Consider the following 104193-nt stretch of genomic DNA (forward strand, 5'->3'; position numbering starts at 1 on the left):
CAAAAAACCATTTCGCAATTCATAGCAAAGACAAGCACGTCTCTGCCATCTGTGGTCGTCCACTACACATGCCATCAACCCATTCAGTAATACTACCAGCCCCAGAACACGTCTGGCTATCCGTAACTGAGGCCAACCCAACACCGACACCGCTACCGACTGAACTAGAATGCCGACTAGATCCCGTATTTAACTCTCATAAACTCCATCAACTATTCGCCCTAGTATTTGAACGGGATCCAACTTTCTCATCCAACGACACAATGTTATATAAAACTCTACCATCCGAACTCTCAGATACAACCGTCGAGTGGATTGGAATAGACGATTCTAAAGGTGTCAGACAATTATCATCAGCACTATCATTATGGCTACATAACTTGCCACCAGTATTATTAACTGCGATGGACGCACAAGAGTTTACCACCTCGCTCGTATATGCTCCAACAGTAGACAACCCAAACCCACCAATCCCATATATGATGTTATTCCTCCACATGCTGCATAGAGGATGTATAATACTCCTACATCGAGACGCAGCACTAAAAGCCGTCCAGGAATCCCCACAGAATGCCCGCTACGATCCAACACTCTCCGCATCCATAACAGCAGCTAAAGAAGTCGCACACATGGTATCGAAAGCTATAAACTCGGAAGTCCTCTACGATTTCGGGGATGTACCGGCTGGGATTGCCGTCATGCCCGCATGGATGACGTTTGTGTTGCTGCAATGCTCTATGACCATGTTGATTGCATTGACACTACCACACTCGTTTAATCGGGATGATTTGGTTGCCTTCAAGACTATGGAGAAGGCACTTGCGTTGTTGGCGCCTAGGATTTATGTAGCGCAGAGTGCTCCACATGCCTTTAACGCTATTGTAGCATCTGCTAGTCCGGAATTGAGAGCATTGTTGGATGCTGGTGCTGACATGTAGTACTGGGTAGTTAGGTTAGCTTTTAGTAGTAGGATCAGTATTAGGGTCTTGTGGGTCAGAAGTCTTTAGCTGTGAGGAGATATAGTGATTCTTTGCTGCTGTTGAGGAAAGATAAAAAACCACATGTAGTATAGTCAAAAACAACAGAAACTCGCTTAATTTTTTGTGACGGGCAAAAATCTCAAAAGAAATATAAGATGTATTATTTTCAACATCATGTTCACATAAGCAATCCCGTCTTCACTTTCATAGTACCGAATGAGTGTGGAACTTGTACTGCACCTCGATGGGCATTGTTTGCGTATTCAGCTGGATCAGACTTTGTTTGAGGGATTGATGCTCAGTTCATCCTACAACAAAGAGAAGATACGAGACCACGCCTTATAAGGCGTGGTCTTGTTAAGAGAGATCGAGATTTAGCCCTCCGACTTGACGACAATGCAAGCAAATGCGATTGGTAGTTACCAAATGCCTCGGAGCGAGTGAAGGGTTTCAACCTCAAATTCATCACACAGGTACTGTTTACCGGGTTTTCTTGTTTAATTTATTCGCCACACTCCAGCACCACAGTTACCCTTGTACTGCATTTCCGTCAGCCATGTATAGTTATCGAGTATGTAGTCGGCTGTGTTCGTTTGTAGCGTTTAAGGAAAAAGATTATGATTGAGTCAAAAATGACGGGGTTGTTGAGGAATTGAAATAACAATTGTAACTTGCATAGGAGCGTCTCTTTCGGGTTTTTTTTGCCTTACCATGAATTGATTAGTTGCTCCAGTCCGCGCTCCAGTTTACATAGTTCCATGGGCATGGATCCTCCGTTCTGACGGCACTTCCATGTTCCTAAATGTAAAGGCAAAAAATGGGGCTTGTGGTAACAGTTCGAATCTTTGCAAATCTGAAAGATATGATGTCCTTGATCAATCAACATGCATTGTGCCAAATTGTGAGATAAAAAACATTGCCTCAAAGAAACAAGATATTTATTTCTTCTCCCCTCTTGAAACATGGTTTTAGAAGTCATGATCCGATAAATCATCTTCATCATCCAGTCCATCTTCATCACTGCCGTCATCATCTAATAGTCCCATAGAGGGCGGAACTTGTTTTGCACCTGGTCGTGCAGTGCCAGTAGTTAAACGATTGTCTGCGTAATCGTCTTGATCGTCCTCGTCTGAAGAGTTAATGTCGAGCTCATCCTATAAGACGGTAGTGAGTTGTCAAAAACGGTGTCAAAACAACTTATTTGAGTAATCTCGCAAAGAGTGGAGGAATTTTTTAGCTACCCGTCAATCGCAAACAGTGTTTGTTTCTTACTTCGTCCAACCCATATTCATCAAACCCATGAGAGGAAGGAGCACCAGCAACTGCTATACTACGAGCAGACCGTGTAGGTGCCGCACCTTTTCAAGGAAAAAAATTTGGTGAAAATACATCCCACAACAAAAAAACTAAAGGTTCAAATGGATAAAGGTAAATTCGTTGCCCGCGCTGTCTTGTTCACCTTTCGGTCTATGAGCCCTCGAAGCAGCAGATATCTGAGGGGACGCATAACTTCCATTATGCGACAGATTAGGAGATGCCTTGTTGCCCACACCAGCATTTCCACCTCCTCCAGTTCCAGCACTACTGCTCCCCACTTCATAATCATCATCCAGTATTTCTCCATCACCTCGCAGTAATCGGACTTCTTCTTCTTGAAGTCTCATTTGCATAAGTTTGAGATTTGTTTCTGTTTCCTGTGTGTTGCAAGAAAACACAGTTGGGCGATGGCAAAAAAGAAGCGGCAGGAGCCCTTGCTATGACATTTGTCAAAAATCAAACCGCATTGCTTACCTGGAACTTGTCAGCTTCAATACGCTCCAGTTCCTCTAATTGTCGTTCCAAATAAGCCAAATTACAAAACTTGGTCACGTATCCTTCATACAGTCTAGCTAGTTCCATCTCAATCTTTTCATATTCGTCCATATATGCCGGTCTATAAATCGAAATTTGGGATGAGACCGTGAGGAAAAAAACTCATATGCAAACGCCATATGAACAAATCCAACAATTCTTCTCTCACTCTCCCAACGCACACATACCTAACACCCTCTAAACTCTTCAATCTCTTTTCAGCACGATCCAATTCCTGTCGTTTTCGATCGATCTTGGCTTGCAGATTAGTTTCATCCGCACCTAAATTATCTATGGCTTTCTGTGTGGTCTCTAATTCGGCTCGCATGGCAGTAACGGATTCGAGGACTGCAGATTCTAGTGTTTTCATGTCAATGTTTCGGGATACGACTGCTGAGCGTGCGTCCTATCAAATCAGAACGAAAGTGTCAGTGATGCGAGGAAAAAAAATTCAAGTACTAAATCGCCACGATGATTCATTCTTACACGTAGTTCCAGCTCCTTGCCCAACAAATCAAATAATATAGCACCCTTTTCAGTGATTTCTGAAGCGAGTGATCTACATGCTTTTAGTTGAGCGAGTTTGGAGGTTATGTCTGGTGGTGCGTAGACTAGGGAATCCTCCTGTGACAAAGAAAGTCTCGATCAACAACATTACTTACTCGAATCAAGCCAAAGTTTCACGTCAACGTCGCCATAGACATGGCCTAAGTAACTTCTGTGACTTTTTCTTACCTCCTCATCATCATTCGAGCAACTCAAAACAGCTTGATGTATAACCGTAGCAATTTTCAGTAATTCTCGTACTGCATTACCATCAGACATGTATAGTTTTCGAGTGTTTAGTCGGATGTGTGCTTTTGTTGCCTGGAAGACCAACAACGAGGTATTGTATAAAGAGTGTGGTGTTTCCGTGAGAAATGTGCTTTTTAATACAATAACAATCACAACTTTTTTTTGTTGCACTTACCATGAGTTGAGCAACTGCCTTTATAAACATGATCCGATCTTGTTCTGACGATACGTCGTCTGGTATTTCTGCGTTTGCATCGTAGCTAGTTAGATGAGTTAAGTTAGTAATACTTTAATACACTAGGTCAAATGTGATGTCGCAGATCCATTGATCAACGTCCATCACCAAATGTCAAGTGTTGAATACCTTCGCACGAGCCACAAGAGAACATCAGCAACCAATGGAAAATTAGGGGATTTGAAACTGTCCATTGATAATAATCCTGGATATCCGATTACTCGCATCTTTTCCGTAAAACCTATTCAACATATAAGTGTGTTTTAATATGTCGCTTGTTCTTTGTCTTTTTCGGATTCATGCGGTTGGCAGAGAGTTCCATGTACACTATGGACTTACTACGTAGTTCTCGATACGACATGATGCTGATCCTTGCTGATACAACAGAGGGCGTGTTGATCTGTGTGAAATTGTGAAAAATTGGAACCATGCGAATACGACCCAAGAAAAAGATGGGAAAAAGACGCATCCAATGATTTTGATTTTCAATATTCAAATATTCAATGTTTATTACTATGTTTGTACTCTACTATTTTACTCCTGGTGTTTACGCGACCACGAGATCTCAGACGGCAGTTTAACATTTATATGAGCAGGATGTACAGCCTCACGCGTTGTAAACGCGTCTGGAGCAATCCCCTTCTTTTGGTATTCAGACCAGTCGGTCCTACGCGATGACCTTCAAAAAACGTTAGAAACCACTGACATTCAAACAGTGGGAGCCTCTTTCTTGGTCACTTACTGCACTTTCGAAAATATCTGATCCATAGTCAGTCCACCCGGCCCCTTAATCTTTGAAGGGTCCAGAGTAGTTTTACCACCATCAGCACTCTTTGTAACTCCCTTCCGTTCAATCTTGCCCAGCTTCTCCAATGCCAACAAGTGGAGTCTCACTGCACCTGCCATAGACAGACGATCTGATGCGTCCATTAAGCGGAAGGATTCACAGACAGCATCAATGACATGAGCTGTACTTGTCACTTCAGCAGTCACAAACTCGTAAATCTTGTTACGTAGTTGTGTTTGCCGTTGCTTGGCCTCTGATATATGAGATGGGCCATCTATAACTATGTCAGTGCCATGTGACGGGTATAATATACGATGTCCTAGCCTGTCTATAACGTCTAATGAAGCTAGGTACTTGTTTACATCCTCGTAGAGATACGGCACTGGTGATAACGGGGTGTTGTTATATATGGCATCACCTACAAACACACTCCCTTCATCCTTCAGCACGAGGACACAATGATCCGACGCATGTCCTGGTGTTGCAATGACTTGAAGAGTCGTCTTGCCATCACTCGTCGTCACAATATCTAGATGCTTGACAAATTTAAGCGTCGAGTCGGATGATGCCGAAGCATTGGTATTGCTGCTAGTAGAATCACCATCAGATTTCAGCTTAAATATTTTTAGGTTTGGAATGGCTTTATGTATTGATGTGAGTCCGTTTGAGTGGTTTCCGTGTCCATGAGTTAGCACAATCGCGTCCACTTTCAGGTTGTTGCGAGACAGATGATCGAGGAGCGTCGGTGTATATGATGGATGACCTGTTCCTGCGTCTACAAGAATCTTTTGCCACACACCAAGACCGACGAGGTAACTGTTTGTTGGCTGTCGTGAATGTGGACCTGATGGCGGTGATATGATGCGCGTGACACGTGGAGTGAGCTTCTGTACAACCGTACTAGTAGTAGTTGAATTGGTAGTATTGGATGTCGTAGATTTGATTACTCTGTCTTGAAGCACTAAAAGTGGATGTTGATGATGTTAGCTATCATGTGAATTGGTCCAACTAGACCTTTATACTAGATTCGATTACCACTAGTCTGATGCATGGATCTGCATTTCATGCACACATTTTTATTCACACGACCAAGTCTCATCAAGAATTGATTCCTCATCTTCTACTTTGTTTTTGAGCTCAAGACCAGGAGCTTGCTCTCCTAATGGATGGAATGAGCTCTAAAAGAATTTATATGGCCAACAAAATGTTTCCTATGACGATTAACGTGTCATCAACTCAAGATCAGTAACATTAAACTCGGGAATCGCAAACACATCGTCAACTGTGCACCTGTATTCAAGTCCACAAGATGGAATTGTTTGATCGGAGTCGGCATCTTTTTGGCACGTGGAAATTATTTAAGCTTTTTCCTTCGCAGGGTCATCCTCCTCTTGCTACGTGCTTCACAAGACACATGTGTTGTGCACTGTGTGTAGTTTTGCAGTGGCAACTACACGTGTCAAATCAGTATTTATCATTGTGGATATCGCAACGAGTTTCCCCACGTGTCCCCACGCAATTATTCGTTAGTCCGGTCGTAACATATTCAAACCTTGCACCAAATTACACTGTCAAACATCACCCGAATGCCGCCAGGCAACTTGTGCCTGAAAATCACCATAAAAATCCCCGTGAATCCTACAGTTACCCTGGCACTGAAACTCGTACCCTACGAGGATAGCGAGGGGCATTCCAAACTACCGAACTAATACATCATACGAATCATACAAATTGCTCGAATCTCCGGAAATTTTGCGAAAAAACCATATTGAGTCAAAACAAAGTCACTTATTGTTTGCCGAACGCTACACACTGAGAAGCCGATCGTGTCCTAAAACGTTTAATTCTATGAGTTTTTAACGACCATGGAGTATATTGCAGCCAGCAACACGCTGCAATACCCCTCGTCAGGGAGAGCGAGGCAATCTAGTAAAGTCGATGTGAAAAAACCTATGTCGTGGATGGAACGAATGCAGCCTTCGAATTGGAGGATTCCGTTGTGGGTTTTATTAATGTGTACGTATCAGACAATCACAATTCATTGCGTTTGTTTGCATTCTCCAACATCCAAGATCTAAACCCAACTTCCAAATCCTTAGCATGGAAGGCCGTCTTCACTGGCGCTTTAGCACTAGTCATTGGTCTCCTAATGAGAGAAGCTACAGCCGTTTCAGAAGATTTAGGTTCTCATCTCGCAGATGCAGCAATGAAAAGTGCCTACTTGTCAATCGACGGCATTATGGGTAGTATTGAGGACTCTATGATTACAATGACTGAGAATTCACTCGTGAATTCACTGGTTAATTTGGATCCCAATGTGCAAAACACAGGAATCAGTTCCATTGACATGAGTACTCATAATGATGTATTGGGTGGGCCATTATATTCATCGTGCTATCCATATTCGCAATGTGCTGCAACAGGGCTATCGATTGGAGATATCTCGTTTATGGGATATAATCGATTGGGGGCAGCGATTAGCGCTCCTGATATATGTAAGTTGTCTTTCTTGTTGTTTCGACATCAAAAGGGTCACGACGCTAAAAATTATATTTCCTCCATTTTCTGATGATCACAGTTTATCTGCAAGACAACAGCACATACTATGACCCAGTTTCCCCTGGTCGCAAGTTGTACACGAGGGCCATGAATTCCAATTACAATGCGATCATCAACTCGTCATTATTTTTGCAGACCAAAAAACTAGATGCAGTCTCAAATACATCTGCTGTATTGCTCTCACAAGGGTGGTTGAACTTCAAGACTGTAGGTATTTCTTATCGGATAAACCGTTGTTTGACCTGATATATATAAAGTTCAGCTATATGACTATCACTCCCTTAACTCAATCGCTGGTTCGTCTACTTAGGTTCCGTTTTGGGGCTCGAATGTAACGCCTATACAGAAGACTTTTGCACCTGATGCGGTTACCTTTACAAGTTATCTATTCTATTATCGGGTTGGCTGGTATGGATTGCCTTACAACCAAAGCAACAGTGGTCATTGGTAAATGGCAATATTTGAACATCTTTTCTCTGCATTATTTTGTTTGCTTCTGACATAAGGTACCTTTTTAAGGAATCACGCTGCATGGATGGCTATATCGGTACCAGGATTCGAATCCGAGCTATCTGGTATGTTTCCAATTAAATTCAAGTCTTGTGGACCCAGAGGATCAAATTCTAACTTTCGTCAATTTTTCTCAGGATTGAATCCCTCAACCAATGGACTGATCTATATCATGAATTCTGATGGACTCATGAGTAAGAGCACAACGAAACCTCTATCTTCTGCCATGATCAGGCCAACTGACATCAAAATCTTTTACCTGTAGTTTCCTCATCAACACCAAATATCAGTCAGATTGGACTCACAGACGCCCAATACTCAGCGTGCAGCAGTCCTAACGATGTCGTTGCATCATCATGCAAGTTCCTAGTTTCCACATATGGAAATATTTCAGCAATCCCCAATCTCTCACCTCCGTTATTTGCAAACACTGCATCGGGACAGCACTTAGTATCTGCTAGATGGATGCTTAGGAGTAATGTCGCGTAAGTGCAATTTTTGAGGCTTGGGCCTTTTTCTTCTGTCTGCTGCTCTGCTATCCGACAGAAAAGCAGCTATATTGCTATGTAGCTAAACATATCGTCACTTTGACAAACCTTAGATGGGTAATCGTATCATGCATCCCAAGATCCGACATATATGCTGGAATCGACGCAACAACATCTTCCGTTATAATAGCTACCGTCATGATTGGAGTTGTGGGAGGGTGTGTCTCCGCGGCTCTCTTCACGTTTGCAATTACCAAACCGTTATTTACGTTAAAAAAATTGATGGAGGATGCACGACACTTGGATTTCAACCGTCTGTCAAAGACTCTAATGCTTAAACAGAGCTTAGTTGCTGAGTTGGCGTCTATGCAAGGTATGAGAAAGTTGGGGAAAATATCCTGAAGTCGAAGTGATGCGTGCTTTTTTTTGGTTTGGATTGATGTATCAGGAACTGACCCAAAACGCAAACATGTCTGTTACCAACATATCGCTTTATACTCTCTAGAAACATTCTTCATCATGATTCAAAGGTTCTCTGACGGACTAATCCAACACGCCAGTCTCATGGCTGGATCGAGCGCTCAATTACCACCACCGTCACCTAGAGCACCAAGTACACTCCGATCAGATTCCAGTTTGGCTTTACGTGATGCGACGTTGGCATTTGCACCGCAAATATCAGTGATTGGCGGTACACCTACTGGACCTGTGTCAAGATCACGACAGCACTCGCAATTAATGGATCCATCAAGGATGCCGCAGTCGGTCAAAGAGGAGGATTTAGGGATGATTAAATCTGGCATTATTATTTGAGGAACACGAACGGAAAGCACAACCCGACCTTCCCCTACTCTTTGTCTGCCTTTATTGGAATTGTGAATTATGTTGAAAAGCGGTGCTTTGTGAGCCGATCGAACGGACTTCGAAATCATACAGTATTACAACAAAGGACAGCTCCTGAATCTTTGAACACGAAGAACTCTTTTTCATCCCTCATGCTGTAACATTCCATCTCTCGTCATAAGTGTGTTTGTAAACAAGAAAACGAGTAATACAACAACAAACTTTTCAGTGCTCTACACCGTTTTTCAACGAGGATTAATCATGGTCTAATGTGCGGTGGGCTGTCTTTTCATCCGTCTGACATAATCGTGGGGGGAGTTTGAAATACTCAACGATTGCAATGGCTGAGAATTCGCTGGTGCCGTCGTCAATAGTCAGCTGGGATCGATAGGTGCCGAACAGCATACGGACGTCATGGGAGGCCCATCATATTCAGCATGTTACCCATACTCACAATGTCTTGTGACTGGATTATATGAACGCCCTTTTGGGGTATCATGCTGCTGATCCAAGCTTAGACAAGTTGTCTTTTCAGATATATGAATCACGATTTCAAAACAGGTATGCACTCCTTCTGTGAATCATTCAACCTATGGCTTTACTTTTGTATTATGAGTTCTGATGGAGGTACCAGCTACACTCTGTTGGATGCCAGTTTGGGTTTTCGTGACATGAGACTGGCACTACCCAATCATTTATAGCAGCTGGTTTGTCATTGAATGTTGGAGGTGGAAGTCGTGTCAAGATCACGACAGCATTCTCATCTAAAAAATACCTTGAGAATTCACAGTCAGTCAAGGAGGACTATTTTGGGATGCGCTATGTCCTTTTTTGTCTGCTTCATGTACTGAATCAGGTCGGAATTTGTTTCTTTGCTCAAAATCCTGAACTAGGACAAAAGGGACACTTTAAAATCTTTGAAGGAAGGAGCACTGTTTCCTCTCTCATTTTTATAAGAATTTAATGTCTGATTATACTTCGAGTTTTGTAAACCAATGGAGGAATGATACACAAGGAACATTTCAATGCTCTACATCGTGAATGCAGCGACTTCAACACGTAAAATATGGTTTGAAATCTTTACAAGAGTTTGACGTCTCCTACCCTGTTCGTTTTTTCGCTGGATTTTGAATGAGCGAAATTGGCGTCGCATCGTCATGTCGTTACGTTCTAATAATTCACAATACAATATTCTCATCTCGTCCTCGATTGCAACTTGTTTATTTTTAAAACCTGCTCGTTCTCGTCGCTTTACACATTTTCGCTCACAGTGACATACAAATAAGCAAGATGTTTGCCATCCGTCGCAACGTAGTGCCAGTCAGTTTCCGATACATCAAGTCGGCAACTGCTGCTCGAGTATTGGCTGTTAGAAAAGGCAAGTTCGTTGTATAGTGATATGTTATGAAAAACAGCTTTTTTTGGTCCTAGCAGGTTAGAGAGGAGAACAGAGGATAGGAAGTACAGGGATATAAGAATGAGTGAAAGCAGGAGATTAAACTCATTGGCATTATGGATTTGGGATGCAGTTTTATGATGTATGAACCAAACATTCACGTTAGTCGGAGCTCAACATTTCAAGACAACAGAGGACAAGATGCAGCATGAAAGGACATATGAAGAAGGAAGAATTATTTATTTTACAAGCACAATCATCAAGGCCTGGCCAACCACTCCTCTCTTCCTTCATCTATGACCAAAAAAACTGCACCAACTCATAATATCCTGCACTCGAACTAACTACCCTTCCCCCCTCACAAACAGCCCACGACTCGCACGCACCCTCCAAGCACGAGCAAACCACAACAACCCCTCAAATCCCCGGTTACAGAGCTCCCGGTGAGGTCGCCACCAACTGGGAACTAGCTACGGGCACAGAACGTTACGAATACATGGCTCGTCTCGCCGGTCAAGATCCTTGGGAGGATTTACATCCAATTGTGCAAACCAGTATGGGAACAAAGGCGAATCCGGTTGTTGTCAAGGGCGTTGATCCTGAGAGATATATTGGATGTACTGGTGAGTCATCGATTGTTTGATATGGGATGTGTAAAGGAATGAAATTGAATGGAGGAGTGCTCCACTCGTGCATTCAAAGATGCGATTGTACGACATACCACATCAATCATTTTCTTTTGTGCTCGCCGTCTGTGGAGGAGGACGTTAGTCGGGATGGATTGTGTCGAGGGAATTTTGAATTTACGAGTGCAGCAGGCGTATCCAGAGAGGACATTAGTTGACCTCCGTTCATGTTCTTTTTTTCGCTCACCAGCATAGCATTCAATCTTTCCTTGATCCAACCACGTTATATTTTAATAGGTTTCCCTGCTGACTCTCACGAAGTCATCTGGCTCACCGTCAAACCTGGAAAGCACTTTGACAGATGTCCACACTGTGGGAATGTGTTTAAATACGGTACGTAACCAGCTTGTGTCAATCATCCCATTTGTCTGGGATTTCAGGTAACCAACATCCTGTTTTTTTCTCACCACACAGTCCAAGAACACGCTCACCATTAAACAATGGAATTGAAACAAGAGTCGAGAAGGAAGATACAATCTCCATTATTATAAAATGCAAAACAACCAGAAAAAACTAGTGCTGTTGTAAGAAGATGGTAGCAAAATACAACTATTAAGATGGAATACGTTCAAACGTGGCAAACAAACGCGATGATTACTGATCACCATATCCAAGTCCGAATAGCCCAAGTTCAAATACCTCTATATACACTTCCCCAATGGCTACTACTACAACTTCAACAATAGCTATGCGCAAACTTCAATACAAAAAAACCACCCATGCTGGTCTTCAACCAAAGATTCAAATTGAATATCTATGTACACCACTACTACCCCCGTTCATTCATTATTCGTCAACCCACTCTTATCACTCTCAGCCAACGCAGTATATATAAGAGTCCTCATCTGAGCAAACAGAGTGCGGTCACGCACAATCCTCCCAATATTCTTGACCGCCTCATCAGCACTTATCTGCGATGAGTTAAACGATGCGACGTTAGACGCAAACTCTTCAAATTCCGATGGCAGTAGTGCGTCTCGGATGTGTTTGTATAGTGTTGGTGCGTCGATATATGAGGGCCCTGATGGTGGTGATGAGAGGGTTGAGTGTGGTGGTTTGGATGGTGTGGTTGTATGTTTTGATGTTGATGGTTTTGTTAGAGATGAGGGAGTATGATGGGGCATTGCATTGTTGTTGTTGTCATCGTCGTCGTCATTGTTTGGTGTGCTGGTTGATGGTGGTTTTGTGAATGTTTCTGGTGTTGCGACGCGATCGGGAGTTGATTTCTACCATTGAGTTTGGTCAAAGAGGGTTCAAGAAAGACTGTGGAGTTACTGGCAAAAAATCAAGGGATCACGCGTCCTCATACCTGTAACTTTTCAGATCTCTTCCCAGGTGTATACTGCTTGCCAGGCGTATCTCCTACTTCACGCCAATCCACTGGTATCCTGGGCGGTAGTTTTGAGGTGGTATACGATTTCAGTATAGAAGGTGGTGGTAACTGCGGTGTTGGAGACGATCTAGCCTTATTGCCGCTGCTGTTGGTATTTAAATTATTCGATCGTGGAGTTGTAGTTGCTGATTTTGGTGGTTTGTCACTATACTCGGCGCTCTAATACCAATGGAGTTGGGTTGACAAGTCAACAAAAATACCCCCAACGTCTGAATCAACACAGGCTGATTTACCAAATCAAAAGATCTCATTGTCTGATCCTGTAAGAATGATACATGATCTGCATCTATCTGTGATCCAGCAGGAGAATATGACTTTTGGTGTTGCAGCACCTCGTTTTCTTCGATGCCAGCTTCAGTGAAAGAGCGGTCTAGTCCATCCACAGTCAAGACTGGACCGTATTCGACCATGGACACGATTGACTAGTGAGTAGGGTGATTAGAGAGTGGTGTTAATATGGAGCAAGATGAATAGTCCAGCGACAAAAAGGACACGTGGTTCTCCGTCATGGCATTTCCCAATTTAGCATATAATGACCTTTCTGAATGACTCCAACTGACTAGCAGATCTCTTCAGCGCCTGATACCGATCCTGTATGGTATTCTTTGCCAGAGCAAGAGCCTTCTTTTCAGACACTTGTTGAGCTAGACTACGTTGCAATTCATCATTTTTGCGTTCTAGGTCTGCGATTATCCGATCCTTTGCGGATACTTCTGCTTCTAATGCATGGATCTACGAGGGCGAGAGTGTGAGTGTTTTGATTGTGCGAATGCAGTGAATATGATAACTGGGTTTAAGCATGCAGCAGGCAATATTGGAATTCCCCGTACTTGTTGTCGTTGATTAGAAGCAGCAGCCTTCCATTGAGCAAGCTCTGAGGACAAGTGAGTAGCACGGTACTCGTATGCTTCTTGGATCAATTGGAGACCAGTTTTGAGCTATTGTATGAAATCTCAGTTCGACTAATGGTTTTTCAACAAAAAAGCAACAGTCACATATACGCAGTGACACGGCACCTTGATGTCAGCATCTGTCTCTCCATGCTGCCTTGATGAGCCCGTACTGGCATTGAGTTTAGCAGAGCCGTTTGAGCTCAGGATTGAATTTAATAGTAGTCCGTCAGCGTCGTTGGCCGTGGTGCGTCTTGATGGTGATGTTATTGGCATGTTATGTATAGCTCTAATGCGATACAATAAAACGGTGAGCGAAGCTTCTTGATGGTAGATCCAACCAATACCAAGAGACGCTATGTCAGTTCTTGTGCTATATTGACATTGATTTAAACAATGATGCACGTACCAGGGTGACCTGTACTTGATCCACCAACGATCAGATGAAATCCAATGCTTCCTTCTGTTTGGTTGTTGTTGCAACAGCATGCCACGACAAGAGAGACAAGAGAGTGACCGCTTGCGTATCAATTGAGCTCCAATATTTATTCTCATTATTCATACACGCTCTGCACACGTGCATCGCGTCAAATACTCACATTTCGTCTGTCTCAATTCCAACACACATTTACAACGAATTACACATATACACCTAGATCATCATGGCACCAACAGCCACCAGACTGCCTGCTCAGGCCGCAAGAGCAATGCAAGCTGTCAGTCCCGTGCAGGGTGTCGTAGATGATTGGACTAACTGGGAAAGGTAATCCGAATTGTGAACTGCAATCTTTCTTCCTGTTGAATTGCATCAAACACTAATTGTTTGCGTATTTTACTACCTTAAATATCACTAAATTTAATACTCTAATCTCACTCAGGTTCCGGGAAAAGGTGGTTCAATACAGCATCACGACTCTAGATGCTGCATTATGGACTTGCATAAACACAACTGTCTTGTTCATCATGGCGTTTGTTGGCGTCGTTTCCTACTTGTTTATCGGTATGTCCAGTGAATCTTGCTATTATACGTGTTGCATCTATCCTGCATCTGTTCATTACAGATCTTGGCCTCTTCATCACATTATTTTTGGCCTCAAAACTCTCAAGACTCACACACACAAAACACCACAGAACCAATCATCAAAACCTTCGCCCCATACTTTACAAAACCATTCAAATTCCAAAAGGGATCCACAACCGTCGCAATTCAGCCTTCTCTCATATCGTCATCAACCCCAGACTTTTTCCCTGCTTATACCAGATACTTGTCGTCGGGCGGTTGGGAAACTCTAGGTCCCAAACTGGCTGATGCTAGAAATATGAATGAACCGGTTTGGGATGGTGATGTGGCTAGATTCATGATACATCTGAGTGCATTGAGTTATGAGCATCCTGATGTTGTTGGTAAGTGCTGAATGAGATTTTGTTTGCGGGCAGAACAAAAAACGACATATGAAGCTGGCCGTATGACATACTCGTACCAAGGGCTACCTCAAATCCTCACAAATACTCACACCAACACGCTCAAATATAGTCAACTTTGCTACCCAATGGCGCCTCGAAACAGTCAAAATCCTCCGCAAATCATTCGCATGCCACATCTTCTACTCGTCCCAATACAAATTCGCAACTGTCTGCTTCAAGGGCACATCCCCCTTCGACCTCTCCGAAGTCCTCACAGACCTAATGATGATGAAGGTCCGTCCAGACGGCGGCGTCATCCCAGGCCAAGTCCACGAGGGATTTTATAATACCTTCCAGTGGGATTCACCAACCAGGAAGGATGAAGCGTGGGCACGTAAACATCAGTGTGAGGTGGATGCCATATTTAATTTGTTGAGGTCGACGGTTATCACGAGGCTGGGAAGTGGGGCTAGTATTTGGGTTACGGGACATTCGTTGGGAGGGGCACTGGCCACTGTGTTTTTGTCGCATATGACGTATTTGGCACAGAGTCCGTTGACTAACTCTGCGAGGTTGAGGGCTGCGTATGTTTTTGGATCGCCAAGAGTAAGTTGTGGTGGTGGTTGATATGATGATTTCATTATTGAGTGGTTTCAGTTCTATTGCCACAGATGGAAAAATTCCATCTGTGGATGTCACAACTATAAGGGTTGACTCTTACCAATTGCTGCATCGTTAGGTTGGAGACTCTACATTCGCAAATATTACAAATGCGTCAGTGGCTGCTTCTAAAGCAACATGCTTCCGTATTGGTACGAGCCCAGCAAAAAAAACGCTTTCTCTACATCGATATATTGCAACGTGTCTCACATACAGTTTCTCTCCCCCTCATCTACCAATCCATCAGTAAACGCAAACGATCTAGTCCCAACCCTCCCGCTCTCATCAAACATACCCTTCTCAACATACAAATACGCACAAGCTGTATCCCACGGCAAATCGCCCAACATGGTAACCGATTTCGAGCACGTTGGAACTCCTGTCCTTGTTGGATACGATGGAATTGTTCGAATGAACGCTGAGCGAAATTGGGCACTAGCTGGTAAAAATGTATTCGGATGGGCCATTGAGTGGCCGAGATTCTTGTTTGATGTTGTGAGACGTCGAGAGACGCTTGCTTCTTTGGTTGGGAGGAATCTTATGGTACGTGTCTGTGTGAGTTGCATATTTGTTTGTTGTTGTGGGTGCTTCCGGACGTTCATCAGACCGATAGTGACCAAAACGGCGACAGTTTTTTGTGGTTGATGAGGATTATTTATTTATATACCGAGGTCAGCTCTAATGACTGATGTACACCCATATTTATATCTCTAGTTATTCCCATACGATCATTCCCCAGCAGAATATAATCGTCATCTAGCTCCCAAGGTCAAGTGATGGACACATGTAGTGTAGTTGTATATGGAGGACCCAAAAAGTTGTGTTATATCCCCTGTTTGTTGATATTGTTGTTGAAAAGGAAGAAGGAGAGTGTGTTAGTTACGATGAGGTGGGAGTTTGTATAAGTGCAAAGAGTGGGTTTGAACAAAATGTATAGTCACGCCGTAGCCAAGCGCTTTTTGCTTCAGCGAATAATATAACATATAGAGAAAAAAATTGTCCAGCTCCATACCAGTTGAGATTCAATTTCCTTCACGATGCTTTCCATACTCTGATCAATATTCACAGTAATCAACTGACTAGCTTCATCACTCGTCGGCACTTCCAGTGTAGCCAGCTGTGACGTGAGCATATTCGCCTACATCGTAAATTTTAAGTAAATTGAGCTGTCATCACCCAAAAAAGAAAACACACCAAAACATGGTTTTTGACATACCTTCATAAAATGCCCCTTCCTGCCCTCAATCCTCCTCCTCAGCACCTCTTCACCCCCTTCCAAATAAACAATAACAAACTTATCAACGCCGTCCTTCAATATATCTCTATACCCTCGCTTCAACGCACTGCATCCAAGCACGACAATGTCTGATGTCTGTTGCTTTACGACAGTGTTTATATGTGTAAGCCATGGGATGCGGTCTGTGTCTGTTAGTGGTATTCCGGAGGACATTTTGGCGAGGTTTGAGGCTGGGTGGTATGTGTCTGCGTCCATGAAGGTTGAGAATGTGGAGGGTTTGGAGGTGTGGTTGGCGTTGAAAGAGTCAGAGAGGAGGGATGCGATGGTTGATTTGCCGGATGATGAAACGCCCATTACGAGGATTAGTTTCATTATTCGTGATGAGGTGGTGTTTGGAATGGGGGTGACAATGTTCAATATCGCTCGTGAGGTATCAAATGTTGAAGAAGGGCAACATGACAACCTAGGCAACAACCAGCACTCGAATGCGACCACTAAACGATGATATTTAAGTCGTGGCTGATGGTTTGGGTCCATAAACTTTGCGTTGAACGAACTTCAGACCTCGCGTTACTAACCCCTTACTAACGATGACAAAGAATGTCTGCTCTAGAAAACGAAGATGTCAAGTATGCAAAGGACGAATATCATTCTGCTTATTTCGAATGACTGATCAGTATCATCAAATTCCATCTTGCAGCATATCTATGAACATAGAATCACAAGTTTAACTTTGGAGCTCCGAAATCAATTTGCCGAACTTTAGTAGCAACTGTCGAGTTGAATTTTTGGGAATTTAAAGCACTCGACAGCTTCTTTACCCTTGAATTAAGACTCGCCAGCCAAGATGTTCTACGCCTACATACCTTCCGTGGGTTACTGTGAACCGCCTTGCCACTTTTACTAGCAATATAGACGAGTATATTCAGCCAGACTATTTAATGGATTCAGTTGCAGCCAAACTTTCAGTCCTCAAAACAACCACAACTTTGATCGAAAAATGAACATCATTCTAAGAGTAATTCTTGCAATCCTGAATGTAATTCTTCAAATGCTCCAGCCCATCTCCCGCAAATGGGAGTATAATATGCGCTACCACGATCTCCTTATCTCTCTGGAACTATCATTGGCTGGATACTTTTCCATCAGTCCTCCAACGCCAACAGTTTCACCATACTACCCAATGGTCGAAGTCAAGATCTGGTCTACCCCCGCCGAATTTCGTTTCGGAGTTCAGATTGAGTATTCATACAATATCAATATCGGTGGAGACTTGTGGCTGACAGTCCATGGAGTGGCATCTGTCCAGCTAATCCACAAAAACGAAGAGTGAGAAATCTAGCAGAGTGAAAAAAACCTCCATAAACTTGTTTGTGCACAATCCAAACCAGAGCGAGGCAACAATAAAATCAAATCTTTTTCTGTTCGTTTCGTTCAAGGTTGTGGGTAGAGCGTGTGTTCGGGTGTACCTTGGTATTCGTTTTCGACGCAAAGCAAAACATTGGCGTTGAATTCTGTTGAACATGAGCCCTGCTACTGCTCTCTTATCGTAAATGAGGCTTGGGTTCAATGCTTCCTACTCTACCACAGCTGCTACCTTTGCTCTTGCCTTCAAATTTTGTTTTGCATTTGTCAGTGTCATTCTCCTTGCTTCACAATGGGCCCCACAAGAACAGCTTGAAAGACGCGAAACTTCATATTTGTGTAAATTCTGTACACATGAAAGTCTGACCAAATGTATTGACGTTTTCTTTTGTACACAATTTGCATAAACAACAAAACACTTCTTGCTTCAACCTTCACATCGACTTCGACCTCTGCCACCTTGACCATCACCACGACTTCCAGTATCAAGCCAAAATGCATATACTTGAGCGCCAGGATCTATCAAATGTTGTAGTGAAGTATGAAATTCATACCGCGAAAGGAAGGCTCAGAAATCGAGTTCCAATGATATACTCACATTCATGTCGCAATTTGATGCATCATCGGTCCGAAATCGTCTCCTTCTTCTCGCTCAGCTTGATTGTTCCTTGCTGCAGATATTCAAAGCGCATGTGGCAGGTGTTTGGATTATAGCTGAAACAAACAAAGCAGCAATCTACCTGAACGAGCTCCACGATTTCGATCGCCTCTTCCTTCACGACCAGGAACCCCACCTCCGTGAGTATCAGCTCGAAATGCAGACACTTGACCGCCAGGATCTATAAAGTGTTGAAGTACCGTTCAACGTTAATAAGTTATAAAATTCTTCTTGCGAAAAAAGTAGAGCCATAACAGTGGTTTGATTCATGGCGTACATTTACGTCAGACCGCATCAATAATCTGATTCATCGTCGGTCCAAGATCCTCTGGTTCGTCTCATTGAGGTCGACTGTTCCTTTCTGCATATTTTCAAAGCTCATGCGTCAGGTACGGCGTTTGAGAAACGATCCAAACAAACAGTTCACCTGTACCAGCTTGACGATCTCGATCGCCTCCTTCTTCACGACCAAGAACCCGACCTCCGTGAGTATCAACTCGGATGCAGATACTTGACCAGGATCTATCAAAATTTTAAACCAAAAGTTATAAGACTCATATCGAAAAAAACCCCCAAATCATCGTGATTTAAGACCTACATTCACGTCGGACAGCAACAATCGATTCGTCGTCGGTCCAAGATCTTCTTGCTGGTCTCGTTGAGGTCGACTGTTCCTTGCCGCATCTATTCAAGTTCATGTAATAAACTTGAGAACACGACAATTCTAATTGTTCTCTCATAGAATGAAATCGTCATGTTGCTAACATGTTTTGGACTTGTATACGCAACCGTTTTTCCGATATCCTATTTGCTGCTTATTGGTGTCCAAAAGGAGCCAGAAGACCTAGTATCAGGGTGATTCTACAAGCACAGAATCGGTGGAGGTGTTTTGTACAAGAATTGTGTCGATATCCTCAGCTGGATACCTTTTTTTCGTGCCTTCAGTGAATAAGAGTAATATAAGCAAAAAAAGCCAATAGACCATATCGTGATGATACCGAGTTGGTTTTAACTTTGCGTCATGACGTTCATAAGTATTTTGATCAACATCCTTAGTGACTAGCTAAATTATTTCCATCATTTGTTAGTTTTTTGAATGTGGCTAGATCGGATGTGAGCATATCCAACAAGGAATCATTGAACATTGAGTTGATGGAGTCAGCACGTACAACAAAAAGAAGTAATAATCTCATAGTTTGATCACGATACCTTCGTAATGGCTCAATACTCATCCTCACAGAGTCTCCACTATCACAACAAACTCGCCGGCAGTCCAATCCTACCCGCCCAGCATCCTTGACTGACAAACTCAAACCAAACACACCATATCTCTTCAAGCCACAGTTTTTCTTTATTATTTCCAAGAGTCAAAGCTCCTCAAGAGCTCCCACAACAACATTTTTCAGAAAGACACTAACTTTTACACACATTCACACTTTCCTCCAGGTTCTTACTTTTCGTTTAGACACAACTTTCAGATGTTTTAGAGAGACATACTTCCAAAACCACACTTCCATTTCAACAAGCTTAGAATCCACGTAACCCACCAACAGATGATCGTTGGTTTGAGCATGATGAGTGACCGCCATGCCTAAAACGATTTGAGAAAAAGGATGATGATCAGTCCATTTACTGGTACAGGAGCGTTTATTGTGCTCTCACACTACTTCAACATACTTTGATGGAGTAGGAGGAATATCCAATGTAGGATTCTTTGAAAAGAAATTAGATGCCTTCAATGTGAATCCACACATTTCAACAGCTAAGGAAACCGAAACAAAATAAGCTTCTCTTCCACGTCAACGTCACGACAAAAAACTTGTATCCATCAAACAAGACATGACTCACGCATAACAGGGAAATCCTCATCCCTCGGAATATGCGTCAGCCCAAACGTATGCCAAAGCACCAAATCCTCATTAACCAAACTACGATCCTGCTTTGTCCACAAGGCAACGCCATCAACCGTATCTCGTAAATTAATGAACGTGCCAGCAGCGTATCGTTCCTCACGGTCGTAGCGAGACACCCATAGGTGGTGGGCCGTGTATGATGCTCGGGTGGCTACAAGCGAGTCTGGCTGTGCATACAAGGGGTGCACTGAGGTTGGGATTAGTTTGTACGCTGGTGCGGCGTCTGTGGATGGGTTTTTGGGGAGGCCGTTGTATGCGATCTTCCATGCGCGGTCGGTGAGTAGGGACGCGTCACGGCCAGAGTCCTTTTCGGAGGTGATGATGGTTTCTTTGGTGGTGAAGCCGTTGCCTTTCGTTGTGATTTGAAGGGAGTTAGTGGCTGCTAGGTGAGATGAACTGATGCAAAAAAAAAAGAAAATGCGCAAAGCTACTATATTCTTTTCAATATAATCCACTCACCCCACGGATTCTCAGGTCCAGGAGGAATGGAAACCACATCAATCTCAGACACAGTGTTTTCACCAGGTAAATCGATACGAGCAGCAAAGAGATGTTGATGGAAGGTTCCATTTACACCTTTAGCAATAGCGGTGCCGTATTTGGGAACACCGTCTGCGGAACAGAATATATCAGGCACAATAGTTTTTTTTTTTTGTGTGTTTCCAATCTGAGTCATACCTTCACTAGAAGCAATAGTAGACAAGATACCGGTAGCTTTAACTTCAAGTTGAATAGTACCGTCCAAGTGGAAGTACCAGTAGAATGCGTACTCGTAGTTGGCCTTTAAAAAGGGATAGCCTCAGCCTTTGTCTGTTTTTTTTTGTTGTTTCGATACGCCAAACATCACACACTTACAAGAGTGGCAATATGACTAATGACCAAACGACGATTACGACGGACTTCAACTTTGCGGTTTACTTGAGTGTGTTTCCAAAGAATGCCAGTTTCCTATGATCCAAGAATACTATAAAGAGTCTTTTCGCGTGAATACAATATTGCATGTCAGCAGCATACCTCTTCATGAATACATATTCCATTCTTAATAGTATAGATCTCTCCCGACATTGAAAAGTGCATGTCAAGGTAGGTAATGTCTCCTACGCAGTCACACCCCAGTTCAAGAGGGTTTGATAGGATGCCGAGACCAGCTTCACCAGCGTCAAAGGCGTGTTTACGAGGGTTGGGCCTGATGAGCGAAAGTGTGAGTACATATTACGAGTTGCGTTGTAGTGCTGATCGTCTTACCATCGAGGATCACCATAAGGTACAACCACTGAAAAACCACAAAGTTTAGCAAAAACGAAACTCATAGGTGCATGAAAGATAGCAACGCCAAGCGCACAACTCACTCTCATTAACACAAATCCTCCTAAACAGCGCCTTATCACCCCACATAACATCCTGCAATATAATCCCCTCCCGATGTCCATACCCAATCCTGAAACTATAATTATACCACTTGATTCCATACCCGTCCAACTTGAACGATGCACCCTCAGGCTGTGTGATTTGAATCGGTTTCAAGGACTTGGTGAATCCGCCCCACTCTTTGGAGAATTTGGATGCGTAGTTGATTGGAGCGAGGGGGACGGGGGCCGCTTCTTCCTTGGGGCCGAAGCCGCATATGTCGATAACTAGAAGAGAATGTAAGCTAGGTTTGCGAAAAATATTAAAAAGCGTGACTCAGATGTGAGTTACCTGTGAAGGTAGCACAATCTACTACGGCTGCCATGGGGAGGGGGTGAGCATATTGGCCTATATGGGCGGAGGGGGAGTATATTAGTATCATTTATGCATGTAAAGCATGCGATGTACATGTCACATACAGTCATCTTCATCTTCCACGTGCGCGTAAAAGAAGACTTGCATGACACGTTTGCCTTCAAACTCCTTCCAGGGGCCGATCTAGTAAGATCCAAGTGAATATCATGCAATTATAAGTTCGAAAACAAGGAAAATACATACAGTCCAGGGTTCAACCACTATGGATTTCATATCAAATCCATAGCTAGCACATTTATCAATAATACCCTGATCAGCACGACACGCCAACGTCGCGCCAATAAACTCTTCAGGCACATAGTTCGGCTGAGCACCGGGAATCTCCTTCCAGCTCTTGACGCTCGTGTTTGGCGATAACTGGATGATAACCTCGTTTGTGGTGCGTGTGCCATCAGATGTGATGGCGACGACAGTAGCGATTGCTTCACGAGGGATTGGCGTGGTTGAGTCGATGCGCCATTTATTGTATATGTCGTTGGAGGGTTCCCAGAGGATTACAGAGTAGACTTTGGATGTGTATTGCTTGGATGACAGACCCGTGAAGGAGTTGATTATTTGTTGGATCGTGGATAGTTCTTTGGGGGTTAGTGGATCGAGAGGATGTAACGCCTTGATGGTGTTCATGGTTGGGTTTGTTCGTTTATCGTTCGCTCCGCCCTAAATTTCATATGTTTTGTTGGTTGCAGTGAGAATCCAGTTTGGCTTTGTGGTACAAGGGCTGGAATATGGATCGCATCGATTGCATACTGGAAGCTGCAAGAACAACACGCCAAAACATATATAATTTCAATCATAAAACTTCGTTATCTATTTTTTTGGTTCTGGTTGTGGGTCTGTTATCAAAAAACTGTTGCAAAAAGAAACTAGTTCAACAAACTAGAGAGAGATCAGAGACGGACACGTACACCAGCGGCCTTTGGTGCAGTCAATAAAGAACCGTCCTTGGATGTTACTTTTTTAATCATGTCCATGGTCACACCACGAACTTCTGTAGCTGGGTTGTATCCGAATCTAAGTAAAGAATCGCGTTAGCATGATGTTTTGATTGACTGATAGCAGACGCTGATGACGCACCGGACACGTGGGTCAGTCCATCCAACAGTGGATGCGTTAGGGAAGGCCTTCTTGTATATGCCGATAACAACGGCACCTCCAAGACCAACGTTGTGTTGGAGAGCGTATCGTGGGTTGGCGACTTGACGATCACCGCACCATCCTCTGAAGGAAGAGAGAAGAAGCGTTATAGGTTATGAAAGCTTTAGTCAAAAGCGCATGGTTTTGCTTACCGTAATTGCCAAGACAATTCACAAGCTTGGGCCAAACCAGTGGCTCCGAGAGGGTGTCCCTACACATACCAGAATTAGCATCATCCACTCGTCATACACCCAAAAAAAGAGCACGGTAGATGCCGCATACCTTGGAGATCAATCCACCAGATCCGTTGACAACGATGTGGTGGTCAACTTTAGATTCAGGTACGAATCGGGGGTGGGCAGCAGCACCAGATGCAACCCATGGACCAGCATGTCCAGGCTTGCATAGTTGTAAGCAGTCGTACATCATCAATTCGTTTCCAGAGAAACAGTCGTGCAATTCACAGACATCGACTTGCTCAGATGTGATCTTGGCAATCTTGTATGCGTCGGCGGCAGCGCGTCTGGTCATGTCTGTATACGAAAAATTGTTTGTGAGATGCGCGACAAAAGCCAAGAAATCTTTTATGCAATGTACAACATACCAGCACCAGCAATTTCAATAGCACTCTTTGGCTTTCCGTTAACGGCAAAGTGGAGGTTGGAGTCGGTAGCCATGGTTTGAGCAACGATTTCAATGGCTTGGGGTTCCAAGTGGTGCTTCTTGACGAATTCTTCGCTGGCAACGATGGCACAGGCAGCACCTTTGAATCGTAATTGCCAATTAAGGAAGATTCCCTTGTTTTGTTCTGTGCGATAGAGTACTCACCATCAGAGGTTGGTGAACAGTGGAGAAGAGTGGCTGGTCCGTAGATGGTACGGGCAGTCTTTACTTGGTCCAAAGTGTATAGGTCTTGGAATTGAGAGTATCTGTTACAGCACGGTTGTGTGAGGTGAATGCAGAAGAGCAAAAAAGGGGAAAACTATGATTTCGTATCGGCTTACGGGTTCAAGGTGCTATTTTCGCATACGAAATACCAGTTAGCACAAAAATCATACACAGCAGCTAAGGCCAAATACGAAACTTACGAAGCTCTGTGGTTCTTGTGTGCAATCATGTGCAATTGTTCGACATCGTTACCCAAATGCTTGTATTGGTTGATGTATTCCAAAGCACCGTTCATGAAGATTTGAGGGTTGATTGGAGCCTTTTCGATTCCGTTGATTTCAGCCATGATTTCGACTGACTTGTCCAAGGGAGAAGTACGGTCGTTCCATCCACCACCTATAAAATGAGTATATGTTGGGAGTTGTGTATATCGGGCTATGAAGGAGCAGCTCGGGACATACCAGTGAGTGGTCCTAACAAAGCAAAAAATAATGGGTGAGACGCCTGAATGACAAAAAACGCAATCACAAGAAATCTCAACAATGAAACACGATGGTATTTACCTGGCTTCATCTTTTCGAAACCGACAGCCAAAGCACATTCGACCATACCACCGGCAACGGCTTGACGGGCAAGGTACAAAGCAGTAGAACCAGTAGAACAGTTGTTGTTTACGTTGATGATTGGGATTTGAGTCAAACCCAATTGGTAGACAGCACGTTGGCCGGCTGGGTAAAAAAAATTGAAAATAAGAACATCCCTCAGAATAACAAGACAGTCACAACATATTCACAGACAACATACCAGTGGAATCACCAGATACCCAACCAGTCATGGCGGTTTCAACTTCATCAAAGTTGACGTTGGCATCGGTCAATGCCTTGGTCATAGCTTCGAGAGTCATATCGGTGTAGTCTTTGCGAGTGTCATCTTTAACATCAGGTCGTCCTGGCTTTTCGAATTTAGTCATTCCGACGCCGATAATGTAGCTGAGTAAGTAAACGAATGACATTGGGTTAGTACGCAAAAAAGCACTCAAAAGGGTTTATTTGGCCGACTCCACTTACGCCTATAGCAGAAGAAGAAGTGAATTAGTTCGCATGTTTAAATCATTTCAATATATCAAACAATTGAATCAAAAGCTCCAAATTCTTCAGCAAAAACATGATGACGTGGAAGGTTTGGAAAGCCTTTCTTCCATGAGACCCAACGAGTAAAGCAACTCCAAAGATTCTAACGAAAAGCTCCTGGACCCCATATGTCCCTCATATTGCTCCAATAGCCCACTCTGTCTAGTGCTGGCAACATTCTTCGTAAAGTGTCGCACAGTTGTCTCCAAGACAAATCCTCCAAGACAAGCACATTGAAAAAGAGGGCCTTATACGTACCTTACGATGTCCCATGGAGCTCATGATTGCTAGGTGCTTGTCTTGTGGTGGTTATTGGGAGAGAATTAGGTGGTTGCTGATTTTTAGAAAGCAAGAGAAGGTGTGTGTGTGATGAGGTCACTAGCAAAAAGAAGGGATTGCTCTTTTGCCCGAACAAGAAAAGAAGGATATCGTGACTAACATATAAGCATGGTATTTGAGGACTTCACATATTCGAGGTTGAATATTACAGAGTGAGTACTAGGAGCTGAACAGTATACTTTGCATTGTTGGATTTGAACTTGTTTTTGTCAACGGTCAATTATCACCATGGTCCAAAGTGATCCTAACCGTGCAGTGTCAGCTGGTCAGACAACATGAATTAAAATTATCTTCCATCTGGTAGATCTTGCAAAGTCTCCTGGGACAGCGTGTTTTCTTGAACGCGAAACAAGTCATCAAGTCCTGTCCCAAGCTCCACAAGCAACTGCACTTAGAAAGAATAGTGGATCATCGATTGATCCGTTTGATGCTGCGTGAAATTCTCCAAGAACTAGCTCTCCATCGTCGGATCTAGTGCGGAACGGACGTCGCGAGGAGATGTGTGTTTCTTGGTGAGCTTTAACCAAGGACGAGAAACACTCTACGTCACCTGTCCGAAAGAGGATCCCTTTTGACAATTCAGATTCAGCCGCTAATTTCTGTTTCAAGGTCTACCTTTGCCCTTGCAAGGAACTCCGTGACCTTGAAATGTGCCAATACTTCCTATCGAATTGTGTCGTACTGTGACTAAACGAAGCCTATATTAAAAGATAGTGCATCAGTATTCGTTGGATGAGCATATCTGATAATGTGACTAGAATGCTACAAAAATCGGTCTCCTGGTCAACATAGGTAACTGGCTTGTTCTGCGAAGCAAGCGTTGTATTTTCACAGGTTTTCTGCGTGGATCGATACGCGATTACGTTCATAATTGTAAGAATTGTCAATATATCGTCTTTGCAACAAACTTGTGCCAAGTTTTGAGCTGAAAGTAGGCGCAGTCTAGTCAAAGCTTTTGGCGAAAACCCACAGAGGAAAGGCAGGGCAAACGGTAAGCTGATTCCACCAGATCCATATTTTATCTCCAAACGATCAACATACATCCACCATAGCTTCGAAATGATGGCTGGAATACCGGAGGACGGCCCAGAAATCAAACAGGAAGTTGACGACGACAACATGCCAAACACTACCTCATCCAATAAGGGCAAACAGCCAGTCAACGGCGTAGCCTCATCTTACAAGCATAAAACTCCTACTACGGAAGACTTGGCCAAGTATTATGACAATGTCAAGCAACATCTCCCTGAACAATTAAAGAGTGTGTTTTCCTATGTTGATGATCTCAAGCTGCAAGGTAGTTGCACAGAATCATGTTAAGATGTTCATATATGCTTATTTCATGTCGCTTGTATAGTCAAACGTCTGGAATCAAGAGTCAATGGATCTGGGTCCACAAACGATGTTGCCTTGAACGAGGTTCGCGCTAGGATGAAGGAAAGTGTTCATTGTTCTATTTGTCTGTAAGTGTGATGCTTTGATATCAGGTTGTCTCGTGTCTGGCTGCACTTGATGTTGGAACATTGTTCGTTATTCATTCGGTTCGTTTTGTTGCCAGGGACTACCTATCAGCTGCTTTTACTCTGGAATGTGGCCATGATTACTGCTATAGTTGTCTAGAACCATGGCTGGCTACGAATAAACAATGTTTGTGCTGGAAAATCACTTTCTGACAATGCTCAGACAATTCACGCATGCAAATCTGTTTTTCACACAAGGACTAACTTTCACCTTAATTTGATCTTATTCTAGGTCCAACATGTAGAAAGGCAGTTAAGAGAAGACCGAATCTGAATACGGGAATAACTCACCAAGCTGAGGTATTTTGCAATTCCGTTGCGGTTTTTTCGCTACAATCTCACCCTTGCCATCATCAATTAGTTGGTCGCTGAATGGTCCTGGAATGAAGAAGGACAAAATGCTTCCAAGCTTCGTCGATTACGAGATGAGAATCAACGTGTTCGAGCCATGAATGATCCGTGGCAAAGACTATTCCCAACACATAATCGTCCTATTGCTGATGTTGGAGATAATGTAAGGAGATGTGGGAGATGCACGTGGGAGATTGTTCATGGAGAATGTGTACATTGTAAGTGCTGTACGCATACATGTTAAGGTGCCATTTTTTTCCTTACAATGTTTTTCGTTCTCAATTTAGGTGGCCAAGTGTACACAAATGAAGAAGACGACGATGAAGCAGACCCAATTCCACCAGGATTTCTACCTTTCTACGAACAGATTCAAGAGGAAGAAGGTTGGACGGATGATGAGGAAGAAGGAGATCGAGATCTTGACCACGATCACGGTCTCGATATAGATGTCGACGAATTCGACGACACTATCACTAATGATGGCTTCATTGATGACGAAGCAGAAGAAGGAGAGGAAGATATTGATCCTGGTAAGCGGGTTATTTAGAAGTCCATTAGATATTTACATGCTAATATTTTATTTGCTAGTTATAAGAAGAATGTTTTCTCCCACTCACAACTATAGTGATGAAGAGGAAGAATTTCAAGACCATCGTATGGACGACGACGAACTTGACGCTATGGTGGAAGAACACGGTCGTCACTACAACAGCCGCAGGGTGGTCGGAGATGATAGTGATGACGATGAAGGTGATCATGGAGCTAGACTTTCAATGTCACCAACCACTAGACAGCTTGCAAGACGTGAATCATCTGATAGTAGCAGCACATCAGAAAGTAGTAATGATAACTTGAGTCCGCCACGATCATCACGAGTGCCAACACGAAAACCGATATCCCGTAAAGCAGCATCATCCTCTGGACCACCACCAAAACATCGACGAACAACAGAACGAAACTCTGAAGTGGTTGATTCGCCTGAGAAATGGCGTCAGCAATATAGACAACGTCGATTGGCACAACAACAACAACGAGCACCTGAACGTAGATTATCACAACCAGGACCTAATGGTGATGATGACGATGAGGAAGATGATGATGTAAATAGAATTCCACCTCGTCGATACGTACCTAAAAGCCCAGAAGATGATGAAGAATTAGACAGAATCCCACTTCGTCGATACAGACCCAATTATCCAGTACCAGCACCAGAATCCGATGACGATGATAACAAAGAAGGAGAACGTATCGCACGTCGTGAACACGGAAAATATAAACCAGTAGCACCAGAATCCGATGACGATGATGATGAAGAGGAGAGGCTTTCACGTCGTAAAAACCGAAAATCGAAAGTAGCTGCAGCTCCTGAATCCGATGACGATGTTAGTGATACAGTAAAAGACGAGGAAGATGAAGAAGCACAGATAAATCGTATTTTACAACAAACGAAAGACTATCAACGAGGAGGATTAGCAGAAGATCTTCGAGAATCATTGGGAGCCGGTCGTAGCACCTCACATAAAAGTGGCTCTTCATCTCATAAACGTAAACACAAGCATTCTCGAAATGATGATGGTGATGACGATGAAATCGATGATGATAGTGACGACGGTGGTAGTGAACATGGTCGTGGTGGTTCGAGTCGCAAGGCAAAACCTTCTAAACGGGTCAAGAAACGACGTATTTCTGTTTCTGCAGATGAAGAGGGTGATAAGCAAGAGCGGGATGATGAGCCTTGAGAGAGAGAGGATGATAGTCGCATATATACAGAAAAAGAGATACAAAATTGTAAAACAGGAGTTATCATTTGTGTAAAGATTTCGCTTTATAAAGATGGCATTTGAAAGTCGTGTAATTGAACATTCTTCCGTCATGAGATTGCGGTTTTTTTGCCTCTGTAAATGCATACCAATGTAACAGCCATCTGTAAACAAATCAACAACTGACATTATTCTATCTGTTTTTTACGAGTGTTTTTTATGGGTCGTCATTTATACAAAAACTCGCAATACTATGATTGAGCTACTCTTTTTTTATGAATTTCGAATCTGCTACCCCTTGCTTTAGTTGACATCAGCAATCTCATCAGCAACCTCCTCAAAGTTCCCATCAACCAATTCAGGCACATTGTCATCATCATCCTTTCCAGCACCTCCGATTCCAGCCATACCACCAGCAGCGGCATTCTTTGATTGATATGTTTCAGCGAGTTTACGCAATGAGGTCAAAGAGTCTGGACCCAATTGGTTTAGAATTCCTGGAACCAATTCTGTCAATTCCTTGTTTTCGCCGACACCGTAGATTACGAATGTGTTTGATTGGACTGCTGCGTGGACTATGTGGTGTGGGGGTGTTGGTAGTGTGAGATTGTAAAAACACGACTGAAAAAACTAATACAAAACGAGTGGATGCGTTCCCAGCTAAAACACTCTTGCAAGTGTTCATTTCTCCATGCTCTGCTTCTACATTCTAAACTCCTCATTATCACCCAAATCCAACAACAAAACAATCATGAACCCGCTTCTAATACATCCTCACACCCAAACCCACTCTTACGCACCTTTTGGAACAGTAAAATGCAACACGGTACCATCGGTCTTGAACATGTTGACTTCTTCAATTTGACTGATTGGTTGGACATTCAATTTCTTTAACGCCGACTGCAGCTTCTTGTCATCGGTACCACTGGTCTTGTGCACCTTTTTGACTTTGCGTCTGGGGGTTCCTTTGCCTCCTATGCGCACTGATGCGGCTTGGGCTTGCAGTTTGGCGAGCTTTTCGGGATTCATTGTTGTGAGGTAGTCTATGTGGGTGTTGGTGAGTTAGTAGTGTTGGTAAAGAGATTCATGGGCATTTCTGTTTTGTCATTTCAAGGAGAAGGTTCTTGAGTTGGGCACAGTTTCTGTATGGATGTGACTTTTTCTATGCTGTATTTGATGTCTCTGCTCCACTGTCTCTCGTCCTCTAGCTAGCTTGCTCAACAGAGTCCCAAATCCAAGCTTTCTGCACCCTCATCCAAGTAAAACCATCAACCAAAAGCCACACGTGCTTACAATATGCAAAACTCCAACAAATGGCTGTCCGAGTTCTGCTTGCTGTCGACCTGTTTAATCCGTCGCGAGTTTGATACTTGCAGCTTTTCGAAAAAGGATGTGTGGCTTGGACGAGGACCAGTGACAATTCCTAGTTTCGTGTTGTAGGCTGTCGGGACGCGTCTTGGAGACGTTATATGTATTTGTTTCCTTGATTTGCTGTTACTGTACTTCTGACACCTCTACATGTACACTTTTTCCTTGCAACTTGAAGCATGTCCAACATATCTTGAATTCGATCAGGCCTACCATGTTTGCAACAGATTATCAGTAGATACTTGTGTAATGTTAGCTTCCAAAGACATCAAATCCAGCTTTGTGGTCCCTTTGTAAGCAGCACTTGGCCCCAAAGTTTGAGAGATTGCAGAAACTGATGATTTTATAGACTCCGGATCAAGATAAAGGCGTAACTGATTAAATCGACACCGCGAAAGATAGTTCCAACGTCCTTGGTGCAATGTTCTTGCCTCCTCGCACCAGAATTCGAGATCGCGTACCTCATCCAACATTCAAAGTTTTCGACATCTCAAACCTCAAACCAAAGAAGATGAAAAGTAAAACGCATTGTCTATTGTTTTAAAACATGTTGCAAGCATGTGAGTGCGTGTGCCCCTTCCGACATGTCCATTGATTTCGATAAAAAGTCCTAGTCTGAGCGAAACTGTCCGTTTATACCTTTATATGACCGATCCTTGATAACTGCCAGCAGATATTAAGGTATTACGAATTCCGGTGATTGAATGATCTGCACAAGAAGACAACTAGTGTCAATCTGCTTACGTTTGTAAAGATACTCAAAGATTATGCAACAACTTACATCATAATCATTCACATAATCCTTACTCTTCACATATGCAAAATGTCTCAACGCCCTAAACTGCACCTTGTACGTTCCACATGGCAGCCGTGCGATATTGCCCGTAAATATCCAATAGCATACAACGGAGTCGGCTGATACTCTGGGTCGAGACAAACGTGTTTCGAGGTGTCTGGCCAGCGATAGTGTAGAGGTAGAGTCCGTCAGTTAGCAGTGCGTCTACGCCCGAAAGGGCGTATTTGTTGGAGGTAGAGAAGGAGAGGACGGTTGGGTTGGTGCCAGTGCAGAGGAGTTCGATTGTGGCGAAGCGAGTTGTTGTTGATAGTGCTATTTGCCGGAAACATTGGTAAATAGACGAGTCTCTTATGAATCCTGCCAAGCACAAAAAGACGTCAGAAACTGGCTGCCACATACCAATGTTCAAGGCAATCACATCCCTAGTAGGCCCAAAGAAATCTACTACTTGATCAGTATACAGTGCTGCACCGGCATTGTAGTCGGTTGTTGAGGACAGTACGACAACCACGTTTGGAATGTAGACAAGAGCGCTTGTGTTTTGTGCGAATTGTTTGCATGAGGACTTTGTAGCTAGTGCTAAAAGCAACAGCCAGGAGTATGACGGCATCGTTGCTATCTTGGTTTTGTTGGGAGTTTTGAATGGAAGTAAAATGTCGGGAGCGTCATGAAAAGTGTTAAAAGAAAAGGCTGAGTGGCCTTGCCATACACCTTGCCGGGGTCTGAACGCATTCTAGCGTGATGTTGTTTACTAGAATCGAAAGGGTTTATGGCCGCCAACATTGTTTGATGGATTCCAGTGATTAGTGAGTGACACATCACGTCCAAGTAGCCGTGTAGGTGTAGATGAAATGTAGCACGTCAACTTCCAAGATTTTACTGGACATTTCATCAGCAAACAGCAATCGTTCACGATTCACGAGTTGAAAATATTGCCCACATAGTAAGCTAAGGTTTAGATTAACGACGTTTCGTGTTCTCAAGTCGATGTATATAGGAAAATTGAAAGAATCCGCCAAGAAATTACGTAGCCGATATGTGTCTCGTCTCAAGCTCCAAAACACCAAACTCTGTTGATTGATGACGGTTTAACACGGAGTATTCACCCCAACAGGTCGGTCAGGAAGATGCCAGATCAATAAAGAGCATACTAACAATTGTCAAATTATAGGTCAGCAAGTATGAGTTCAAGATCGGGAGCAGTTAAACGTTTGCTTGCAGAGTTGAAGGATTTGCAGCAAAATCCTTCACCTGATTTAACAGCAGCACCTCTAGAAGACAATATGCTTGAATGGTAAGCTCTCAAAACGATATCAATGTGCCTCAAGTCTGTTCCTTTCCTCCTTTTGCTACAACATTTGAACATTTGGTTGAACAACATTTCGACGACAGGCACTTTACAATAAGGGGGCCCTCTGACGGTGGTTTTGCTGGTGGGAGATATCATGGTCGAATAATATTTCCAGGTATTGTGCCTCTTTCTCCCCGTCTTCTTTTCATGAGTGGAACTGAAACAACATTCTTGATGCGCTTCAAACACAGCTGATTATCCATTCAAGGTACCCTTCGATTGCACTTGCAATGAGTGGAAAGGAACTATTTTTCGCATTGAACTAACTTTGCTCTATGGTATAGCCTCCAAATATATCCTTCTTGACACCTAATGGGCGATTCGAAGTCGGCAAGAAGATATGTCTGTCAATCACTGGACATCATCCTGGTAACAACACCCAACAATAAGCACTTGTCACTTTACACGTATTGGTTACAAACAAGTCACTGACTCGGCTTTCTATTAGAGTTCTGGAGACCTGCTTGGGGATGTCGCTCAGCCCTCGTCGCATTGATAGGCTTCTTACCGACTCCTGGAGAAGGCGCTATCGGTGCACTTGACTATACAGAGCCCGAACGAGCAGAATTTGCCAAAAGATCACGAGATTGGACGTGTCCCTCATGCGGTAGTTGTAATCGAGATGTATTGCCAGATGAAGCGGATAAGCCTGTAGAGAAACTTGTTGCTGAAGAAGGGTTGACGTTTACGATGAAAGCAGATGGAGATGCTGCTCCTGCTTCGTCTACGAATGATCACCTAGGAAGTGAAAGTCCATTAACAGATCCAACACCATCTATACCAACGGAATCTACACCTGTAGTAGCAGCAGCAGCATTACACGCAAGACCACAATCAAGTTTATCTTCAGCAGCGTCAACAGCAGTTCAACCGAATATAACACAACCTCAACTACGTGTTCCTGCAGCTCAACCCGTAGTACCACAACAACAGCCAATACCAGCAGGAGCTCGAGCCCCAGAAATGATTGTTATACCACTTGATCAAACCACAATCAGGAAGCGGCAGATAGATACGTGTTTGATGTTTGTATGCTTCCTTATAGCTTGTCTGTTGTTGCGTAGACTGAACTCGTTCCCTCTTGAGCCAATGTAAAAAGAAAATAAGGTATAGACAAATACAATCAAGTGGGTTATTTATAGAATAAGCTGGTGCTTTTTGAAATACAGCTTTTTATATGTTATTTCGGTGAAATGTACTCTATGGGACGGACCGTCGTCTCTATTTGCCACCCTTCTTGTCGGCTTTTGGAGTTGGTGCAGGTCTGGGAGTTCTCGTGATTTCCGTCGTCTTTTTAGGATGATGAAATCTCTCATCTCGTAGAATCATTATCGGCCTGGTATCCCATCCGTAAGCTTGCGAAGCAGTTAAAGGAGCTGGGTACTTGTCCCGTGGTGCCAAGTTACGTTGGGCTTCTCGCAAAAAATATTCCTCTATATATGTCGGAAGAGTATGGGAGGATTTGTTGTCAGGTGTTTGAATTCAAATGTTGCAAAAAACAACTCGCAAACAACCGCCTAGAGCAAAGTAGCACTTACGATCCAAGACACCTTCAGTTCCAGTTGGCACAGAATCAGTTGGCTTTTGACTTAGAACAATGTCTAAGTTTGGGTTTAGCAAGTCAGATGTCAGCCATTGCACCCTAAACAGACGCAAACGAGTCTTCCACATCAACCACTGGTTACATACTACAAGAAAACAAGTTAGTACGCGTGTGCATTCCAAACTACAACAACGCTCCCCACCTTTTCTTAATGTTTGGTGACAACATGAATGTCTCGTATGGCTTGAATGTGCGCATTTCCTTTTTAACAGCTTCAGCGAATATTTGGGGGTTGAAATTCTTGCCTGATCGTTCGCCATTTTTGGAGCTCGCAGCTGCTTTTGGTGCCATGGTTGAACGAGGCTGTATTTGGATGGGTTTAGTTAGTGTGGTGTTTGAGAACAGTGCGGTTTTTTGTGAATGACCCTGAGACTTGAATCAGTATGAGCTGCGCTTGTGTACGGCGGTTGATGGTGAGGGGTGCAAGTGTTTTGAGATGGAGCTACGTGCAAGATCATAGTGCCATGGATCACTTGGTTTGTCACATAGTTACGTAGTTTTGCAATGTTGAAATTCTCAACTGGACCTGACGAAACAATTCTATCGCGTAATGCGAACATTTAAAATGCAAATGCAATAAGCGACAAGAACTCTCGTGTCGTTCAATTTCATCCGCGGTGAAGAAAAAGACCTCTGAGCGAGTTTCTGTTGTGAGTCAAAATCGTTTTCAACTCATACTTTTCTTCAATCCCCTTAAAAACCTGATCAAATACAAACGGCAATAGAATTCTATATTATAAGAAGTAAGATCTAGTCTAGTTTGAAGCATTGTAGGCTCCTCCAGTTTAACAGTTCACAAAGCAAATCAAAATTCACAACAGTGACCAAGCTCATCCACCTTCACTTTGAATACCTAGGAGACAAGATGATGCTCAGGAATGCGTCTCGCTTGATAAAGACATCTACTCTACTCCACCGAACATTTGCAACCGTCGCCCCATCAGAATCTTATAAAGTGGTGGTCATAGGGGGAGGGTCTGCTGGCTTGTCTGTCGTCGGCCAGCTAGCTCGCGATGGATTATTCCAAACGAAAAAAGATATATGTGTCATTGATCCCTCTTCTGTTCACTACTACCAAGTAAGTCTGAATGTATTGGGGTGCAATTTCAAATTCACAGTTTGTGACTTTGGTTGGTCTTGCACAGCCAATGTGGACATTCGTTGGGGCTGGACTCAAGACTTTGGATAGCAGCAAGAGGAATATGAAGGATTTGATTCCTCCACAGGTAGGTCATCGTGTTGCGTTTAGCCTTGCCGTACACCATGCCTTATGATGGTTACGACTAGGCTCATTGGGAACAAACATCAGTCAAAAAAGTGGATCCTGCTCGCTCCGTCGTCATCACCGCCAACGGAAAGGAAATCAAATATGATAAACTGGTGCTGGCTGCTGGACTTGAGTTACGGTTTGACAAGATTGAAGGGTTGACTAATGCAATTGGGAAGGATGGTGTGTGTTCAAACTATTCGGCTGATTATGTGGAAAAGACTTATGAGGTATGCAAAGTTCTCATTCAGAATATTTAGCTCAGCGCTTGTTTTGCCTTGATCTTGTGTTGATCTCTTTCCACCCAAACATCTAGTTCGCAAAAGCGTTCAAAGGCGGCAACGCAATCTTCACTCAACCAGCCACAGCAGTCAAATGTGCTGGTGCTCCACAAAAAGTAATGTACCTCTCTGAAGAAATCTTCCAAGCCAATGGCGTCCGAGACAAGACGAACGTCAGTTTCTTTTCTGGAGTTGGCAAGATCTTTTCTGTTGAAAAGTATGCCAATGAGTTACTTAAAGTATGTAAATCCCGAAACATCAATGTCAACCTGCTACATGATCTGGTTGCTGTTGATGGGGTCAAGAAGGAAGCTACATTCAAAATGATGGGTGATTTGGCAAAGAATCCGCCACTGACTGTTAAATATGATTTCTTGCATGTTACACCACCTATGGTATGATCTGGTGCACGAAATGGTGCCTAGAACTTCATTATTTCGGGTTTTTTTCTTCGCTATGTGAACTAAAACATTCAACAATGTTAGGCGCCACCTGCATTCATCGCCGAGTCTGGCCTCGCCAATGCTGATGGATGGTGCGATGTAAACAAGGAAACAACAAAGTCATCAAAATATGATAATATATACTCGTTGGGTGATTCAAGCTCTATGCCAACCAGCAAAACTGGTGCCGCAGCTGCTGCGCAGAGTTACGTCACTGCTACCAACTTGCTGACAGACTTGAAAACGCCTGGTCAAGCTCTACCTGCCAAGTATGATGGGTATACGTCTTGCCCTTTGGTGACTGGTAAAGGTTCGTGAGTGTGTTTGTGTTTTTGAAGGATTGGAGAAAGCTGGATCCATTGCAACTCGTGGTGATGAGAGTGGAGGACAGTCTTAGCTAGGATATGTTTGTATCTCTCTTTTTTGCTTGTTGCACTAACATGACCGAACCTGTGTAGGGAAACTGATACTGGCAGAATTCTCAGGCTACACATTCGTACCACAAGAAACATTCGCATTTGATCAGAGCAAAGAGCGTGCATCTACTTATTATATGACTTCGGAAGTAAGCCAAAAGCCTTGCACAGGAAATTTGCTGACGTTACTCTATGACTAATAACACCATCATCACACATTCTAGCTAATTCCAGCCATCTATTGGAATGCCATGGTCAAGAGGGGCTTATGGAGAGGTCCAGGACCATATAGAAAACTCCTCAACCCCTTCTCATCTTAAACAACCCGACTGATCAACTTTCACACCCCATCACATCACACACACACAGTTTTTGCATATAAATAGAAATTTTCCTTGTCACCTCGTACTACCTGGTCTACCAAGTTGTGAGAGTTTTGTTTGTGGTCAAAAAACGAAAATCTTCCTAGACTTGGATTTCGGAAACTCGCAACACATGTCTCGGAGATTTTTTAAAGCATTCGGAGGATTCACAGTGGTAGTACAAACAATCCGTAAAGAATTAAGAGCTCCTTGTTGACCGGAACCTTTTCCCCAGGAGCACGAGGTTGTCGGAGCCTTTGTTCCCCAGGAGGTTTCAGGTCGTCACGAACATCCCAAACACAAAAAATTCAAACAACCAATTCTCTCAATTCAAAACGACAAACCTCATATAGTTCAGAGTTAAGTATAGACACAAAATGACGGTTGGATCTAGCTCTGGTGGCTGCTGTGGAGCGCTTGGTCGTTTGCCTATTGCTGTGAAGGTATGTGGTCGTTCGTGACTCTTTATTATTCCCCTAGTAAAACACACACGTCGCACGCAAAAAATATAGTAATAATTGGCTAACTCTACTCATGATTTCTGTGAACTCAGGTCCTCATTGTCGTCGTCACATGTGGTATCGCCGCTGGTGTCGGCTATGGTATCTACTATGGATTGGTCCAAAGTGGGGTCGTCATCCCTGCTGGAGCGTCTGCTCTTAAAGTTGTCGTACGTGTCGTTTCGTTGCATATCTGAATTGCTGGGAACTCGTGTTTGGCATTGTTCTCCTTCTGCTCTGCTTGGGCTTTTTTTGGTCTTGGTTTTAACACTCCATTTTTAATCACAAAAATCTACTAGGTATCCATGAACCCCGTTGGTGCCTCTTTGCACAAGAGAGCTCTGGGAGATATTACAAAGGCTACCTACTTCCAAATGAAGTTGTCTGCTTTATACTTGGTATGGCAACGCCTCAACCGCCGTGTCTTCAACAGTATCTTATTCGTTTTTCTTTTGTTAGGCTACCGATGTCGATCCAGTCACTCAGGTAAACTGAATTTTTGTGTGATACTTTGTGCTGTATTTTTTGTTTGTTGAACCTGAGTTCTCCTTTTGTTAGAACAACATTGGTAACAATTTGATGATTTGGAAGAACACGGAGTGTGTTGATATGAACCACGTACGTTGTGCATTAGATTGATAGAATGGGTGGTTTTGCATTAAATTTTATCTGACAAACTTTTGTTAGTGCGATCCTTCCTACATCACCAAATGTACGTGACTCGTCAACGCTCGATACAAGTCTTGGAATTGGCGTGCTCGACACTTTACTTTTCTCAAACGCTGAACTCACACAAAACCCAACACTCTATAGACTTTGACTTTGTAAACATTACCCAAGTAAACCTCGACCTCAATGCCCAAGCAAACCCCATCAGCCCCTCCTACTATGGCTCCTACAAATACGTCCGTCTCGAATTCTGCAAAAACATGAGCTCCCTCCCTTCTACCACCTACAACTTGAAATTCCAGAACGGAAACATGAGTGGCCCCGCTGAAGTCCAAACCAACTCGTGTGGCCAAACCTCATCTGTCATGAATCCCCCTCTTGTTGTTAGTGCTACTTCGGGCAACATTTCGGTGCAATTGAGTTACAACTTGAGTCAGGTTCATGAAACTGGTTCTGGTGGAGGGTATTATGATACTGCTACTAGTGCTTATTATTATTTCAATGTGCCTCAGATGAATCCTGTTGCTGTACAAGCATAGATTGGGAGTAGAGGTGGTTTGGCGCGTGTGTGTCTTTGTGGAGGGATGAGGGAGTTAAGGGATGAAGAGAGGAGAGCAATCGTAAACTTTGTGAGAAACATCAAATACATCTGCTTTACTACAGCCAACTGTTTTCTCGTCTTTCTTTGAATTCTTTCTAACTGACATCAATGACTGGTAGCAAATACGATCGAACAATTTAAGACTTTCGGACTTCTTCTTTTGCATTTGCCGTTTTGATTATCTCAAAACTTTCTTAGCTAAACTTTTTGACTTCGATACAAAACTTTGCGAGGTATAAATATTTTAGAAGACACCAAATAGCATTCTTTATTTTTCGATCTCACCTGTCGAATCGAGTTCTCGAGCATGTGCTGATGGAACGAAGTAGGCGAGAGAGGTAGGTGGATGCTGTGCGGTGTAGTTGGTTAGATTGAGGCTGAATTGGCTGATCTGCTCTGGTATTGACCCAAAATTAGCGATGAAAAAAATGGGCCTAAACGAGAATTGAACTCGTGACCTCTCGCACCCGAAGCGAGAATCATACGACCTAAGAAAACAGTCAACGGTTAACGTCGTTCTACCTACTATTCGTGAACGTAGTTACGTACTAGACCATTAGGCCGACCGTTCCGACGAAACGACACGAAAGTTGTAAAGGATGGTACTGATATTTTGTCACGGAGGCCGACTTTTTAACCCTTCTGAGAATGCATGAGCCCCTTCTGAGCCGTAAGATATTAGGTCCTCTTGATTTTGAAGCTATATATGGTCCTCAAACCAGCCAAAAAAAATGCAACGTAGGGGAACAAGGATCAACCTTTCATATCGACATGAGACGTATATATATAGAACTAATCAAGTATTAAATGTGTACATGATATGCGTATATGCTCTTCCCTCTACACAGATTCTTCAGCCATACCACGGCTGTCCAAAGAGCGCTCCTCGATTGCCAACGAATTCTGGGAACCCTTTAGTGCCTCGCAAGTAATCACTCAAGGTAACAATATTCTTGCTAACGGACCGTAAACTCCATAAACCGACTCTCCTTAATCGTTTAGCACGTTCTCGCTCATCAGTAACGAGATGAGTGAAGCATCTACCGACTTCTTCAGAGAGGACGTCAGCTAGGCCTGCAGCGTATATGTCCCATGCTCCATCAAAATTGGTCTAATCGAAGAAGAAAGGTATGAGAGAAGAGCAAATATTCAATCGATAAAAAAATGGCGACATATGTATCCATTCTTACCAAATCCATCTGAACACCAAACACCATCGGCGTTATGGTCTTGTTAGCATTCATATAGGCTACTACAGGTCTCACCAATGCCGAATTCAGATACGTCAGATCGGGTGATGTCAATGGTATGGATGCTCTCAAATCATTCAGTCTGACATCAAAAAAGAAGCGTATATATGGTGGTCCATCAGGGTTTGGCGGTGGAGGTGGTGTAAACGGTATATCCGTATACTGTTCTGTTTTCTTATTATAGCTATTACTGTGTTCACTATTTACTCGTAACGCTGGTGTCACGACATCATGGAGCATATGTACACCACCATTACTACTACTGTGGTCGTCATCTCGTCTCATGTTACCAGTCATTATACCAGGTAATTGCATATCCATATTTCGATGGTAACCTGTTCGATGACTGTCATATTGGATGGGTACTCGGATTACACCTTCAATACGTGAGAAGGCTTTATCACCCAATTCGAGAGCCCGATGTCTTAATTCCTGGATTTCATCTTTAAGGAGAGCTAGGACAGTGTGATCTGATACTTGAGGGATTAGGATGTGGACATCCATGTCAAGAGTGCCGCCTGTAATCCAACCGAAAGGACCTTCGGCACCTTGATTCATGTGAGCTATAGGTACACCATTGATTTTGAAGTGAGACTATAGGGAACAAATATGAGTCAGAATACCGGTTTTAGTGTATCATGTGCGCATGCCAAAAAAAATACAACTTAGAACCTCCATATGACCCGCTCCCAGTTCAACTCACCATCTTTGCCCATCCTGACCTGGTCTCTCTTCCATCTTCATCATCCTGTTCACCTTCCCGAGTTTGAGGTTTGTGTACACTAAACAAACAACCATCAAACATGCCCACGACGGAATTAGCACCCAATATATCGTACAACAACCATTGAAATCGGAGTTTGGGAGCATCGGCATGATATATCGATAGATTATACGGTCTGAATCCAGGGTTACGGATTTCCAATAGCACATCTTCCAGCTGAAACTTTTCAATATCTAGATCACCAATGGATGCTTGTCGACGAGTAGGTACCCAGTTGGGATCGAAATGGATGTGCTCACGATGGATAGTTCCTCGAACACCCCTTATAGAGGCATCTTTGATTATACCTTTACCGTCCAAGTATCTCCATAGCGATAATGATACATCAGCGTACTGAATATTTACATCCCAATACGTCCAGTTGAGATCCATATCGGCATCTTCTTGTGTTATAGGAGGTTGACGGTTTTGTTTACGTTTAGCGTTTATGAGGTCCCGATATGTGTCACCGTCGAGTTTTAAATTTACATTTTTGAGTCGAATGGTACCATCCTTCCATCGAGGGACTATGGCAGATTCAAAGGTAATCAGCATCCCAGTTTCGGCAGCCAAGAAGTGAGACAGCTTGCGTGCTAGCCATTCTAATGGTAGAGATTAAAGAGTCAGATTTGTGGCCAAAAAAAAAAACACTAAAGGTTCGAACGAGGCATTCCATTTAACGATTGCAATCACACAAACCATACCTTGACCCTGTACACTATTAGCAATGAGCAGCACTATAGATACAAAGCCCGTAGTTCCTATTAGGACCCACAAGACATTCCCAACCAACATCCACGAAAAGACTGCCAAAAAATCATCCGTCTTCCACGGCCTTAGGTGACCAGTCAAGAAGAGCCTAACACGCAGGTATTGACGAGTCCAAAAGCCCTGCACACTAGCAATGATTTCACGACGAGATGGGATATGTGGCATGTTTGGTGTAGTTGAATGATACAAGTACTGGACATAGTTTGTAGTTTCCTGCTGTGCTTGACCCCACCATTTGCTGGGTGTTATGAGCGGTACCTGTGTATTATTTGTTGCGGGTGTGGTTGTATTATTGGATGATGATGGGGTTGGTTTTCCAGACGTGTTTGAGGATGTTTCAGTTGATTTTGAGCTAGATACATTGCATCGTATGGTATGTCGTACATTAGATTGCCATGAGCGTATTGAAGAGCTTAGTGGGGTGGATGTTCTATGCCATATTGCAGGATGCGTATTACCACGTTGATTCAGCAGGGCAAATGTCCTGAAAGTAGAAGCCAATGGCAAGAGTGGAGATATTACAGGGATGCCTGAGCTAGAGCCAGATGAAGCAGGAGACAATGGAATCAGATGTCTAGGCAGCCAAAATGTTGGAGTTCTCGACATTCCTTAAAACCTTGATTCAGTTTCAAGGAAGCAAGCTAGTTGTACCAAGGCTACAAGGAACAAGATTAGTTTATAAACAACTAGCTCCTATTTGAAGACATGAAGGCAGCTGTGCTATTCAGCGACCCTATATACAAGCTTTGATCCTACTGCGACTTGTCACAGAAAAAAAGTTGAGCTTGTTTCGGATTGGAGGGAGACGTGAATCAAAGGAAGAATTCTAGTCAAAAGGAGCAATTCTCGGATCCAAGACAGCGTTTTGAACGTGTCTCGTCCAAGTTCGACGCGATTGACACGCTTTTGGTTGCAGGATTTAACTCTGCGGAAGAAACTCTGATTCTTACGTGTCCAAGTAGATGTTCAAGCTGAAACAATACAGAGTTTATATTCTCCACAATTCTTTTCGAGCGAGAACTACTCTGTCTGGCTTGTCCGCACAGGAAAACGTGTCGCTCTGCACGTGTGATTTCTCACTTTCAAACCCAACATCGAGCACAGCGTTGTAAGGCTATATAGTTACAATCAGGAGCCATAAATAAGCAGCAATACAACTTGAAGTTACATATCCTTGAACTCGTAAGTCGAGTCCTGACTGAACTGGTAGCTTTCGTTGGCCATGTAATTAAATTCGCTGAAGCCTCCGAGATGAAGGGCTTGCCCGAAGGAAGACTCAAAAGAAATTCATTATTTTGATATGTTTACTCTCATGTACTGCATCGCATCTGCCACTTCGTCTATTTTAAAACAATATTTGCATCATTCATCCTCAACATTTGACAATATTCGAATCTAACTTGTATTCAACCCTTTCCATATAGACCATATGGCATCTCCATCGTCCTCTACAAACCAACCAGCATCAAGCTGGCTTGTATCTCTATCTTCATGGCAAGCCTACATTACACCCGCATTCTTCGTAACAACAATCAAATCAACTTGGAATTGGATTTGGAGCTGGATTACCCCCATCTTATACAATAAATCAGTCCCCGCCATCCTCGTCACTGACGCTGATGCGCAGCAACAGCAATCATCATCAGCTACAAAAAGTACAGTCATTTTTGAAACGACTGATGATGCTGAGGACTCGACTCTGATTGCATCAAGAGCCACAACAGGTACTAGTACTCAGCAACCATTGGTCATCGATACTTCCACTACTCCAGCTGTAGTCTCATTGGATCATGGTGGTCTCTTTGCAGTCACTCCGTTGGAGTCTTGTATTGATTCTGCTGCATTGGAGACTATCTCGTCCTTTGATATGTCTTCATCTCTATCAAGTCTTGCATTCCCAGGTAAGCATTTGATTGAAATTGAAGCAGTGTATATGTTATTTCACCAGAAACACACTGTTGAATCTTTTCTTCTTCTCTGTGATGACGATCTGACACGAATCTTGAACTTGTGTAGATTCCTCCACACTAGAGACCTTTGACCACGAAGATACTCTAGTCGCAGACCACTTGCACCTCAGAGCTGCTGCTACTGTTGACGGTGTCGGCACAACTGGTGATGACGTAGCAGTAGAAACCACCCAACTCGAATACTCATCAGACCTGGATGATCTCCACTTTGGCATTCTCGACCGTATCCGCAAACGAGAGAAATCCGATAGTGATTCCATCTCTGGCGGTGTTGATCCATCCTCCTTGCACAAACGTGCCAAGTTCGAAAGTCAACAAGACAGCATCTTGTCTACTGGCAATGCCATCCATGTCGAACCTAGCGATATTCCATCATCTCTCAATAAAAATGATAAAGGTTCCCTCGTAAAGAATGAGAGCAGCAGTACTGGTGATCAAATCATTGCAACTGGTGAAAACAGTATGGCTGGGACACCATCTGCAGCTCAACACTTGGACGTCACCGATGTTGGTCCAATGAATGATTTCGACTACACTAATTTATTCGAATCATCATACAAAGCTTATGAATACTTCAACAATACTCGCGCTGCAAGTGACGCTATTCTGGTAGCTGAAACTTTGGAGGTCGAACCAACTTCAAACGTTGCTGTAGGGACACCTGGTGTAGTCGAAACAGGAAAAGAAGCTGCTTCTGCTGGCAATGTAGTTGAATCTACTCCTGGCAATGTAGTCGAATCTCCTGTCGAATGTACTGCTGAAAATGTGGTTGTGTCTGCTCCCGTTGGTATTGTAGGTGAATCTCCTGCTGATATCGTAGCTGAACCATCTATGGAATCAGCCACAGCCCCAGGATCTGGTTTGTCTCAAGGTGAAACTATTAAACTAGTTGACATCCTTGATTCAACATCAGACAGCATTGATGATGGAGCTGGTATGAGTCTTGTAATCAATACCACTCGCGATGACGACAACTTCAAGAGTGGCGATTCATCTATATACGCCACTCCCACTGGTGATAATGTCGTCAGCTCAACTTCAATGCTTGCCCATATGGGTGATGACGTCAACGCCCTTCACATTGAAGCCTCATTACCCAATCCTATCATTGCCGCTAGCGCTATTCCCATATTCGGTACAATCTACTCAATTGATACACCATCATCCACTGAAGTAGCAGCCTCGTCTAGCATAAAGGATGACAACGTGTCTGCATTTTCCTTTGTATCTATGGCTACCACCTCTGCAGGTGTCGAACAGAAGGAGTACACTTTCACCAAGTTTGATGTGTCATGTCTCGGTCATGAAGAACAGGCAGTTGTTGCTCTTCATGTCGAGTCCTTGTCTTGTGAAGAATGTCAAGTTGTATTGGATTCAACCAAGAATGTACGAAGAGTGTACCCCGGGTTGGCTGGCAATTGTCTAACATTGCTTTTCTTTCCCAATAGGTGGTTATCATGAAGGGCGATGCTGATTTGGTCATTCATCGTTTGGAAGAGTACGAAGATGAAGTTGCCACATGGGTGAGCGATACGGTACCCCTATCCATTTTTTTGACTGTGCTCACACCTACTCAATACAACCTAGGTGCCAAAGACAGAAGGACCTCAGCATGCTGAAAAACTCCCAAACAAGGAAGGACCTCAAGAAGGTGAAATTATTTCAAAGCAACAAGGCAATGAAAACGAAGTCACAACGATGTGAAGAGGTAAAATCTGTCGTAACAAAACGAAATGTGTAGGAAAAGCATGTTGTAGAATGCATTTTGTCGCAAATATATCGAGCAAAGGATTTGTGTATTATAAGAAGAAGTGTCATATGTCAAGTATGTCCCATATTGAAGCTGGGACTATGTGCTTGTTGTGTTCGTAACATGAAAGTGCCATTGGTTTGCCGACGTGGCTCTCAGTAAGCATAGTATGGTGAGTGAATACCATTTTTTGGCGTGGTGGTTGACGACAAAATGGCCAAAGTGATCAGCGATGCTTTAAACAGCTTCCGTCTTCACCTTTTTGTTCGCATCATTAATAGTTCGGGTGTCATCCTTGACTTTGAAGTTGAAGGGTGGAACAAAATGCAACAACCACGAAGGATTGCGGGAGAGTAATTCGACGTTTGGCGTTTTTCAAATCAGGAAGTTATTCACAAAAACATACCTAATCTACCACGAGTCTTGTTTATGAATTCGCAGAATGCATAATTCTGAAAAACGAGAGAAATAATGTCAATGCCATGGACACCAAAAGTATGCATGCAAAGCTCACCATATTCTTCTTTGAAGAAACACATCCAGCGTAACAATCAAACATTATCACTTACATGCGGTATAAGATACGATTCTCCTTAACATACAAGAGATTGTTCACGTGCACACCTCTCAATTCATGACATTTGTACATGACACTGTTCTAAAAACCTGAGAAATCTTATCTCCCTTCAACACTTCAACCGACTTACAATCTCCAGAGCCATACCAGTACGAATATGCTGGCGTTACTGCTTCATCTAGAAATGCGGCTGTATGTGAAATCGGGGTGTATTAAAGGAATGAGGGAAATATTAGTTGAGACAGAAGCATCCACTTCGAGATTGACTGGGTTTTCGCCTTCCAACACACAATGTTGAAAAATCATTTTCTTCGTATGGTTTCCCTCTTGTTCTCGGGCAATTACAGTTCTTGTCAACGAAAAAAAAACAAGTGATTTAGAAGACTAGGAGACTCACCGTCTTCCACATCCCCTCCGTCTCCATCATCATCCAAATCATCACCAAATGATAGTTAGGCTTTAGGTTCAAGACTTCCTCTTCATTTAAGGCTTTCTCTTTTTCAGATATCTTGTCACCACCGTACTGTGAGTTTGCGCCATGTATTTTTTTCACCTGCGAAAAATAAAAACATCCGCTTATCTCCTCTTGTCCAATTCATCAAGACGAGCTTGATTCCGCATCGGATATGTTGAAAGTCTTCTAATCTCACTGGCGAGACAGCTTGTGTCTTGAGCCCATGGTCTGGCCCGCTTCTGTCTGAGCGGTATCCTTCTGAGTCGACTTTTACGTTCGATCTCTATGTGTAAAAGGGAGTGCGTATCCCGAGCATCGGTTTTCTCGTGTGTGTACCTCATACTTTGAAAACAAACAACAAAAGAAAACCGGCGTGAATTCAAATCGTATAGACGACCCTACCTTAAAAATCAGCTCTCCATCACCACCGACTTCTAAATTATCATCAGGTGATAATTGGGTTTTAGATTCAGGCTTTCTCGTCTTTCCTGACACCTTGCAGTACAGAGTACGCATGAGTTCCAATGCACCAAGGGTGATGTGTAACAAAGAAGATGTGTAAGAAAAAATGATGTAGGATGCAACAGTGGCAAATATATTAAACAAAGGATTTGTGTGTAGAAGTAGGTGTTGGTTTTACATGATAAAATGCGAATCAAAGAGTCTAAAGCAGAACTGACCGCAAATCTGAGAGGATTTCATCACTTGTACAGCAAAGCATCTTTTAAGAGTTCTTGTTCCAACTTCATCTTGTTCATGTCCTTGACAGAGTATTTGCCATACATTTTCTGAGGATCGAATATTTCCCATCTTGAAGCTGGGAATATGTGCTTGTTGTGTTCGTACCATGAACGCTCCATTACTTTGCCAGCGTGGCTCTACAAGAAGCGTGTTAAGGTCAGCACTTTTTTTTTGAGGTTTGAGTTGAAAAAATGGCAAAAGAGAACGTTGCTAAGATTACTATATGCTTACATCTTCAGTTTCTTTAGTCGCATCATTTATTAGTCGAACGTCATCTTTGACTTCGAAATTGAAGAGTGGACCTACAAGCAAAAAAATTAAAAAACCTACATAATGATTGTACCAGAAACCATTTTCCCAAATACATACCTGATTTCCCGCGAGTCTTGTTTATGATAAAGTCGTAGAATGTATAGTGCTAAATAGAGACGAATCAAAGGTCAGCATCTACGAAAGCAAGCGAAAAAGCAAAGACACCACTGAGGGGTAACCAAACGCTACTTTTACTGCATCGCACAACAGCCACCAAGTCTTGACCCCTTCAACAGACAACAACTTACATGCGGTATAATAAGATCTTCTTTCACATACATGAGATTGTCCACATGAACACCTCTCAATTCATGCCATTGCAAACGACACTTTTCCAAAAACTTGGAAATCGTATCTCCCTTCAACACTTCAACCGATTTACGATGTCCGGAGCCATCCCAGTACGAGTATGTTATCGTAACTGCTTCGTCTAGAAATATATTGTGAGTTAGAGAGTTACGCTGAGAGAAACGTATCCAGTCAAGGTAAAATAAGATTTTTTTTGTTCAATGTAGTACATACCTTTAATTTTCTGTTGATCTTGCTCCCATTCTCGTTTCAGATTGTCACGTTCACGACGGTCTTCTTCTTCTCGTTCACGATCTGGGAGGAAGGAAGTGTCGACGTGTGGATTCTTTTTCAGTTTTTTGGAAGTTCGTTCGTCATCTAAATCGTGAGAGTTGAAGGTATTAGAGAGCTATTATTGTCCATGTAGTTTGGGTTTTTTTTCTCTTTCCAAATATGTCGTGGAGGATGGCCCATCAGAGAGAAGATTGTTATACGTTCCTTGGGATTGATTTAAAAACTCAACCATAGAGATCTTGCTTTCGACCAATCCCTCGCGCAATAAAGTTTGATGATACAAATCAATTTCATCACATGGGTTCCTCGTGTGCATCTCTGCCGCTGTCAGACAACAAACACAAGTCGGGAAGGTAACGGACTCACCATCTTCCACATCAGCTCCCCCATCACCACCTTCTTCTAAATCGTCGCCAAATGATAGCTTGGCCTTAGATTCAGGCTTTCTCTTCTTTTTAGATACCTTGTCACTAACATAGTTGTGAGTTGCAATGCTTCCAACGCTAGTTCGAAAAAAATTGGCCTGAACCAAGGGTAACTACATACATTGATCTGCCCTTTTCCAATTCATCTTGACGAGCTTTATCAATATTGTCTCGTATACGTTGAAAGTCTTCTAGTCTGACTAGGCCGACAGTTTGTCTCTTGAGCTCATCGTCTGCATCGTTGGTGTGAGAGACGAAGCGGTCTGATCCGACTTTTACGTTTGAGCTCTACGAATAAAGAAAGGGCGTTAGTATAGTGGTGGGCGTCGACGTTTGCATTTGAATGTTTTGATCAATGTTTGATGTTGCGATGGCAGAAGGAGGTTGAGGTAGAAGGGGTTTTGTAATATGAAATGGCCATTGATGAATATTTCAGTTGAATTACTTTTTGGATTTCGTTCTTTCGTCGTTGCAATTCTTCAACATCTTTGGATCGTTGTTTCTCGAGCTGTGCCTAAAGAGAGACAACATTGTGAGGATCCAGACTAGATCAATATAACGAGCGACCTGCAACGCACTTACCAGTCTTCTTTGCTCTGCTACGGAATCCGCCATCGTGTCCTGGAAGTCTAAATCTGGGATGCAAAAAATGCGACAACCAGCCAGCAACGATGAATCTGACCAACAATCCGCCAAGTCACATTCCAATGTACTGAGATTTGATATTTGTTGCTATTGTTCTATGTTGCGAAGGTTTTTACACGTGTTTTATATACAATTACATCAACTCGCTGATTCAACTACATTGGTTTAGAGCTCTAAAATAGCAACATCTCCAAGATCTAGCTGATAATTGACCACTGGGCACGTTCAGACTTGCGTTTGAAAAGAAATCACCACATATCACGTATTGCGAAAAAGGCCCTTGCTGAAGCCTCTAGCGGGTCCCCTCACGTATCCAACACTCTAGACTACTTGTATGGATGTGGCCGCCGCGACGATCTCGTTGAAGATGATGGCAGGCCCGGCCTCTTTTCGATTGTTTGTGTTTCGAGTTGCTTCCTAAAGGACCAAAAACATTTTACGTGAGTGAGAGTATAATTGATGACATTCAAAAAGACTCTCTTACTCTTCCACATCCTCATTCTTTATATCTTTAACATCATTCGCCAGCTGTATAGGCGGTAGACCTCGTTTCTGTCGTTCATGTTCGAGTTCGAAAAGTTTACGATCTAGAGCACTTAGTTTTGCTTCAATCCTGTTATAGAAAATTGTTATAAGGTGAGTTTCAATTCGAGCGAAAAGGGGGCTCGGGTAGAAGTCGTATACTCACGGTAAATGACGAGTCCTTGGTTGCACTTTGAGATTAATCGGCGAATCATCAGCATTCACAGTTGGTTGTATGGTTCGACGAGTAGGTTTATCAGACGATGAGGCATCATCTGCAGGCTGTGAGATGGGAAAGAGCGTCAAACGGCGCTTCTATGAGGCTGACTCCGTTGAGATTTTTTTGTGCTTACCCGATCGTTTGCAAACGAGACCTGCAGCAAGCGTCCACCCAAGCGTCGTCGATTCATAGCTAATTTAGCTTGATTGGCATCCTATAAAATAATCATTAACTCCGTCAAGCAGCTATAGTCGTCGTTCGAGTGTTTCATTCAAATTCACAAAAGACAGTTGATGTCTACCTCGGCTCGTTCAAAATCAAGGAATGCAAATCCTCTAGGCTGCCCCTTCTTGATACCACTCTTATGCCACATGAATTCCAGCTATATTTGGACAGGATCATGGTATTAGCACAAAAACTATTCCGAACAGACAGACCAATGCTTTGCGGTCCAAACCTTTGTTATCTTGCCATATGGTTCAAAGAGCTTCTTTAGAGCATATTCAGTGACTTCAGGAGCTAGATTTCCAATGAATAATTTAGACTCCATAGTAAATGTCTCCAAGTCATACGTCCATATGCGCACTATTACAATTTTGCATTTTGAATGGGAATGTGAAGGTGTGGCTGAAGTCTGGAAACGTGATGATGGGTAGAGATTGTCTGCATAGTTGTAAAAATCAGATATGGACAGATGGCCCTATATTATGTCTCTTACCAACCAAAAACAAGCATGTAGATCATTCTAAAATAATAACGTGACCTATAATATACCTGTTTCTGGCTCTCTGTTAGAGATTCATCACAGCGATAAGCCGCCTCCTGTGATATTAAGGTATTTTGATTGTGCTACTTACTTCTAGCTGGGCAGTCCCTACCAGATTATTGCTGACAACATTCTTTTGTTTTCCAATAAACTTTGCGAACTGAGCAACAACGGCAGCCGCAAGAATGATCAATCCATCAACAACATCAACCAATGTACCCCAATCATTGCCATAAGCACATATGAGCAAACATTCTCAGTTGTCCAACCTTTTGATGATGTTATGCTCAAACCTATATGACAGGACCTGATGACTCGCATTTTGAGAGGAGTGGCAGATGCCCAGAGCACTCAAGCACGAACTTGATTCGTCGAAAATGATGAACCATACTTCAACAATTATAAATTAGGGCATTCCTGAGAACCATTTTTCTGGTAACGCAACTGACCTCTTTGTTTTTTTTGGGTATAAAATACTAAACGCATAATTTCGGACTTCAATTCCTTACTCTTTTTGTTGTACGCATCTGAATTTTGAATGAGGTCAACCACAGCGTCGCTGTTTTCGATTCCCAAGCACACAGCACATCAATGTTAGACCAAACGTGCCTTGATTTGATTCTATATTGAATGAGGATCTATTCATTTGCAAGTCCATATTCCCAAGTGCCCAATGTAATATATGTTTCCGCCACCCCCTTTCAATGCTGTCGTTTAGCAGCAAACTCCTTCATATAAGCCACCAGTCCATCAACTGCAGCCATCGGCAAAGCATTGTACAACGAGGCCCGGATACCACCTACACTACGATGACCTCTCAACTGCACCATCCCCAATTCCTCCGCACCCTTCAAGAACTCTTCTTCAACATCCTTGCTGGGTTTACCATCCTCACCATAAACCCTGAATGGTATATTCATTCTCGATCGGTATTCAGGCTTGACGGGACACATGAATACACCATGAGAAGAGTCGATAGCGTCATACAATTTCCCGGATTTGATATCGTTTGCTGCGTTATAGGTGGCTAGACCACCCTGTTTGACCATATAGTCAAGCACGAGTCCAACCATGTATATGCTGTATGTTGGTGGTGTATTATACAAGGATTTTGAGTCTGCACATGTTTTATAGTCGAGCATAATTGGGCACGGTGATTTTGGAAAATACGATGTTCCAAGCATGTCTTCACGAATGACGACAATCACGACACCAGCTGGTCCGATATTCTTTTGGGCACCTGCGAATATGACTGCATATTTACTGACATCTACAGGTTTTGACAAGGCGTTTGATGACATGTCACAGACTACTGGTATACCGGGTGGGAAGTTCTCGACTATGGTTTCAGGCAGCTCCACACCATGGATTGTTTCATTAGCACAATACCAGATATAGGACGCATCGTCGCTAAACTTCCACGAATCCACAGGTGGCAGGTTTCCATCATGTTTGGTAGCCTTGGTGTTGAACACCACACCAACATCCAGCCCTAATCTCTTTGCTTCCTCTACAGCCTTTTCACCCCAAGCCCCAGTAACTAGATAGTCTGCCTTTCCAGTCTTGGCCAGATTGTACACCATGGCTGAGAATTGGGCAGTAGCACCTCCCTGCATAAACAAGACACGGTAATTGGCAGGTATCTTCCATAATGCTCTGAAATCAGCATCGGCTTTATCATTGATTGCTTCGAATTCGGGAGAGCGGTGAGATAATTCCATGACTGACATTCCTGATCCACCATAATCTAGCAACTCAGCCTGGGCAATCTCGAGCACAGGTTGTGGGAGTACTGCTGGCCTAAGATTATATATAGAATGATTAGCAAAATGCATCGTATTTGCTCGTTCTGGAATTAAAACACGTCATGTCTAAACGTACCCAGCTGAAAAGTTGAACGTCTGTTGTCGTTTGGTCATTTTAGATGTGGATGGCGAGGCGATAACAAGACTGATGCGGTAGTTCCACTGCTATAGGAATACGGTACTATCTGGAGGCGCTTTACTTGAAGCGACTGCCTGTTATGTGTACGTGCTTTAAAAGAAACTTTTTTGTTTGTTGACAAGCGAATTTGAAGAAACCAACCAACAAGAGACGAAAGCCACGCGTTCCAGGAGGAGAATATCGACAGTATCCGTAGTCCCTAGTTGTTAGCGCCTTGAAAGAATCTTCGAAGTTCATAATCATCGACGCGTCAAAAGCCCATACACACTCAACAGCGAGCGTAACAGCTACTCCATTGCAACAGTTACAATATTTTGTATTCATAAGTCGCCTGCCGACTTCTGCCGTTGCTTATGCTCTATATAGGCGATTTTGTCTGTTGAATACCAAAAACAACATCAAAGGATCGGGCTGTTCCTTCTCTCTACCTCGTCTACATTTTAACTTCCTCACCATCGTTCCTACGTATCTGGCCCATCTATATACACCTGCTTATCAACGTCCTTTAGCAACATCATCTCACTGTCCACCTCAACATTATGAGTTTCGAGAAGTTCTCCAAATTGCTCCCAGAAGACCGTGTACCTGTCATATTCCTCGACACCGGACAGGGCATCTAGTAGAGTTCCACTAGCTTCAAACGTAGTTCGATGGGAAGGAACTATCCAGAGTCTCGACGAGTTCCTTGGCCGATTCGTTGCTCCTTCTGCGATGATGTTTGCGGATACTTTTCTAAATTTTGGTGCTAGCCTTAACGTTTCCAGAGACACCATGGTGGATACGAGATCAATAAACACCCAATCAGGAATATCAAAGTTATCCAAAGTCAACGTTTGAAGTTTAGAGCAGCATTTGACTATCATGCTGACATCAAATATGTCGTCCGTGTATGCGGAGAGTCGAAGATATTTCAACTGGCTTCCTTTTGTGGTCAAGTAGTGTTCGAGTCCACCTCGGTTTGCATCTGCAACTGACATATTTATAGAGCTCAGCCTATTAAATTCGAGATGGAATACGGAGCGATCTAGGTGTACTGTTAGATCTTGTGGGATACGAGGCCCCTCATTGAAGAGATCGTTCCAAACGTCGTTTCCAGGAAGGGGATGGACCAGTTTCAGCTCTTTCAAGGTTTTGTGATTTGATTCTAGAAGACTACAGATATATCTAGGTATCGGGCTTGATCCGTCAATGAATAGAGCTCGAAGTTGACCTTTGGTTTGTTCCGCTCCATCCACAGGACAATCCTTCATTATAACATTTGTCAGAGACAGGTCATGCAAGCTTTTATAGGCAGATAATGACTGATCAGCGGCGTCACTTATATCAACTGAATCCAGATTCAGCTTTATCAGCGATCCTTTGCTGCTGACTTGTAGGGCCTTCATAAGCTGACTACCATCTAGATGTACTATATGGCGCCCTAACGTCTCTTTGGCTCTTATGGTCTGAAATGTTTCAAGACATTGCTTCTCAATGAATGCCGTTACTGCACCATTGCATTTCCGTTCGACTGACATTATTATACGCAATCTTTTTATGGATGGCGATTTGGCAGCAAATTCAGCGAATTCGTGCGAGTCGAATGTTGCAATGGGAAGGGTTATATCGGTAATAGTTTTTGGAAAGAAACGTGCGAGTGACTGAAGAAGATTCGAAGCCCCATGGAATTTTATACAAGTAGCTTGGTTGCAAACCTTTACTAACTGCTCGGCCTTGTCCTTTATCCTTTCTGAGATTTCTGTCTCGACAGCTGGTGGCATCCCACTCATAATATTCTGAGCTTGGGGGGCAACTTGTTTGCGGAAAAGTCGGTACCAACACCATCGCAGCCTTTCGAGTTCCAAAATCCGCACATTGGCGAAGACATTCTGACTGAATCCTGCGGCTGGTTTTTCTATCCTTTCCAATAATATGAGGATACATTCGCCTGCTGCCTGTTTCAAAAGTTCTTGAGTGAGCTTCGGTTATCTAAGCAGCGCTTGTTTAAAAGCTACTCACATGACTGATTTCACGGTACAAATACTTGACTGCAAGGGCATTCATTTCTTTGCAAGTCCTGGCAAGTGTTCCTCTTGAACTTCTGGAAGCATTTGATAGAATGATGTCCCACACCTTGTAGCGAAGATGAGGCTCTACTTGAGAAGAATTTGTCTTTGAACTACGTTCAATAGTATTTTTCCGTACTGCATTTGGTAAATTACCTTCAACAATGACTTCATTTAGCGAAGGATTCATAATTTCCAGAGTTGATGTCGGCGATTGCTTGTAAGCTGACAGAGCGTGAAACCGTCAATAAAAAACGCTCCATCGTGACGAGCACGGAGAAACTTACGTAGATTCTTCTGTTGATAGGTGACCATTAGCTTGAATGTTCATCGTGAACTTCCAAACTAGAATCGACGAGGTTGACAACAACAGGGAAGGTACACTTTGAGCACGGTATTGATTGAGATACAGCTGATGACCTTGTTTGAAGAGAAATCCTCAAACATTGAAAAGTGGTTTTGGTCTGTGTGTTTGCAGTGACTTTGGCCAGCTACATCGTTAGTAAGCTTGCTCCCTCACCGCCATGCTGTCTGGTAGATACAGCTTCATAGCATACTATTATTTTGAGAAAGTGCTTGACGTTCGAGTCGATGCACAAAGGTAGGTGTTTGGTATGATGAACTGTTTCAGTCTCTGTTGCAATAAGCCCCGCCTACCCGTGTGATCTCAAGCAACACGAACAAACCAACAATTGCTGTCACAGCAAATACTCTATATATTACCCTTCTCCCTTCTACTGTTGTATAATAAATTTGACATCAAAAACATTAAGCTTCCTCGTCATTTATATCTGACTCTTGTGTAAGCAGAGGTATCGCTGACGATGACGCCAACGGCACTACGGCACGCCCATGACTCAACCCATTCAAATTTACATTATCATCCTTCTCATCCTCAGCAGCGGTTATAGCATCACCACCCATGGGTATCGCAGTTTTCTGTGTATCCGTTTCGGTAGCACCAGTGGTATATTCGGGAACAGATGAATATCCATTAGACTGTAATGGCCCCATCTCAATATCAACTATAGAGTCACCACCACCAGTCAGAGTTCTCGATACTCCTCCTGTACTCAGTAGTAACTCTGCAGTGGCTTCATCTACTCCCAATTCACGTTCATATAATCGTTTCAGGTCCGCAGGCATCAGATCATAGGCCAATTCACCCATTTGGGAAGCATCCATTCCCTCGTCCTCCTCTTTGTCAGTGGCTCTTAGGTGGCAGCCAGGTATCTTGTTTAGTATATATAATATAGAGTATGAGATAATAAACGACCATGCTCCAGTAACTATGATTTTCAGTATTTGATATCCTAACTGTGCACCACGTCCCGATATCGCTCCTCCCAATGTTGCAGATGGAGTATTCATCGCTACAACCCAAGAATCAGCAAATAATCCAGTACATAGAGATCCTACCACTCCTCCTACAAAGTGGATCGACCATGTATCGAGTGCATCGTCTACCCATCCATGCCCAAAGTTTTTGACTGAGCATGACATGTTGACGAGCACTCCAGCTAGCGCGCCTGTAAGTGCTCCAGCCCACGGAGACATATTTCCAGCTCCAGCTGATATAGCTACGAGTCCTGCCACAGAACCAGAACAGTATCCCAGTGACGAGAATTGTCCAGAGAAAACATAATCAAATAGACTCCATGAGAGACCTCCAGCTATTGCAAATGAAATGGTTTTAACGACAGGAAGTCAAAGATTGCGAGAACGTCCAAAAACACACCTGATCCGGCGATGGCTACGAGCGCACAAGCTTCAGCAGCCCTTGCAGAAGCATCGTGCGTTCTCCCACCAACAAAACCAAACCATCCAAAGAAGATCAGAGTAAATCCCAGAAAGACTTGGACCAGATGATGTGGCTAGTGGTAAGGAACATGCTGTCAAATAACGAGAAGCCTTGTTGGACGCAGGAATTCAAGCAGTCTTCACCATCATAGGATAGTCTCCATTAGCGTGATCAGGATGCGGTTTCCTCTTGCCAATAATCAGTGCATAAGCCAAACCAGCCATTCCAGCCGCTATATGCACAGTCGATGACCCAGCAAAATCTATGACCCCAGTACCGTTAAACGTCTTGAGCCACCCCTGTGATCCATTAAGCCAGTGCGCTAGTGGATCATATACCAGAGTCGTGTATAAGACTATAAATATCATCATCGGTGGTAACCTAAATCGTTCAGCGATTGCTCCAAATATAAAGGTTGGAGCTACTGCAGCAAAGACAAGCTCGTAGAGCGCGAAGGTTATAGATGGTATAGCAGGAGCAGTCGATACAAGAGCCCATGACCCGAGATTTGCGAATCCAGCATGAGCGAAATCACCAATAAAGCTGTTTCCAGATTCGGAGAATGTCAAACTGAAGCCGAAACAGACCCACTGTATTGCGACTATCGAGAATGCCACCCCACATGCAAATGTCATGGTTAGAGCATTCTTGGCTCTCGACATTCCAGACCTTTTTGGACATAAACCGGTTTCGTGGTGAGTGTCAAAAGACATTGAGTGTTCTGATCTGACGGCAACGGTGGTTACCAAAAGAGGGCGACGCCGACTGCAACCAAGAAAGTGAATGCAGGAGCAAAAGTCATGAAGCCCAAACTGCCTGTATCTGTTGGGAATCTATGTACGTGGGCAGTGTCAGGCTCAAGTCCTAGTCCGATGATAAGAGAAAACAATGTCGACCGTACCTATTAGTAGGCGATGCCCATTTCGCAATTATCTTTCCAAGAGCAGCATCTTGACTTGTAGCCATGAACGGTTTGACCAAACTGGGTTCTGACTCTAAGCGACCGGGGACAGGGGTTTTGTGTGGGTTAAAACCAGCTTGTATAGTGGAAACGCAAGAACTAGGCCGGGCAGATGGAACGAAATTGGTACGAGATCCGGGACTTGCCTTTCAGTTCTGTATGTACAAACAATGTGGTTGGAATGGGTAATGTGTAAGTTGAAGAAAAGTTGGGAGCAATCCGGCAGCAACACCCCAAAGTTTGACGAGTGCGGAAACGCGTCGATACGCGTGCTAGTATGTGATTTACATATTAAAACATCTCGAATATACTAGCGACCAGTAGTTGAAACCCCTCTTTTTTCTGCCTTTGCTCCCAACTTTTAAGAAAAGACATGTTATAAACCACGCACATCAGGATGAAGATGGCGCCGTCAAGAGCACTACGTAGCGCTATAATCCGTCTATTCAGCCGTGATGCCCGTACAATCACAGCGTCGCTATGCTCATCCTGTAATCATCAAGCAAGACGAAGCATCAATATTCTTCCAGACCCTCCTCAAAATGCATTGGACAAAACCGCTTTGGATCCTATAACCGCCATGAATTCGCGTGGATTGATTGCCGAAGTGTCATCGTAAGTGATGTGTACAACATTGGTTTGACATTTGAGGGAGCTTGGACTTGCCAAAAACATATTGAACCAGTACAGTTAACACTGGTTTGTTAATTCAGACGAGACGCACCCAGGGCGCTAGTCAAGAATCCAACTGCTGCTTATGCTGGATTTGACCCTACAGCTTCATCGCTACACGTTGGAAATCTTATGTTGATTCTCTCGTTAATCCATTTTCAGCTGTTGGGCCATCAACCTATTGCTTTGGTAAAAGGGTTAAGTCTGTCATCGAGTACACGCATCGTGATTTTTTATCTCTGCCATTCGTACATAGGTCGGTGGTGCAACGGGCAGTATTGGAGACCCATCCTTTCGATCAACAGAACGTACAGTGATGCAACACGACACAGTACACACCAACACGGCCAAAATCACAGCACAATTACAATCCATATTCGAGAAATCACAATTATATCTGAATCGACGGGCTTTGGATAAAGGGTGGTTTCAACTCCCTCCGGATGGAATGAAGCCTGTCAAAGTGCTGAATAATTTGGACTGGTTTAAGGATATGAAGCTGCTCGAGTTCTTGGGATTTGCTGGTAGACAGGCTCGTATATCCACCATGTTGGCTCGTGATAGGTGAGCATCCATCGGAGAAAGTTTTCCAGTAGCTTTTTTTGTCAGTCATATTTCAGTACTCAAAACTGTCCTTATAGTGTGAAATCGCGACTGCAGTCTCAAACAGGCCTATCATTCACAGAGTTCACCTACCAGCTCCTACAAGCATACGATTTTTTATATCTCAACACAAACCATTCTTGTACAGTGCAACTGGGCGGTACTGATCAATGGGGAAACATCACTGCTGGAGTAGATATGATTCGGAAACGAAATTTAGATGTGCCTGAAGCCGAGAGAAGCAATATTCCAGCTTTTCGACGAAAAGTGTATGGTATTGTGGTTCCACTGGTTGTGAATAGTCAGGGAGAAAAGTTTGGGAAGAGTGCTGGGAATGCCATGTGGTTGGATTCAGAGATGTTGTCTCCGTTTGATTTCTTTCAGGTGTGTTTTCAGCAAGAGAGCATTTTCTCCTAGAGTGCTTCTCGCAGGTTGGATTCTTCTCTCACACCCAATTCTTTATCGTTTGATAGTTCTTCAAGAAAACAGCGGATGCAGATGTAGAAAAGTATCTCAAATACTTTACATTCGTGCCATTGCCACTCATTCAGCAGGTCATGGAAGAACATCAGGTAGGCACGAAAAAGGAACTTGGAAAATGTGGATGCGAATCTCATCGACTCTTTCACCTAGTCATCACCATCAAAGCAAATCCCACAACGAATTTTGGCGTCAGAAGTCACAGAGTTGGTTCATGGAGGTAACAAAAGGACAAAAGCAAATGTTGCCCAAAGAAATTAGCTGTTAACTTTGTATCCTCTCTGTCACAGAAGAGGAATCTCGAAAAGCAATCATCATGACAGACGTCCTCTACGACTCTACCGAAAAGTACAAACCCGCCGAAATAATATCTGCCTTCCAATCCTCTCCACACTTTACATCGCTACCATACGATCAAGTCGTCGGTAAATCAATCATTGACGTAGCTGTGGCTACAGGTGCCTTACCAACAAAGAAGGGTACCAGGAGATGTATAGCTGAGAATGCACTGTCATTGGGGTTTCGTAAAATCACTACCCCTGAACATATTGTCTCGGTCGACGACACGATGGAGGGCAAGTTGATCTTGTTGCGTGTTGGGAAGCCAAAGTATCGGGTTGTGGAACTTGTTTCGTAACTTATTACATAGAAAAGGTTGCATTTGTATTGGTTGAAATATATAGAATTATAACGTTGTAAAGGACTACATGTATCTCTCTCTCTCATCTCAAAACCATATCACTACTTGCTGGTAGTTGCAGCAACGACTGCAGCAGCAGCCTTCTTCTTATCTTCTTCACCGGCAGTTCCAGCCTTCCTCTTCTTCTTGAGCTGCTTTTTCAACATTCGTGCTTTGGCATTCGCTGCACCTTCTTTAGCTTGCGATTTCAATATGGTGAGCTTGTTGCTAACCGTCACTTTGGCTGCTAGTTGTACTTCAGCCTTGGCTACCACCGATGCTGTCAGTTTCTATTAGAAAAACGTTTGACTCTATGTTTTTTTTGGTTGCGATGTTCAAGTAAACGACGGGGACGACGGGAGAGAATAGCATACCCTCTTGAGCTCCTTTTGCTTGTTTCCAAGTGTGTTCTTCTTGGTCACTTTACTACCTACCACAGTGCCAAAGCTGCGTTAGATCACTTTTCTTATACAAAACATCAGGCTTGATTATGAACTGTGCTTACTTTTGGCAACTGGAACAGCCTTTCGCTGCGTATGACTTGGACCAGATGTCGATGATTTGCTTTTGATTAGTCCCTGTGCCATCTTGCCTGCTGTATTGCTTGGATTTTACAGAAGTCAGAAATCACAGGGTTGAACATCACCAAAGTTTCAAAGGCTCAAATGACGGCGTATCGAGAAGCGAGAGTAAATGTAAACTGCGCAATGAAATCATTTAGAAACGCGTCGCGCTCAAATTTCTAATTTCTATCAAATAAACGAGGCAGTTGTTTGTTGACACCAAACAAAATTTGGGGCAGTGCAACATAGGAAATTTGTCCGACAATAATTATAAAGATGGCCAGTAAGCCAGCAAGACTATGTTTAGTGAGGTTGAGGTTGCGGCAGCTCATTATGTAGTATTATCCAATCGAATCCATCACGATGTAGCAGCGTGACAAGTTTCAAGTTTCTGAAGTAGGCTCACATTAGCACGTTCCAAGAGGGTCCAAGTTTTTATAGACAAACTCCCCGAAATCAGCCTTTGGAGGAGAATCTGTTTTGCTACCACGTCGACTGGGAGTACCTGAATTCGATCCAGATGGATCATTGCATAAGGGAGTTCGCTGTGTGGTGGGTGATGGTGGTAGTGATGCTGTTGAGGTATTTAGACTTGACGGATGTTCGGTAGTAGCATGATGATATTCAGCACTGGTAACTTTGGGCGTTTCAGAGCTTTTGTCTTCAGACATGGGTTCTGCACCCCGACCATCAAAGCAATCGGTAGACTCGTCGTCCTTGAGCTTTGGCACGAAGCTGGGCTCTACAGATGCCAATTCGTCCCAGTGTACATCACTAAAGAAGGGATGATACTTGACCTCTTGTGCTCCACCTCGACTTCCAAGACGTTGCTTAAACTCAGTGCAGAGCAACTTCTCCATTAGATCTCTGGCATCAGAGGAAACATCTGTCTCGTCTTCGGGCCAGTCAATCATCCCAGTCTCAATGCTTTTGAAAAGCTCTTCAACGGTATCGCCGTCAAACGGCGTAAAGCCATACAGAAATTCATACAAGATTACACCCAATGCCGACTAGATGAGAGAAAAATGATTTAGTTTCAGAGATAGCTGGCGAACCAAGGGAATTGAAAAGAGACAAAACATACCCAGTCACTGGCTGGATCAACCACATCATTGATAATCTCTGGTGCCACATAATCAGGGGTCTCAGCAAACTTCGAGGAGGACATGCTCATAGCACTAGCTATAGATGGTTGACGGAAATGGGTTCGCAGATGGGATGACGGCGATGTTACAAATGCGGGTGGTGATAAAGCGGCGGCTGCATTCCATGGACTACTTGTTGGACTCGTTGGTGTATGAGGGGGACAAGCGTCGAAGAGAAGATGGTATAGCCTGTAAGTTACGTTTCCTTATGGGCATATTTCCAGTAGATCCATTACTAGTATCCGACGAATCAGCCAGAGGTACCAACATTGGTTGTGACGAAGCACATCGCGACTGGTTGTTATTATGATGATCTTGTCCAACCAACGAGACATTCGGTATGTTTGCATTTGAAGTAGGTTGATTTGGCGAATTATCTGTGATTGTGGTGGAGATTGGCTTGGAAAATAGCATGGATGACTTCTGCTTTTCATCTAAATGTTTGGTACAGATTTTTGATGTCAGAATGGAGTTCATGAAAGAAACGCAACGAGCTTCAGCAGGACCTACCATAATGCTTCCAGTATACTGAAGAATGAACGACTTGACTACGAACGATAGGCTAATGTAGAATCGTTTGTCAGTAAATCGTGTTGCGTGTTTTCAACCATTTATTCGAATTCGAGGAGTGGTTTACTTACTACTAGAACAGGATGCGGTCCCAGAGTGGCATGATGCGGCCTAAAGGCATGGGTGCGTTCCAAATGATGCTTGAGGGCAAGTTTGTATTGTTTGTTCGATATTCAAAAGCTGCTGAGAAAACAAAAAAAAAAAGGATCGCAAAGTCTGGGACTGCCAGACCTAACCCCTCGAAAGGGAATGACATCCATTATATCTAACACACTAGAATCATTTGCCTATTGAATTGCTCGCCTTGCACAAGAAATACGCAAAAGCAAACAAAAGTCACGTTATTTCTCAATAGATAATATATATGCTACTTGGTTCATTTTCAGGTTTACATGAGACCTCTTCTATAATACAAGATGCGACAATATCGTTATACAGGCTGTGGTTGAGTGCTCTGGGCATCTGCCACTGCTCTCAAAATGCGAGTCACCATGTCTTTTGATACAGGTTTCGGCATAACATCATCAAAGAGTTGGACTACTGAAAATGTTTGCTCATATGCCGTTATGGCAATGATTGGGGTATATTGGTTGATGTTGTTGATGGATTTGATCATTCTTGTAGCTGTTTCTCCATCGACTAAAAGACAAAACAAGCGCAATCAGAGGAGCTTAATATTAAGAAGTCGAAACAATTCACCAACCTATAGGCATACGGATATCCATAAAGATGACATCAAACTTGACATCACCCATAGCACATCGAATGGCTTCAGCTCCATTTCGGACTACTACGACTCGACAATTCAGCCTTACGAGCATAGTCTCCAATATTTTACAAATCATAGGATTATCATCCACCACCAATATATCCATAGGCCTTGCACCTTCAGGTACAGAATCACGACGTGCAAGGAGTAGCGCGTCCGTTCGACTTTGAGCACGACTATGACCTCGATTACCGGACCTACTACGAGCTTGCTGTTGTAACAGTAACTGCTGCTTTGCTGTTTGTAAATGCTGCTCTGGACTATACGATCCCAATGACACCGTGGTACTACCTGTAGCAGCTGCATTACTTGGTCCACTCAGTGTCCTGAGACGTGATGGCAAGGAATTACGACGAGCCATAGTGTGTTCGTCCAGCAACTTTTGACGTGGTCTGAAGGATTCAGGAAACATAAGTCCTCCATCATTCGTTGGGCTAGTTGGCTCTACCATGAGTGTGGGCGTTGTGGCCTCGTTACTCGACACGGATGATTGCCGTTCACGATATGATCCTCCACCACTACTGCTACCGCTGTTATGTGGCACTGCTATAGGTGCGGGAAGACCTGCCAATGACGCTAAAGTACCGCGTCCAGACTCAGACCATGGAGCTCCACTAGCCACTGTGCTATTACGAGATCGAGCTTCTTTTGCTCGATCAGTTGAAAGCGACGAAGAGCTACCAGCAGCGAGACCAGACTGAAGTTTCTTTACAATGACAGCATTCGCTCTCTCCAACAAGGGCAAGTTTTTGTATACAAACTCTCCGAAATCAGCATTCGGAGGAGAATCTGGTTTGCTATTACGTCGACTGGGAGTACCTGCATTCGATCCAGATGGATTATTCCATATGGGAGTTTGCTGTGTGGTGGGTGATGTTGGTACGGATGCTGTTGGCGTATTTAGACATGACGGATTTTCGGTTGGTATACCACCTTTCTGACTCTCAGTTGGACTTATAGGTGCATCATTCTCTTCTTCGTCGGGGAAGCTCTTTCTTGCTCCGCGAGTATCAAAATACTCGGTATCTTCTTCGTCTTTGACCTTTGGCACGAAACTCGGCTCTACAGATGCCAATTCATCCCAGTGTATATCACTGAAGAAGGGATGATTCTTGACTTCCCGTGCACCACCTCGAGTTCCAAAGCGTTGATTAAAGTCAGTACACAGCAACTTTTCCATCAGATCTCTGGCCTCTGGAGAGATGTCTATCTCATCTTCATGCCAGTCAATGTTTCTACTCAGTATGTTTTCAAACACCTTGGACGGTGTTTCAGCATGAAAGGGCGGGAATCCATACAGAAACTCATACAATATCACACCAACAGCCCACTACAACAAGAAGATTTCAGTAAGTGTTCGCTCACAATCCAACAATCAAGGAACAGCTTGAAATTACCCAATCTACGCTGGCTTGTCCTATATCTGCAATACTTTCTGGTGCTATATAATCAGGCGTTCCGACAAAGAGCTTCTCGCTAGGCACTTCTTCTATGGGTGGTATTGTTGGTGCTATCGTCGGTGCATTGCTCGGTGTAAGGGTTGGTATTAGCGAAGCAGGAACTGACGTGGCTGCTAAAAAGGGCGGTGTTGTCGGTGGCAGTGTTACACCATCAGTAGAGAGCGTGCTCATAGTACTAGCTATAGATGATCGACGGGAATGGGTTCGTAGATGGGATGATGGCGATGTTAAAAATGATGGTGGTGATAAAGCGGCTGCTGCAGTCCATGGATTACTTGTTAGATTTGTTGGTGTATGAGGTGGTTTATCTAATAGAGCTGGTAATCCACCAATTGCAATTGGTGAAGTAGCCGATTGACTTGATGGCGATGCTGATTGCGAAGGCTTCTCCCACACTCCAGGTGCTGTTCGCCCGCGAAATCCAGCTCTGGAAAGACCAAAATCTGTCAATTTTATATGACCGTTGTGATCAATCAACAGATTGTCAGGTTTGAGATCACTGTTATGATTGAGATTCAGTAAGACCTTTTTCGCTTCCAAACCATTCACAATTCAATGAGCGTACCGATGAATAATACCACGATCATGAAGATATTCCAAAGCCAAGACTAGCTCAGCAATGTATCCTTTAGCCCACTTTTCATCCAATTGGCCAACAGCTTTGATTAAAGCTGCACAATCACCACCATTCAGGTATTCCATTACCAAATATAAATTTTCCTTGGTTTGGAACGAAAAATAGAGTTTAACGACATATGGAGAGTCCAATTGAGTCAAAATCATGCGCTCAGCCTACAAGACATATGGATTTAGATTATTTTGATGACCATGACAGACACAGACGTACCTTTATATTTGTGACTTGATTCTTCGCCACCATATCATTTTTTCTCAAGACCTTAACGGCGAAGTATTCACCAGTCAATCTGCGTTTGGCTAAATACACAGACCCAAACGCTCCTTTCGATATGGGCTTAATGATTTCGAAATCTTTAATCGAAGGAGTAGACCTTTGCAATTGAGCTGTAGCAATGGTAGGAGTAGTGATGCTGACAGGAGAAGTGGGCGACGATATACTGTTGACGCTATTTGAATCTTGACTCTCAAGTTTGTCTCCTGGACGATGACTTGTTAGCGACACATCACTACCTCCAACACCACCATCTTTAGACGCCGCTAAATCTGCCAAAGACTGAAACTCTTGAGCTTTGCCAAGGGGAACAGCTTTGGCAGCATCTGAAGTATCAAATCTTGACAATGAAGACTGACGTGGTGAGCCCGGAGGTGTTGCACGGACTGACGCCCGTCTTTCTCGTGACTTGTCTCGACCCCACAAGGAGTTGAAGAAGTGCTTGAACTTAGATATGGGTGGACTATTACGTGTTCAGGGAACAAATGAGTGAGAAATGTGAACTCAATTACTTAAATTTTAAGAGATTGTAATTACCCTCCAAAGAGAGGAGTAGCAGATGGCTCTCCTTCCGATCTTTTGTCATCCGTTACACCCTTTCTATCCAGTCTACCACGACCAGGTCTGTCTGCAGACGTAGCGTTTTCGTCTCGCAGAGCCCTGTTACCCTTCTTGCGAGTCAGTTTGGGGCCAACATCAGTTTCAACTGTTCCTGGACTTTGCTTATCTGGTAGAATACTATTTACAGGAGGTGAACCAGGCTCTGAAGCAGGCGATGATACCACCTTCATGCCACCACCAACCGGAATGGTGTCTGGTGACACAGTATCGATACTAATCGGATTCTCAAGCCCGAGCCTGAGCGCTTCTTCTTTGGCAGCCGACTCTATATATCGTACCAAGGCCTCCTTCATGATTTCACAGTGACTTCCCTTATCATTTACGAGTCTTGCCACTACCAAACACAATTGTAAAGCACCCATTCCGAGTGTTTCCAATTCTGGATCTACGTTTTTGGGAGGACCATGTGTACTTATATGAGGAGACGATGGCTCGGACGCAGAGGGTGTCGATGTGCCGGAGGGAGGATAAAATTCCTTTTCATTCGGTGACCTCCATTGAGCCAATTTTCGAGCACGGGTGGCATAGTCTGATTCAGCGTCTAGTATAACGGATGGACTTGGTGGACTGCTGCCTGGTAAAGGTGTCAATGGTGAGATCGTTGACGCTGTCATATGTGAGAGTCGCTGAGAGCTGCTTCGTCGATGATTGCCATGTAAGGCATCATCTCCATCATCCTCAGGCATAGGTAGCAAGATGGCTTCTTCTAATATACCCAGTATATCACGCAAGATGAGTGTCAGTCGTCCTACATACATTCTAGCTACATCATCTAAATCATCGAGTTGTTCCTTGAGATTCTCGTATCGCTCTGCGACTTGACGACGAGTTTCGCGAAGCTCATCGTTCATCAGAACAATGGCTTGTTCCGTTCGATGCACGTCCCCACATACTGCAGTGTGATCTTCAAAGAGCACTGCAGGGATGGTACGTTCACATATATTACAGCAGACCACAATAATCTCTGGCTCTGCAGCTTCTGTTGGTGGCGTAGCAAGCGATGTCGAAGGCTCATTTGCTTCGTCTCCCACATTATTCGTCACGACCATTCTATCACCTTCTGAAGGAGTTGTTTCTAATTCATTACTTTGATTCAAATCTTCTTCTGTATCACCATCTGTTTCATCTTCACTAATATCACCATCGTCTTCGTCGTCAGAGCACTCCTCATCACTGGCTCGTGCGGTATCTATATCTTCCCAACCTTCACCAATAAGTTGAACAGGCCGTGTGATCCATATTGTCGATCGGGCTTTACCAGTAGCTCGATCGTATATAGCAATACCTTTACCCTCCATCTGTACCCATCTACCGTCTTTTATTCTAGCACGGTATCGAATCTCAGAACCAATCTGTCCACTGGAAGGCATGCTTGCAGCAGATGATTGCGGTATAAAGGTTGCTAAGAGGCCATCTGTTGCCTCCTTGAATGTGAGAGCATCGGGTCCATTCTCTGGCAAGAATGCAGGGTGCTTTCCTACTAGTTCTGAAGCATCAAATCCAAATACATGACTGACTATGGGAGATATATACAGTATGGAGCCATCTGGTGCTATTTCCATGAGGACATTTAGACTCTGTCCTTCATCAGCTGCAGCCCGTAATTCAGTCAACGACCAGTCGTGTTGCATCTGAGAACGCAATGGATCAGCTAATGGTGATGGTGGCGGTCGAGGAGGTCGAGTCGGCAGTGGAGGTGTTCCTGGTCCGGATTCAACAGGTGCAGCAATACCACCAGCAGCAGTAGCGACATGTGTTCTCCTTCGCCTGCGACCACGTCTCAAAGGAGGGCTTCGGGTTCCTTCAGCACCACTCTCACTTATACTGCCACTGGCACTACCTTCGTCATCTGTTCCGGCCAGAGAGCTGGCGGTAGAAGCACGTCGTTCAAAAACCCGGTCAACGACAGATTGCCTTTGAGATGAAGGCAAAGATGAGCCTTCCTGTCCAGTAGATCTGTTGTTACTATTGATATTATTATTATTGTTGCTGCCATTACGATTACTACCGTTGTTGCTGTTGGCGTTGGAATGATGAGCGGAAATAGCAGCTACGCGGCTCGATACGGCAGCAGTCCAAGACCGTTCATCTTCTTCTAAATGTTCGACCAACGAAACAACAGTTCCGAAAGCCAAAAGGATTCTACCGACTGCTCCTTTGAATGGCCAATCTTGATTGATTGTCCATTGATGCTGCAAGGTAAACAATGTGTTGAGAATGTTATGACATGCTCCAAGTTCTAATAGTTGAGAGCCATCTGTTTCTAATATACTCTGTCCAACCGCAGTGAGCTCGGACATGGCTGCTTCAAGTAGGGATGGAGGCGCATCTTCATCTACCGATCCAAACGACTCTGGCACACTACGATTGCTAGCTAAAGAATATCGACCTTGTTGAGATGGTGCTCTTGGTGGTCGAGGTGATCTCGGTGATTGCGGAACACTGTCCGCTTTATCCTTTGCGATGGCGGTAGCGTTGCCCGATAAAACATTGGTCGACTGCGTGTTACGAGGAAGAGAGTCAGTGCCAGAGCTACTGGTTTCTGATAGTGTAGACGCCACCGACATTCGATGTTGGAGTGGCATATGATGTATATCTGACGTCCTTCGTGATGAGTCAGTATACGACATCCTCTTACTTCCAGTCATGAGATCACCAGGAGCGGCTGCTTCAAATCTTTCCTGTAGTTGCCTTTCTACATGTTCATGTAATTCGGCAATGACTCTAGATACTTCTGCGTCACATGTACCTTTGACTACATTAAGTTGGTTTCTCAGCTGTTCATAGCTCTTCAAGAAATCATCTAAATTACTATCCGACAAGGACCTATTCAGCTCTCGTGGCCGACTATCCGATGTTTGGGAATTGGATCCAGATGTCGATGAAGTAAATGGAGTATTAGCACTAATTGAAGGTGACATTCCTACATTTGGACTGTTTTCCAAACCTATGCCTATCCCTGTAGTGACATGTAAAGGTCGATTCGTTCGTCCTGGCCGAGTATATTTAGGATCAGGTTTCGTTGTAAAGCTTTGCCCACGTGATATTGACGAAGATGCAGATGATTCTCGTTCAGAATCATACTCGTCCTCATCATCGTCATCCAGCTGAAAGAATGGACTTGGACTCCTAAAGTCCATAGCAGTGGGCTGAAATACTGGTGAATCAAATATACTACTAGGCCGACTACCACTATTACTATGATGTGCGTTTCCAGGACTGGGGCGTATAGAAGATGTAGGAATATCAAATCCATCATGGAATGAGGGCCATATGGCCACCATGTCCAATTGTGCCCACCTATGATTTTTGGCTTGACGTGCCTTTTCTACCAGACCAGTAAATATTTGATAATCTGTGTGGCTCATACTATATTGCGTTTGCATTGACTCCATCGTTGGCACTGCAGCAACATTGCTCGATTTTGGCCTGGGCGAAAATGTTGCATCTGGTACTGCTGATGCCGTCCGCATGCGTCTTGCTCGTGAGTCAGCTAAATGAACACAACGGGCATATTAGAAGACGTAGACTAGACGAAGAGCAGTGCTGTCTACACTCCAAAACAACCATAACTCACCAAGATTGTTGGGCAAGGACGAGGGCGGTAAAGATGAAGGATTCGGGTTCACAGGTGACGTAAGCAACGCTAATGAGTTACCTGGCCTACGATCAGTACTTGGACGCTGGACGGGAGTGACTGATGTACGTTTCTTGGTGACTTTAGATGTTGCAGGCGATGACAAGCCAAGTGACACACGATGCTGTGACGTTGGCGAGGGTGATCGAGCCTCTCTTGGCTGAGACCATCTAACATCTGGAGCTGAAGTGGATAAAAAGTATAAATGTCGTGGTTCGGCAGGTGTAGGATGCTCATATCTTAATGATGCTGAAGGACCTATTAAAGAGGGTATAGCTGACTTTTCCATCCATGGAGTCATGGGTACAGGTGAAGTACCCCATCGTTTAAACAATTCTTCAGTTTCTTCTGGATTTGGCATATAATAACTATGTCGTTGAGGAGTCGTGCTACCAAATTGAGGTGATGCCTCTGATCGTGCTGCACTACTCCATCCTGATTCTGTCAATATAGAAGCTCTTCTTCGTTGTCCAGCAACTCGTAAGTTCGCATTCGGTGGTGAACTGAGAGTATTAGGTGACGTTGGGATTCCCATTTCGGAGCCATCAGAATCTGATGCTGATGACCTGGATAGTTTACGTAGAGGTAGATGTGACGGGACTGCTATTGGTTTTACAGATGGAGGGCCAAATCCTGATGGTGGTAGAGCACCTGGCTGTTGTTGTTGCGAATACATTGGGGCAGATCCAATTGCGGATGAAGCATTACCCACAGACTCGATAGCGTCATTATCAGAGAAGCTGCGCGACAAGCGTCGAAGAGAAGATGGTATAGCCTGTAAGTTACGTTTCCTTATGGGTATATTTCCAGTAGATCCATTACTAGTATCCGAAGAATCAGCCAGAGGTACCAACATTGGTTGTGACGAAGCATATGGCGACTGGTTGTGATTATGGTCTTGTCCAAGCATCGAGACATTGGGTATATTTATATTTGAGGGAGGCTGATTTGGTGAGGTAGTCTGTGGTTGTAGTGGAGATTGACTTGACGCAGATCCTGGCGAATCGGAGGCTCGAATGCCAGGTAGTAGTGTTGTTGCTTCCGGTCTTTGACCCAGAGAGTTGGCCGAACTAGCAGCTGCAGGATTGAGTGGCGATGGGCGTCTCTCATTTTTGGATCTGGTCTTGTCGACAGGCAATCGAGGTGGGATTGAAGAATCATTTGATTCACTCATCCCTTGGAATTTTGATCAACAATTAGTTTGCTAGTTTCATGGGCGATTGAACCGATAAGAGCAGGAATGCATGCGAATTCCAGTTACCTCAGATGATCCAATCCTCAACTACGTAAGATACAAGTGCCCGAAACACACCAACATCCTAAAGCACGGACAAAGTGAATAAGTTTAGAAAATGCACAGATAGTAAAGGCAATGCTGCAACCATAGTTTCTGTTCATTCACACACCATGAGTAATGGCAGAATGTTTTGAAGGGCAAACGTTCTTTCAAGCACAGCTGTTGTGATTTTGGGCTTGTGTCGCGGAAACCAACTGGGACACGTGAATCGTTACTAAGTGCAAAAAATCAAACAATACCATTTCCTATTTATTTGAACATTTCAGAACTTCGCCACCGTTTTGACGCGTCGAAAGCTTTTGGTTTTACAGTTTGGTTAAGTGCTTATCAAAGCACGACACTCACAACCAAAAGGAAAACAACATGGCAGGACAATCCAACGCCACCAACACGTTGGAAGATATGCTTCGTATGGCCGGCATTATTCCTACTAGTAAGATCTGAAATTTTGAAAGGAGCGAACGCCGATTGCTTTGATCTTATCACACCTTTTCTCCATCAGTAATTCCAGAGGGTTGTCGACTTACTGTGCCTTTGCATGTATCATGTGAGATTGAAAGTGAAGTCTTTATGGGTTCCGTTGTTGCTCCAAAAGGTTGGGACCTCGAGACATTTTACCGATTGCTTTCAAGGCAGTAATTGACACAGCATCATCTATACCACTCCCTTAGACGCAGTCAATGCTCCAAAAGTCAAGTGGAATAGTCATCCAACCGAAGACGATTACTATACGTTGGTTATGGTTGACCCAGGTGTTTGACATCGGTGCTTAAGGATCAATTGTTGCTTTGTCACAAACTTTGCAAGCCCAGGACACCAGCAAAAGATAACGATGAAAGAGGGCTCGGAGCTCTTTCTCGTGTTATTTTGTCTTTAACTAGATGCTCCTTCACGCTCAAACCCATCACGAGCTCAATGGCGTCACTGGGCGCTCGTCAACATTCCACGACCTCATCTTGAAAGGGGAGAGATTTTGACTGGTAACAAGTAGAAAGTAAGCACCATTTTCAGATTCTCTTGCATGGTAATGACTCTTGAGCAGACTACAATGGTCCAACACCTCCAAAGAGGGTGGAGACCATCGTTACGTCTTTGTCTTGTATCGACAGCCTGGAAGTGAGCCGATTCATTTCACTGCGCTATCAGATTCTGAAAGAAGCCATTGGACTGCCGAAGACTGGAGAAAGCAAGGTTTCAAATGTCTTGTCTAGCTTCGGCTTTGACTGAGGAGACATCGTCGTTAGTTCTTACAGTTCGCAAATCTGTGGATGTACCTACTTTTTGAGTCATAATGATTGAAATGCTTGACATACTCTGGCATATGCTTTGTTTTTACCCAATATACTTGAAATGAAAAACCAACCTCAACGAGATCAGGTGTCAATTGGTGAATCAGATTTAATAATTTAGCATAGAAACAACAAAGCAGCAGTTAAGTGTGTGTATTACTTTGTCCAACCCAACCTTTCTTGACCTTCCTCTGCCAAATCTCCGGAGGGAGGAACTTCCGTCTTTGATTCATCTCCTATAGGAATCTCGACTTCGGTGCTTGTCTTGCGAGCAACAACACGTACAGTAATATTTGGTGGAGCGGCGACCTCTTTATCAGGAGATTCCGTTAAAGCATCAGTAGCCAAATTTGCATTAAGTCGTTCGGGTCCAATCACTGCAACTATGGTCAGCACTACAGCGAATACACCAACAAGCATTGCTTGCGTCTGCGACAATTACGGTCAGAGGTTAGAGGAGAGAAAATAGTAAAAGACTCCAAATGTTCAAACTCACACGAGCATAGTCGGGTACAGAGTTTCCAGCAGCATTGGTAGTTGGAAACTTCTCGCCAAGAGAGGCTACTATCTGAGGACCTGGTGCTGCTATCAGATTGCCTAGTTGTTCAATTTGAAGGATTGAGTGAGAACATAATTGCGAAATATTCAACAAACGGTGCTCGAAATGGAGCAGCATATCAGAACATACCTATCTGAAAGGCGAGTCCAGGAAACAGACCTCTAAGTGATCCTGTTGGAAGTGATGAGACGTTAGGTATGGTCGTTTTTTGCAGCTAGGCTTGTCATTGCCGCACCTGGAGAGAGCTCCTGCAGCAACGACGGAGTACTACCCGCAGTGCCTAAGTATCATATGAGACAAATTAGACAAATGACGCCAAATAGATTGAGTACAGACAAAGACCAACCTTGTATCATAAATTGCATAAAGAAGACAGAGACTCGAAGGGACATGAGGTCTGTAGAAAACGACCAGGGATACACCATGAGACCAGCACCAATAGCTCCCAGCGCTATCGAATATCGTCTTCCTATTATATTTCCTAAAGAGCCAAGGAACACCCCGCCAACGATAGCTCCAAAACTTCCAATGGCGTTCGTGGCACTTGTTTGACTTGGTGTCAATCCACGTTGAACTTGCAAAAACGTGGGGTACACATCTTGAGATCCATGAGCGAGGAAGCCAATACATGCTACAATCACCATGGAGAAGAGGAATGGCAACTATAAAAAGAGGGCGAATAAGTAATTGTATTGTTGAGCTTGAACTATTGTTACTAGCGTTGTACCCAATGGTGCTTTACAGCGTGTCCGATGTCCTTCAGTAGCGCAGATCCGACAGTCTTCTTGGCACTCTTCTCCCCTCCTTCAACAGTATTGGCTCGTCGTCGAGCATCATGTAGCTTCCACGACTCTGACTCTGGAACAAAGCACCTGATGAAGAGTGTCAAAAGAGCAGGAAACGTAGAAATATAGAAAAGTGGCCTCCATCCTAGAAAACCAACGGCTGAGAATCGAAACCACGGTGGAACGAGTGAAACTTGAAAACTCACCAAGACTGGGAACAATCAAGAAATAAAGTCCAGTAGCACACAGGTTTCCGAAAGAGTAGCCTTGCGCTAATACACCACCGAAAAATCCTCGAGTGCTCACTGGCACAGTTTCGAGCATTAGTGATGAGGACAAACCCCATTCACCACCCATCGCAATCTGGAGTTAGCCAAGTTAGCACTAAACTACCTTCGCCACCGGAGGACGTCTTTCATCGACTTACACCAAAGATGGCTCGAAACACCAAAAACCAGGTAAGATTAGGGGCCAATCCACTGGCTAATTCGAGCACGGCGAACATCAAGACATTCAGCAAAAGCGGTGTCTTTCGTCCCCAACGTTCAGCCATATATCCAAACAGTAGTGCACCAACAGGCCTCATTCCTAGAGTCAGAGTAACAGCGACAAGCACATCACTTGGTTTGCATTGGAATTCAGCAGCTATTTGTGTTGCACTCAGCACCACAGTAAAGTAGTCAATAGCGTCCATAGACCTATGAATGGACGGGTAAGAGATATTATTTATGCGAATTGTACGATCCAAGAGTGAGATTCAAGCGTAGAATGCATTCTATTATGTGCTTTTGGGGCATGATGCAGTCCACGATGTTATTTTAGATCACTCACCATCCAAGAAAACTGATGTTGACAAACACAGAAAAGAAAGGTCAGATCACACTTAACAGTGAATTTCATCGCCAGTTACGTACGCCGCAGTAAAGACCGTCCATTGCCTGTAAAATTAGTTTTTTAGGACGGGCGACAAAACACGAGCACAAACGAGCAATCTTACGTCGTGTTTAAGCTACCGATATCATTGATCGTTTGCCTCCATCCTGACTTATGGGAGGCTCGCGATTCGTCTTGAACGTCTTTGACCTCCATCGTTCACCTTTTCCACGTTTCTCTAGTTTTTTGATGGCCCAAAAGTTTGAAGTCGTCGCTGGAGAGGATTATCCAGCGCCTCAATAAATTTACAAATTAAGCGAAGTGACGCATCCAGTTGGAATGAAAACATGAAAACGCGAGTGACAAACCGACGCATAAACCGTAAAAATATTACGACCACCGTGATCAAGTTCCAATAACTTCTTCTCCGATTCGGCGTGCCAGTAACCTTCAGCCAAGTCCTTTTAAGACTCGGCATTATCGTTAAAGATCATCGGAAAAACTACTCCAAACTCAAAATCCATTTCTGCGTCCAAAGCAGATCACACTTCAAAATAGTTGATAAACTGAAAAAGGAAGCTGCCCGACAAACTTGGAGCGAACTGACAAAGCAACCCAAAACGATCATTCGTATCTTGGCGAATCGGTTTTAACGAATAATTTACCACACAGAAACAAAAACGAGGTTCAGTTTGTCTCCTGCCAACGCAAACTTGCTTGGCCGCTTTCTGCTGAATCTGCTTTAGAATTTTTGACTGGCGTCCTTGGCTTGCGAGGTACAACTCGTACAGTAACGTTTGGAGGAGCCTTCCTCACAGGACCTTCTGTCAAAGCATCAGTGGCCAGATTTGTTCGGGCCCAATGAGTGCAACTATGATCAGGACTACAGCGAACATTCCAACTAGCATTGCTTGAGCCTAAAAAACCATGGTTAGAGGTTGAAGGAAGACAGCGAAGTAATGCGAGTGATCAACCTGGCATAATCAGGGATGTATTTGCCGTCAGAATTGGTGGTCGGAAACTTTTCACCAAGCGCAGCTATTATTTGAAGACCTGGAGCAGAAATCACAGCGCCTAGTTGTTCAATTGGACCATGATTCGAAATGTCAACAACGAACCTCGTAGACATGAAGAAACGTCTTAAAACGTACCCATCTGAAACGCAACTTCAGAAGACAAGCCTCTCAGAGAACCTAATTGATAAAATCAGCCGTTATGCATGTTCATTGTTCTCGTTTCTGGTGTTTGGGGGATCTTATCAATTGCTAATCTGGAGACAATTCCTGCAACAAACTAGGAGTATTACCAGCAGTGCCTATAACATCAAAAGAATACGGAAGGAGTTTGATACAAGATCTGTAACCTAAAGTTTTGGCACATACCTTGGACCATGAATTGCATTAAAAAATACAGAGACACGAAGGGACACGATGTCTGTAGGAAACGACCACGGATAAGTCATGAGGCATGCACCAATAGCTCCCAGCATAATAGAATTTCGTCGCCCTATCATGTCTCCTAAAGAGCCCAGTAGCACACCACCAACTGTAGCTCCAAAACTTCCAATAGCGTTGGTAGCACTTGTTTGACATGGTGTCAATCCACGTTGAACTTGCGAAAAAGTTGGATATATATCTTGAGAGCCATGAGCGAGGAAGGCTATACAAGCGACAATGATCATGGAGAACAGGAATGGCAACTGTAAAACTAACGGGTAATAAATAACTGCAACTTTGAGCCTGTCGAACTATTGCTGTGGTACCCGATGGTGCTTTGCAGCGTCTCCTCTTCTTTGAGCAGAGCAGATCCTACAGTCACCTTAGCGATCTCTTCGTTTCCTTAAACAATACGTCTTCTTCGTCGGGCATCATGCAGCTTTCAGATTCTGGCACAAAACACCTGATGAAACGGCCATGAAAGCTGAAATATTGGGATATAGAATAATGCGCTCCGCCCTAGAATCGAAAGGAATGAGAATACGATGACAATTCAACCAAGGCCAAGGCGAAAACGTTGGAGTCTCACCAAAGTTCGGAACTAGCAAAAAGTAAAGACCAGTAGCACAAAAACTTCCGAAGGCGTAACTTTGAGCCAAAACTCCACCAAAGAATCCTCAAGTGCTTACAGGTACTGTTTCCATCATAAGCGATGAGCTCAGCCCCCACTCTCCACCCATCGCAATCTGCAAGGTAGAAAAGTTAGAAGCCAGCTCTGTTGGCCATCGATGATGCTGTAGATACAAAAATTTCTGCTAATGGGCGAGCTGTCCAAACTCACGCGAAAGATAGCGCGAAACACCAAAAACCTATTGAAAAAATAAGTAAGGAGGAAGTCACGAGATGTCCTCATCATCAGATGTGACCAGGCCAGAGATGGAGCTAGTCTACTTGCCTGCTCGAGCGCGGCGAACATCAAGACAGTTGGGTCTTACTCAACGTTCAGCCATATACCCAAACAGCAATGCACCAACAGGCCTCGTTCCGAGAGTCAGCGTAACAAAAAGAGACACATCACTTGGTTTACGCTTGAATTCAGCAGTTATCTGAGTAGCGCTCAGAACCACAGTGAAGTAGTCAAATAGCATCAATAGTCCTAGGAGAAGGCGAGAGATATTTTCTATGCATGTTTCTTTATCAAAAAACAAAGCGTGTATTTAAAACGGTGGAATGCTTTTTCGGCCCACATGAATGCGGTCTCATGTCATTGGTTTCTAGATCACACTCACGCACCATCCTAAAAATCTACAAGGTAAGGAGCAAAATAACGTTAACCCACAAAAAAAAGTAACAATTTTGTCAATTTCAACGTACGCTGCAGTAAAAACTGTCCTTTGTCTGTAAAATTTGTTGTTTAGTATTGGGTACTAAACGCAAAAGGCACAAACAAGCTAACTTACGTTCTGTTCAGCCTCTCAATGTCTCTCATAGTTTCCCTCCATCCCGGAAGTGAGTTTGGAGACTCGCCGCTCGGCGCTTTCACCTTCATCCTTCACCATTTCCAGTGTTTCGTAGCTTATTGTTGTAGTAGGCTGTTGTTGTTGTTGTTGTTTGAAGGAGGAGGTGAAACGCCTAAACAGTTGATGAGTTGACGCGACCTGGCCAGTTGGGTGGCACGCTGGAACCAAAACGCCGCCGACCAAACAAATCAGGTGTACTCAGTTTTTACATTTGAAAATTTACGATTATTGCAATTAGATTCAGTTTTTAAGTTTCTCAAGCTCGGTGCGCCACTCAACTTCAGTCAAATCCATTTCAGATTCGATATTTTCTCCCGAGATCTCAGTTCGCCCTTCGAACTCTCCAGCAGCTTTCTCTGCGTCCATTATAGGTTGAATTTCCTGAATGCCCTCGGGTATTGAAGCAGGTTGCTTCTCGTACTCTTGGTGATCAAGCGCATCTGTATAAATATCCGCATTGAGTCTTTCGGGCTATCATCAAAGAATCCAAGTTAGATTATTGTCCTGATTGAAAATCAATCGCCGTGAACTTTACCCCAACGAGAGCAACGAATGCCAGAGTAACAGAGAAAATTCCACATAAAATAGCCTGCACGGTAGCGTAATCGGCAACTAGCTTTGATGTGACGTTCGAGATGGTCTGGAAATGCTCGCCTAGAACCCCTTCAATTTGAGGGAACGGTGCACTAAGAAGACATCCCAATTGATATGCAACTCCTGGAAAAATCCCACGTAATGCTGGTGGTGAAAGCTCAGTGAGATGCCCTGGACAGTTGCCAGTGGCGCTAAAATGCTGGGATGTGAGCTCTCAAGCTCAACATCTGGTCATCAATCATTCGACATACCCTTGCACAAAGGCCTGCATGAAAAAAATCGACCCTCGAAGGCTGACTAGTGTGCTACCGAACGCCCATGGATATATCAGGCTCCCAGCACCTATGCTGCAAAGGGCAATGCAATACCGGCGACCTATAATCGTTCCTAAAGCTGGTAAAACCACACCACCGATAATGGCCCCCACGCTACCAATGGCTACAGTGATTGCAGACTCTGTCGGCGTGTAGCCGCGTTGCACTTGTCTATTAAGGAAGATAGATATTAAGTAACGTCACAAATTGTTGACTACTCAAAAACCCACAAAAACGTTGGATAAAGATCTTGCGATTAGTGCGCAAGAGACGATATTCCCGCTAACAGTAGGACACACATAACAAAAATTCCCTAACAACAAAAAAGGAGGTTCAGGGTTTTGATCAAATTGAAATGTCAGTGTAGACAAACACTTCATTTACCGAGTGCGATTGAAAGCCATGTACGATTTCCTTTCTGACTTGTTTACTGGTGTCTGCAACTTTCTTGGGATCTCCTTTATGCAAAGCCATCCTTCTCTCATGATGTAATGTCCAACTTGGCGATTCCTTGACAAAGAATCGAACAAAAACTGCCAGTATGACAGGGAACGTCGAGACAAAGAAGAGCGCTCTCCATCCTAGGTTTGGCACAATCAGGGCGTAAAGGCCACTGGCTATAAGACTCCCAAGTGAATACCCTGCTGATAATGCTCCTGATAAAAACCCACGGGCTTCTGGTGGTGTTGATTCCATCAAGAGCGCTGTTGTCAATCCCCAGATCCCGCCCATGCAGCAACCAAACAGGGCTCGAAAGAATAAGAATACTGGCAAGCTGGGTGACAGACCAGATGCCATCTCACAAACTATGGAGTTGGTTGATTCGTTTGGTTAATTTACAACGTAAAAGCGACTTAAAAACACGTACGTGCAAAGAGAAGAATGACGGCCATCATAGGTTTAGTTCGACCATAACGTTCTGCAAGATACCCAAATATAAAGGCTCCCACAGGGCGAAATCCCAATGTCAAGGTCACTGCAATAAGAACATCAGACGGCTTTACGCCAAATTCGCTTGCAATCTAAATTGCGCAGCGATGCAGGATTCGTGAGCTTTGATTTCGTTCGTCCACGGTGTTGATCATACATACCTGTGGTGCAGCTAGAGGAACGGTGAAATAGTCCATCGCATCGAGTGTCCAGCCAAGTGTGCAGGCAGTTACGACCATCCATTGACTATGGCGTGTTATTGCAAGGATTCAAAATATGCGTCCAAAGTAGAACCGCTCCTAATGATGCATTATACCTCACAGTTAACCGACCAAGAGCCACAAAGAGTTCTCGCCATCCATTTAGTAGCCGCTTGCTGCGTTCGGCTACTCCCATTTAGAAAGAAAACGACGCTCTCGTACAGGAACTGCCGAAAAGCGTGACAAGTAGGACCAAAAAAAATCTGAGCCTCCTCAGGATGAAAACGGAACATTTGTTGATGGTATGCGAATTAGTGAGTAATCAGATGGAGGAAGGCACGGCAATGGCTCGCTCTCTATTCTACGACATCTTACTGTCCTCTTGCAGTTGAGAAAACTTCAACTCGCTCTGTTTGATCTGTGTCCTTGTAATACCTTCATAGCTTAATCACTAGGGAATCATAACCACTTTCTGTCCCGTAGGGAGGCGTTGACATAGAAACTGTACCGTGTATAGCAATAGAATCTCGTTTCATAATCAATGCAACCGGCTCCTGCTCTCTCCTGACTGTTTTGGAGAGAACGGCTTTTATAGCGCCCACTATCATTTTCACCCTCGAAAACGGAGGATCCAAACAAATCACGAGTTAGTTTACGAGTTAAGCTCCTTTCAATCGTAATCCCAAATCGTTCTGAGGGCCTCTCGTTGTTTTTGGAGCTGGGCTTGCCTCTACAGCAGATAGACATTACGTTTTTCGTTTCGTTTGGGCATAGATCGTGGGGCACAACCACTACAAAGCGTGTAGGCAGTAGCTGTATGATTATTGGTAACTGCGATTTACTGTATAGGGAATTCCAAGCCGCGCATACGTGATTAAAACACCAGCATCAACAGATATGATGTCGATTTGGTGCAATATCCTCGGATCACTTTTCTTGTAACTGGACATACTGCACTGAATCGTAAGCATGTTGGATCGTCTTTCGGAGGTACAAGGAGTTCCATTGCTGTTCGTTCTTTGTCGGATCGAGGTCACACAACTTTTATGTACAAAGACAATCAAAACGCTACTCTTCAGAGTCGCCAGACTCAATTAAAGGCTCCATTATGGAATTGGATGCTTACAAGTGTGTTTTGGTGTAAATTCTTACATCAGTTCTGAGGTCTCGTGTCATCAAAAAGTGGATGCCGGCACCAACCAAGTAAAGATTAATCTGGTATCACTGATGCCACGTATCCTACCAAAATCAAAAAGGAACTGGCTGTTGTCAATGTATTGTGACTCGAAAATGTGCCAATAGATATAAAGATCAAAACCTTGAAAACATTATGGTCTTGGAGCTCAAGCCAGACTCAGGAGAGAGATCGACCAATACTTCGATAATCCACCAGTCATAGTAAATCTAGACGAAGAACTAGAACTCATAGCGTGTCTTGTGGATGAAGGTTTGCTGATTGAGTGTAGAAGAGTGACTGGTGGCCAAACGTGGGCAGGGCAACTTGCAGTACACCCGTTGTTGATGAATATGAGCAATGGTACGAAGGCTCTTTATGCATATATGGTTCAGGTAACGTATACTTTAGAGTGTTAAGGTATAGCAAATCCCCCAATAAGGCACAAACTGGCAGATATTCAAAAACACATTAACAATCCATGCCCAAAATGCTTCACCGCCAAGAAATGTATCTGAAATATGAAGAACCTACTTCCTGATCCGAATCATCTACGACCGGTGCCGTCAGCATCATCCAATAAACATATAAGTAGCTGTTGGCGCCGAAATTCTTGTTGTTGGTTGTGAATGTTCAGCGATTGATGATGAAACAATGACAGCCAGCACTCATTCTTTTCGCCCAAAGACAAAATCAGCAGCTATTGATTGCTTTGGGGATTCCTCGCTAGAGCATTCGTTGTGCGTTGAGCGATGAACCGAAGAAATGTGTTTGATGTTGATGATGGATCGGCACATTCACAGACACTTCTCAGCGATACCACAGCTACTATTAGTTAGCCCCGCTGACTAAGCTCTCACTCGCGAAAAGACTTCGGGTTCTGTAGATCCCTAAGTCCAGCAACCAAGATTGAGTTCTTTCTTTGGTGAATTTGATGTCGAGGAACTTCCCAGAGACACTGCAGCTAATATTGGCTAGCCATGCCGAATAAGCTCTCATTCGCCACAAGGCTTTGGGTTCCGTCGGTCATTAAGTCCAGCAGCCAAGATTGCGTCTCTTTTGGTAAAGGGTATGTCGATGCTGAGCGACACTCAGACAGGAACGTCCCAAATATGATATAACACCGAGATGTGCCTAGCCATTCAGACTAAGTTCTCTCTCGTTGACAGATTTCGTTTTCTGTCAGTCGTTAAGTCCGGCAGCCAAGATTGCGTTGCTTTTGGTGAATTTGATGTGCAGACCCATACGATTTAACCGCTGAATTCGATATCTGAGTTATTACAATCCAACTTTAGAGTGACTTTGAATTGGTTCTTTACCGGAGAATCTGGCTGTCGAAACTTCGATGCTCTACCAATTTCTATGTCGACTACCGGCTTTTTTTGCGGCGAGATCTTGGAAAGCCGAATGTGTGCACAGTGACTTGCAAGGATACACGGATCAATTCATTCATGCAGGACTCCGATTCGCAACAAATAACCTTTTGCTTTCAGGCATACATCCCTCATTTACGGAACGCACCCTGTTATAACCTGAATCATAGTGTTTGGATATACTCCAGCTACTCCACATTGCTGCCAAGGACCACCTGAGGAACCTCTTGCAACACCTTATGAATCAACTCCCTCTCCGATAATAATCTGGGGTTGGACATCGTATTTTCTGTTTTGGCCACAGCAGATTGTACCCAATTGCCAAGTATTACAGGAGTTGTTACAGTATGTTCTGTTTCGAGGATGTTGCATGCCAAAAAAATCCATTTGGGGCGTATGTTCGCGCCACGGTAGCCACGACAAAGTGAAACTCTAAACAACACAGAAGGTTTCAAAAATAGCGGTCCGGATGATGGATGATCTTCAGCCAAAAAAAAACTGTGTTGCGTACGTAGTAGCTTGACTTTCTTGTTCAAAACCCCCCACTTTGACCCTCAGATATCCAATCAGATAAACGACAGACCAAATCGTGCCGGCCTTTTGGCTCCTGCCGAATCAATCTGTGCTATAGGCTTTCTACGACAGATCTGTCACAGCTTGAATCGGAAAAGTGTACCGGTTCCACCACTTTCACTTTAAACGTGACACGGATGCTACTATGGGCTCAAACTGCTGCAATCCGATCTCAGAGTGGTATATACCTGCACACGGAGACGAGATCGATCCACCTGAATTGATACTACGAATCGCGATCTTATGTTGCTCTATTTTGGTCTTGTCGATTTCTACACGCCGTTTGAAGTCCCCGCAGGCATCAGATTATATTATTGTGGCTGCCACGTCGCTGGATGTCTTTGCGTCGATTTGTTGGATTTTGTCTGTCTTGGGAAAATCAGTCAATCCGAATGTACAATTGAGTGCCAATGTGTTGGCCATGACAGTGACGAATGTAGGTATTTCGTCAAACTTTCCAAATCGGACCGTGATGCAGATATCTGATTTGTATCCTCATCTTGTTTAAGATTGTGTTTTTTTTGTATACCGCTGTTGAACTACTGAGGTTTGCTGTTTTCCAAGGCAGGTGGTTTGTTATTGCACCTTCAATGTTTTCATACTCGTAATCTGCACATAAACGGATTTGCCACTTAACATTCGCTTGTCTTTTTCAGCGGTCTTTGTCAGATGGTACACTCCAACAATGAGACGCAGCCTTCAAGGTATCCTGCTCTTCATCACCATCCTATCAACATCTGTCGCTACATACTGCATCATCAACACCAAAACTCTCTACCCGCTCTTCTGGGGCGCTCTACAGTCAAGCATTCAGTGCTCCGTGTTGAACGCACTGCAAATCTACACTATCTGTATCGTGTGTCCCGTCATACAGAGAGATCAGAAGCGTCGACATTGCCATCCGAGACATTCAGACAGATCAGGAGTCAGTCTGAATTGGTTCCACGAAATTTTATTGATTGCCTGTGCAGTGTTGACTGTTTCGTATGCGATGGTGGCATACGTATTGGGGATTGGATATGCTCGAGATTGTCCACATATATGTACAGCAATGTGGTCGTTTCTTCTTGGTAAGATTACTCTGTGTGCCTGACGCAGAATTGGAAGAAGCAACGAACCTCACCATTTTCAATCCTTGTCAAATAGTGCTTTACGGGTAAGACTTTTAGAGAAAGTCAACGAGGGGAATGTACTTCTGTGCTTTGAATTCTCGAGGTCTGATCAAAACCCTCTCTCCGCCAAACTTCTTTTAGACTAACGAAACTCGTCTACTTTGACTTGCTCACAATGTATACCTCAGCCAGTACAGCCAAAGCCGTACTCTCAAACAGCTATACAATACGACCAACCAACACTCGAGGAAGCAAGAGACCGATATCCGACATCCTATCATCCATCCGCTCAAACTCTGGTGTAGTCATCTCCTCAGCGGAACGTGCCCTCGTTATCGAAAGACACAAGGAAGCAATCGGCGTGCTTGCCAACAAGTCTGGATTCTTGCCACAGACACCATCAGTTGTTGCTAAACTTGCACAAAGAGGACTTGGAGGGAGAGTATATGAGGATGACGATGATGATCAGAATCATGAAAATCTTTCACACCCAACTATTATTATAACAGAGTCTATAAGCAGCTCGTTGAGATATACTGAGGATGGCCTGTTTCGAAACAAACTTCTACTGCAACAGCTCTCCGTCATTGTGGATGTGTCCACAGATACTTCCGTAATCAACAACACAAACAGCGTCGAAAACACGTCATGTATTTCTGATACACACTCGAAACCGCCACTCTCTCCGATATAGTCCACATTACATAGAAACTATGTCCAACGGGACCCCAAGACTGTACGAGCAACGTTGTAATGATGACTTGTTGTATGCTGTAATGCGTTAATAAAACATGCAAAATCAACAAGTACGATTGAACAGACTGGCTATGTAGCACACATCATTATTCTTCGATACAGAGGGAAGCAACCACTACGAACCACAACACCAATTCAAACGAATATCTCTATATGGGGAATGCGGTTTTTGTTTCTATGTTTGAACTGGAACTACATTCTATATACATGTCTTTAATGCTATTGGGGGATTTTTTTTGTGGTTGTAAAGATCCACCTCCATTCTCTCATTGAGGTTTGGCACTAGTGTCTACCTGTATATGTCCAGCTGGCCAACTAGATCTCGTACTAATCCTTGGTGAGTTCGGTGCAACTGATACACTTTGCTCATGGTCAGCCTTCATAGTAGCTTGAGAGTCATCGGTAGAAAAGAATCCCGGAGAGCCCTGAAGAGATGTGGGTGTAATAGGTGATTTGGCTCCATCAGATATTATCGGTACTCGTTCATCAGCTGATTCACTGTCTTCATCATGTGGACGCATAGAGTGCTGTTTACGGGCACGTTTATACTGGTGCTTGAGTCGTTTAAACAAGAAGGCGAGAGCTACAATCACCCAATATCCAAAGTATACACCAGTAGTTAATGCAGTTGGGCGAGCTCTCCATCCAGTCAAGGAGGACAAGACTTGGAAGAATCCATTGCTGTTTTCATTACAACATCCACTGACATCCCATAGCAATGGTGTTGAGCCAGGTAGACCAGCATATCCTTGGGATGTATCGGGTATAATTATCGGATATTTCATTGGCTCTAATCCAGTTGGTACGTATCCACTAGCTGAAGCACATAATTGCACGAACTCTGCTGGTAGACTAAGAGTCGAGGCCCAAGATGCATTATTTGGGTATGGTTCAATGACTGTAGCGGCTAAACCAGCCATAAGATGCCATTCTATGTGACAATGGAACATCCATGCTCCTGGATTGTCAGCGATAAATCTGATAGCACTCCATCCACTACCACGGACCATCAGTGTATCTCTCAATGGTGGGTTATTCGTCATGGGAGTAAAGTTACCAGATGTCATGGTGCCAGGACCTTCAGCTACAATCCAAAACCAATGTCCGTGAAGATGGAAGGGATGGTCTTCTCCATCTAGATTATTGATTATGATTTCGGAACCTGTGTTTGCAGTCAGGTTTATCGGATTGGTGGTATATAGTGGTGGTAGACCTGCCGCTAGAGTTTGTAGCGTCGGCGTGTGAGGGAACATGTATGATAGCTGGTTGCCATCATTTAAAGTCACGAATGCTCGATTATCACCATCGTAGGTCGTCATGAACTGAATAGAAAAAGAAGATTGTGAGAAAAGTGTTGATCGAATTGCAAAACTAATAAGTTAAACGAGGGTATAACGCCCGAAAACTTACACTGAATCCAAACGTCGTGCTACTAACAACTGTGGCAGGAGCAGTTTGAGGCGTGCTTGGCACCAGCATAAAGTCGTTCAATACATTGGTATATGTTCGATTGTCTTCTTGCAGTGAAGAAGAAGGCTCTACAAGAGGAGCTCCTTGATACCGTAAGACAGCACCAATAAAGACATCTAAGAACTCATTGAGTTCAAACATGGCATTGACCATGGTTGCTCGTATCCAGTAATTAGTGGCTGGTTGAGCAGCAGTGAGGATGATCGAGTACTAAAAACGAGGCAGGTTGACGTGTCAGTTTGATGACGTAAATTTTTATACCAAGGAATCTTGAGCAGCAAATAGTTCAATAATGGATACCAAGTACTCACTCGTTGAGCAACAGTAACCTCCAATTGATCCACAACTGTCGGAGTCACCGGAACTCCATCAGCTTCAATAACTGTCATAGTGTGACTATCGATCGAAAAGTTGAATGTAGCAATAGCGGCAGTGTTGACGATTCGAATTCGATATCTGCGACCAGGAACTAGTGCAGGTGTTGCGTATCGACTTCCTTCAGCACAAGGCAGGCCGTAAAGAGGTGAAGTGCAAGCATACACGCCAAGGTTGTTGATGAGGCCCGAGTCAGGGACTGGTTCTACACCTCCAGGATTGTTTGATGACTAGGTAGGAGATTTTGGTAAGTGATTACGAAGAGAGAGATGGCAAATGATCCAAATTTCTCAATTGTATGTGACAGGACTCACGTACCAAAAAGTCGGTCAACAAGGCTTCAGACTGATTATGATACCAATCTGAGAGCTTTAGTACAATGGTATCGTCATCATACAATGCCAAGTTTGGATCGGTAGGGTCCTTAACAATCAAAGCACCTCGTAATCCATCGACGTATTCAGCTCGAAGATGGGCGTGCCACCAATATGTTCCTGATTGCTCCAGAGTAAAGTTGTAGGTATATCTGTGTAATCGATGGTGCGTATGTTTGAAACAAGTATCAAAACAAGCACAGACGTTGATACATACGATTGACCAGGAGCGATGGGACACTGTGTAGTTTGGAAGACCCCATCCATGACCTGGCTTCCCTTTTGATGTATGCCGTGCCAGTGCAGGGAGGTAGCCATATCCAATCCATTGTAAGCCTAACGTAAACGTATTGACTTAGAACCTCGAAGCGTGGTTTGACATCATAACATGCATGCGTTGCGAGTAGTTAATAGTACCTTGACAATCAATCGATCACCCTTGTTTAAGAGTATGTCAGGTGCAGGCCATGTATTGTTGACCGTGATGATTGTTCTGTTGACTCCATCGGGACTTGCAGCCGAGTAGCCAATGTTGAATGTGTAGCTGACAGTTGCCGGTCTGACTGATGGGAGGAGAGCTAGTAGACCAGCTACCAAGAGGAGGGATATGGAGCTATGCATAGTGGATTCTTGTTCGCTAATGGACAATGTTTGTGAGTCATTTGTTCGACATTATGTCGTCTTTGGGCAAAAAACGTGAAAAAGTTGCGGAATGAGAGACTCACCCTCAAAAGAGAAACGAGGTAGTCTGCGATGCAGGCACAGCAGTAATAGTTCCTGTGCGTAGCTATGTGATCTATGGCCACTGAATGCAGTCTCTCTAGTTCTAGGGCGTTGTTGTGCGTCGAAAGATTTTCGTGAGAATCTGGCTCTGTTCGGAAGACCTCGCTCTCCCATTGGTCGCCCATCCGTTTCAAATTTTGAACTGGAAGAGAACTCCTATTCGACAACGGGGCCTAACTCGGACTCTCTGGCCTATTAGCTTGCTTTCTTCTTTCCTACTGGACTCATTCTACTAGTGTCTACACTTCGAGTCATCGCTTCATTGTGCAAGCTTGTTTTCGCTCAGGGACATTACATCGAGAGTACAAAGGGGTATGATCCTAGATGTATTCTCATTACTTACAGCCTATACCAACTCATCCCTCTACGTCCCATATAGACAAACACTCTCCTGACTCACAAACATTTGACGCCATTCTACATTAAGAGGTACCTCACACACTAGCGGACTACCATGCACAGATAATGTTGGCAGCTTGACATGCTCTTTGCATTCATTGAAATTTTTTGTTTTTTGTTCTCGAAACGACCTCTTCAACCACGACTTGTACCAACTACTCATTTGCGTGTATTTAGCCCATCATGGTCCAGCTATTCAATGTCGGAGCTCTCTTCATCCTGTTTCGCGAAACCGTGGAAGGTGCCATCATTCTCAGGTACTGCACAGTGCATCCAATGCTGCCAACCTCAACACCTCACCACTTTCTCACACAACCCCATCATTAGTGTCCTACTACGAGCTGTAGACAAGACAGTTGAAGACCCCCTTCGTCGAAAAGTGCTCAAAAAGCACGTTTGGGCTGGTGTCATCATTGGAGGTCTCATATCCATCATTGTCGGTGGTGGTTTTGCTGTTGCTTTCTGGGTCTTGGGTCAAGATGTATTTGGAAACTCGAAAGCCGTATGGGAAGGGTCCTTCCAAGCCATTGCTGCCATCCTGCTTACATTCCTGGTACGTGTTGTTTTGCGCGTGAAAGAGTATTTTGTTGCAGGGAGATCCTCCACCGAGACCGTCATCGAAGTAGATTGTGGTTTTTTGCTCGTTATCAACATCTTTATATGATCGGTTGAAAGAGTTTATAAGCTGCGAGTCAAATGATGCTTCTGAAGCAATTGTCGGGAGCACCACGAAGGACACTAGACAAACTTCACAGCTTTCAAACAAGTAATAACCATCTTTCCACCATTCACATTAGGCATTTGCTATGCTCAAAGTCTCGCATCTATACCATAAATGGGAAGCAAAGATACATAAAGCCGCCCACGAAGCCTTAAAGAAACCAGACTTTTTCGGACTAGAGGACGAAACCAACGGTACCAGTAGCAGCAGCCATCAACACATCAACAGCCTCGCCAAACTGCCAAGGAAGTCCTTCTTCAGAGAATACTCGTTTGGTATCCTATCTTTCACCATCGTCATCCGAGAAGGAATGGAATCCGTGCTATTCTTGACTGGAGTAGGTCAATCAGACCCTATATCTTTGATTATACCAGGTGTCGTTGGGTTTATATTGGGTATATTGGTTGGATATTTGGTATGGAGAGGAGCTGGCAAGATGAGGTTGGATTTGTTCTTTAGGATTTCGGCTGTATTCTTGTTTATTGTGGCTGCTGGGTTGGCGAGTAATGCTGCTGCTGCGTTCGAAAGTTATAATGTGTCGAGAGTGCTGGCTCGCCTTGGTTCGCAAATTGTACTAGATTCGACATAAGTCGGTATAAAAATGCATTTCTTCTATATACATGAACATTCTCTCTCACACCAGTAATCGAATGTGCGCTCGTGTCAGTGTTTTCAAATATCTAGATGGAGACTGAAAAGGAGGGAGCACCTGTATAGACGTGACTAATTGGAACAGGAACGTAAAAAAGCATCCGTAGTACAACTTTGGACGAGCGGACTATTTGAACCAAGTTCTCTGTGGCAAACAAGCACTTTTGTATAATAGCCAACACTTTACTACTGTTCTATACTATACAACTCTCTTAACTTCAAAGAACCGTCTCAGATAGTAAACCTGCCATAAGCAAACTCCAATCAGCATGATGGATTCAAACAGAGACCACCACATGACTCGAGAGTTTGTGCTCTCTGCAGCTATATGAGGTTGGAAGGGGGAGATGTGAGCAACAACGAAAAAGTACGAGAACTCAACGTTTTTAACTCCTCACTGTATCGATGAGCACGTTCACGAGCGACCATGTACGATTGTTCATCACGTACAGCTCGTAGTCCGTTAGCCAAGTGTTCGATTTCTTTTTGTAGTGGTTCTGCGACCTCTATTTCCGAACGAATGGAGGTTTTGATTGTCAGTCCACGCCAAAACGCTGAATTTATCAACTGCATATGATCTTCAACATGCTACAACAAGACTGCTCACCTTCAGTCTGCCCCATTTTTTGCTGCAATCTGATTTGCTCATCAGGGCCTTGCACGGTGAATGAGACGAGTTTATCAGCAACCGAAGTCATTTGATTGCTGAAGCAGTATTCGAATCGTCCGTCTCGTTCGGCATTGAATCCATAAGTGGCAGTTGCTTCCTTGTTTGCGTTGAAGACTAGACGGTTGTCTTCTGTTATGATCTGTTCATTTGAGTGGTGTTGGGCATTAGTAAACGGTGAATTTGACAATTTGAGTGGAAGTCAAGATGACCATGAAGCGATTTAACACGTATGCGATGTACGTGAATTACAGAATGCAATCGTCCACCACAGCACCAGCACCTTCCAACTTAACAAAGCAAATGAACATTTCATACCCAAAAATCGATATCCAGATTGCCTCCCTCAGCTACTTGATAGGATAGGTCGAGTCTGTCACCTCTCTTTAGAGACTCAAAGAAACACTGCTTGTCGTGAGGAGGCATTTTGATGGTAAAGGCATTAAATCCATAGCAGGGCGGTATAATCAGTGCTGTTAATAGCAGCACTATCGCTATACAGAGTAAGTTAATGCTGCTCGACATTACGTTATATGACTTCTGAATTTTTGGAAGATGAGGTGTAAGACGCTGACCTATCGTGACGATCAACGATTGATGGATTATAATTATTTACATCACATGACGTAGAATTGTAGTGACATACGCGTGAATGGCACCGCTCCAATTTGGTTTAGAGCCCAGACAAGTTTCAAAAACACACAACACAATTTAGCTTAGGAATCGTAGCAGAGAAAGAACGAATAACTTGTACATCACTAACATAGCCTCGTACTGGAGCTCCTGTACTATTATTCTAGCTCATTTTTGAGCCTTCCTACCGCTTTAAAACATATATAACCCAACCCAAAAGCAATAATGAATCCTCCTCCACAACGACCACCATTTCCACCGCTAGGAATGCCCATGCCGCCACCTGGAATGCCTCCAATGCCATTCCCGATGCAAGGATATCCTCCTGGTTATATTCCTCAACAGCAGCAGCAATCATCACAATTCGCAATGCCAAAAGAAGACTTGTCAGATGAGAAGCTGGCTGAGAAGAGCAAGAGATGGCAGCAACTTAACACAAAAAGATTTGGGGAGAAGAAAAAGTATGGGTTTGTCGAGACTACAAAAGAGAATATGCCTCCTGAACACTTGAGGTATGTGTGATCTTGTTTACGTTTGCTGCGGAGGACGAAAGGAGCTTGGAGAAGGTGCAGGCGAACTGATTTATGTTGTGGGCGCTACGCGCGGGCGTTTCGGTTGATTGATGGATGCTGCGGGGAGTGGTGTTGTTGACGACGTTCACTACACTTTTGCACCCACAGCCAAACATTCACACAAACAACTCCTCTCCTTCTTTTAGGAAGGTAATCAGGGATCACGGTGACTTGTCTAGCAAGAAATTCAGACATGACAAGCGTATCTACTTGGGTGCCTTAAAATACGTTCCACATGCCGTAATGAAACTGCTCGAAAACATGCCCATGCCTTGGGAACAAGTCCGGGAAGTGAACGTCCTCTATCATACGACAGGTGCAATCACATTTGTAAACGAAATTCCAAACGTAATCGAACCTGTATATGTCGCTCAATGGGGCACAATGTGGATTATGATGAGACGTGAGAAACGCGATCGTCGACACTTTAAACGAATGAGGTTTCCACCATTCGATGATGAAGAGCCTCCGCTCGATTACGGTGATAATATATTAGGTGTTGATCCTCTTGAACCTATTTGGATGGACTTGGATGATACTGATGACGCGGCAGTCATGGAATGGTTTTATGATCATAAACCATTGGCCAAAGATAAAAAGGTTATGAATGGTACTTCTTATAGGAGATGGAAGTTGGATTTACCTGCCATGTCTACCTTATATCGTCTTGCTCATCAGCTATTGTCTGACTTGATGGATAAGAACTACTTTTACTTGTTTGATAAGCACTCCTTCTTCACCGCGAAGGCGTTGAATATGGCTATACCAGGTGGACCCAAATTCGAACCGCTCTATCGAGATGTCGATCCAGCAGATGAAGACTGGAATGAATTCAACGATATAAACAAAATTATCATCCGAAACCCAATCCGTACCGAATATAAAGTCGCCTATCCATTCTTATATAATTCGCTACCACGATCTGTAAAAGTGTCTTGGTATCATCATCCCGCCATAGTATTCATCCGTGCCGAAGATCCGGACTTGCCCGCATTCTACTTTGACCCACTTATAAACCCTATCTCATCTCGCAGCTTGAAGTCATCCTTCAAAGGTAGCACTCACGAAGAAGAAATATTCGGAGATGCTGATGAAGACGACTCCTTTGAATTACCACCATCCGTAGCACCCTTCTTGGAAGATAAACCACTGTATACAGATTCGACTGCTAACGGTATATCCTTGTACTGGGCACCATCACCATTCGATAAGCGATCGGGCCATACTCGTCGTGCTCAAGACATACCACTTGTGAATAGTTGGTTTATGGAGCACTGTCCACCAAACCATCCAGTAAAAGTACGTGTATCCTACCAGAAGCTACTCAAGTGCTGGATATTGAACGAGTTGCATCGACGACCGACCAAATCCCAAAACAAGAAATACTTGTTCAGGTCCTTGAAAGCAACCAAATTCTTTCAATCGACTGAAATCGATTGGGTAGAAGCTGGATTGCAAGTATGTCGACAAGGATACAATATGCTGAATCTCCTCATCCATCGTAAAAATCTCAATTATCTACACTTGGATTATAATTTCAACTTGAAGCCCGTCAAGACCTTAACAACAAAGGAACGTAAAAAATCTAGGTTTGGAAATGCCTTCCATTTGATGAGAGAAATATTGAGATTGACGAAATTGATTGTTGATTCTCATGTACAATACCGATTGGGTAACGTTGATGCCTTTCAATTGGCTGACGGCTTGCAGTATACTTTTGCTCATGTTGGGCAATTGACTGGAATGTATCGATACAAGTATCGTCTCATGAGACAGATTAGGATGTGCAAAGATCTCAGTAAGTCATTCGGGGAGTTCATTTTTGGTGCTTTGGGTTTGCGCTGATGCAAATATAAATCCCGTTCGTGAATGGCAAATACTGATCTCCTCACCAAATAACTCACCACCATCTTCCCCATAGAACACTTGATTTACTACCGCTTCAACACTGGTCCAGTCGGCAAAGGACCTGGGTGTGGTATTTGGGCACCAGGATGGAGAGTCTGGCTCTTCTTCATGCGTGGTATTGTCCCATTACTTGAACGATGGCTTGGAAATCTCCTGGCTCGTCATTTCGAAGGTCGTCAATCCAAGGGTATTGCTAAAACCGTGACCAAGCAACGTGTTGAATCACACTATGACTTGGAATTACGTGCTGCCGTACTTCACGATATTTTGGATATGATGCCTGAAGGTATCAAGGCCAACAAAAGTCGTACTATACTTCAACATTTGAGTGAAGCTTGGCGATGGTAAGCAACTTTAAAAGTTTGATGTGCTTCTTTTCATGTTGAACAGGCAGTGTTCCTAATCAGTCTGTTTGCGTTTTTAGCTGGAAGTCGAACGTTCCCTGGAAGGTTCCTGGCTTACCTGTACCTATTGAGAATATGATTCTTAGATATGTGAAATCCAAAGCTGATTGGTGGACTTCCGTCGCACATTACAATCGTGAACGTATCAAGAGAGGTGCCACTGTGGACAAGACCGTTTGTAAAAAGGTATTCTTTCATCGGTGCATTGAGCTTGTCACAACTCCAGGCAAAGTAACACTTTCTTCCCATTGCATAGAATCTGGGTAGATTGACTCGATTGTTCTTGAAGGCTGAACAAGAACGTCAGCACAACTACTTGAAGGATGGTCCATATATTAGTGCCGAAGAAGCCGTTGCCATCTATACTTCAACAGTCCACTGGCTTGAGTCTCGTAAATTCTCTCCAATTCCTTTCCCACCTCTATCATACAAACACGATACCAAACTCTTGATATTGGCCTTGGAAAACTTGAAGGAAGCCTACTCTGTCAAGGGCCGATTGAATCAATCTCAACGTGAAGAATTAGGATTGATTGAACAGGCATATGATAATCCACACGAATGTCTTGGTCGAATCAAACGTCTCTTGTTGACTCAACGAGCCTTCAAAGAAGTCGGTATAGAATTCATGGACTTGTATTCTCACTTGATTCCTGTATATGATATTGAACCTTTGGAAAAGATTACTGATGCATACTTGGATCAGTATCTCTGGTATGAAGCTGACAAGCGTGGGTTATTCCCATCGTGGATTAAGCCATCTGATACTGAGCCGCCACCACTTCTTGTCTATAAATGGTGCCAAGGAATCAATAATTTGACTGAAGTTTGGGAGACAAGTGATGGTCAATGTAATGTTATGATGGAAACACGGTTCTCGAAAGCGTATGAAAAGATTGATTTGACATTGCTCAATCGTCTTTTGAGGTTGATTGTGGATCATAATATTGCTGATTATATGAGTGCTAAGAACAATGTAAGTTTCGTGTGCAGGAGTCGTAGGATTTTTTCGCTGCTGTTTCCTCTATGTCCCTCCATTCAATTCAAACGATGCTGTCTTCGTTAGGTGGTGCTCAACTACAAGGACATGAATCACGTCAATGCATATGGTTTGATTCGAGGATTACAATTCGCATCCTTCATCTTCCAATACTATGGCTTGGTACTTGATCTGCTCTTATTGGGTCTCCAACGCGCTTCTGAAATGGCTGGACCGCCCAACTTGCCGAATGACTTCTTGCAATTCAGGGATATGCCGACTGAAACTCGCCATCCTATAAGATTGTATTCCCGATATGTGGATCGTATTCATATGTTTTTGAGGTTTTCTGCTGATGAGGCGAGGGATTTGATTCAACGATAGTGAGTATTCCTCACGTTGTACAAATGACATTTTCTGTTCTTGAGTATTTTCTTGCCGAGTTCTTGTGTTTGCACATTATCATGTCCTTCGCACAGAACACTAACACTCCTTACTCCTCTTAAATCAGTCTGACTGAACATCCCGATCCCAACAATGAAAACATTGTTGGCTATAACAATAAAAAATGCTGGCCACGTGACTGTCGTATGAGATTGATGAAGCACGATGTCAACTTGGGTCGTGCAGTCTTCTGGGACATGAAGAACCGCTTGCCACGATCTCTCACAACTATAGAATGGGAAGACTCGTTTGTATCTGTGTATTCACGAGATAATCCGAACCTCTTGTTTGCCATGCAAGGTTTTGAAGTCCGTATCCTACCCAAGATCCGTACCATTCAAGAAGAGTTTACATTGAATGAAGGAGTATGGAATTTGATCTATGAAGCTACCAAAGAAAGAACTGCACAGGCATTCATTAGAGTTGATAATGATGCGTTGGAGAAATTCCATAATCGGATTAGACAGATTTTGATGGCTTCGGGCAGCACGACCTTTTCGAAAATCATCAACAAGTAAGGACACGGCCATACAACAGATTTTTTATACTCTCTCTTTAAATACTAACTCAGCACAATTACTTCATTAGGTGGAATGTAAGTATCGCACGTGTTACTTGTTTGCAGTCATTATTGTGGCTGCTTTGATGGATTTGCTAGATTACAAAGAAAAATCTCACTTTTCCTTGGAAAAATAGACATGCTTGATTGGTTTGATGACATATTACCGAGAAGCAGTAGTCCACACTCGTGAATTACTGGATTTGTTGGTTAAATGTGAAAACAAGATTCAGACTCGTGTAAAGATTGGATTGAATTCGAAGATGCCTTCTCGATTCCCACCTGTCGTGTTCTATGTAAGTGTTGAATTGGAGTTTTCTTTCGAGTGATGCTCACAACTAATACGCTATGCTGTGATGTTAGACACCAAAGGAATTGGGTGGTCTCGGTATGCTTTCCATGGGTCATGTCTTGATTCCACAATCGGACTTGAGATGGTCCAAGCAGACTGATACAGGCATTACCCATTTCCGATCTGGCATGTCTCATGAAGAAGATCAAACTATACCCAACTTGTTCCGATACATTCAACCATGGGAATCCGAATTTGTAGATTCGCAACGAGTGTGGCATGAATATGCCCTTAAACGTCAAGAAGCGAACGCACAGAATCGACGACTGACGTTAGAAGATTTGGAAGATTCATGGGATCGTGGTATACCAAGAATTAATACGCTATTCCAAAAAGATCGGCATACTTTGGCATATGATAAAGGATGGCGTGTACGAACTGATTTCAAGCAGTACCAGATATTGAAGAATAATCCATTCTGGTGGACTCATCAACGTCATGATGGAAAGCTTTGGAATGTGAGTACCGTGATGTGGACAGTTTGCCGTTCGCGTCTTCTTGTTTCACAGCTGACTTGATCCTTGTCAAGCTCAACAATTATCGAACGGATATGATTCAAGCTCTTGGAGGTGTTGAAGGTATTCTCGAACATACCTTGTTCAAGGGTACATACTTCCCCACCTGGGAAGGTCTCTTCTGGGAGAAGGTATTTGCGAATTTTGCTCAGTGCATACATTTTTGCTTCTGCTCAGTTTTGAACGATTTTGGTTTAGGCTTCTGGTTTCGAAGAATCAATGAAGTATAAAAAACTGACTAATGCGCAACGATCTGGTTTGAATCAAATCCCTAATCGTCGATTCACGTTATGGTGGTCTCCAACAATCAATCGAGCAAACGTCTACGTTGGTTTCCAAGTACAATTGGATTTGACTGGTATATTTATGCATGGTAAAATCCCCACGCTCAAGATCTCCTTGATTCAAATCTTCCGTGCTCACTTGTGGCAGAAGATTCATGAGAGTGTAGTCATGGACTTGGTAAGTCTTGTTACAATGCTGTTTCCACGCATTGTTGCCGCGCTTGGTTGGAACTAACTTTCTTCCCCAATTTTAGTGTCAAGTATTTGATCAAGAACTTGAAGCGTTGGAAATCGAAACTGTGCAAAAGGAAACAATCCATCCCAGAAAGTCATACAAGATGAACTCATCTTGTGCCGATATATTGCTCTTTGCTGCCTTCAAATGGAATGTATCCAAGCCATCATTATTGAACGATACAAAGGATTCGTTTGATGGAGCCACTAGCAACCGATTCTGGCTTGATGTCCAACTCAGATGGGGTGATTTTGACTCGCACGATATAGAACGATACACTCGTGCCAAATACCTGGATTATACTACCGATAATATGTCGATTTACCCATCACCTACTGGATTGATGATTGGTCTCGATTTGGCCTATAATTTACACTCAGCATATGGTAACTGGTTCCCTGGTATGAAGCCCTTGATACAACAAGCTATGGGTAAAATCATGAAGTCCAATCCAGCTCTATATGTATTACGAGAACGTATCCGTAAAGGCCTTCAATTGTATTCTTCAGAACCCACAGAGCCATACCTCTCGTCACAGAACTACGGCGAATTATTCAGCAATCAAATCATTTGGTTTGTGGATGATACCAACGTATATCGAGTCACGATTCACAAGACATTTGAAGGAAATTTGACCACCAAACCTATAAACGGAGCCATCTTTATATTCAATCCACGTACAGGTCAATTGTTTTTGAAGATTATTCATACATCTGTATGGGCTGGGCAGAAACGTTTGGGGCAATTGGCTAAATGGAAGACTGCTGAAGAAACTGCTGCCTTGATTCGGTCCTTGCCTGTTGAAGAACAGCCTAAACAGATTATTGTTACCAGGAAGGGTATGCTTGATCCACTTGAGGTTCACTTGGTAAGTACATTATGGTTAATACAATTTTGCTGCCGCGCTAACACTTCCTTTATTTTAATATTAGCTGGACTTCCCTAATATTGTCATCAAGGGATCAGAACTACAGTTGCCCTTCCAAGCGTGTCTCAAGGTTGAGAAGTTTGGTGATTTGATTCTCAAGGCTACTGAGCCTCAAATGGTCTTGTTCAACTTGGTATGATTTTGAAAGCCTTTGTTGTTGAAGTTTTGGTTTTTCAAATCGTGGGTCTCAAACCATTTCTCATTTATATCTCCCTCATTTAGTATGATGACTGGCTCAAGAGTATCTCTTCTTACACGGCCTTCTCTCGTTTAGTCTTGATTCTGCGAGCTCTTCATGTAAATAACGAAAAGACCAAAATCATACTGCGACCAGACAAGTCCGTTGTCACTGAACCTCATCATGTATGGCCCACTCTTACCGATGAGGAATGGATCAAGGTTGAAGTACAATTGAAGGACTTGATCTTGGCTGATTATGGTAAAAAGAATAACGTCAACGTAGCATCTCTCACCTCTAGTGAGATTCGTGACATTATTCTTGGTATGGAGATCCAAGCACCATCACTACAACGACAGCAGATCGCCGAGATTGATAAACAAGCTAAAGAGCAATCTCAACTGACCGCTGTAACGACAAAGACACAAAACATCCATGGTGATGAAATGATTGTGACTACTACGTCTAATTACGAGACACAGACCTTCTCGTCCAAGACAGAATGGCGCATCCGAGCCATCTCGTCAACCAACCTGCATCTCCGAACAAACCATATATATGTCAATTCGGACGACATCAAGGAAACGGGCTTCACATATGTCATGCCCAAGAATGTATTAAAGAAGTTTATATGTATAGCAGATCTACGAACCCAGATATCTGGATTCATGTATGGAGTCTCACCGCCCGACAATCCGCAAGTTAAAGAAATTCGAGCTATAGTAATGGTTCCTCAGTGGGGTACCCATCAGCAAGTCCATTTGCCCACTGGATTACCGAATCATGAATATTTGAATGATTATGAACCTCTGGGATGGATTCATACTCAGCCACAAGAGTTGCCTCAACTGTCGCCATTGGATGTTACTATGCATAGTCATATCTTGGCTGAGAATCGAGCTTGGGATGTGGATAAGGCTGTTATTATTACTTGTTCCTTTACACCGGGTATGTATGATCTGTACTTGGAATTCGACTAGTGTTGCAAAGTCAAGCTTGTCTCCTCTGGCGGCTTTTTTTTCGAGGTTGTTATGCTAACATATGTCAAATGTTTTAGGATCTTGCTCATTGACTGCATACAAGCTCACACCAGGAGGACTGGAATGGGGCAAAACCAACAAGGATATGGGGGTCAATCCGGCAGGATATAGTCCATCGCACTATGAAAAGGTGCAATTGCTCCTCACTGATCGAATCTTGGGCTTTTACATGGTTCCAGAAGGAGATGGATTGTGGAATTACAACTTTATGGGTGCTAAGCACAGTCCGAATATGAAGTATTTGTTGACGTTGGATTCGCCCAAGGTAAATTGTGGAGTTTTATTGCTAGAAAGGGTTATAGAAGCTCACTCTCGTTTGTTTGTTATACAGGAATTCTATCATGAAATTCATAGACCAAGTCACTTCCTCAATTTCTCAGGCCTTGAAGAAACTGGATTGACCATGGTGGGAACTGGAGTTAGCAGTGAGATCGACAAGGAGAACGAGTTTGAGTAAAGCTTGTGTTTGTTTTGTTTCCTTCCTATCTGTATATCAAAAATCAAAAGTTGCAAAGTTAAATAAATGAGTGATATTGCAATTTTTGTCTTTAGATAGTTGTGTTTCGTTGCTACTAGTATGTTGGATGGATTTGTTGAATCTGGAAAAAAAAAGTCTCCATTCGCTCCATTTCGCTATAAGACATACTAACCCCTGGTCCATTATGGGTCAAAGAGAGAGTGCACCAGAGCGTCCAGCAGTATCTGCAGCTCCTCTGATCACGAAACCATCAGAAGAAAAGAAACCACAAGCAGCTACGAAGAAAAGTAGTAATTCTCGAAAATTGCAACTAGAGAGGCAGTCTTGCAGCACTAAATTGAATTCTACTAACGATTTTCTTTCTAAACAGTATCGATAATCAGGAATGCGTCTGATCCTACCAAGAAACCTCACAAGAAGAGAAAGATATCATCAAATGCTGGACTAGTCACAACAACCGATAAAACAGGTGGCGAAGAGAGGCCCATAAAGAAACAAAGGAAGCAGCGTGCACAGTCTGATGAAGGAGCTCCTGTGACTATAGCTGCTGCTGAACAGCCGATACCTCAAACCAAAGAAAAAATTCAGAATGTGGTTGACATTCGACCAGCTGAAGGAGACGATGCAGGAGCTGCTGCCAAGAAGAAGCTGGCTAAACGCTCGAAAGGAAAAGAAGCTTTAACAAGTATACGTGGTTGTTTGCGCACGATCTTGCCTTCAAATTTTGGACTCTTGGACAAATCTTTCTCACCAACGTTATCGACGTTAGGCATGGAAACTAAAAAGGTCAAAAAGGCGAAACGTACCCGCCGCAAGCAGGTAGATGCCTTGCCTGATACAGCAGAGAAAGCTATAGCATTATATGCTGATTATTTGACTACGTTCAAGTGAGTCCAAGCTTGTATACCAGTTCTCGATTTCACTGATTGTCCCTGTAAACCTAGATACAATAGGCCTGCCTGGAAGTTCAACAAAACCCGTCAAACCTCGATCTTGAAGCATCTTTATGACCCCACCATGCTACCAAGAGATGAATTCAAACTCGCTCGAATGTATGTCAAGACTCTGCAAGGAAATGCTATGAAGTTGACTATCGACAGGGCTCAAAGTATAGTGAAGTCGCCTGATGCTGATGCTGTCAAATTGAAGAGGGCAAAGAAGATATTGAAAAGCTTGAAGGTGTCAGATGACATTGTTGCTGATGATGCCTTGATAGGAGAAGGAGAAGTAGAGGTGCAAGAAAACGTGTCAGAGTAGAGAATTTCACGAATCATATGTAATTTAAACAGCAAAGCACAAACTGATAAAATTCTTTCCAAACACCGCACCTCACCTCTCTTTCAAACTATGAATCTATGACTGGGTTTAAATTTTGAGCTTGCATTCCAGAGTGGATATGTTAAGGATCTGCTTTATGGTGATGGCAAAGGAGTCATTGCAACTGAAATCCAAAGGTGGACTTTTATGGTGCTGTAAAATATCTAGTAATCGCGGTGCTTCGTGTTTTACGAGAAAATTGAAGTATTGATTGTAGTATTGCTGATGGGTAACGTAATGTGGTTATGGCGACTCCACTCTCAAAAGTTCATTTAAAAAGGCTGATTGTTGATTGGACTACCCAACCGGTTCTTAAACTGGCTGGAGGAAATTTATATTGCTGATTTCATGAATACTTCTTCGGTGGTTCCTCTGTCATTCAAATCTGAATACGTTTCTCTGTTTTCATGCACTGACTGTTTCCGAAGGTGGTACCTAACACAAAACGGATCAATGCAGATTATTAGATTCTTGAATTGCAATCAGCTTTCACGATTATCGCCTGCTGCTTGAAGTACTCCTATCGGGTTCCCAACGAGCGTCCGAACGATGTTCTCTCGATACAGATATTATATTTCTATGTTTTCTGAAATTCTTTCAAGAATCTGGCGAAATTCTATGATTTGACACGTTTTGTGCCTTTGAGCGAGTTGAAGTCAATAATCAGAAGTACATGAAGTAGCAGAAATCATTAAATAATGGATCACTTCCCGCAGACCTTAAATGGATGCATCCCGCAGACCTTAACTCGCGTATAAGAGCGTTTCAACAAAAAAAAATCTTGCAAATAGAGGAGTTGCTCAACTCCAATACATGTTTAGTCGATCACGTAAATCGTTCAATAAAGCCCAAAGAATCGCGTTTAGACGCGTTTGATGGCGACTCGGACACTGCATAGTGGCGGCTTTTGCTTGTCTGAAACTCGCGGATTCAGCTGGCGCGTCGGACAAGAGCAAGTCCATGTGGCTGAAGGTGACGTGTACACCTTCTCACGTTCAATTCGTGGGATCCGCATCATAGTAGCTTCAACAACGGCTTTCCATCAGCGACATCGACTAACTAGGTTTATAACTTGGGGCTCCGCAACGAGAATCTACCGTGACCTCCCATCCAAATCGACAAAATCACCAAAAACACTTGTGCCGGTGGCACCTTCTTACGGAACAACCTACAAGACACGACTAACAGGGAGTATACTGTGCATTTTAACGTTTCTTTGGATTAGGCAACTCTCTTGTAAGCCCGCCATCAAGGAAAAGCATTTTGCGTAAGTTGCCAAATTTTCGTGAATTTTTGTGCTTTTGCTGTTAAGCATATTTGAAGGACCACTCCTTCTCTACTTCAAACTATTTGCCAAGTATGGCTGCTGCTGCAAATGCTGCTAGGGCTGTTAAAGCCGTTGAACTTGGATCTTTTCCAAGCTATACTATTGATGGCGTTTTGCCATGGTCATCTTGGCTCACCAAGTTTGACAAGATTTACAATACTCGTAGACCACTTAACGATCCACAAGATCGTGTAAAGCTGGCTACTATAACCAACTACTTGCATCCTCAAGTTGTGTTGTCATTGCCAGCTGCTCACTTGGGCAACTATGCTGCATTAATTACTTACTTGATTGAACACACGTTTTAGACGCACCCAGTCCTCTGGTGATATGAGAGGTACTTTTGAAACTTGTACTCAATCCAGCCAGGTGAGTCACCTCAGGCCTTTTATGTCAGATTAGAATGCTTTGTTGAGGAGTTGTCTAACGATTCAGGCTTAATCGTTACAAGTTGAGGGAAATTGATGCAAATCAAGCCCCTAATGATGAACAGCTCCGATCTCGTTTTTATACCGGATTAAATGGTAACTTGAAACCACTTATTGGTCAAAACCTTGTGATTGGATGCTCATAATCGATTTCACAGTTCCACTTGCAAAGCCAGATTGGAGGCGCCATTTGTCACGCCTATAATATCCAACTTCAAATGTAGGACAACAAATGCAACCACACGTATGACAAGATCGTGTCAGTCGGATCATCAAACCTGTTGCAGACCACTTTAGTCATTAGATTAGCTTATTTTGTGTCACATCGCTATGTCAGCATCATGTTATCCATCCACTCATTTCTCTTTCTCACACACACACAAACATCCATCTAGTCATCCTGTAACGTTTAGACGTTAGTAGTTCTCCTTCTCAATGTAACAAACAACGATGGATGGATGCGTTGAGTTGTTGTTGATTGATGAAGGAGGAAGCTTTACATCTTTTGCCTTTTATACTCCTACACAGCCAAGTGGCTGTGCAGGGGTTTCAACACATCCATCCAGTTGCGTTTGAGTCAGAGAGGTGAGGAGGCATTATATCATCTATTCTATATCCTATTATCACATGTATTGACAATACCTTATCATTAGTTATACTCATTGTACTTTTATCAGGTATTTGTCAATACACTCACACAAACATCCATCTATCCATCTATCGAGTTGTGTTTGAGTCGGAGAGTTATACTCATTGTACTTTCATCATGTTTGCACGAAAAACACAATCTAATAGCAGTTCGTCTAAAACTATAGGGATATCGAGTGGGTGTTCGTCTGCTTCATCTCTGGTTTGTACATCGTCAACAGACGGATCTGGCGCATTGAAACGTGCATCCGGCAGTGGCTGGTCGAGACTGCTAGATGCTGTAGCAGGGGTTGCTGGAGGTAATTGGGGGTTTCTGGAAGGTAGATTCGTGTAACAAATGTTACTGTTGCATCGGCATAGCCAATGCTGCCACCCTCTTGTTTTATTATTTTATTATTTATGATGACGCAGATGAGTATATACGAAGGTAGAACGGATGATGAGGAGATATAAGATAGAAAAATGATTGCCCTAAACCTTGATGCCAATATGTCAAAGCCTCAAAGGGGGTATAAAAAGAAGGTGTTGTCAAGATTAATTCCTCAATCGGAAAAATCTTGACAATAGTACTCACATTGAGCATCAAGGAATTAAATTGACTACAACGAGTTTGTGTCATTTAGTAGGGACGTCCAGGTCTTGGAACCTACTTGCCAGTCGGCACTTATACCACTATTCCCACTATACTGGAGGTTTCTTGAGTCTTAAAGACTCTACATCAAACTGTCATCAAACCACGAATCAGATTCTTACACAGAAGATTTTTCTTCAGTCACATCTGCAGCTGGTGGAACACCGAAAGGAAAACAGCTGCCACAATACATACCATTACAAGATCTATCATCACCTCCTAAATATAAACTCCAACCAAAAGCCGACATGTCTGCTGCAGACCACTATAGTCATTAGACTAGCTTATA

General features: G+C 43.5%; 22 protein-coding genes across 22 annotated transcripts in view; 9 read left to right on the forward strand and 13 right to left on the reverse strand.

Annotated features, from left to right (window-relative positions):
* Positions 1–1948: 1948 nt before the first annotated feature.
* On the reverse strand, positions 1949–4222 carry SmJEL517_g01837 (uncharacterized protein; the record flags this gene model as incomplete). The annotated part of the gene is made up of 10 exons (XM_031167765.1): positions 1949–2134; positions 2253–2338; positions 2440–2674; positions 2772–2913; positions 3020–3237; positions 3318–3455; positions 3567–3698; positions 3802–3886; positions 3991–4102; positions 4201–4222. 10 exons carry the CDS (start codon positions 4220–4222, stop codon positions 1949–1951), a joined length of 1356 nt encoding a protein of 451 aa, XP_031026372.1.
* Positions 4223–6513: 2291 nt separating this feature from the next.
* Positions 6514–9018, forward strand: SmJEL517_g01838 (uncharacterized protein; the record flags this gene model as incomplete). Its single annotated transcript, XM_031167766.1, has 9 exons — positions 6514–6664; positions 6748–7143; positions 7227–7414; positions 7518–7654; positions 7727–7782; positions 7855–7911; positions 7983–8202; positions 8319–8578; positions 8711–9018. 9 exons carry the CDS (start codon positions 6514–6516, stop codon positions 9016–9018), a joined length of 1773 nt encoding a protein of 590 aa, XP_031026365.1.
* Positions 9019–10338: 1320 nt separating this feature from the next.
* Positions 10339–11087, forward strand: SmJEL517_g01839 (uncharacterized protein; the record flags this gene model as incomplete). Its single annotated transcript, XM_031167767.1, has 2 exons — positions 10339–10430; positions 10880–11087. The coding sequence occupies 2 exons, from the start codon at positions 10339–10341 to the stop codon at positions 11085–11087; spliced, it is 300 nt and encodes a 99-aa protein (XP_031026364.1).
* An 822-nt stretch (positions 11088–11909) lies between these two features.
* SmJEL517_g01840 (uncharacterized protein) lies at positions 11910–13689 on the reverse strand (the record flags this gene model as incomplete). Its single annotated transcript, XM_031167768.1, has 6 exons — positions 11910–12356; positions 12440–12682; positions 12757–12945; positions 13061–13255; positions 13354–13461; positions 13540–13689. 6 exons carry the CDS (start codon positions 13687–13689, stop codon positions 11910–11912), a joined length of 1332 nt encoding a protein of 443 aa, XP_031026288.1.
* Positions 13690–14075: 386 nt separating this feature from the next.
* SmJEL517_g01841 (uncharacterized protein) lies at positions 14076–16254 on the forward strand (the record flags this gene model as incomplete). The annotated part of the gene is made up of 7 exons (XM_031167769.1): positions 14076–14176; positions 14292–14413; positions 14545–14817; positions 14948–15423; positions 15557–15629; positions 15725–16020; positions 16192–16254. 7 exons carry the CDS (start codon positions 14076–14078, stop codon positions 16252–16254), a joined length of 1404 nt encoding a protein of 467 aa, XP_031026289.1.
* A 46-nt stretch (positions 16255–16300) lies between these two features.
* Positions 16301–17086, reverse strand: SmJEL517_g01842 (uncharacterized protein; the record flags this gene model as incomplete). The annotated part of the gene is made up of 3 exons (XM_031167770.1): positions 16301–16309; positions 16490–16615; positions 16694–17086. The coding sequence occupies 3 exons, from the start codon at positions 17084–17086 to the stop codon at positions 16301–16303; spliced, it is 528 nt and encodes a 175-aa protein (XP_031026290.1).
* A 3178-nt stretch (positions 17087–20264) lies between these two features.
* SmJEL517_g01843 (primary-amine oxidase) lies at positions 20265–25466 on the reverse strand (the record flags this gene model as incomplete). Its single annotated transcript, XM_031167771.1, has 23 exons — positions 20265–20328; positions 20415–20499; positions 20586–21032; positions 21110–21262; positions 21329–21431; positions 21506–21598; positions 21665–21836; positions 21896–21923; positions 22000–22284; positions 22349–22405; positions 22477–22555; positions 22616–23089; positions 23338–23443; positions 23507–23650; positions 23719–23777; positions 23849–24099; positions 24171–24329; positions 24395–24495; positions 24571–24582; positions 24655–24850; positions 24916–24927; positions 25018–25182; positions 25259–25466. 23 exons carry the CDS (start codon positions 25464–25466, stop codon positions 20265–20267), a joined length of 3453 nt encoding a protein of 1150 aa, XP_031026291.1.
* Positions 25467–29857: 4391 nt separating this feature from the next.
* On the reverse strand, positions 29858–30583 carry SmJEL517_g01844 (uncharacterized protein; the record flags this gene model as incomplete). Its single annotated transcript, XM_031167772.1, has 2 exons — positions 29858–30129; positions 30355–30583. The coding sequence occupies 2 exons, from the start codon at positions 30581–30583 to the stop codon at positions 29858–29860; spliced, it is 501 nt and encodes a 166-aa protein (XP_031026292.1).
* Positions 30584–32899: 2316 nt separating this feature from the next.
* On the forward strand, positions 32900–34164 carry SmJEL517_g01845 (uncharacterized protein; the record flags this gene model as incomplete). Its single annotated transcript, XM_031167773.1, has 5 exons — positions 32900–33012; positions 33111–33184; positions 33261–33277; positions 33354–33438; positions 33518–34164. The coding sequence occupies 5 exons, from the start codon at positions 32900–32902 to the stop codon at positions 34162–34164; spliced, it is 936 nt and encodes a 311-aa protein (XP_031026293.1).
* A 126-nt stretch (positions 34165–34290) lies between these two features.
* On the reverse strand, positions 34291–34963 carry SmJEL517_g01846 (uncharacterized protein; the record flags this gene model as incomplete). Its single annotated transcript, XM_031167774.1, has 3 exons — positions 34291–34502; positions 34608–34711; positions 34815–34963. The coding sequence occupies 3 exons, from the start codon at positions 34961–34963 to the stop codon at positions 34291–34293; spliced, it is 465 nt and encodes a 154-aa protein (XP_031026294.1).
* A 574-nt stretch (positions 34964–35537) lies between these two features.
* SmJEL517_g01847 (uncharacterized protein) lies at positions 35538–37399 on the forward strand (the record flags this gene model as incomplete). Its single annotated transcript, XM_031167775.1, has 7 exons — positions 35538–35750; positions 35818–35898; positions 35960–36169; positions 36256–36615; positions 36706–36973; positions 37122–37228; positions 37304–37399. The coding sequence occupies 7 exons, from the start codon at positions 35538–35540 to the stop codon at positions 37397–37399; spliced, it is 1335 nt and encodes a 444-aa protein (XP_031026295.1).
* Positions 37400–40064: 2665 nt separating this feature from the next.
* On the reverse strand, positions 40065–42601 carry SmJEL517_g01848 (uncharacterized protein; the record flags this gene model as incomplete). The annotated part of the gene is made up of 4 exons (XM_031167776.1): positions 40065–40322; positions 40402–41055; positions 41165–41826; positions 41929–42601. 4 exons carry the CDS (start codon positions 42599–42601, stop codon positions 40065–40067), a joined length of 2247 nt encoding a protein of 748 aa, XP_031026296.1.
* A 4846-nt stretch (positions 42602–47447) lies between these two features.
* Positions 47448–49421, reverse strand: SmJEL517_g01849 (uncharacterized protein; the record flags this gene model as incomplete). The annotated part of the gene is made up of 9 exons (XM_031167777.1): positions 47448–47624; positions 47719–47789; positions 47857–47905; positions 48048–48229; positions 48322–48465; positions 48748–48851; positions 48928–49094; positions 49252–49320; positions 49389–49421. The coding sequence occupies 9 exons, from the start codon at positions 49419–49421 to the stop codon at positions 47448–47450; spliced, it is 996 nt and encodes a 331-aa protein (XP_031026297.1).
* A 2239-nt stretch (positions 49422–51660) lies between these two features.
* On the reverse strand, positions 51661–52878 carry SER1 (phosphoserine transaminase; the record flags this gene model as incomplete). Its single annotated transcript, XM_031167778.1, has 2 exons — positions 51661–52759; positions 52841–52878. The coding sequence occupies 2 exons, from the start codon at positions 52876–52878 to the stop codon at positions 51661–51663; spliced, it is 1137 nt and encodes a 378-aa protein (XP_031026377.1).
* Positions 52879–55716: 2838 nt separating this feature from the next.
* SmJEL517_g01851 (uncharacterized protein) lies at positions 55717–57715 on the reverse strand (the record flags this gene model as incomplete). Its single annotated transcript, XM_031167779.1, has 5 exons — positions 55717–56621; positions 56687–56822; positions 56893–57418; positions 57496–57582; positions 57651–57715. The coding sequence occupies 5 exons, from the start codon at positions 57713–57715 to the stop codon at positions 55717–55719; spliced, it is 1719 nt and encodes a 572-aa protein (XP_031026376.1).
* A 392-nt stretch (positions 57716–58107) lies between these two features.
* SmJEL517_g01852 (tyrosine---tRNA ligase) lies at positions 58108–60102 on the forward strand (the record flags this gene model as incomplete). Its single annotated transcript, XM_031167780.1, has 7 exons — positions 58108–58325; positions 58424–58571; positions 58639–58946; positions 59024–59369; positions 59459–59557; positions 59619–59685; positions 59756–60102. 7 exons carry the CDS (start codon positions 58108–58110, stop codon positions 60100–60102), a joined length of 1533 nt encoding a protein of 510 aa, XP_031026375.1.
* Positions 60103–61114: 1012 nt separating this feature from the next.
* SmJEL517_g01853 (uncharacterized protein) lies at positions 61115–70993 on the reverse strand (the record flags this gene model as incomplete). Its single annotated transcript, XM_031167781.1, has 11 exons — positions 61115–61717; positions 61792–61967; positions 62053–62286; positions 62363–62414; positions 62859–63061; positions 63126–64521; positions 64589–65150; positions 65217–65443; positions 65499–66024; positions 66099–69675; positions 69760–70993. The coding sequence occupies 11 exons, from the start codon at positions 70991–70993 to the stop codon at positions 61115–61117; spliced, it is 8790 nt and encodes a 2929-aa protein (XP_031026374.1).
* Positions 70994–84870: 13877 nt separating this feature from the next.
* SmJEL517_g01854 (uncharacterized protein) lies at positions 84871–87444 on the reverse strand (the record flags this gene model as incomplete). Its single annotated transcript, XM_031167782.1, has 6 exons — positions 84871–85926; positions 86015–86284; positions 86386–86679; positions 86768–86975; positions 87041–87159; positions 87241–87444. The coding sequence occupies 6 exons, from the start codon at positions 87442–87444 to the stop codon at positions 84871–84873; spliced, it is 2151 nt and encodes a 716-aa protein (XP_031026381.1).
* Positions 87445–88188: 744 nt separating this feature from the next.
* On the forward strand, positions 88189–89315 carry SmJEL517_g01855 (uncharacterized protein; the record flags this gene model as incomplete). The annotated part of the gene is made up of 3 exons (XM_031167783.1): positions 88189–88262; positions 88333–88558; positions 88803–89315. The coding sequence occupies 3 exons, from the start codon at positions 88189–88191 to the stop codon at positions 89313–89315; spliced, it is 813 nt and encodes a 270-aa protein (XP_031026380.1).
* A 248-nt stretch (positions 89316–89563) lies between these two features.
* Positions 89564–90470, reverse strand: SmJEL517_g01856 (uncharacterized protein; the record flags this gene model as incomplete). Its single annotated transcript, XM_031167784.1, has 5 exons — positions 89564–89566; positions 89622–89701; positions 89776–89883; positions 89985–90186; positions 90363–90470. 5 exons carry the CDS (start codon positions 90468–90470, stop codon positions 89564–89566), a joined length of 501 nt encoding a protein of 166 aa, XP_031026379.1.
* A 432-nt stretch (positions 90471–90902) lies between these two features.
* On the forward strand, positions 90903–100810 carry SmJEL517_g01857 (uncharacterized protein; the record flags this gene model as incomplete). Its single annotated transcript, XM_031167785.1, has 21 exons — positions 90903–91189; positions 91396–93047; positions 93171–93501; positions 93582–93747; positions 93818–94537; positions 94628–94923; positions 95052–95498; positions 95573–95579; positions 95681–95839; positions 95907–96353; positions 96425–96541; positions 96609–96872; positions 96949–97797; positions 97862–97990; positions 98080–98983; positions 99093–99340; positions 99407–99528; positions 99749–99843; positions 99924–100238; positions 100323–100440; positions 100498–100810. The coding sequence occupies 21 exons, from the start codon at positions 90903–90905 to the stop codon at positions 100808–100810; spliced, it is 7986 nt and encodes a 2661-aa protein (XP_031026378.1).
* Positions 100811–102229: 1419 nt separating this feature from the next.
* Positions 102230–104193, forward strand: part of SmJEL517_g01858 (uncharacterized protein) — a gene marked incomplete at both ends in the record, with an annotated part of 3177 nt that continues 1213 nt past the window's right edge. Inside the window, 4 exons of the mRNA XM_031167786.1 lie at positions 102230–102432; positions 102506–102566; positions 102649–102721; positions 103441–103572. Of these exons, the coding sequence (XP_031026382.1) occupies positions 102230–102432; positions 102506–102566; positions 102649–102721; positions 103441–103572 (469 nt within the window). The remainder of the gene's footprint in view (positions 102433–102505; positions 102567–102648; positions 102722–103440; positions 103573–104193) is intronic.

Source organism: Synchytrium microbalum (assembly GCF_006535985.1).
Source record: "Synchytrium microbalum strain JEL517 chromosome Unknown SmJEL517_scf0006, whole genome shotgun sequence".
NCBI classification, from domain to species: Eukaryota; Fungi; Chytridiomycota; class Chytridiomycetes; order Synchytriales; family Synchytriaceae; genus Synchytrium; species Synchytrium microbalum.